At 44.8% G+C, this 139,507-nt stretch overlaps 5 protein-coding genes across 5 annotated transcripts in view; 2 read left to right on the top strand and 3 right to left on the bottom strand.

Moving 5' to 3' along the window:
- SLC22A17 (solute carrier family 22 member 17) overlaps positions 1-19,176 on the bottom strand; it is a 24,552-nt gene extending 5,376 nt beyond the window's left edge. The window contains 9 exon segments of the mRNA XM_087946248.1: positions 2,570-2,653; positions 2,656-2,792; positions 4,360-4,465; positions 4,997-5,130; positions 8,324-8,489; positions 13,409-13,563; positions 14,483-14,586; positions 16,947-17,294; positions 18,740-19,176. Of these exon segments, the coding sequence (XP_087802374.1) occupies positions 2,570-2,653; positions 2,656-2,792; positions 4,360-4,465; positions 4,997-5,130; positions 8,324-8,489; positions 13,409-13,563; positions 14,483-14,586; positions 16,947-17,285 (1,225 nt within the window). The 5' untranslated portion in view covers positions 17,286-17,294; positions 18,740-19,176.
- Positions 19,177-21,814: 2,638 nt separating this feature from the next.
- Positions 21,815-37,162, bottom strand: EFS (embryonal Fyn-associated substrate). Its single transcript, XM_026683070.2, is given in 8 exon segments — positions 21,815-22,648; positions 23,648-23,737; positions 26,055-26,172; positions 26,174-26,733; positions 30,021-30,119; positions 30,697-31,014; positions 34,242-35,727; positions 37,054-37,162. Coding segments are annotated over 7 exon segments (1,611 nt in total). The 5' UTR covers positions 34,254-35,727; positions 37,054-37,162; the 3' UTR covers positions 21,815-22,234.
- Positions 37,163-51,944: 14,782 nt separating this feature from the next.
- IL25 (interleukin 25) lies at positions 51,945-56,713 on the top strand. Its single transcript, XM_087947390.1, has 3 exons — positions 51,945-51,962; positions 54,741-54,964; positions 56,431-56,713. The coding sequence occupies exons 1-3, from the start codon at positions 51,945-51,947 to the stop codon at positions 56,711-56,713; spliced, it is 525 nt and encodes a 174-aa protein (XP_087803516.1).
- A 5,233-nt stretch (positions 56,714-61,946) lies between these two features.
- On the top strand, positions 61,947-68,469 carry CMTM5 (CKLF like MARVEL transmembrane domain containing 5). Its single transcript, XM_087945609.1, has 5 exons — positions 61,947-62,183; positions 65,285-65,437; positions 65,632-65,727; positions 66,893-66,971; positions 68,183-68,469. The coding sequence occupies exons 1-5, from the start codon at positions 62,085-62,087 to the stop codon at positions 68,197-68,199; spliced, it is 444 nt and encodes a 147-aa protein (XP_087801735.1). The 5' UTR covers positions 61,947-62,084; the 3' UTR covers positions 68,200-68,469.
- Positions 68,470-71,858: 3,389 nt separating this feature from the next.
- On the bottom strand, positions 71,859-138,942 carry LOC113422280 (myosin-6). The gene is made up of 41 exons (XM_087946368.1): positions 138,924-138,942; positions 137,238-137,288; positions 132,904-133,105; positions 130,249-130,392; positions 129,375-129,531; positions 128,090-128,117; positions 127,821-127,929; positions 126,044-126,136; positions 122,845-122,908; positions 120,241-120,339; positions 118,067-118,170; positions 117,814-117,952; positions 116,808-116,926; positions 111,206-111,355; positions 110,915-111,085; positions 108,318-108,627; positions 106,550-106,623; positions 104,669-104,756; positions 103,286-103,403; positions 100,674-100,797; positions 99,470-99,606; positions 97,774-97,900; positions 96,442-96,570; positions 95,343-95,585; positions 94,738-94,914; positions 93,406-93,551; positions 91,107-91,197; positions 88,617-89,006; positions 87,362-87,488; positions 86,594-86,712; positions 86,294-86,490; positions 83,939-84,122; positions 82,970-83,135; positions 82,692-82,816; positions 81,177-81,485; positions 80,877-81,080; positions 79,462-79,587; positions 78,810-79,085; positions 77,344-77,439; positions 73,306-73,440; positions 71,859-71,978 (listed from the first exon to the last, which is right to left on the bottom strand). Exons 3-41 carry the CDS (start codon positions 133,102-133,104, stop codon positions 71,958-71,960), a joined length of 5,817 nt encoding a protein of 1,938 aa, XP_087802494.1. The 5' UTR covers position 133,105; positions 137,238-137,288; positions 138,924-138,942; the 3' UTR covers positions 71,859-71,957.
- Positions 138,943-139,507: the final 565 nt, after the last annotated feature.

Below are 139,507 nucleotides of genomic sequence, written 5' to 3'. Positions count from 1 at the left end.
CTCTTCCTCTCCTCTCCTCTCCTCTCTACTCCTCTCTCCTCTCCTCTCTCTCTCCTCTCCTCTCTCCTCCTTTCTCTCTCCTCTCCTCTCCTCTCTCTCCTCTCCTCTCTCTCTCTCTCCTCTCCTCTCTCCTCCTCTCTCTCCTCTCTCCTCTCCTCTCCCTCTCTTCTCCTCTCTCTCTCCTCCTCTCCTCTCCTCCCTACTCTTCTCTCTCCACTCTTCTCCTCTCTCCTTTCCTCTCCTCTCCCTCTTCTCTCCTCTCCTCCTCCTCTTCCTCTCTTTCCTCTCCTCTCTCTCTCCTCTCCTCTCCTCTCTCCTCTCCACTCCTTTCCTCTCCTCTCCTCCCTCTCTCTCTCTCTCCTCTTCTCTCCTCTCCACTCTTCTCCTCTCTACTCCTTTCCTCTCCTCTCCTCTCTCTCCTCTCTTCCTCTCCTCTCTACTCCTTCTCCTCTCCCTCTCTCTCTCCTCTCTCTCCTCTCTCTCTCCTCTCTCTACTCCCTTTTCTCTCCTCTCTTCCTCTCTCCTCTCTACCTCTTCCTCTCCTCTCCTCTCCACTCTCCTCTCCACTCCTTTCCTCTTCTCCTCTCACTCTCCTCTCCTCTCCTCTCTTCTCCTCTCCTCTCTCTCCTCTCTCTTTCCTCTCCTCTCCCCTCCTCCTCTCTCCTCTCCACTCTTCTCCTCTCTCTCCCTTTCTTTCCTCTCCCTCTCCATCCTCCTCTCCCTCTTCCCTCCTCTCCTCTCCTCTCCTCCCTCTCCACTCTTCTCCTCTCTACTCCTTTCCTCTCCTCTCCCTCTCTCCTCTCTCTCTCCTCTCCCCTCTCCTCTCTCTCCTCTCTCTCCTCTCCACTCTTCTCCTCTCTCTCCTTTCCTCTCTCTCTCCTCTCCACTCTCCTCTCCTCTCTCCTCTCCTTCTCCTCTCCTCTCTTCTCCTCTCTCTCTCCTCCTCTCCTCTCCTCCTCTCTCTCCTCTCCTCTCTCTCTCCTCCTCCTCTCCTCCTCCTCCTCTCCTCTCTCTCCTCTCTCCTCCTTTCTCTCCTCCTCCTCTCCTCTCCCTCTCCTCTCCTCTCCTCTCTTCTCCTCTACTCTCTCCTCTCCTCTCTTCTCCTCTCTCTCCTCCCCTCTCTCTCTCTCTCTCCTCTCTCTCCTCTCCTCTTCTCTCCTCTCCTCTCCTCTCCTCTCCTCTCTTCTCCTCTCCTCTCCTCTCTCTCCTCTCCCTCTCCACTCTTCTCCTCTCTCTCTCCTCTCCTCTCTACTCCTCCTCTCCTCTCCTCTTCTCCTCTCTCTCCTCTCCCTCTCTCCTCTCTCTCTCCTCTCCTCTCCTCTCTCTCTCTCCTCCTCTCCTCCTCTCTCTCTCTCTCTCCTCTCCTCTCTTCTCTCTACTCTTCTCTCCTCTCCTCTCCTCTCTCTCCTCTCCTCTCCTCTCCCTCTCCCCTCTCCTCTCTTCTCCCCTCCTCTCCTCTCTTCTCCTCTCCTCTCTTCTCCTCTCTACTCCTTTCCTCTCCTCTCTCTCTCCCCTCTCTCTCCTCTCTCTCTCTCCTCTCTCTCTCTCCTCTCCTCTCTACTCCTCTCCCCTCTCCTCTCTCTCCTCTCTTCTCCTCTCTACTCTCCCTCTCCTCTCCCCTCCCTCTCTCTCCTCTCTTCTCTCCTCTCCTCTCTCTCCTCTCCTCTCCACTCTCCTCTCTACTCCTTTCCCTCCTCTCCTCTCCTCTCTCTCTCCTCTCCCTCTCCCTCTCTCTCCTTTCCTCTCCTCCTCTTCTCCTCTCCTCTCTTTCCTCTCTCCCTCCTCTCCTCTCCTCCTTCCTCTCCTCTCCTCTCTCCTCTCTCCCCTCCCTCTCCTCTCCTTTCTCTCCTCTCCCTCCTCTCTTCTCTCCTCTCCTCTCTCCTCTCTCTCTCTCTCTCTCCTCTCCCTCCTCTCTCTCTCCTCTCCTCTCCTCTCTCTCCTTTCCCTCTCCTCTCCCTCTTCTCTCTCCTCTCCCTCTTCTCCTCTCCTCTCTCTCTCCTCCTCTCCTCTCCCTCTCCTCTCCTCTCTCTCTCTCCTTCTCTCTCTCCTCTCTCTCTCTCTCTCTCTCTCTCCTTTCCTCTCCTCTCCTCTCCACTCTTCTCCTCTCTCTCCTTTCCTCTCCTCTCCTCTTCCTCCCTCTCTTCTCCTATCCTCTCCTCTCTTCCCTCTTCTCTCCTCCTTTCTCTCCTCTCCTCTTCTCTCCTCTCCCTCTCCTCTCCCTCTTCCCTCTCTCTCTCTCCTCTCCTTTCCTCTCCTCTCCTCTCTCCCTCTTCTCCTCTCTACTCCTCTCCTCTCCTCTCTCTCTCTCTCTCTCCTCCTCTCCCTCTCTCCTCTCCCTCTCCTCTCCTCTTCTCTCTCTCTCTCTCTCCTCTCCTTTCCTCTCCTCTCCCTCTCCACTCTTCTCCTCTCTAATCTACTCTCCGTCTCCCCTCCGCTCCCTCTCCTCTCCACTTTTCTCCTCTCTACTCCTTTCCTCTCCTCTCCTCTCCTCTCCCTCTTTACTCCACTCTAGCCGGAGGTCTTAGGCTGCAAAAAGATTTTCCTTGGAAGTCGAGCCTGGGGTTCTTACATTCTCCCAGCCCCAGCAGGATCAGAGAGGCGATGCCGGTCAGGGTGGTGGTGAGGAGCAAAATCCCACGACGTCCATACCGTGTACGGTGAGGCACAGAAAGAGGCACCCGAGACCGGCGCTGCCAGCCGACAACAGGAAAGGGAAGTAGAACTTGGCACGTGGGTCCTCCATGGACTCCCAGGCCTGCTGGTAACAGTGGCAGATTGCGTGGGCGATGAATCTGGAGGAGATTAAACTTGGTTTAAGCTTACGGGTTCAGGGTCTTGAAAGCACGAGAACAAACAAGGATACTCCAGACACAATATAGGATGGAAGGAAGAATCTCATCGACGTTAAAAAAGGACCATAAGAGGCAAATAAGAAAGTTAGTTTTGTCTAATGGTTAAGGCACCAGACTATGCCTTCATTCAGGGAGCTTTCGTCAGCCGATAGAAACGGCCTCGTGGAGAGGTACGTGCGTATGGGCCGCTCTAGGTGGGGGAGGAAATTAAGTCACCCCCAAAAAGACAGCCTAGCCGTTTTTTCGGGGGTCAAAAAAAAAAAAAAAAGGCCCGGCCTTATTTTGTGAGAAACACGGTAGTCCTGCCTTAGGCCTAAAAACTGATCGGGTGACTTTGAGCCAATCACCAGGAGGGGGGAGTTCTAGTCCTGCCTTACGCACGAAAGACAACTGGGTGACTTTGATGCAATCACCAGGAGGGGGGAGTTCTAGTTCCCATCTTGGGAATGAAAGCTGGCTGGGTGACGTCTCTCTCAGTCCAGCCCACATCACAGGGTTGTTGTTGTGGGGGAAAATAGGAGGAGGAAGGTATATTAGGTACGTCCCCAACCTTGAATTATTTGTAAAAAAAAAAAATTAAAGGCAGGATACAAATGAAACAAATAAATTTGAAAAAAGAGCTTGCTAAAAATTGGTGCTAGCACCTCACCTCCTTTACTAAGTTCTCCTTACTTTGATTTTCACTGAGTTTCCCCCTCCCCATTCTAAGACTTTATACACCTCCCAGCCGCCCGCAATCCCACTCCTCTATCAGGGTGGGATCCGACCGGTGTAACTATCGGTTTGGTGGTTATGTTGTCACGCGCGCATGTGCACGAAATGCAATTAATTAATTAAGTGTAATTGCACGCATGCAATTAACAAACTGCTAAGTTACACGGACAGCTGAGCAGCGCTGCACGCGGATATGCAGCATTTGAAAAAGCCTCTTTTTTCCTGCTTTTTCAACCACAGCCGTGCCGTGCAAAGCAGCTGAGGTTGAAAAAGCAGGAAATAAAGGACAGGTAAGAGCCCGGGCGGGCGGGTAGGCCCAACAGCAGCAAACACAGAACTGGTTCGGTGTCTGCTGCTCTTCAGAGCTACTGGTTCTATAGAGCAGGGTCCCCAACCGCCGGTCCGCGGACGGCACCGGGCCGCGGAACAAGCTTTACCGGGCCGCTGGTTGCTGGGCGCCGCCATCTTTTTGGTAAAAAAGCAATTTTTCGTCAAAAAGATGGTGGCGCCAGCGCTTGGTGAGCTTTTCGGGTAGAAAGCCATTTCTACCCGAAAGCTCACCAGAGCGCTAGGCCGCCATCTTTTGACGAAAATCACTTCCGTGACGTCACCGGAGTGATTTTTCGTCAAAAAGATGGCGGCGCCCAGCTGACGCTGAACCGGGCGAGCGCCCAGCTGACGCGGAACCGGGCCGCGGCGTCGAAAGGTTGGGAATCCCTGCTATAGAGAATCCTACCCTGCCCTCTATTCATGGACCTCCATAAGATCTAGTAACATACGAAGTTCAACTTACGTGGTAAAACCAAGGATCAGAATGTTTTTCCAGATGTTCCTGCAGGACAGGAGGCTGCGGAGTGAGATCTGGGCAGCTGCAGGCAGATGACAAGCGTTGTCCAGCTCTGCAGGGTTGGTGGGAGGGACCGGATCAGATTGTGGAGGAAGGAAGGAAGGAAGGGAGGGAGGGAGGAGGAAGGGAGGGAGGGAGGGAGGGAGGGAGGAGGGCAAAGAGTGGAGATGTTATCACACCATACTTGACACAACCTTGTGTCAGGATGCACAATGACAGAGAGGACCTATACAGCAGGGTTTCTCAATTTCAGCAGTTTAAAGATGTGTGGACTTCAATTCCCAGAATTCTCCAGCCAACTGGCTGGGGAATTCTGGGAGTTGAAGTCCACCCATCTTAAAAGGGGCCACAGCTGGAAAACACTGTCCTGAAGGCCCCAAAACCCGCTATGGGAATTCTGGGAGTTGAAGTCCACACGTCTTATCTTGACTCACAAACAAGCAATTACAAAGCGTTCCCTTATCCTGAGTGTGCTAAAAGGATCTCAGTTTAAAACTCAACACGCTGTGCTATGGTAATGCTGTACTGCCAAGTCAACCAACTGGAATGACAGGTTTTTTTGGGGGGAAGCTGCAATACTCACCATTCAGGGCCTCCCGGGCCTCGAGTTCTTGGGCGTTGCCATTTTGGCACAGGGCTAACAGGACATCCTTGGCCTGAGCTGTTCGACGGGTGGCCAAGAGCCAACGGGGAGATTCAGGGTACAACCCTGGGCAGCTAGGAAGAAATGGAAGGAGAATTTAAAAAAAGAGGAAAAATTAAAGAGAGGGGGAGGGAGGGAAGGAGGAAGGAAGGGAATTTTAAAAATAAAAAAAATTAAAGAGGGAGGGAGGAAAGGGGGAAAGAAGGAGAAAATTTAAAGAAGAAAAATAAGGAAGGGAGGGAGGAAGGAAGAAAGGAAGGAGAGAATTTTAAAAAGAAAAAAGTAAGGAGGGAGGGTGGAAAGGAGAAAAAGAAGGAAGGAAGGAGAGAATTTTAAAAAGAAAAAAGTAAGGAGGGGGGTGGAAAGGAGGAAAAGAAGGAAGGAGAGAATTTAAAAAAAAATTTAGGGAGGAAGGGAGAAAGGAAGAAAGAAAGGGAATTTTAAAAAGGAAATATTAAGTAGGGAGGGAGGAAGGAAGGAGAGAATTTAAAAAAGAAAAAATTAAAGAGGGAGGGAGGAGAGAATTTAAAAAAAGAAAAATTAGGGAGGGAGGAAGAAAGAAAAGGAGATAATTTTAAAAAGGAAATATTAAGAGAGGGAGGGAGGAGAGAATTTAAAAAAGAAAAATTAGGGAGGGAGGGGAGAGAGGAAGGAAGGAAGGAAGGAAGGAAGGAAGGAAGGAAGGAAGGAAGATTTTTCTAATTAATGTTTAATAAAAAGAAAAAGCCAAAATGGGAAGGAAACACATGTTCCAAACAAATAAATTCTGCCTGATCAAAGGGAGAAACAAGTCTCATCCAGCGAAGACAAACAAACAAGGATTAAGCCTGGCAGGGCAAGGGACTTCCTTGCCAAGATTTCAAGATTCCCTGGTTCTATAACAATAAACCAGCATTTCCTGACAGGACCTACTTGGAACGGCTGCAAAATTTCTCCCAAATTTCTCTTTTTAACGTGTGGCCTAAACGGGCCTTCCGATGAACGGCACAATCTTAGACAAACGGAAACACAAGGAATACAGCCTCACGCGCCTCGCTCGGCTCCCAGCAGCCCGTGGGAAGTCCTATTCAGACATTTCCATGGCAATTGCTGAATTTTGAAGACGTCCATTTGACTTCTCACTAAGCCAATTGTCCTCTGGAAGGGGGGCAGGAGGGCAGGAAGTAACCCGAGGTCTACGATTTATGCAGATTTATGTATGCATAATTTTGCCTTGCATTCCTTGAAATGCATAAATATCCCCTTGGTTTATAAGGCAGCATTCCTCTCAACCATGTGTCCTCGGACTTATGACCAGCGGTGGGATTTAACCGGTTCGCACCACTTCGGCCGAACCAGTTGTTAAATTGCTGGCTGGCCCTTCCCCTCCCCTCCCTTCCCCTTCCAGAAGTCCCCTCAACACCCCATTTTGGCTCCCAGGTAAGTGCGGGGAGGCCTACTAGGCCAAAACGGGGTGCGGGGTTTGTGCATGGTGCCCCTCCCCCCCGAGGCCCATTTTTGTGCCCAGGGGACTGCAGGAAGGCTCACTAGGCCTAAAACGGGCGTGGGGGGGCGCATCGCCCCCACCACGACCCATTTTTGCTCCCGGGAGTGCAGGCCGAGTGCTGCCTGTCACACTCCTGGCCACACCCCCACGGCCACGCCCACCCACCCACCCAGTCATTACGAGAGAACCGGTTGTTAAATTATTTGAATCCCATCACTGCTTATGATCACACTTAAGGCTCAAATCCGGATGTAAATCGCATGACCACAGAGATGCTGCAACAGGCATTCAGTGTGAAAAACGGTCATAAGTCACTTTTTTCAGTGCTGTCGTAACTTTGGATGGTCAGTAAGCGAACTGCTGTAATTCTCACCACTGAATTGCATCATGCTGGATTCCCGGTCTCTTTCTTTCTTTCTTTCTTTCTTTCTTTCTTTCTTTCTTTCTTTCTTTCTTTCTTTCTTTCTTTCTTTCTTTCTTTCTTTCTCTTTCTTTCTTTCTTTCTTTCATTCATACATACATACATACATACATATATATATATCTCACACACACATATAATTTATACATTTTTCTTTAACATACATAAGTGCTTAGTAAACAGTGTATTGTCTGGTTTAGTTTACTTATACATAATAATACTGAAATAATGTTAAGATTTTAATGATTATTAATGGTAGAACTGAACTGGAATGGAATGAGGGTTTATAATTACATATATTTACAATCTTTCTTTTTTTTAAAGAATATAGTGTGTATTATAAGAATGTGCCAAGCAGAATTCGATTGGAAGTTATGTATTATGTATTATATTGAAGGTCATAAACTTAAGGTATATATTGAAGTTTAAATAAGAGTTGAATGGATGTAATTAAAAGATATAAAGATGTCATACTCCAAATAGTAACTACAGGAGAAAATTTGTTTAATGAGAAAAGATAGTATGAAATTGAAACAGAACAGACAAAAGTATAAATATAATGATTTGAATTGAGATGAGATAATCAAAATAAAATTGAGAAAATTAAACGAGGGTCAAAACTATATAGAAAATGTAAAATAGTATAAGATATGGAATAGAGTACAAAAAAGAGCATGAAATTGAGTTTTGTGTCTATATAAAGAAGTTCAACCCGGGACCATGCTATTTTCAAAAAAGATGTTTTACTTGTATTTTGTGTGTGAAAACCCAAATAAAACTTTATTAAAAATAATAATAATACTGAAATAATATTAATTACTTATACATAGCAATAATCTTTCAACTTCTAATTTCTACCTCTATTATCTAACCATTAATAGAACAAATCCCATGTTGAAAGATATTCTGTATATTCTTTATCCTTTATCTTTAATGTTAACCTATCTATTTCTACGCAATCTAGTATTTTTAAAAATTATTTTTTAATCTGTAGGAGTTTTCTCATTGTTGAAGCATTTGTACAAATACAATTCTCGTTGCGGTCAAGAAACGTAGCATTAAATATACGTTCCCTTTGTCATATTTTTTCTGGCAATATACCTAATAAAAGTATTTGTGGCTTTAAATATATGTTGCTTTATCATTTTCTCTAACCATGTGTGTATTTTGTCCACTTTTTTTTTGTCTTTGGATTCCCAGCCTCTTGTAGGGAAGAGCATCAAGATGGTGTGATATTGACTTTACTTCTCACCCTTTCCTCTTTCCTGGGGCTCAGTGGCCATTTCTATTCTTTTAGTGGTTCTGGCATCCCTTCCTCAACCTTGTTTGACCCAGTTTGGAGAAAGGGAAGCCAACTTACCCATACAGCAGGCAAACCCCCATTCCGGCCGACATCACCCCTTGCAGAACCCGCCAACTGCCGCAGACCCACGCCAGACCCAGGAGGAGGAACCGTCCCCCCACCTGGATGAGGTCTCCTGCCATGGCTACCGGTAGCCGTTGCGAAGGACAACACAACTCCAAACCTAGGGAAGGACAGAAGGCAGGCAGGGCATTGTAACTTAAAGAGGCAGAATACAGGCACAAGTCCTCACCTTACGACCAGAATGGAGCACAAAATTTATATATATTTACATATATCACAACGTATGTGGGTGTGTACCTAAATTTGTATTTATTTATTTTGTCATGTTCACGTAATGTATATTGGAGGCAGTGATCCTCTGAGAGTTGCGTGCAATGAAATTTCATTTTAATGTATGCCAATTAGTGTACATTCAAAGTGGCAATAAAGTTGTTATTCTATTCTATTCCTGTTCCATTCTATTCCATATTCTATTCTATTTCCATATTCTATTTCTATATTCTATTCTATTATTTCTATACTATTATTTCTATATTCTATTCTATATATTATTCTATTCTATTTCTACATTTTATTCTATTTCTGCATTCTGTACTATTCTATTCTTCTTTTCGATTCTATTTCTCCTATTCTATATTCCATTCCATTCCAAATTTTCTTTTCTTTTCCATTCCATTCCACATTTTCTATTCTATTCTATTCTATTCTATTCTATTCTATTCTATTCTATTCCATATTTTCTATTCCATTCTATTCCATTCCATATTTTTTATTCCATTCCATTCCATTCCATTTCATTCCATATTTTCTATTCTATTCTATTCCATTCCATTCCATTCTATTCTATTCCATATTTTCTATTCCATTCTATTCTATTCCATTCCATATTATCTATTCCATTCTATTCTATTCCATTCCATTCCATATTTTCTATTCTATTCCATTCCATATTTTCTATTCTATTCCATTCCATTCCATATTTTCTATTCTATTCTATTCTATTCTATGCTATTCTATTCTATTCTGTTGCTAATTGGGAAATTTAAAAAGTCAGTTTTGCCTAATTTTACGCCTTTTCCTACCACATTTGTTAAGGGAATCACTGCAGTTCATAAATTAGTAACACAATTGTTAAGTGAATCTGTCTTCCCCATTAACTTTGCTTGTCAGGAGGTTGCAAAAGAGGATCATTTCACTCTGGGACAATTGCAACCGTCACAAAGGTGAGTTTGCCGTCAAGCCTCCAAATGTAAATCACATAACCATGGGGTGCTGCAACGGTCATCAGTGTGAAAAATGGTCCTAAGTCACTTTTTTCAGGACTGCTGTAACTTTGAACGGTCGCTAAATGGAATAGTCAAGGACTATTTCTAATCCAAATTATACCTGAAAGTTTAGAGCAGCATTCTCCAAAGTTGGCAATTTAAAGATGTCCCAGAATTCCCTGGGCATTTTCTACAAAAAAAAAAGTTATGAGCAATGGGCTCACTTAATTATAATGTTCAGTTAAGAATCATGATTTAATCAGGACTGATTAAATCTTATTAACAAATGGTTTTATTGGTGTTTATAGAAAACTGAGATAGTGAAAATGTGATGGAACACTGAGTGATATTTATAATATTAATTAACTAGCAGTGCTTCCCTACGAAACTATGTGGTTGGACTTAGTATTTGGGGAGGAAAATAAGGAGAAAAAAATTCTGCCTCTGCCTACCAGCATCCATCGGTATTCATCTGGCTAGCGTTCTGTCAGTGTGTGAGAGAGTTGAGGAAACTGAAGCAGTATTTGCTATGTGAGCAAGGAGACAGCAAGGAGCCTGGGCAGGGCTTAGCTCAACTGTTCTATACTAAAGCTGCTTGGTGCTGTGAAACTGAAACTGAAACTCCTCTCCTCTGCTTGTGTTTTGCATTTGGAAGATTTCTTTTCAGGTGGGGAGGGGGAGTAGAACTCCTTAGCATCAGAGCATGTTAATAATAATATAGGATAGACTCTAAATCAGGGGTGTCCAACCTTGGCAATTTTAAGACTTGTGGACTTCAACTCCAAGAGTTCCTCAGCCAGCTGGCTGAGGAACTCTGGGAATTGAAGTCCACAAATCTTAAAATTGCCAAGGTTGGACACCCCTACTCTAAATGCTCTGATGGTCATTTCAAAAAAGCTTTTCTTAGTGAGCCCCTAGAAACCAAGAGGAACATACGTGCTAAATGTCAAGTTTGTAGGCCTTACAGTTCTGGAGATTTGATGATGCCTGAGTAGTATTTTGCTTTTATGTATACATATACATTAGTGATTTAACAGGGGTTACTAAGTATATTGTATGAAGAAATGTTATGGATATTTACATATATTTTTGATGTGATGAAAAATCATAAAGAGAGAATAGTTTTGTTGAAAGATAATGAGATGAATATAGAAATACCCCGACAAAAGGGAAAAATAAAGAAATAAGTATTGGGAAAATAGTATAATATATATTAATACATAAAATAATATATTATAATTATAATGAGCATACCAAAATTAGAAATTGGAAGATAAAAAGCCCTGTATATGTAATTGTATTATCACTGTCAGCATTGTGTGAAAAATATATTAAAATATATTAACCCAATCATTACACTGTCCACAAAACATATTGGTTGTTAAAGGAAAACTACAAATAAAACATATACAATGATTCGCTTAACGAGCACTGCAAAAAAATGTCATAAAACCAAGTTGGTCATGTGATGACTCATTTAATGACTGATGTGACTTATGACCATACTTCTGGCCCCCATTATGGAAGGCTACCTATTTTTTTTTCTATTTTGTCCGTTATTCAATTTCAGTTATTTTAAAGGCAGGCTGCAGGACACCCAAGGCCATACATTATTATCCGTCCTAATGAAAAGGAACAAACATTAACCTAATTATGTAAATTATTAAGCAAACTGGGGAAAAACACACACACAGCCCTTGGGAAAATTAGCTTGAAGTTCAGGATGCAAATTTTAACAAAGGCAACAAACAGTTAAGTGCTTCCCCAAGCTTAAGAACAAGGGCAGGAGATGATGGGATTTATAATCCATGTCCGATGAAGCATTTCTCAAACCTCCCTGAATGTATGGCTTGTAAAACATCCGTGTTCCAAGCTTGGATTAATTTTGGAATTGCTCTGTTTTAAGATTGGACCTATGCCTGGTTCAAGATGGGACAGTGCTTATCCAGAATAAGAGTTGGAAGGGACTTTGGAGATCTTCTAGCCCAACCCCCTTGCTCAAGAAGACCCTGTATCACACTGGACAAATAGTTGACCAATCTATTCTACAGAACCTCCAGTGATGGAGCACCCACAACTTCTGGTGGCAAGGAGTTCCACTGGTGAATTGTCCTCACTGTTAGGAAGTTTCTCCTTGTGCTTGGGAACAAAATGTAGGTCACAACATACAGTTAGAAGATTGGAAGAAAATGTGGACCAAGAACTGCGAATTAACGTTATCAACAGCAAAGAGACTCTTATCTAGATCATTTATAGATGGCATTTGACACCGGCGAGATTGGCAGGATATATCTGAATATGAACCCACACTGCTGGAAATGTAAGCTAGTAGATGGAACATACTACCATATGTGGTGGCAATGCCCCAAAGTCAAAAGGTACTGGGAAAAAAATGAGGAGATGGATAAGTGAAATTACAGGGTACAATATTGAATTTAAGCCAGAAAACTTTTTACTGGGAATGATTAAAGGAACTTTGGAGAAATCTACCCAACACATCGTTCAACATGTAATAACAGCAGCAAGAATCACCTATGCCCAAAACTGGAAAGTAGATGATATACCTTCTGAAACTATGGTAATTAATAAAATACTTGACTGTGCCGAGATGGATAGGCTTACAAGAAAACTAAAAGGAAAAGAGGAGTCAGAGTTTTATGAAGCTTGGGAAATGTTATATATATGGTTAGAAAAAAGAAATAAGATTTGATATGAAATAGAATTGCAAATAAAATGTATTTTATTTTTAATATTGTAATGCTTGACACAGAACTGTTAAAATGTACATACACATGTATTTTGAAAATAAAATGATGATGATGATGAAGTTTCTCCTTAATTCCAGGTTGCTTCTCTCCTTGATTAGTTTCCATTCATTGCTTCTTGTCTTGACTTCAAGGATTTATGGAGAGTAGCTTGACTCCCTCTTCTTTGGGGCAGCCCCTCAAATACTAGAATACTGCTATCATGTCTTCCCTAGTCCTTCTTTTCACAAGATTTGACATACTAGATTTGTCATACTAGATTTGACAAAGATGATTAGGGGACTGGAGGCTATATAGAGAACAATTGCAGGAACTGGGTATGTCTAGTCTAATAAAAAGAAGGACTAGGGGAGACATGATAGCAGCGTCCCAGTATCTCAGGGGCTGCCCCAAAGAAGAGGGAGTTAAGCTATTCTCCAAAGCACCTGAAGGAAGGACAAGAAGCAAAGGGTGGAAACTAATCAAGGAGAGAAGCAACTTAAGAGAAATTTCCTGACAGTTAGAACAATCTATCAGTGGAACAACTTACCTCCAGAAGTTGTGGATGCTCCAACACTGGAAGGTTTTAAGAAGAGACTGGATAACCATTGGTCTGAAATGGTACAGGGTTTCCTGCCTGAGCAAGGGGTTGGACTAGAAGACCTCCAAGGTCCCTTCCAACTCTGTTATTCGGTTACCCAATTTAGATGTGTGTTTTTCACATGTTTTAGCTTCCAGCCCCTAATCATTTTTCTTGCTGTTTGCTGGAGATTTTTTAGAAGAGATTGGACAACCATTGCTCTGAAATGATATACGGTCTCTGGCTGGAGCAGGGGGCTAGACTAGAAGACCTTCAAGGTTCCTTCCAACTCTGTTATTCTTTTATATATGTATTCCTGTCCTAATTGCATTTTGTTCCTTCCCTCTTTGGCTGTTATTTTAAAACTCACTTTAAAAACAAAAATTCGTTTTGCTTTTTCTTGCCTAAATGTAGATCCTTAGTTTTTTCACCACCGAGTCTCATTTTGTTAGACAGCACCCACTTACAGCAGCTCCAACATGCTACTCACGAGTAATGTAGAGGGCAAGTTGCATGGCACCCAGCATCGTGCCCCACAGACACCGGCCCAGTATGAAGATGGAGGGAGAGGATGCGAAGGCTGCCAGGAGGCCTGCGGGGCAGCCGAGAGCCAAAGTGAGGAGGAAGGTACTCCGTCTCCCTACACTGCGGACAGCAACAGAAATTGAAAGATTACAGGGCAGTCCTTGACTTACGACCAAAATGCACTCACTCATTCTGTGATGACCCGGGGCGTGGCACAAAGGCAACACAGTCAAATAATCAGTAGGAGTCCCTTTATTAGCTTCAGCTTTGTCTCCAATGTCCAGGTTACCTTCTGGGCTTAAAAAAAACTCTTCCAGGAAGAGCCTTTGGTTGAATCAAGTCCAAAACATGGTCAACAAAAACTGTAACTATAAGTCCAATCAAGGCAAGATGGGGTAATTAGTCTGGCAGGTCAGGAGTAGTAATTCAACCCGGTTGGGAGGATGCCAGGAACACAGGTAACCAAAGTCAACACAAGATAAATTCATGTTTGTTCCCAGTAGACACTGCACTCAGCTTGTATCTCTTTTAAACTCTCATTCCCAGGTGTGGCTAATAAAGGGAATCAGGGCCCTTTCCTACCCTGTAAGCCACGCAACCCACGTTGCTCCCTTCTCCATTCCTCCCTGCGTGCCCTAGGATGAAGAGGGAGTGGGCCTGGGTCTTCCTCTGAACTCCGTCTCCCTTGTTCTACCTCTCCCCTGCTCTGCCCAGCCGGACTTGGCCTTTCCCCAATTTTCTCCATAGCCAATGGAGCCACACTCCCACTCCCTCTCAGCTGTCCGTCTTCTTCCTCGGATTCAGACTCCGACAGGGGCATGAGTCATTCATTCATTCATTCATTCATTCATTCATTATTCATTCATTCATTCAATCAATCAATCAATCAATCAATGGATGTATATGCCACGCATCTGGATGGGTCCCTAGATAGCTTGCAATCCATAAAAAAAATAACCAATAAAAAAACATGTAAACCATAAATAGCAACCCCATTTAGTTTAAAACTAAAAACTCCCGTCCGAACCTTCCCACTTACCTGTCCGCCAGGTGACCAAGGAAAACGGCCCCTGCAGCGAAGCCCAGGAGGAAACAGATCTGTTCCAGAGGGATCACCCAGCTGCCGGAATGATCCAGGGACCACTGTGGAGAAAAAAGGATAAGGAATTGTTTAATTTTATTTTTTTTAATTCCTTCATTCACGCCTGAGAAGGAATGAATGCGTAACTTAAATGTGATATTGGTACGAGTCTGATTGTATCTTTCCAGACTACTGCATCTTTGCAGTCCTTGGCTTACGACCTATTTGAAGTTACGACGGTGCTGGAAAAAACGACTTATGATTGGTCCTTGCGTTTCCAACCCCCGGCACTGCAGGTAGTCCTCGATTTACATCCACAATGTAGCCGAAAATTTCTATGGCTTGATGCTATCCCTCTGTTAATGCAGCCTAAGATTGCATTGGCTTTTTGGGCAGCTGGAGCACACGGCTGGCTCACATTCCTGGCTTAGCATTGAACTACCATAGTCCTCGGCTTACAACAGTCCATTTAGTGATGGTTCAAAGTCATAAAGGCACTGAAAAAGTGACTTTCAACCATTTTTCACACTTTCGGTCATCGTAGCAGCCCTTATGCTCCTGTGATTGCAACTGACTTATAGTTATAACGGTCAAGAGTGATTCTGTGACTTTCGGACGAGAAATGTCAAGGGGGAAAGGAGATTCACTCAACAACTGTAAGACTAACGTAACCACAGCAGCAATTCACTTAACAACGTGGTGAGAAAGGTTGTAAAACAGGGCAAAACTCACTCAGCCACTCAGCTTAGTAAATTTGGGGCTCCACTGTGGTCGTTTGTCGAGAAATATCCAAATTCACATTTATTCTCACACGTTTTATTTTCATCCTATCTTTCTTTTGCCATGTTTAGAAATCAAATTTCAGGTCTCTTGTTATACAAAACCGTCTGTAACTTGAGTCTATTCATTTTAAGTGGGTTTTTTTTTTTTTTAAGTTAGAAGCATGCAATAAAATTTCTCTTTCCGAAGATCAAAAATCTGATCTCATCGCTTCGCGATTGGCAAAAAGGGCTTTGTGGCCACGTCTTGAATAAAATCAAAGGAAAATCTCTTGCTGATCACATTTAGAAATTGCTGTCCCTTTTTCCTTTTCTTTGTAGAGAAAAATAATGACTGGAATTGTATTTGCACAAGATTGGAAAAATGAGGAAACGGTATATACAAGTAAAAATTGTTATTATTATCAATATTATGCATAGGTAAATTGACCCAGAAATTACACTGTTTATTAAGCACTGATGTAAAGAAAAATGTACAAATAAAACTTATAATGCAGTGGGAAAAACAATGACCCGTTTTCCCATTGTTAGGCCCAGAAGCAGCCTCAATGTGCAGTTTAAACCAAGGGTCTCCAATCTCGGCTACTTTAAGCCTGGAGGATTTCAACTCCCAGAATTCCCAGCCAGCAAAGCTGGCTGGGGAATTCTGGGAGTTGAAGTCCTCCAGGCTTAAAGTAGCCGAGATTGAGACCCTGGTTTAAACAACTTCACAAAGAATCCACAATCTGTGTTTTAACATATGTCCAGTTGCACAAATAACATTTTTAACATTCTCGAGGCAAATAACATTTTTAACATTCTTGTAGCATTTTCAACATTTTTTGTCTTTTGTTTTTCCTTGGTGGCCTCCAATCTCCATGACTTGGAGCCGCATAGAACACTTAAAGGGAAATAAATAGGTTACGAATCTTTTATTCGCTTTTATTAACGTATACTTAATAATTCCACATCAATTCCCAGTTCAACTTTATCATAAGGCGACATTAACAGACCTTTGCAAGCGTGAAAATACAGGTTAGTCCTCGGTTTACGACCACAATTCAGCTGGGGAAAAAAAATCTGTTGCTAAGCAAGACAGCTGCCAAGTGAGTTTTGTCCCATTTTGCCACCTTTCCTGCCACCGTTGTTAAGTGGATCACTGTAGCACTTAAAGATAGTTACATGGTTGCTAAGTGAATTTGGCTTCCCCCTTGACTTTCCTTGTCAAAAGGTCGCAAAAGGGGACATTGCAACCATCATAAATATGAGTCAGTTGCCCAGCGGCTCAATTTTGATCACGTGATCTTAGGAATGCTATGACAGTTGTAATTGTAAAAAACGCTCATAAATCCATTTTTTTTTCACCACTGTTGTAATTTCGGTTGTTAAAATGAACGGTTGTAAGTCCAGGACTATCTGTTTCACTCTCCCACCATTTATTTTACAGCCTGAAGGTTCTTCTTTCTCATCCTCCACCCATTGGGCAGCTGTGGGGTCTTTTGTATAAATCATTACAGTGAGGATATATCTGCTGAGTAAAACTCCACACTGGAGACCGGAAGGGCATCCGGCCAGTAAATACTCAGCTCCATTCAGTTGCCCGACTCCACCCACAAGGTCATTAAAAGATTATTACATCAGGAAAACGAAGTGGAGATACTTACCTCTGTCACTGGGTTGCTGGTGAGGATGGAGAGAACCCCAGTCTCCCCACTTTGACCGTGGGGGCCATGACAGCTGGCATTATCGGGCATCTTGGTGCTGTTGGGGTCCCCGCAGTGATGCAGAGGGGTGAGAGCAAAGAGGACATCTGAACCCAAGGCCAAACCCACGAGGACGCAGGGAAGACAGCTGAGCGCCAACAGAAGGCGCTGTCGACGTTGGCCCCAGGCCCCCAGGCGCCCTAGCAGCCATTCGAAGGAGGGAGGACCCACCTCCGAAGCTGAGATGGTAAAATCCCTTCGGGGACCACCCGGATCTGGGATCGGGGGGCTGGTGTCCATGGGAAGCCTCTGCAGAAGAGGGGAAAATGGAATGAATAAAGCAATAAGGAAGAAGTACAAAAGAGAAAACCGAGAGGGAAGAAAGAAATGAGTGTTTAAATGAGTTTTTTGAACCGTGGCCCCTTTAAGACAGGCAGACTTCAACTCCCAGGATTCCCCAGGGCTGGGGAATTCTGGGAGTTGAAGTCCACCTATCTTAAAGGGGCCAGCACTGCTTTAAATGAACGGCTGCATCTCTGAACAACCTTGCCTTGATTTTTGAACCCCAGCAATCTTCACAGATGATGTGATATAGCACTATGCCCAATACATGTAGTCCTCGACTTCCAACAGTTCATTTAATGACCATTCAAAGGCACGACAGCATTGAAAAAAGTGACTTCTGACTCATGACTATTGCAGCATCCCCATAGTCACATGATTTATGCTCGGATGCTTGACAAGTGGTTCATATTTGACGGTTGCAATATCTTCGGGATGGCGTGATCCCCATCGGACGAGCAAAATCAATGGGCGAGCCAGATTAATAACCGTGCCACTTAATAACTGTGTGACTCACTTAACAACTGTAGGATTCACTTAACAAATATGACAAGAAAAGTCGTAAAAAGGGGCAAAACTCACTTCACAGTCTCACTCAGCCACATAAATTTGGGGCTCCATTGGTCGTAAATTGAGGACTACCTGTACCAGGTAACAAGAAATTACTAACCCAGATTAAAATAAACCAAGAATCTTGGCATATGGGGAGAGAAAGCAGATTATGGGAGTCCAGACAAGTAGGTTGGCCTGCAATTCCCACAAGCAGCGGCATGGGGGCGCCATTTCCCTTGGGTCAAGGGGTCCCAACCCCACAGCTGTATGGCCAGATTCATGAGTGTCAAGAATTCAACAGGTCAGGCTGCTGACAACCATTTGGCCCCAAACCATTGCCCCTCCCTCAAATGGTAAACCACCCTAACACCCACACAATGCATTTGGAGGAAAGGTCCCGGGGCTGGCTGGGGATGCTAGGCCTTGTAATCCATCTGGGAATTCGGGTTGGGGATGCTAGGCATTGTAATCCTTCTGGGGGATGCATCTGGGCATGCTGGCTGGGGATGCTAGGCATTGTAATCCATCTGGGGGACGCCAGGCCTTGCATCTGGGGAATGCTGGCCCGGGATGCTACGCCTTGCAATCCATCCGGAAGCTGGCAAGGGAGGGCCCGGAGAGGAAGATGGGCTTTGTACTGGCCAGGCTGAGGAAGAAAGGATGGAGCAGGGGGAAAGAGACAAAGCAGCCAAGGAGGCAAGCCGGTGTCCAAAGGTGTTCACACGACCCCTTTCCCGGGCAGGCTCTGCATTTAAGGGGAGGGGGCAAAGGGGGCGCAAAGCAAAGGGGGGGAGCGGCGCAGGATGCAAGGAAAGGCCGGGGGGTCGCGTGTGGGGAGAAGCCAGACTGGGGATGCTCACCAAAGACCGGGAGGGCGCCCACCTACGGCTGCAAAACTCCCCGAAACCGGGCCGCCACCGCCCGGGAGGCTCAGGCCGAGGAAGCCGCCAATCCCCGCCCCAAAGCCGCCTCCTCCACCTCCACCCAGAGCAGCCGCCACCGCCCCCCGGCCCGACGCAGCGGCCTCCTCGGCTTCCTTTAGCCCCCTGGGATCTGCAACCTGGCGCCCGCTGCAATTCTCCAGCTCAATTCGGGCAGGGTTTTTATTTCGGATTTGGGGACGGGGCGTCGGCAGCAGCCCCTCCGGGCAAGGCTGGATGATAAGGCTGAGAAGGAGCCCCGGGCGGGCGCCCCGCGGGCGATCCTAAGCTTTTGCGCGGAGGAGAAGGGAAGCTTCTCGGATCGGGCGCAGGGGCTGGCGCTGCTGTCCGGGTCGCTCGTCGGAGGAGGCTTCCGCAATCATTTTTTGTGGGGGGAGAGGGGAAATTAAGGAGGCATGCCGGGAGATGTAGTTCAGGAGATCCGGCCAGCCGTCTCGTCCAATCGTAGCCGAAGGCGGAAATTTAAACCTCTTTTTTGGGCATGGATTTTTTCCCCGATTCGATTTTATCCATGGTGATTATTTATTTAGTTTGTCATGTCCGTGTAATGTGTATTATAAGGCGGCGACCCTTTGAGAGCTGGATGCCACAAAATGTCATTTTAATGTAGGCCCATCAGTGTACATTCAAAATGACAATAAAGTTACTATTCTATTCTTATTATATTACATCATATTTTTCTATTCTATATTCCACGGGTGGGATTCAAATTTTTTAACAATCGGTTCTGTGGGCGTGGCTTAGTTGATGGGCATGGCTTGGTGGTCATATTATTGGCTGGGTGTGGCCAACTCAACATCACTCACATCGAGGCAGGCATCTCCTCACCTGGCCTTTCAGACTGTGGGGATGCTGCAACAGTCCTAAGTGTGAAAAATAGTCATAAGTCACTTTTTTCAGTGCCATTGTAACTTTGAATGGTCACTCCACACAAGCAAAGTACCAGCAAAGGAGGGGGGAAAAAACTCCAGGGAAGTTCCAGAGACAGGAAGTCCAGTCCTGCCAAGAATGTAATAAGGGTTAACAGAGAGGCAGTTTCTGTAAGCAACACCAGAATGTTTCCTTCCTGCCTTCCTTACAGGATTAGGCCAGTAATTTCTTCTAACAACCGGTTCTCCGAACTGCTTAGAATGTTAACAACCGGTTCTAGTGAATAGGTGCGAACTGGTAGAATCCCACCCCTGCTATATTCTATTCGTACATCACATTATTCTATTCTATATTCTATTTTCTATTCTATTATTTCATCACATTATTGTATTCTACTCTATATTCTATTTACTATTCTATATTCTATTTTCTATTCTATTTTCTATTATTATATCACATTCTATTCTATTTTATATTCTATTATTACATCACATTATTGTATTCTATTTTCTATTCTATAATTCTATTTTCTGTTATTCTATCTTTCTTAACATTAAATCACATCACATTATTCTATTCTATTCACACATGACTGAGATGGGTTCATGACTTAAAATTCCCCTCGGGGTCTCTTTTAAAACTCTGGTCCTTTAAGAGGTGTGGACTCCAACTCCCAGAAGTCTTGCTAGCTGGGGAATTCTGGGAGTTAAAGTCCACCAATCTTAAAAGGGGCTGAGGTTTAGAAATGTCATGCTGGGGTCTCTACAAGCAGCGACCTCTCTATGCAATTGTTTTCATTGCCTGTAAAATCTGTTTAAAAAAAAGTCCTAATATAGTTAGTCCTTGAACTTATGGCCACCATTGAGCCTAAAATTTCTGTGGCTAAGCAGGAGAGTTGCTAAGTAAATTTTGCCCCTTTCTTGCCACCGTTTGTAATTGAATCATTGCAATTGTTAAGCTTGTAACAGTTAAGGGATTCCCCACTGGCTTTGCTTGTCAGAAGGTCACAAAAGGAGAATCACATGACCCCGGAGCACTGCTACCGTCATAAGTACATGCCAGTTGCCAAACATTCGAACTTTGATCATGTGATCAAGGGATGTTGCTACAGTTATAAGTGTGAAAAATATTGTCAAAAGTCATTTCCCCCCCCAACTTTGGATGTTCACTACATCTTCTTCTTTTAATGACCGTATAATCCCTTGCAGGGTGAAGTCTGTGCAAACTGAATGAAGCTGAGTGTTTACTGGCCGGATGCCCTTCCTATTGACAGTACAGAGTTTTATTCAGCAGATACATTCTCTTTGTGGCCAGAGAGAAATATCTGTCTACGTAGGATCAAACTCACAGCCTCCTGATTGTGAGGCAAGAGCTCTACCACTAGGCCACTGCACCACTCCTGAATGTTCACTGCATGAGGCTGTAAATCAAGGATTATCTCCCTTCCAATAATTGAAAATAATATTAAAGATCTCCCAAGAAGAATGTCAGAAGTGTGGATCAGACAGGTCGTTCTCGACTTACGACCACAATTGAGAGCAGAATTTCCGTTGCTAAGAAGGTTGGTTGTAAGTCGAGGACTACCAGTACAGTTGGATGAAGAAGGAACGTGTCAAAAATGTCAAAAAAAACACCAAACAGCCTTTTTTCCCATCTATTTTATTATCCTCAAACCTAGAGATTCTGAGAAATATTTTCTGAGGGGAAGGGGAAATACTTTGTCTCTGTCAAAATACTGATCTTTTGAAGGTGTTTCTGCTAATTCAGTCTTTTCAACCGTGGTTACTTTAAGAGGGGTGGACTTCAACTCCCAGAATTCCCCATGGCTGGCTAGGGAATTCTGGGAATTGAAGTCCATCCCCCTCTTAAAGTGACCACAGTCAGAAAAATACTGTTGTCATTGCTTCGTCAATTCAGTTAAAATAAACTTTCGTATTGTTTGTCCTTCCAATCCTTGACATACTATCTTTTATTGCAGCTAATCGAGGGATGGGGAGGGGGGAGGTGTCTGGCATTGAGACATCCTGTTTGGCAGCCATTTTCTTCTTCCTCGTTTCTTATTACGCCTCCAGAGTTTCGACCATCAGGAGCATCCAGAAAGCAGCGAGGGTTCCCTTTTCTTCCCCCCCCTCAACCCCCCCGCAAATCCATTCATCTCCGGGGATGATGGGGTTGCCCTTCCAGATTAAGAGCCCGTGCTGCTGAAACCCAGTTGCGGAGGAGGCCACGAGTTTGAGAGACGCCGTCGAGGGGCTCCAAAAACCAGGGACGTTCTTTGGCTAAGGAAAATGGGCAGGGTGTAAGGAAGGAGGCCAAGATCAGGTCCTTGAGATACAACAGGGTGCTTTTTTTTTTTTTTTTTTTTTGGCACATGCGTCGGCCGTGGTGGTGGATGAACGAGCTGGGCTGAAGCGGGAACATCGGTACCGATTCCACAACTGTCACTGGTCAGGATGGGCCCCGCCGGGCACCCTCCACAGAAAGAGAGACCTATCGTCCCATCGTCTACCATAAGGTGGAGTGGCAGCCACGCGGAGTCCCGGATCAAGAGGGTGCCAGGGTGCCCAGCAAGGTGGTGAAAGCCAGCGCTTGGCGGGACAACTCCGTCACGCAACCCTGCATCTCGCGAGCGGCAGGCAGTGACGGGTAGCTCAAAGCAGCGCTCTTGACCGAGAGGACTGCTTCCTTCAAGGCTTGGCACAGAGCCGTGCTGGCGGCCCCCACCCTCGCCCGCACAACCGCTGAAGATGCCAGGCGGGAGACGGTGTCACCCACGAACACTAGCTTGTGTGCCGTGACAATGACAAATTTGCCGTGTGGCACAAAGACGCGGGGCGGCTGGTGGGCCCCGGCACTGGCCAAGAGGACCTCGATGGCTGACAGGAGCGTGCGGTAGTGCGTCTGGCACTGCCCCATGTAGAACTGCAGCAGCTGCCTGTCCTCTGGGGATGGCGGCACCTGGCGAGGAGAGAAAAGGTGGTTAGGACATTTATGACCTTAGGAACTCCTTGCCACTGGAAATGGACATTTCCTGCCACACGCCACCCTCCAGAAGTGGAATTTTTCCCGGGGATCTAAAAGGGTTTAGCCAAAATATATTTCAACATCACGTGATCCACGGGGTGGGGTCAAAAAAGCCAAGATGACAGTCAATGACAGTGTGATCTGAGCTCGGTAGGTTTTTTAGACATCAAAAACAGAAGATCAATTTGGATGGCAGAGTTACTGTTGGTATTTTGACATATGATGACTGTATTTTATGATTATGATCATGGTTTATCACTTGTGCATAGGTACACTGAAAGCACCAAGCACTGAGATGCACCGGAGACAAATTCCTTGTGTGTCCAATCACACTTAGCCAATAAAGAATTCTATTCTGTTCTGTTCTATTTCTATTTTCTATTCAATTTGATTCCTCTATTCTATTCTATTCTATTCTATTCTATTCTATTCTATTCTATTCTATTCTATTCTATTCTATTCTATTCTATTCTAATTCCTTTCTGTTTTATTCTATTCCTTTCTGTTCTAGTTCTATTCCTATTTTCTATTCAATTTGATTCCTATTTTCTATTCTATTCTATTCATTTCTGTTCTATTTCTATTCTATTCCATTCCATTCCTTTCTGTTCTATTCTAAATTCTGTTTTGTTCCGTTCTATTCCACTTTTATTTTTTCCACCAACCCCCCCACCCCCACCCTTCTGTTTACACAATGTGTTGTGGTCAGATACACAATGATTCCAATCAGTGGGTTCAAATTCCACCTGGGGTGCATTTTAACAGGACTTCTGCAAGGGGTGGGCAGGAGCCAAAGGTCGGCTTCTGATTTTTGCAAACATGGCTTTCCACAAATGTCTCGGGCTCTGCTTTTTAAGTGCTGAGACCCTGAGGTCATAAATTTGGGTGGGACACAATGAGGGCAACAGGCTATAAAGTTAAAAGAAGAGATACCATATCTTCCGTTGGAGTTGCCTCCCCTGAGACCGAAAATGTGGGGCTGGCTTCGGGTGTGGTTGCTTTCTGCTGGATTTTATCAGCCCCCTGAAGAGAGGAGAGAAGAAGCAAAAGAAAGAAGGAAAGAAGGGACGGAGAGAAGGAAAGGAAAGGAAAGGAAAGGAAAGGAAGGGGAGGGAAGGGAAGGGAAGGAAAGGAAAGGAAAGGAAAGGAAGGGGAGGGGAGGGAAGGAAAGGAAAGGAAAGGAAAGGAAAAAGGAAAGGAAAGGAAAGGAAAAAGGAAAGGAAAAAGGAAAGGAAAAAGGAAAGGAAAGGAAAGGAAAGGAAAGGAAGGAGATGAACAGAAGATGGAGTAGAGAGGAGAAGAGAGGAGAAGCAAAGAAGGGTAACAGTGAGGAAGGGAGGGAGGGAAAGAAGGAAATTTAAAAATAAAGGGAAAAAAAGGAAAGGAAGATAGAAAAGGGAACGAAGGAAGGAAGGAGAAGAAAAAGGAATAGAGAGGGAATGGGAAGGAAGAAAATTTAAAAATAAAAGTGAGGAAAAGGAAAGGAAGATAGAAAAGAAGGAAGAAAGGAAGGAATTTTAAAAATAAAGGGGAAAAGAAAAGGAAGATAAAAAGGAAGGAAGGACGAAGGAAGAAGGTGAACAAAAGATGGAGTGAGGAGAAGCAAAGAAGGGTAACAGGAAGGAAGGGAGGGAGGGAAGGAAGGAAATTTAAAAATAAAGGGGAAGAAAAGGAAAGAAAATATGGAAGGAAGGAAGGAAGGAAGGAGAAGAAAAAGAATAGAGAGGGAGTGGGAAGGAAAGAAGAAAATTTAAAAATAAAAGTGAAAAGGAAAGGAAGATAGAAAAGAAGGAAGAAAGGAAATATAAAAATAAAGGGAAAAGAAAAGGAAGATAAAAAGGAAGGAAAGAAGGAAGGACAATAAGGAAGGAAAGTGGAATAAAGAAAAAAAGGAAGAGAAAAGACAAAAATAAAAGAAAGAACAACAAGAAGAGTGCATTTTATTTGCTGAGCCTTATTTAGGATAAAAGAGACAGAGAAAGCCAAATGCCAGAACACAATTAAGAAACTCTTTTGAAAAACGCAACCAACGAACAGCCCCGCTGCTCAAATCAGTAAATCCGATCGGCTCTTCAGCGATTTCCGTGGGACATGTCGCCAGCAGCTCTCTTCGTCCATTGCAACCCCCAAAACTCTGGTGTGTTTAGTTCAGCAAAATTGTGTGTGTACACAAGAGGACCGTTTCTATTGAGGATTTGAGATTTTGAAATTTGCCCCTCAGGCCATCATCAACTCCTCTGACCCTAATTTGAATGTTCGGTATGCAGTTCTTTCACCCGCCAAATATTTCGGCTAGCTAGAACAAGCAAAAACGGATCCTTTGTGTTTTAACACCAGCATTTTCATCATTTCTCTCTCCTGCCATAGAAGCGCATGCTGGACATTCAGAACATGCTGGATTTCACTTAAAAATGCAATATTTGAATAAAGACAAGAGAGGGCTCGGCGCAATACAGGCAGTCCTCGATTTACGACAACCGAGACAGTCGTTAAGTGAGTTTCACCTCCATTTCAATGACCTGTCTTGCCACAGTTGTTAAGTGAAACCGCTGCAGTGGTTAAGTTAATGACATGATTGTTAAGTGAATCTGGTTTGCTCATCAGATGGTCACAAAAGGGGGAATCACATGACCCCAGGGACATAAACCGTCATAAATATGAGTGAATTGCCAAGTGTCTGACTTTTGATCACGTGACCACGGGGATGCAGCAACAGTCATAAGAGTGAAAAACAGCCGTAAGTCACTTTTTTCAGTGCCGTTGTAGCTTCAAACGGTCACTAAATGAACTGTTGTAAGTCGAGGACTATCCATTGAGCGGTGCACACAATATGGGTAGCCCTTGACTTACAACAGTTCATTTAGTGACCGTTCGAAGTTACAACAGTACTGAAAAAAGTGACTTGTGACCGTTTTTCAAACTACGATCAGGTGATCACAATTCAGATGCTTGGCAACCGATTCATACTTACGACCGTTGCCGTGTCCTGGGTTCACGTAATCCCCTTCTGCAACCTTCTGACGAGCAAAATCAACGGGGAAGGCAGGCTCATTTAACAACCGTGTGACTAACTTACCCACCGCAATGATTCACTTAACAACTGTGGCAAGAAAGATGGTAAAATGGAGGCAAAATTCCAGTTGCTGACGGTTCGGAGCGATTCTAGCAAACCGGTAAGTTTGCTGCGTTTGGTCACGTGGTGACCTGCTTTAGGACCATAATTCCCAGTCTCGATGATGTCATAAGTCAAGGACTACCTGCAAAAGCATCATGGCCGTTAGATGACGTCCCAACGTCAAGAATAGGATAATGATCATCTTGGTGTTGTGGTCATCCTTACCTTCAGATGGACATAATCGTACTCATCGGCCAGACGGATCCCTTCGTATTCGTTGTGGACATCATCCCTGGCTTGGTCCAGTTGGTCCCCACCCCGAGACCCCAGCCGGGCGGAGGGGAGGCAGCGGGCGGTCCTGTATGCTGCCCTTCCGCACGATGTTGGGCGATGGGGGTGGTAGCTCACCCGAAAGCCGCTCCTCGCTGGGAAGAGCGGGCAGTGGACGGCGGGACAGACTCTCCGCGGATGGCAGCCGGGGACGAGTGGGGGGTCCCGGATCCCTTATGTTGAGTCCTTGGAGGGCTCCCTCCAGGGGCGGGGTGCTGGGCGTCAGCAAAGGAACGTCATAAATGGCCCCGTCTTCCTCTTCGTCTTCTTCGTCCTTTCCTCCAGCCCGGATGTCTTCTGGAGATTCGTACAAGTTAAGCAAGGCAGAAGCGCGTCGTAAATTGGACGGGATGGCATAGATCAGCGGCCCTTCGCAGTTTTCTTCCTCCTCCTCCTCTGCCTCCTCTTGCGCCAGGGCTTTCTTGAAGGCGAGCGGCACATCATAAGCCTCGTCTGCATTTGGAGGGGCACTGGGCTGGGGGGCTACCCGGGCGACTTTTTTGACCCGTGGGGCCGGCGAATCATACATGTCCAAAACCACATCGCGGAGCAAAGACGAGGGTACATCGTAAATCTATGAATGGAAAAAGAGGAAGAAGAAGAAGTTCCCAAATGAAAGCCTCTTTTTGGTCAAGCATCCAGCTAAGCCATAAACCAGTTTGGCTGCTTTGGGGCCCACATGTTGGGTGAATCCAGCTATGAACCATTGTTTACGGCTCAGTGCGTTTGAGCCACACAACCTGGCTAGATCAGGAGTGGAGAGCTCAGCATGGGTGATAAACATAGTCACTTTAATTATAAATTGCAGTTTATGGCTTAACCTAATGTTCTGCTATGATGGTTTAATCCATGTACCATAATTAAAATGAACCATGGCTTACATTATATGTCAAGGTAATGCTTCCCACCTGCCCAAACTTGGGCTCTTGAAGATGTATGGACTTCAATTCCCAAAATTCCCATGGCTGGGAAATTTGAGGCCTTTAAGGACAGTAATTTTCAGCCATGGCCATTTGAAGATGTGTGGACTTCAACTCCCAGAATTCCCATGTATGGCTTTGGGGCCTTTAAGACAGTGTTTTTCAATCTTGGCCCCTTGAAGCTGGGTGGACTTCAACTCCCAGAATTCCCATGGCTGGTTTTGGGGCCTTCAGGGACAGTGTTTTTCAATCTTGGCCACTTGATGGAATTCTGGGAATTGAAGTCCACCCATGTCAAGTAGTGAGGTTGAGAAACACTAAGAGGGAAAAAACCTTAATTGTTACATTCAACTAAATCACTTTCCTCTATTCTCATATTTTTAGTCAGCATTTCAATGAAAGATCTGCATATATTTTGATTTTCCTCCGTTCCATCTCTTTCCCCTGGAAAAATTAGAAATAAAGATTGGAGCCTCTTTTATTTAACCTTCATCCCACTAGATTTCTATCTATAAGACTTTTTAAAGACATTTTGAGCATCTCTCCTTGGCTTACGAGCACAATTGAGCCAACATTTCTGTGGTTGTTAAGCGAGTTTTGTCCCATTTTATGACCTTTCTTGCCACAGTTGTTAAGTGAATTACTGTTTAAGTCAGTCACACGGCTATTAAGAGAACCTGGCCTCCCCCATTGACTTCACTTTTCAGAAGGTTGCAACAGTGGATCACGTAACCCCGGGACGCTGCAACCGTCAGAAGTACATGCCAGTTTCCAAACATTCTAATTTTGTTCACGTGACCCGGGGAGGCTGCAACAGTTATAAGCCTGAAAAATGGTCACAAATCACTTTTTTCAGTGCTCGTTGCTGGATCTATTGCAGCCACTTGGACCAATGACCATCTTGGTTTACAGATTTAAGAAGAGTTGGAAGGGACCTTGTAGGTCATCTAGTCCAACCCCCCGCCCAAGCAGGAGACCTTACATCCTTCCAGACAGATACAGATTAACTGAGTTGGAAGGGACCTTGTAGGTCATCTAGTCCAACCCCCCGCCCAAGCAGGAGACCCTACACCCTTCCAGACAGATACAGATTAACTGAGTTGGAAGGGACCTTGTAGGTCATCTAGTCCAACCCCCCGCCCATGAAGGAGACCCTACACCATTTTTGACATAAGGCAGTCCAGTCTCTTCTTGAAAGCTTCCAGGGATGAAGCTCCAACAACTTCTGAAGGCAACTTCTATTCCATGGGTTAATGGTTCTCACTGTCCGAAAATTTCTCCTTATTTCCAGGTTGAATCTCTCCTTGTTCCTTGTCTGACCTTCAGGTGCTTTGGAAAATAGCTTGACCCCCTCCTCTCTGTGGCAGCCCCTCAAATATTAGAAGACTGCTATCTTGTCTCCCCTGGTCCTTCTCTTCACTAGACTAGCCAAGCCCAGTTCCTGCAACTGTTCATCATATGTTTTAGCCTCCGGTCCCCTCATCATCCTGGTTGCTCTTCTATGCACTTTTTCTAGAGTCTCAACATCTCTTTTTATAAGTGTGGTGACCAAAACTGGATGCAGTCCTCTAGGTGTGGTCTTACTAAGGCTTTACAGAGTGGCATTAGTACCTCGCTTGATCTGGATTGTATCCCTCTGTTAATGGATCCCTGTTTGACCAGACGTGGTTTCTCTCTAATTCTCTCTGGCATTGACCGATACCTCCAGCTTCAAAAGGCACTGGGGACGCTCCAAAAATTACAGTCTAGCCTTGCTTTTTAAACCTCCCCAGCTCCGCATTCTCCTCTGTCCTTCCCACCCAAATGTTTCTCCATCTAAGGCAAATGTTGGTTTGGCTAGGGAAGGGGGAAAAAGGGGGCCCCTTTGCAGGCAGCTGCCCCCTTTATAAAGGGCTCAGATACAATTACTCTCAGTGGCAGGACAGGCGTAAAATTTAATCCAACAGGCGCGGCCAGTTGTCCCGCTACCCCCTCCCGTTCCCCTGTCCTGGAGGCTTTGCCGGGCACACACCGGCTGATGGCAACTGGTGCAGAGATCAAATGTGCCCCCCAACCCAGCTGAGGTTTTGACGCCCAGATCAGATTTAGAATAGAAAGCAGTTGCCAGCTGTCAGGTGGCAATAACATAAATAATGTAATAAAAAAATAAAAAATAAAATAACAAAACAAGATGAATGAAAATAAAACAGTAAATAAAATAAAATAGATTTGGAATAATACAATACAAAATAGGTAAAATAAAGTAACAGCGTAGAATAATCAAACCAAATAACAGAATAATAAAATAAAATAAAAAATAAGATAAAATAGTGAGTGGAGTGTAGAACAATAAAATAAGAGAATAGAATAATAAAATAAATAAAATGAAATAGTAAAGTAAAATACAATAGGATAACAAAATAATAAAATAAATAAAACAAATTAGTAAAATAAAATAAAATAATGGAGTATAGAATAATAAAATAAAATAAGAGAATAGAATCATAAAATAAATAAATGAATGAAATAATAAAATGAAATAGTAAAGTAAAATAAAATAACCAAGTACAATAGCAAGCTAAAATAAAAAATCATAATAAACTAAAATAAAAACTGAAATAATAAAACAAAACAAATAAAATAATAATAAATAAAATAAAATATAAAATAAAATAATGACGATGCTGGCTGTGCCATCTGGGTTGGCAATACGGAATTCTTGACTTAAAACCAATCAAACTCTTGACAACTGACTCATACTTATGACAGTTGTAATGTCCCAGGGTCATGTGATTCCCCTTTAGTGACCTTCTGACGAGCAAAGTAAATGGAGGAGACAGACTCACTTAACAACCAGATTACTATCTTAACAACTGCAGTGATTCACTTAACAACTATAAATGAGACAGGGCCAAAACAGACCCATGGCCATCTTCCCCTTTGGCTTGTCCTCTCAAAGTACCTCCACAGAATCTTCTTCTCTTCTGGTCCCCCGGGGCACCCTGTAGATCCCTTCTGGGGGCAGCGGGCATGGCCTCGCGGGTGGGGGTATCTCATACACCTGAGGTAAAAGAAAAAGACAAGGAGAAGCCAGAAATCAGGGTTCTGAGAGAAGGAGCAGATTCCTGGAGCTTCAAACCACATCTCAGATAGGTTCGCCCAACACTGCTGGGATAAAACGGGATGGGGAATTCATGGTTTGGTGTGGTAGAGGAAACCAGCTTTCATCATGGTTGGTTGGGTGATCCACCCCATCCCATCCCATTGGACCTCAAAAGCAAGGAAGATTTGGGGTAAACGTCTTAGGGGGTTTAGAAGATCCAAGGGTTCCTTCTCAACGTCCCTTCAAGCAGGCATCCTTCTCCACCTTAGGACTTTGTAGATATGGTGGAGCACAATACTCATCATCCCCAACACAGCTAAAATGGTGGCGGGTGGGGGGAACCTCTCAATGCATCTGGACCTCGGCAGGATGTTAGACGCTGCTCTGGTGGAAGAGAAGATGTTGAAGGTTCTTGGTCTTGGGTAGAAGTTTGAGAAGATGGTAGACAAGTCCCTGGGGCTGTTTTATGTCCACTCTTAAAGGAGACACCATGGAGGGAAACAAGCAGGAGAAGACCTCCAGACCCCACTCTCACCTCCTGTTCTTCTTTCCTTTGATCTCTTCTTCTCCGTTCCTCCATGGATTCATCTGAGATCCTTCCCATCAGAAGAACTTCCTTCTTCGGGATCTGGTAGACCTCTGCTAGGGTGTGATTTGAGTGAGATACAGACTCAGGGAGGATCTTAACTCTGTTGGCGGGCACGATTCCTTGCTGGCCATACAAAGAACATAAATGCCAGCCCTCCAGGCCAGTCCCTTCTGGCTGGAGAAGGACCATGAGGTCCCCTTTGTGGAACGAGAGTTCGTCCGGACACTCGGCTGTGTTGTCGTACAGAGCGCGACACAACTGGGCCTGTGGATGAAAAACAAGGTAGATATTCAGGGTTCAAGTTACACTTTCCAAAGCTTGGCCTTAAGTCATGCTCTCCAGACTATGATACCCAGGATTCTTAAGACTACAACTCCCAGAATTCCAAGACTACAACTCCCAGAGTTTCCAGCTCACATGGCTGGTTATTTATCCACAACCACGATGTTTTTTTTGCAAAAAAAAAAATGGCTTTTTTGTTTTTGTAATACAAGTCGGGAGTTAATCTCCCCTTCTATAACAGGTAGTGCTTGCTTAGCGACTGCCTCACTTAGCGACTGTTTGCGGTCACAATGGTGATGAAAACGGAACTTCGCGACCAGTTCTTGCATTTACGACCCCTGCAGATCTGTAAAGCGAAGGAAAGCGGAACTGAGATTACCAGACCGTGTTTCACTTTGCGACCGACAACCAAGTTGCCCAATTATGGTCACTAAACAAGGACTGCCTCTGTATTAAAAACGCTCCAGGCTTCTGTGCTAGATCTCTACATAGGGGGTAACATTTAAAAACATATATGTATGAGAAAGATTATTATGCCACAGGACAAAGTTACAGAAATATTTCTTACAACTATAGCTCCCATCATGCCCAGCAATTTTTTTTTCTTTTTCCATTCCATCATCCTGTTCTGTAAGTAACCTAAAAGCTATTGGGTGAAACAACATTGTAAACATCTGGTTGGGAAAGCCTGAGGCCAAAGGACTGCAAATTTGCTAGAAAATTTGTAGAAAACTAGCGCCTCAGGAACAATGTTAGCTCTTCACTAGCAGGGAGTTTCGAACAGGTCTTAATTAATCCAGCCATTTTCCCTTCCGATATTCTGAATGGGCTCTACCCACTAGGGATGGGCCCTGGCCTTCTTTTAAGACTGCACTGATAAGCTGCCTTTTTAAATCCATGCTTGAATTCCTCCGAAAAATAGAGGCAAAAGACTTCTGGCTGGGAAATCTGCCCAAAAATTGGGAACAGGATGAACCAAGACAAGTTCCGACATTGTTCGGAGTCCCCTTTTATAAACAATCGCTGAGTTTTGCAACAAAAACTTGGGGATTTTTTTTTTACCAAAAACCAGTTGCTAAACATTTCCTGGACTAATCAGCAATACAGATAGTCCTCGACTTACATTTCGCTTAGTGACGGTTCGAAGTTACAACAGCACTAAAAAAAGTGACTTATGACTGTTTTTCATACTTACGACCATTGCAGCATCCCCACGGTCGTGTAATAAGCATTCAGACACTTGGGCAACTGACTCTTATTTACAACGGTTGAAGGGTCCCGGTGTCAGGTGATCCTTTTTTGCGGCCGTCTGACAAACAACGTCCATGGGGAAGCCGGATTCACTTAACAACCGTGTCACTTACTTAACAATGGCAGTGATTCATGTAACAACCGTGGCAAGAAAGGTTATAAACGGAAGCAAAGCTCACCTCACCAGCGTCTCACTTAGCAGCAGAAATTCTGAGCTCAATTGTGGTCATAAGTTGAGGACTAGCTGTAATTTCCTATTCTTTCCCCCCTGCTTCTGCTTAAGCCATCTCAGCGTCCTGCAAAGTCTACAATAATCAGGTTAAAATATAATATACATCTTGAGCAACAATAATTTTCTTGATAAGGTGATGGTGGATAAGCTGTTGACGGTAACTTGGCGGCAAGGAAAAAAAGGAAAATAAGCTATCTGGGTGTTAACAAATAACATTTAGCTAGAAATGATGTCATTTGGGGGAGTTTAAGACACAGCCCTTAAATCAGAAAGCAGAAGGTTGACAAATTTCAGCCAAAATTGTACATTATTTATGGGAAATATTTAATCATCCACAGAAAATCAAAGTGAGGCCTAACTTTGCGCCTCAAGAAAAGCTGCCATATTTTTCAGACTGGAGAGGGGAGCCCTCTGTAAGCGTGACAAAGGGATTCCTAAACCCATAAGCCACTCAATTTCCCTTTAGAGGCACGCCTCGTCTTACAACCACAATGAAGCCCACCATTTCTGTTGTTAAGCGAGATATTTGTGAAGTTTTACCTGTTTTACGACTTTCTTGCCACCGTTGTTAGGTGAATCACTGCCATTGATAAGTTCATCATCTGGTTGTTAAGCGAATCGGGCTTCCCCGTGGACTTCACTGGTCGCAAAAGCGAATTGCCTGACTCCCGGGACACTGCGACCGTCATAAATAATAATCAGTTGGAAAGCCTCTGAATGTTTGACCATGGGGATACCACAAGACTCGCAAGTGGGAAAAACGGACTTTTTTCAGTGCCGTTGTGACTTTGAACGGTCGCTAATCAAATTGTTGTAAGTCAAGGACTTATACAACACCCAGAAAGGGCTTTTCCAAGATACAGATTGAAAAAGCGAGCCTCAAAAATTTTCACCTGGAGTAAAAACCACTCAGGTAGAACAGGAGCTGCAAAGCAAGTGCTGATTTGGAGGGGAAATGAAAAGTATTTTGGTTTGCAAAAGTAATTCAGGAGAGCATCGAGTTCCCCTCTCTCTCCCACCCTACCCCACCGCCCCAATTCCTTTTTTGCACCCCTCTTTCTCAACCCAAGTCAACAATACATCAAAGCTTTCACCGCCACTTATCGGTTTTCCAGATAACAGGGAGGCCCAAATAACCTTGGAACACAAATCTTTTCACTAAGGTCAACATTGTTCTCAATCCTATTTTCTTACAAACTGTGGTCAGGGTAACCTTTTTCCTTCCTTCTTTCTTTTTCTTTCTTTCTCATTCTTTCTTTCCTTCCATCTTTCCTTCCTTTATCTTTCTTTCCTTTTTCTTTCTCATTCTTCCTTTCCCCCTCCCTCCTTTTCTCTTTCCTTTTTTCTTTCTTGTGCCTTTTTCCTTCCTTTCTTGACTCATTCATTCATTCCTCTTTTCTTTTTCGTCCTTTCTCCCTCTCCCTTCTGTCTCTTTCCTTTTTTTCTTTCTCTTACCTCTTTTTCTTTTTCTTGACTCATTCCTTCCTTCCTTTCCTTCCTTCCCTTCCTTCCTCTTTCTTTCATTTATTCATTCTTTTTCCCTTCCTTTCTTTATTCATTCTTCCTTTTTCTTTCCTTTTCCTTTTTGTCTTTTTCTTTCTCTCATTTTTCCCTTTCTTTTGCTTTCCTCTTCCCTTTCTCCCTCCCTCCCTCTCTCTTTCTTTTCTTTCACTTTTTTCTTTCTTTCTCTTTCTCCCCACCCTCCTTTTCTTTCTCTGCTACTTACACTTGCAGACATGTTGGGCCTCCAACCTCAAACAAAGGAACCAGAAAACCTGAACAGCCTCCGAGAACCAGAATGACACCTTAATATATTAAGACTCTTGAAAAAACAAAGCCAGTCTTTAGAAGCATTCTTCTCTTTTGCTTTGTACGTTGTGCCCGGAGGGAGAACAACAACAGAAAAAAGATTCCTGAGAAATTTAAAATTGATTTTTCCTCATCTTAAAACAAACCCCAAAAAACCACAAACATAGAAGCTATAACTTTCCAAAGAATTCTTGGCAAGATGGCTCCCGATGAATATTCCAATGCAAAATGGGGAATTATTTTTTGTTTCTTTAAATAAAAACAGGGGTTCCTATATATATTTTTTTGTGCAGTGAATGTGGTTCCTTAGAAGTTCGGCCAGCTGTGATTTGCAATTCCCTATGATTATTCCCCCAGTAGTTTTTCTGAGGTTTTCCAAATTTCTGGGTCAGCAAAATTAGGCCAGAAAAGCAATTTGAGCAACTCTGATTGCTTCCAGACCGAAAGGGTTGAGCAAAAGAAGACAAGAATGCAACAAGCTGGAACGCAGATCTGTGAGGAGAGCAGAAAGTGAAAAAGCAGCCCAGAGACATTTAAAGGGACTTCTTTCCAACATTTGTTTAAAAACTGGAATAAGGAGAACAGCCAGATTTTTGCAATGTCATGGAATCCAATGAAAGAAATCAAAAGTTTCCTTTTTGGCAATGAACAGGCCCAAATTGTCAACAGCTCATGGAATGAAACTTTTCCTCTTGAATCCAGATTAAAAAACAACAACAGCCAGTTCAGATGTTCCTTCAAAAACATTCAGTGAGCGAGTTTTATTGTTTTTCCTGAGAATAAGCAAGATCGATCAGCGTTATCTTTAATATTTTGCCATTTTTTTCTCCGCTTCTCTGCTTTGTTAAATATCGAGTCAAACTTTCACCCAATGCTGAAAAGGCCTGGCATCGATCCAGTCCCCCCAAAATTTCCAAATCTCCCACAGATCCGACACGTATCTCAAACGAGCATGGGCGAAAGTAACTCCAGGAATTTGGAGGCATTTCCAAATAAACGTAATCCTTCCAGAGAAGCCAGCTTCTTGCTCCCTTCAAGGCTTAAAAAGGGCGAGGTTTGGTTCAGATTAATTCTGATTTCAAGGGAGGTTTCCACCTCCTCGAATCTTCCCCCAAATCTTCAGCAAACTTCGAGGATGACCAGAAATAATCTTGTTTTCATTCTTCCAATTGAACCGCAGGTAGGCGGGAATGTCCAAGTCAGCAGGGAGACATTGCGAAAATGCAGATAGGCGTCTTTTGTTGGCCCAAATATTTATTTCAGAATGACAGGCAGAGGCAAGGGTTGAGGTTTCATACCAATTCCCCCCAATTTCTTAAAAGTTATTTCCCAGGCCAAAGGTGGCAGCATCCAATTCCATTCAAACCAGTTATGTCCCCTGCTGTGTCCCACTCGGTCACCTGCTGAGAACAAAATACAAAAAGTCATTGTAAGGAATTGATTCCATCTTTAATTTAAAGAAAGTGACTTTCCCAAAACCCCAGCAGGCTGCTCTCTTTCCTCCTTTAAGTCAAAACCTAAAGGGAGATTTCTTGCATTCTGGAGGAAGGTTAATAAAAAGTATTGGTTTTCCCCCTTCTTTTCCTTCCCTCCCCTCCATCATCCCTCCTCCCTTCCTCTTTTATCCTTCCTTCCCTGCTTCGTCTTTCCTTTCCTTTCCTTTTTCTTCCTTCCTTCCTCCACTTCTTTCCTCGTCCTTTCCTACCACCCTTTCTTCCTCTCTCTTTTCCTTCCTCCCTTCCTCTCATTCCCGTCTCCTTCCTTCTTTTCCCCCTCTTCCTTTTTCTTTCCTTTTCTTCTTTTGTTGTCCCTACTTCCTTCTTTCCTTCAGTTTTCCTTCCCTTATCTTTTCTTCATTCTTCACCTCATTCTTCCCTTTTTCTTCCTTCCTTCCTTCCTCTCATTCCCATCCCCTTCCTCCTTTATCCCTCCTTTCCTTTTTCTCCTTCCTTCTCTGGTTCTTTTGTCCTTCCTAATTCCTTCCTTCTCTCCTTCCTTATCTTTCCTTCATTCTTTCCTTCTTTTTCTCTCCTTCCTTCCTCTTGTCTATTTTCCTTCCTTCCTTCCTCGTTTATTTTGTTTCTTTCTTCTTTCTCTTCTTTCTTGCTCTCTTTCTCCCTCTTTACTTTCTTTTTTTAATCTCTTCTTTCTTTTCTCTCCCTTCCCTCCCTCCCTCGGATACTTTCAGAGCTGTTTCTCAAAGTTGTTATTTTCTCCCCCTCCTTCCCAGCAGAGAGGGGCCCCCTCCCCTTCTCGGAAGAGGGGACGCCCTTCCAAGCCAAGCAGCCCCGACCCCTCACCCCTATTCTTCCACCGCCACCCCCTACCATCCCACCTGCCTTTCTCCTCTCCCGGCCAGCCGCCCCAAGCCCAGCAGCCATCAAAGCCGCATCCCCGACTCAGCAATTTCCCCCAGCCGGGCTCCGACGCGTGGCTGGCTGGCTGGCCGGCTCCCAGGTGGGGGAAAGCGGGCGCGATCGCCGGGTGGGGTGCTGCCGGGCAGAAAAGGGGGAGCAGGCAGCCCACCCCCACAAATAAAACCGCGCTTAAAAGAGGGGGAACCCTCTCCCCAGCATCATCGAGAGATGCGGTCGGAGAAGAGAGATGCGCTCGGGGAGAAAGGTGAAAAAGTGGGGGGGATCGGGGCTGGGAGGGGACCCCCAAACCTCCCTGCTGCTCTTCCCTTCCCCTCCCCACAATCCAGGCGGGGGGGAGGAAGGGATGCTTACTTGGCTCGCCCTGCAGACGCGCCCCCCGCGCCCCCCGCCGGCGCCCTCCTCGCCTCCGCCCGGCTGCCAAGTCGGCAGCTCAGCCTCTTCTGCGCCGGCGCCTCCACTCCCTCCTCCTCCGAGGGGGCTTTGCCCCTTCGCGGTCTCCCCCTTCCCTCTTCTTCTCCCCACCCCACCCCCCGGATCTTGGTCCCACCCTCCTGCCCACCTTGGGGGTCCCCAAGCCAAGACCTTCCCCCTTTCTCTGCTTCTCCAAGAGAGCCCTCCGGCACTATAGCGCCCAGGGGTGAAAGGGGGCAGGCGGTGGGGCTGGCCGGCGCCCAAGCCCCCTCCGTCTCCCACAAGCTCGCCCCCGCCGCCTCTTCCCAGCCCCCGCCCCCGACACACGTCCCTGCTTGTCGCCTGCCTGTCTTCCAACTCCCGGGTCCTAAACAGCCTCTCTTGCCATCCAGGGTTTGGGGAAAGGGGTTGGGGAGAAAGGCCAAATGCCCCCTCCCCACCCGACGCCCGAAGCGGGCTAGCTAGACTGAGGGTCTTGAGGACTAGCGCCACGGGAAGCCCCAGGAGAAGCTTGCTCCAGCCGGCGGGAAGGCAGGGTTCCTCTCGCGTGGGCTATGATTCAAGAGGTCCGGGAGGGTCTTCTGGACAGGGGAATTCCTCCTCGGGGTCTCAAATGGCGGGCAGAGGGCATAAGGACAAGGGAGGGAGGGAGATTGGAATGAGGAGAAAGAAGGAAGGAAGTGGGAATGAGGAGAAGGAAGAAGGGAGATGGGAATGAGGAGAAGGAAGAAGGGAGATGGGAATGAGGAGAAGGAAAGAAGAAGGGAGATGGGAATGAGGAGAAGGAAGAAGGAGATGGGAATGAGGAGAAGGAAAGAAAGAAGGGAGATGGGAATGAGGAGAAGGAAGGAAGGAAAGAGGGAGGAGATGGAAATGAGAAGAAGGAAGGAAGTGGGAATGAGGAGAAGGAAGGAAGAAGATATGAGAATGAGAAGAAGGAAGGAAGGAAGTGGGAATGAGGAGAAGGGAGATGGGAATGAGGGGAAGGAAGTGGGAATGAGGAGAAGGAAGGAAGGGAGGAGGGAGGAGATGGAAATGAGAAGAAGGAAGGAAGGAAATGGGAATGAGAAGAAGGAAGTGGGAATGAGAAGTTAGGAAAGAGGGAGATGCAAATGAGAAGAAGGAAGGAAGTGGAAATGAGGAGAAGGGAGATGGGAATGAGGGGAAGGAAGTGGGAATGAGGAGAAGGAAGGAAGGAAAGAGGGAGGAGATGGAAATGAGAAGAAGGAAGGAAGTGGGAATGAGGAGAAGGAAGGAAGAAGATATGAGAATGAGAAGAAAGGAAGGAAGGAAGTGGGAATGAGGAGAAGGGAGATGGGAATGAGGAGAAGGAAGAAGGGAGATGGGAATGAGGGGAAGGAAGTGGGAATGAGACGAAGGAAGGAAGGAAAGAGGGAGGAGGTGGAAATGAGAAGAAGGAAGGAAGTGGGAATGAGGAGAAGGAAGGAAGAAGATATGGGAATGAGAAGAAGGGAAGGAAGGAAGTGGGAATGAGGAGATGGGAATGAGGAGAAGGAAAGAAGAAGGGAGATGGGAATGAGAAGAAGGAAGGAAGGAAATGGGAATGAGAAGAAGGAAGTGGGAATGAGAAGGAAGGAAAGAGGGAGATGCAAATGAGAAGAAGGAAGGAAGTGGGAATGAGGAGAAGGAAGGAAGGACCTGGGAATGAGGAGAAGGAAAGAAGAAGGGAGATGGGAATGAGAAGAAGGAAGGAAGGAAATGGGAATGAGAGGAAGGAAGTGGGAATCAGGAGAAGGAAGAAAGAAGAGATGGGAATGAGAAGAAGGAAGGAAGGAAGTGGGAATGAGGAGAAGGAAAGAAGAAGGGAGATGGGAATGAGAAGAAGGAAGGAACAAAGAAGATGGGAATGAGGAGAAGGAAGGAAGAAGGGAAATGGGAATGAGAAGGAAGGAAGGGAGATGGGAATGGGAAGAAGGAAGGAAAGAAGGAAGTGGGAATGAGAAGAAGGAAGGAAGGAGATGGGAATGAGGAGAAGGAAGGAAGGAGATGAGTATGCAAAGAAAGAAAGAAAGAAAGAAAGAAAGAAAGAAAGAAAGAAAGAAAGAAAGAAAGAAAGAAAGAAAGAATTCTTGAAGTCCACAGATCTTAAAGTGGCCAAGGTTGGACACCCTGTCCTGCAGATGCACGCAGTGGGGCCTTTTGGAATTGACCAATGAAAAACTTGCCAATGTCCAGATTTTCCTTTTGATAGGATACCCCATGTGCCAATAACCCCTGGAAACCCCGCCCCCAGCCAGGTTTACCTCAATCCTTCAATTTCAATTTTCAAATGTTGTCACTTCGTAATTTCTCCTAATTTTTGTCTTCTATTCTACCATCATCTGGTAGCGCCACACCAACGATCCACACTTCTCTTTTATTCAACCACGATTAAACCTGGATTGTTTGGGCCAAGAATATCCCACAGTATTTTTAACCTATCCATTTTCAATTATTTTTTCAACACTACGTTCCCACTTAATTTTTCATTACTGGCAGACAGTTATTTTTATAAGAAATCATTTTGGCGACTGTGTTGTGTAATTGTTTGTGTGATCTTCTGCATGACCTGAATCCAGATAGTCCTCAAATTACAAACGTTCGTTTAGTGACAAACAGCAATGAAAAAAGTGACTTATGACAGTTTCTCACACACACGTCGCAGCATCCCCATGGTTACATGATCAGAATTCAGATGCTTGGCAACTGACTCATACTTATGACAGTTGCGGTGTCCCAGGGTCATGTGATTCTCTTTGGCGACCTTCTGACAAGCAAAGTCAATGGGGAAGCCCAGATTCACTTAACAACCATGTTACTAACTTAACAAACACAATGATTCACTTAACTGTGGCAAGGAAAGTCGTAAAATGAAATAAAACTCAACTACCAAGTGCCTCACTTAGCAACAGAAATTTTGGGCTCAATTGTGGTTGTAAGTCGAGGACTATGTATAAAATCTACTGTTTCTTCTGCTTCTTTGCATAACTGCCTATGATTATGATTATATTATGATTATTATTATGTATTTAATTCATTAAACATGAAACTCAGTCAACTAAGTTGTCATTATTATTATCATTATTATCACAGTATTATTATCCCAGCCTGATCTATTCCCAATAAAACAACTGGATCACAGAAAGACAACTCTTAAATGAAAAGGATTGCAGTTACAAACTAAAGAACTATACCAGCTAACAATCCTGCTTGAACATGGGGTTGGACTAGAAGACCTCTAAGATGCCCTCCAATTCTGTTATTCTGTGTATTTAGACAAAGCAGCTTTGGTTCTTAAACCCCGCCGTTTATTTCATTTATTGCATTATCCAGTCTTTATTCAACTTTAGTCTTGATTTATTTATGCTGAACAGATTTTTTTTTTTGGAATCTCCAACATATAATCATTTTAAATTTAGCTCCTAACTTTAAATTAGTGAACCACAGTCTTAACAGAGAGAATTTAACGTGATGCTTACTGCGTTTTTATGGTTTGTGCAAATGTCATAGGAACAGAGGTGGTATTCAGCAGGTTCTGACCAGTTCTGGAGAACCATCTCTCACTGGCCCTGCTCCCATCTATTCTCTGCCTCTCGAGTCCCAGCTGACGGGCTGGGTCTTGTTGCCCTGCACAGGAGAATGGGGCTGGAAAGCAGGTTAGTGGGATGGGGAGAGAATGGAGATTTTACAGTATCCTTCTCCTGGCATGCCCACCAAGCCATGCCCGCAGAACCGGTAGTAACGTTTTTTGAATCCTACCACTGCATAGGAGCCTCTGATTTTAAAGGATAAAATTTTGAATATTTACATAATAGAATAGAATTTAGAACAGAACAGAACAGAACAGAAAGGAATGGAATGGAATGGAATGGCACGGCATGGCATGGAACAGAACAAAGTAAAAGAGTTGGAAGGGACCTTGGAGGTCTTCTAGTCCAACCCGCTGCTTAGACAGGAAACTACACCACTTCAGATAGTGGGTTATCCAATCTCTTCTTAAAAACTTCCAGTGATGGAGCATCCACAACTTCTGGAGGCAAGTTGTTCCACTGATTAATTGTTCTGTCTGGAAATTTCTTCTTAGTTCTAAATTCTAATTTTATTTATAATTTGTAAATTATTTTAAAGGGTCAGGTTTGTATTTATCTGCAGATCTGCATGGATTTAATTAACTATCAGTGAGATCCACTGAAGTAGACTGCCTCTCAATTACAACTAAATATACAAAGTCTTTAATTTTTCATTATTTCAGGACTTTTTCAGACACATTTTAAGACTAAAGGGAGGCACAGTTGTTACAGTCACACATACAAATATGGTTTAATTTTAAACTTGGTGTTTTGTTTTGTTTTTGAGATTTGGGGTGCTGGGCATAACCAGTCTGTTTGATTCACCGTTCCGTAAATCCAGAAAGCGAGTTAAGTTGGTAATTAAATTACTAAATTTAAAACTAAATTAAATCAATTGTATTGCATCTGTATTGCATCTCCTGAGACCACAAATAAATCAATTATAATTCAAAGTTAGTTCATCTACAAATAAATTTATTGGGGTCTGGATGCAACAGAAAAAATTGCTGGCAAAAATTTTGTTGTCTAAAGATTATCTGTTCTGATGATCTCATTTGTGTTATGACACCATTGATATTTTTACACATTACAACACTTCTGTGCACGTTATGCAGAAGATGCAAAAAGCACAAAAGATGTGAATTTAACGCTGAACAGAAACCAGAGGCACCTTGAACCTGTATTGAAATGTAAAACAAAAACAGTTAAATGGAATTCATTTTTAAACCAACAGGGTTTATAAATCTTTACAATTCTGTAAAGTTGGATTAGAATAACGTAATCACTTTGTTTTGGGACATAAAGTTGTCCTAAATTTTATAAAGCTGTCTCTTGTAGGGACATTTGAAAGATAAAACAGAAAAAAAAGAGCAAAGGGTTTTTAAATGTGGCCAATGGTGGGGAAAAGCTATAGGGGAAATATTTCAAAAATCCACATGTATCTAAAATCAGGAAGAGGAAAAAGGACAGTAAAAAAAAATCAGAATTATTAGAGATTGTGGCAGACCCCCCTATTAGAGGGATTATGTGGAAGGATGATTGTTTAAAACAAATCAAGGTTTAAAGCATGATGGAGTAAAAAACTTCAAGATGGTAGTTTCACACATCTGGCTGTAGCTGTCCTTTGTGATCTCCCTGCTGTTGTACCTGGGGGCAAGTAATGAGAGTCAGTCTCTGGATTCAGGCACCAAGGTAGAAACTAGGAGACGGTGGGTTCTAGTCCTGTCTGAGGCAGGGAAGCCTCTAGTCGTTCCTGAGACATGAAAGCCAGCTGGGTGACTTTGAAGCAATCACCAGGAGACAGGGAGTTCTAGTCCTGCCTTAGGCAGGAAAGCCAGCTGCGGGACTTTGGGCCCATCACCAAGAGATGGGGAGTTCTAGTCCTGTCTGAGGTAGGAAAGCCAGCTGGGTGACTTTGAAGCAATCACCAGGAGATGATGAGTTCTAGTCCTGCCTGAGGCAGGGAAGCTAGCTGCGGGACTTTGGGCCCATCACCAAGAGATGATGAGTTCTAGTCCTGTCTGAGGTAGGAAAGCCAGCTGGGTGACTTTGAAGCAATCACCAGGAGATGATGAGTTCTAGTCCTGCCTGAGGCAGGGAAGCCAGCTGGCTGACTTTGAGTCCATGCTTTGAAGCTGACGGTGTTATCTGCTAATCCTCATCAAACTGAAAGGGCACCACGTCGTAAACGGTGCTATGAAAAAACAAAGACTTTGCACTCTGTACATGGTCAAGGGATTCAGCGTAGGTTACTCCTAGATATCTTGGAGGTGCAGAATTCTGCCTTGGAAGCAGATTGTGAGGGAAGGTTTGTGGGAGGGCACAATTGATTGGGAAACAGCTCAGGCCAAGAAAAAAAGAAAATTAAGAAATAGAATAAGATAAAAATTAAATTAAATTTGACCATTGTTTTCTATTTCCTGATTTTCCTGCTGTCCGATTGCTCTATTTACTATATTTTGCTATGGTGACCCATTCTATTTGCAACTAACCACGCTGGCATTTTCCTTGATTCACACTTGGCTTTTTACCTGGCTACCGCCCGGAGAGATGCAAATATTTTACAATTCCCCCTAGAAAATCTCCTTTGCTTCTCTCCACAACACAACAAATGCAGCAGGACGTCGCTAACAGGTGTAATTCTGCGTACGTGCAGATCAGCGAAGGAAATTATCTTCATATCTGGGTCATTTGTGGGGGGAGAGGGGGGGGAACGGCCTAATTGCACAAATATTTCCTCCCTTGTCGTCACAACACTGAAGCTCCGAGATGCAGAAATGTTAAGAATAGGCAGAAATTGGAGCGTTAAAGCTTTTGGGGTGATTTATACTCTAATGCATGTTTCTTAACCAGGGCCACTTTAAGATGGGTGGATTCAATTCCCAGAATTCCCCAGCCAAACGGCCTAATTGTATAAATATTTCCTCCCTTGTCCTTTACAACACTGAAGCCCCGAGATGCAGAACTTTTAAAAATAGGCAAAAATTGGAGTTTTAAAGCTTTTGGGATGATTTATATAAGACACTCTAATGCAGTGTTTCTCAACCGGGGCCATTTGAAGATGGGGTGACTTCAACTCCCAGAATTCCCCAGTCAGCCATGCCAAACCAGCCTTCTGATTGTCCCAATCAATCCATCCATCCATCCATCCATTCATTCGTTCATTCGTTCTTTCATTCATTCATTCATTCATTCAGTTCAGCTATGGACATTTGGTTCCTCATTTAGTGACTGTTCGAAGTTCCAGTGGCCCTGAAACAAAGTGACTAACGACTGTACTGTCATGCCATCTCTATGATTACATGATAAACATTCAGACTTATGACTGCTCTTCACACTTGTGACCATTACAGCGTCCCTGTGGGCATGTGTTCAAAATTCAGATGCTCAGCAACTGACTCATTTTTATGACAGTTGCAGCGTCCCAGGGGTGTGTGTGTCCCATGATCCTCTTTTTGTGACCTTCTGACAAGCGGAGTCAAGCGGGGAGGCCGATTCACTTAACAACTGTGTTCTGAACAACTGCAGTGATTCACTTAACATCCACAGCAAGAAAGTTCATAAAATGGGGCAAAACCACTTAACAACTCTCCTGCTTACCAACTTAGGGATTCACTTAACAACTGTAGCTAAAAAGGGTGTAAAATGGGGCAAAACCCACTTAACAACTCTTCTGCTAGCTTAACAACTGCAGCGATTCACTTAACAGCCATGTTCCTAAATTAACAACAGCGGTGGTTTCCTTACCAACTGTGGCAAGAAAGGTGTCAAATGGGGCAAAAGCTCACTTAACAACCATCTCGCTTAGCCATGGAAATGTTGGGCTCCATTGTGGTCGTAAGTTGACGACTGCCTTTTCCCCCCTTCTTTTTCTTAGAGCATAGAGGTGATTTTTCTCTGCTGCTTAGAAAAACTCTTGAAACTTACTTTGGAAACGTGACTGTGCAAACCTTACATATTTTCCCGCTTGTGACGGAATAACAGAATTCAAGATGGCGGCAAAATGCTCTCAGATCCTATAACTTGGTTGCTTGTCTCTTTACATCAGAAGAGCATTTTGTTTGATTTAGTATCCTAGTATGATTTATGTTGACTGCTTATGTAATATTCCATGACTATCACTAAGTGTTGTATCTAATGTTTTATGTCCCAAAGGTGCTTTTTTCAAGAGGCAACTGAACTCTCTGTGTTTTTCTTTGAAGAGGTTTCCCTTCTCATCCAAGAAGCTTTTTCAGCTTCTTGGATGAGGAGCGAAACCTCTTCAAAAGAAAAAACGAGAAAGTCCAGTTGCCTCTTGAAAAAGCACCTTTGGGACAACCTTGACCTGGACGACTCGAGAATCTCTCATAGACATCCATCTTGAAAAGGAGACCACCCCTTCCCACAACTTCCGGTGGGCTTCTGGTGTTGGGTGCGGTTCTTACCCGACTATCCTTGTCTCCCTCAGGAAAGATTTCAGCGTCGGACGTTACCCACAGAACCTCTGGCAAGTGTCGTGTTCTTGAGATCATTGTCTGTCCTTCAAGTCTACCCTCCAACAGAACGGAAGGAGGACGGAAGGATTTATACTCTTTGCAGCCAGCTGGTCATTTGCATCCTTTTTAGAAAGTCATTGAGGCCACCTGGTCTTTGCAGTCCACTGTAGCGAGCCATGTGCAGATCTGGATATTGGGAAACAAAACAGCCACTTCCTAAACACATGGCACAACAAAGAAGAACCAACCCACCAGGACTAGATTCAGCAGTCCACCTGCATTTGAAGACAACAAAGTTCACATTTTTGGCAGAGAGGACCACTGGTTTGAGGAGCACAAGAGGCCATCTATGTCCAAATTGAATGGCCCTCTCTCCACGAGGGGCGGGGGGGGGGGAGGGAAATACGACCTGATTGTCTCCAATCTACAACACAGTCCTTTCAACAGCTCCAGGGAGGCTCCATACCCATTTGCACCACTCAGGTGACCCTGATGGCACAAATAAACCTCCAGGTGGCCTCAAAGGCTCTCTAAAAGATGCAAATGACCAGCTTCTGCAAGGAGTATAAATCCTTCCATTCCCCAGAGCTGAAGAAGCTTCTTGGATGAGAAGCGAAACCTCTTCAAAAGAAAAATCATTAAGTCCAGTTGCCTCTTGAAAAAAAAGCACCTTTGGGTACAACCATGACCTAGATGGCTGAGAATCTCCATAGAATAATGTTTTATGATGAATGTATTTTTGCAATGAATATGATCATGATCTATGACTACTGTTGTATGTACACTGAGAGCTTGGCCAATAAAGAATTCTAATTCCAATTCCAATTCTAATTCTAACCCAGTCGGATCATGGTCTGTGTGGTTCTGTCAAGGTCAGGCTGGAGCATCTGATAAACACAGTGGGGGAATGTTTGCTGACTCACCTGTACTTGTTCTCTGCTGCCTCTCAAAGGCACCTATTGTCCTCCAGGTGAGTCAGAGTTCAGGCAGTCCTGGTGGAGAAGGAACAAGGGGGAAGTCCTGGAAAAGATTATGAAATAATGAGGGGACTGGAGTTGTTTTGTTTTCCCAAAACCACAAGGAAATCCCTTTCTATGGGGCATTGCCAAGATTCTCCACTCTGCCTGTTGTCAGGTGTGAATGTTGTCGCTTGGATACCTGCAAATGGACCATAGGTTCCATTTTGTTCCCCCTAGCAACCCTGATGTGTTTGTGTTGGGTTTCCTGCCTGAGCAGGGGGTTGGATTAGAAGACCTCCAAGGTCCCGTTTGACTCTATTATTCTTTCACAGTAGTTGTCAGTCCTTTCTTTGTCTCCACAACTGGAGACTGCACCACGGAACTCACAGGGATCTAGAGTTACAGGGAGTCCTTGAGTTATGAACCATAACGGAGCCCCAAAGTTTCATCGTTCAGAGAGACAGTTTTGAAGGGAGGTGTTTTTTTTTTGTTTTTTTTTTTGCCCCATTGTATGAAATTTCTTGCCACCGTTCTTCCAAATTGCCACCGGTCAAGTTAATCTGCTATGTGCAACATTCAGGCAGTAGGCCTGAAGCCCGATGAAGTACTCGTACACTTGATAGCATGGCTGGGTCCACGGTCTGCAAAAGCAACGCAGGACCTTTATGGATCTCACTTAGATGATCCAGACGCTGCTCTTCAGTTGACGCCCTTTACCCTTCTCGAAGAATTCGTGGCCCACCAGGCAACATCCAGTGCAATGACCCCCAGACCCGCAGACTCAAAGCTGTTAGTCCTCCAACTGACAAAAGAACCAGCAACAACTCTATGCCGTCCAATTCTAATTCTAACCTGGTCAGATCATGGTCTGTGTGATTCTATCAAGGTCAGGCTGGAGCATCTGATAAGCACAGTGGGGGAATGTTTGCTGCCTCACCTGTACCTTGTTCTCAAAGGCACCCGTTGTCCTCCAGGTGAGTTAGGGTTCAGGTAGGCCTGGAAGGAGCAAGGGGGATTATGAAATAATGAGGGGACTGGAGTTTGTTTTGTTTTCCCAAAACCACAAGGAAATCCCTTTCTATGGGGCATTGCCAAGATTCTCCACTCTGCCTGTTGTCAGGTGTGAATGTTGTCGCTTGGATACCTGCAAATGAACCATAGGTTCCATTTTGTCCCTCCTAGCAACCCTGATGTGTTTGTGTTGGGTTTCCTGCCTGAGCAGCGGGTTGGACTAGAGGACCTCCAAGGTCCCATTTGACTCTATTATTCTTTCACAGTAGTTGTCGGTCCTTTCTTTGTCGCATTTTTATTCATAAAAACCACAACTGGAGACTCACAGGGATCTAGCGTTACAGAGAGTCCTTGAGTTATGAACCATAACAGAGCCCCAAAGTTTCATCGTTAAGTGCGACAGTTTTGAAGGGAGGTTTTTTTTTTGCCCCATTGTATGAAATTTCTTACCACAGTTCTTCAAAGTTGTCACTGGTCAAGTTTATCACCTGGTTGTTAAGTGAATCTTGGTTCCCTGTTGATTTCGCTCGTCAGAAGTTCGCAAAAAGGACGCTGCACCTGTCGTTACTGTGAGTCAGTTGGCAAGCTTCTGAATTTTGATCACATGACCGCAGGGAATGCTGCAACGGTCGTAAGTGTGACAAACAGACATAGGGGCACTTTTTTCCCCAGTGCTGTCATATCTTCGAATAGTCATTAAAGGAATTGTAATTTGAGGACTGTCTATATACTGTGAACGAGGCTTTAGAATAGTCTGAAACCATTTTTTTTTAGTGAAATAATAACCCGTTTGGAATCCAAAGTAATCCTCCATTTACAACCATCGATGGAATGACTTTAAAAAGCAATATACAACCGATCCTCGCACTTATGACCGTTTCAGCATGGCGTGATCAAAATTTGAGTCTTTGGCAGCTATTAGTGTCCGGGGTGTGTGTGTGTGTGTGTGTGTGTGTGTCATGTGATCAACTGGCCGGGCTTCCGGTAAGCAAAGTCACTGGGAGAATCTGGATTCAGTTAACGACTGCATGACACATTTAACGACTTGCAGTGATTCACTGAACAACCGTGGCAAAAAAAGAGTCATAAAATCAGACATGACCCGCCTTACTTAGCAACAGAAGTTGTGTTCCCAATTGTAGTGATAAGAGGAGGATTAACTGGATATATATTGGGATTCTTCCTGCAGTGCTAGAGAGTCAGCTGTCTGGGAAAGGCTGTCCAGAGGCATGTGCAGAGTTCGGAAAGGCAGAGGCTACGATGAGCAGAACCCTGCAAGGTAGGCCAGTCTGCCTGCTTTTTATGTTGCAGATACAGATAATCCACGACTTACAATTGTTCGTTTAGTGACCGAAGTGGATTATCTTGGATTATCTGACTCATATTTATGACAGTCTCTGTATCTCAGGGTCAGGTAATCCCCTTTTGCGACCTTCCGACGAGCGAAGTCAAAGGGGAAGCCAGATTCACTTAATAACAGTGTGACTCACTTAACAATGGCAGCAATTCCCTGAACAACCGCAGCAAGAAAGGTAGAAAAATGGGGTAAAACTCCCTTAATGACCGTCTCGGTTAGCAATAGAGGTTTTGGGCTCAATTGTGGTCATAAGTGGAGGACTCTGTTGTTTGTGCTGAGCCATGGAGGTTCAACTGGCAAGGAAGAGGATTGTGGTGGGATCTACCAATACAGGTAGTCCTCAACTTACAACAGTTCATTTAGTGACTGCTCAAAGTTACAACAGACCTGAAAAAAGTGACTTATGACCGTTTTTCACAGTTATGACCGTTCCAGCATCCCTGTGATCACGTGATCCAAATTCAGATGGTTCAGTTGCAGTGTCCCCGGGTCACCTGATCCGCTTTTATGACATTCTGACAAGCAAAGTCAATGGGGAAGCCAGATTCACTTAACAACCGGGTGACTAATGTGTCAATGGCAGCGATTCACTTAATGACTGAGGCAAGAAAGGTTGTAAAATGGGTCAACACTCACTTAACAACCGTATCACATAAATTTTGGGCACAATTGTGGGTCGTAAGTCGAGGATTTCCTATACCGGAAGCCTAAAAAGAAATGGAAATGAAATTTCTGATCAGATGAGGCATTTTCCAGGCCTTATCACCAACTTTTCATACAATTTGTCAGGAGAAATTCACATTTGAGCCCCAGATACAGGAAGTTCTCGACTTACGAACAGAATTGAGCCTAAAATGTTTGTTACTAAGTGAGACAGTTGTTAAACAGAGGACTATTCCTTTGCAACCACAATTGTCAGGGCCCCCATCGTTGCAATTGTAACTTTTCCCAAAAAATATTTCTATTTATGCAGGCTGGCAAATGTGCATGGAATGGCAAATGGGCAGAACATATACAGGTGAGTCCTTGACTTGCAACAGTTCGTTTTAGTGACCATTCGACGTTACAACATCCCTGAAAAAAGTGACTTGTGATCGTTTTTCACACTTATGACCGTTGTGGCATCCCATGGGATCAAAATGTGGACGCTTGGCAAGTGACTCATATTTATGATAGTTGCAGCATCCCCTGGGGTCACATGATCCCCTTTTGCGAACTTCATTCCATGGGGAAGCTGCTTAACAACCATGTGACTCAATTACTGCATTGATTCACTTAACAAGTGGTAAGAAATTGTCTCCAAATGGGGCAAAATTCACTTAATGACTATCTTGCTTGCTCTTTTTGGCAACTGACTCGGTTTATGACATATTTATGCAGTGTCATGTGATCCCCTTTTGTGGCCTTCTGACAAGCAAAGTCAATAGAGAAGGCAGATTCGCTTAACAACTGTGTGACTCACTTAATCCCTGCCGTTATTCACTTAACAACTGTGGTAAGCAATGTTGCAAAATGGGACAAAACTCACTTAATGTCTATCTTGCTTGCCCTTTTGCGACTTTCTGACCAATGGGGGAAGACAGATTCACTGAACAACCATGTGACTAACTTAACAACTGCAGGGATTCACTGAACAACGGTGGGAAGGTCGCAAAATGGGTCAAGACTCACTTAACGACTATCTTGTTTGCTCTTTTGCGACCTTCCGACGAGCAAACTCAATGGGGGGGAGCCAGATTCACCAAACAACCGTGCAAATAATTTAACAACGGCCGTGATTCACTTAACAGCGGTGGAAAGAAAGGTCGTAAAATGGGGTGGGGGAATCACTTAAGATGTGTCTCGCTTAGCAACGGAAACTTGGGGCTCCGTCGCAGTCGTAAGTCGAGGACTATAAAAAGGAAGTTTCTTGCTGCCAGGGGTTAATATGATGGGGGGAGACATGTGTGAAAAGCAGCAGAAAGACTCCTGAGGGAGGGAACGGCCATTTTGTGAGTGCGCCTCCCCACCCTCGCAATGGTAGCCACGCCCACCTACCTGGCGTATTTTGTGAATGGACAGATGGGGCAGCCCTTATGCAAATGAGCGGGCTCCACCCCCTCTTCAAAGGGAGGGTACACTTTGTGAATGGGCCAATGGCATATTTCCCCAGCCATCTTGGGAACGGAAAGAGCTTCCCATTAACCCCAAATGGTGGCTTATCCTTTCTGTAGCCTCCTCAACACTGTCTAAACAGTGAGCAACCCAAGATGACAGCTCCCAAGATTCTGCATAAAGAAAAGAGGCGCCATTTTGTTTCACATTTTGTAAGACCTCGCCTTATAGCCATTCATTTAATTAGTGACCGTTCGAAGTTACAATGGCACTGAAAAGAAAAAAAAACACTTATGACCAGCTTTTCATACTTATGACCGTTGCAGCAGCATCCCCGCGGTCACGTGATCAACATTCGGATACTTGGCGACTGACTCGTATTTACGACAGTTGCAGTGTCCCGGGTGGGGGTGGGGGTGGTCACATAAACCTCCTTTTGCAACCTTCTAACCAGCAAAGTCCACAGGGAAGCCGGATTCACTTAACGGCCGTGTTCCTAACTTAACCGCGGCAGCGATTCACTTAACCAGGGCAAGAAAGAAAGGTCGTAAAATGGAGCAAAAATGCCCTTAACAGCGGTCTCGCAGTCCACAGGTACGGTGGGCTCCACTGCAGTCGTACATCGAGGCCTCCCTGTTATTTTCTCTCACCCGGTGAGCTGAGATGTGCCAAAGAGCCTCCCCCGTCTAGTGGCAGTCTATCTGTAAAAAAGTCTAGCCACAGATTTACGGTCTTTTCCATCTAGCACCCGAGACTAGATCCCATGGAATGAATTGATCCCGACCTAGCGGATTCTCCAGGGATCCGAGTTCAAATGCTCCCATTATGCACCAAACCTGACGATCGCCCTCAGAAATTGGAATAACGTTACGCCCACAATAGTTGGGGAGGTGAAAAATGGGGCCTACAAATGTCATCTGCCGGGGGTCAGGAATTTGGGGTGCCCCCCCACCCCCGTGAATCTCTGGGAAGGTGAGGGTGGTCACCTGTACTGTTGGAAAGCAGCCAAGAAGTTCAAAGACTGGGCCGCCCTCAGATGGAGAAAAATCCCTCCATATTTTTTTTAAAAGCAAATTCTTTCATTTGCAAAACAAAATGTGGACAGGTAGATCTCCCCCCGCCCCAGGCCCACACACAAGGGGGACTCCCTTCCCACCCACCCATTTCAAATTCCGTCCAGGTTTGGATGGGGGAGAAAACCCCCTACCTTTTAATACGCTTTTACCCAGGAAGGGCTATCCCGCCTCATTTGCAAATCAGCTTACCACGAATGGAAAGTTGTTCTGACCATAAAATAAGGATTCCCAGCGCGGAGCTGAAAGGACTCACCTGACTGACCTGGGAGACACACAGGAGATTCCACACCATGGACAACCTGTGGATGGTAAGTCCCAGCTGAGGGGGCTGCTGGATGGGGCACCTGGTTGGGAGGGGCAGCAGAAGGGATGGCAGGATGGGCCTGGCAAAAGGTTTCAGCGGGCCCTGGTGGGTGGGAAATGGTCCTGGCTAGGACCAGGAAACCGAGCTTGCTTATGTCCTCTCTATCTTTTCCTCCCTCCCTCCCTCCATCCTTTCCTTCCTTCCTTCCTTCCTTCCTTCCTTCCTTCCTTCCTTCCTTCCTTCCTTCCTTCCTTCCTTCCATCCTTCCTTCCTTCCCCCATTGCTATCTCCTTTCTTCTTTCACTCCTTCCTTCTCCACATTCCCATCTCCTTCATTTATTTCCTTCCTTCCTTTCTTCCTTCCTTCCTTCCTTCCTCCCTTCCTTTCTTCCTTTTTCTTCTCATTTCCTTCCTTTTCCCTCCTTTCTTCTCCACATTCCCATCTCTTTCATTTCCTTCCTTCCTTCCATTTCCTTTCCTCTTTCCCCCCTTCCTTCTCCTCATTCACATCTCCTTCCTCCCTCCCTCTTTCCCTCTTTAATTTTTCTTTTTAAATTCCCCCTTCCTTCCTGCCTCCCTCCCTACTTACTTAATACTTCCTTTTTAAAAATCTCTCATTCCTTCCTTCCTTCCTTCCATCCATATCCTTTCTTCTTTCCCTCCTTCCTTTTCCTCCTTTCTGTCTCTTTCCTTCCTCCCTTCCTTCCCCCATTGCTATCTCCTTTCTCCTTTCGCTCCTTCCTTCTCCACATTCCCATTTCCTTCACTTCCTTCCTTCCATTTCCTTTCCTCTTTCCCTTATCCTCATTCCCATCTCCTTCCTTCCTCCCTCTCTCTCTCTTTAATTTTTCTTTTTAAATTCTCTCTTCCTTCTTTTCTTCCTGCCTCCCTCCCTATTTACTTAATATTTCCTTTTAAAATTCTCTCCTTCCTTCCTTCCTTCCTTCCTTCCTTCCTTCCTTCCTTCCTTCCTTCCTTCCTTCCTTCCTTTCTTCCTTCCTTCCTTCCTTCCATCCATCCATCCATTTCCTTTCTTCTGTCTCTCCTTCCTTCTCCTTTCCCATCTCCTTCCTTCCTGCCTATCTGCCTGCCTTCTTCTCATTCTCATCTCCCTCCCTCCCTTCCCCCATTTCTCCCTCTTTTCTTCTTTCCCTCCTTCTCTTTCTCCTTCTCCTTTCCATCGTCTTCCTTCCTTCTCCACATTCTCATCTCCTTCCCTCCCTCCCTCCCTTCCCATTCACATGTCTTTCCTTTCCTTTCACCTTCCTTTTCCTTCCTTTCCCAAGTCAGTTTTGATACCCAGCAACTCCCAGTTAATCCCAGCAGGTTTGGGAGGATGAATTTGTGATCCAACTAGCTGAAACCCACCCAGTTGGCTTTCTGACTCACAGAACTAGAACTCCCCTCCCCATTTTCCTTGCGTCTTAACCAGGGGTGGGATTCAAAAATTTTAACAACCGGTTCTGTGGGTGTGGCTTAGTTGGTGGGCGTGGCCAACGCAATATCACTCACATCAAGGCACGCATCTCCTGGCCTCTCGTGACTGTGGGGATGCTGCAACAGTCATAAGTGTGAAAAATGGTCATGAGTCACTTTTTTCAGTGCCATTGTAACTTTGAATGGTCACTCCACACAAGCAAAGTACCAGCAAAGAAGGGGAAAAAATCTCCAGAGAAGTCCCTGAGACAGGAAGTCCAGTCCTGCCAAGAATGTAATAAGGGTTAACAGAGAGGCAGTTTCTGTAAGCAACACCAGAATGTTTCCTTCCTGCCTCCCTTACAGGATTAGGCCAGTAATTTCTTCTAACAACCGGTTCTCCAAACTGCTTAGAATGTTAACAACCAGTTCTAGTGAATAGGTGCGAACTGGTAGAATCCCACCCCTGGTCTTAACCCCTAAATACAACTATCCCTTTCCTTTTTCCTGGTCAGACTTAACTTCCTGCTTAGGGTTTCCTGCCTAGGCAGGGGTTGGACTAGAAGACCTCCAAGGTCCCTTCCAACTCTGTTATTCTATTCTATTCCTCAGTTCAAAATCTCAGTGTGGGTGGTGTGTATTTGTGACAAACAGCCTATGTGCATTGTTACCAAGTCAGGTTTCGTGATTACTTTAGATTGGGGGTATCCAACCTTGGGCACTTTAACACCTGTGGATTTCAAGCGGTCAAGGTGGGACTGCTTTAGATTCACGGGGTCTCGATGTTTTCCAAAGCCTTGTGCCTTAAGTGTTCTGCAGAAACAGATCCAAGTGTGGCTGTTGACCAGGGTTGTGTGTCGGTGAGTGACTGCAAGCCAAACCTAACACAGTGAGGCAGTATCGTTTGTAAACTCCTGCCAAAATTTCATTCGGTAAAAGGGATGTTTAGCCACAATCTTCCTTACCTTAAGTTGTCCAACTTGGCCACTTTAAGACTTGTGGACTTCAACTCCCAGAATTCCCATAGCCAGCAAGATTTTACTGGAAATCAACATGGATGGGATAAGAAGAAACGTGGCTAGACTATTCTATTTTTTGATAGGGTAACTTTAATAATAGATAGTGGGAACACGGTCGATGTAATATATCTTGACTTCAGCAAAGCAAGGGGAAAAAAAAGAGCTGGCTGGGGAATTCTGGGAGTTGAAGTCCAGGAGTCTTAAAAGTGAGCAGCACCTTTGCATGGTTAGGGAAGGGTAGGAAGCCCTCAAACCTCTGGAAGATCCCGATTTACTCCCTGGGACCCCTGCCCCATTCCCAGATTCCCCTCCACCACCACCCCTTCAATCCTCTCTTCCTCTTCCAGGCCGTCATCAGTGTCCTGTTCTTAGCTTCCTTTCTACACCAAACCCACGGGTGCTTTTCAAAGAATGATTGCTGCACGGACAACAAGATCGACACTTTGGGAAAAGACCTCCAAGTGAGCGACCCAATCTTTACCTCGCCCTCTGCCCCGGTTTCAGCCACAGATTGCCAAGCATTGTCCAAAGGCACCGTGGCCCAACGATCCATCTCTCCTTGGAGTTACTGGTAAGAAAAACCATCGGCCAAATTGAGCCTCAAATTTTGTTAAGGTATTGAGTTTAAGAGTTGACCAGTTACTGTAAGGCTGATGTAATGATGAATCAGCATGGCATGGGTATTACCCTTTTAAGACTACGTATGGGTCCACAGAATACCCCTTTAAGAGGTATCTATATAAAGGTAGCCATTAGAGACGTGTTTTCTCTCCTTGTGTCCTGTCTTCATTGCAGAGTTCTCCATGTAGAGTTAAGAAGATGGATTGCTTGTCAGGTATTTGCCTACCCCGTATATGTCTTATAGATAAACCACTGTTAAATGTCTAAGCCTCTGTGTGCTGTTTTGCTCTTGGGTCGTCTCACAATAACAGTCACGCTGCAAACGCTCTGACAAACTTTGTCTTGCTAAGAAAGAAAGGTTGTTCAGTGAGTTTTGCCCTGTTTTATGACCTTTACTTGCTACCGTTGTTAAGCGAACTGCTGCAGTTATTAAGTGAGGAACACGGTTGTTAAGTGAATCTAGCTTCCCCGTTGACTGTGCTGGTCAGAAGTTTGCAAAAGAGCAAATCGTGTGACCCTGGGACACTGTCACCGTCACAAATACCAGTCAGTTGCCAAGCCTTTGAATTCTGATCACATGACCACCAGGAGGATGTTGTAATGGTTGTTAAGTGTGAAAAACGGTTGCAGGGGACTTTTTCCCAGTGCTGTTGTAACTTTGAACAATCACTAAACGGACGGTCGTAGGTCGAAGACTACCTGTAGAATGACAGTGGCAAAAGAAAGAAACGATTTTATTATGATTTTAAATTTTATTTAAAGTTATTTTAATTAAACCAAGATTTAAAAAGAAAAACAGGTAGAAGCTTTCAGGAATTGCAGATCACTTCTGTGGGACACATGGCACAATTAGACAGGTCCTCGCACTTACGACCATCCCAGCGTTCCCCACAGTCACGTGATCAAAATTTGGTCTCTCTCTTTTCACATAAATCCACTCATCTGTATCTATCTACTAATCATTTGTAGACAAAGTTCCCATGTTATAAAATATTCCAAATCTTTTTCTTTAATTTTTTCGAGTTAACCTATCTGTTTCTGCTCATTCCAGATTTTTTTTGATTATATTATCTTTTTGATATTATATTACGCTTTTTTTCAAGAGACAAAAGTTTCTGGTTTTTCTTTCGAAGATGTTTCGCTTCTCATCCAAGAAGCTTCTTCAGCTCTGAAGAAGGAGAACTGAAGAAGCTTCATAGAGAAGAAGCAAAACGTCTTCAAAGGAGGAAAAAAAAAACTAGAAAGTCCAGTTTTCTCTTGGGGAGAAAAAAAAAAGGCACCTTTGAGACAACGATGACCTGGATGACTTGTGAATTTCTACAGATCTTGAAAATGAGATCTTCCCCTTCCGCACAACCTTGGGTGGGCTTCTGGTGCCGGGTGCGATTCTTACCTGACTCTCCTTGTCTCCCCCAGGAAGGATTTCAACGCCACCCGTTACCCGCAGAACCTCTGGCAAGCGTCCTGCTCTTGCGACCATTGTCTGTCCTTCCGCTCGAGCCCTCGGCACGACGCGAGCACCTACAACAGCTTGGAAAAGAGGGGCAATTCGGTCACTGTGCGAAGCAGCATTCTGGTCTTCTATCGGAAAGAGTGTCCCGGCAGAGAAGGATTGTTTTATCTACAACCCCACAATTATGAGCTTAACGTGTCTTGCGCTTGCGTGGTTCCCAGGTACTCAAGCAAGGGCAGGAAATAGTTAAGATCTTTAAAAAAAAATATAGCACCCAGCGCCAGTGGTGGGATTCAAATAATTTAACAACCACTTCTCTGCCTAATGATTTTTTCCAACGACCAGTTCCACCAGTGGTGGGATTCAATTTTTTTTTGTGGGTGTGGTTTGGTGGGCATGGCAGGGGAAGGATACTGCAAAATCCCCATTCCCTCCCCACCCCACTAACCTGCTTTCCAGCTCCGTTCTCCTGGGCAGGGCAATCAAAGAAGACCCAGCCAATCAGCTGGGATTGGGGAGGCGGAGAATAGATGGGGGCGGGGCCAGTCAGAGGCGGGATTTGCCAGTTCTCCGAACTAGACAAAATTTTACGCTACCGGTTCTCGGGAACCGGTAAGAACCGGCTGAATATCACCTCTGCAGTTCATCAACAACCGGTTCTCCCGAACAAGTGCGAACTGGCTGAATCGCACCACCGCCTGGCGCTCATGACCAGATTGCTTAGCCTCCACCGTTAGCGACTCTTCAAATTAACAATGGCACCAGAGATTTACGTCCATGGCAGCATCCCCAACGCCATAGGTCGTCCTCAACGTACGACCACAATTGAGCCCAACCTTTAGGAGGCTGAGTGAGTTTTCGCCCTGTTTTTATGAACTTCCTTGCCCCCCGCGGTTCAGCGAATCACTGCAGTTTGTTAAGTGAGTAACCCGTTCATTAAGTGAATCTGGTTGGTTTTGCAAAAGGGGAATTCCGTGACTTCAGGACGGTCATAAGAGTGAGTCGGTTGCCCAGCATTTGAATTTCGATCGCAGGCCCATGGGGGGTGCGGTAACGATTATAAGTATGGAGGGGGAAAAAACCCAACTTTTTTTCAGGGCTGTTGCAACTTTAGCGGTCACTAAAATGAACTGTCGTAAGTTGAGGACTACTTGTATATGTATTGTATATTTACAATGGAGTCATGTGATTGCCGTTTGCAACCGTCCCAGCTGGTGAGTCCAATGGGGGAAAGCCAGATTCACTTAACAACCACATGATTCACTTAACGACTGTAAGGATTCACGTAACAATGGCAAAAAAGGGGGTCGGAAAATCAGGCCCATCTGACTCCTAAACCGTCTTGCTTAGAGACTAAAATTCTTGCCTCAATTCTGGTCATAAGTCAAGGACTACAGGCATGGCTAAATTTTAATTTTATATGTAGTAAAATACAGGACTCATACAGAATACAGTATGATCAGAAAGGCGATAGTGGTTTAAATGTATTAGAAACATCTGTGCATTTGAATAATATTTGTTCTAGATAACTTTAGTGTTATCATGATTTGTAATTGTTTTCTTTCAATTTATATGAAATGAATTTTTATGTTAATGAGATTTTACCCTTTGGGTAGTGAAATATTTGCAAGAAAATAAGCTCAGAGAGCAACAAGGATTCCTCCCTTTTAATATATTCCTCCCCCCCTTCTTCTCTTTGACAATGTATCTCCAATGTTATTCTCCTTGCATATTGCTCCTTCCCCCCACTTTTTGTTATGAATGAAAAGCAATAAAATATAATTAAATAAAATTTAAAAAGCAGCTGTTCCTTCTTTGGCAGCCTTCTTAGACAGACCAGATAGGAAACGAGACCAAATTAGCTAACTCTAAATGTATAGAATAGAATAGAATTCTTTATTGGCCAAGTGTGATTGGACACACAAGGAATTTATCTTGGTGCAAATACTCTCAGTGTGCATAAAAGAAAAGATACGTTCATCAAGAGTCAAGAATCATAAGGTACAATATTAATTGTACCTTGTTAATAATAGTCAAATCAAATCATACTAGGAAACAGTCAATATACATCGTAAGGATACAAGCGACAAAGTTACAGTCCTACAGTCACAAGTGGGAGGGGATGGGTGATAAGGAGTGATGAGAAGATTAATAGCAATAGTAGTGCAGACTTTGTAAATAGTTGGACAGTGTTGAGGGAATTATTTGTTTAGCAGAGCGATGGCGTTCAGGGAAAAACTGTCCTTGTGTCTAGTTGTTCCGGTGTGCAGTGCTCTATAGCATCGTTTTGAGGGGAGGAGTTGAAGCAGTTTATGTCCAGGATGTGAGGGGTCTATAAATATTTTCACAGCCCTCTTTTTGACTCATGCAGTATACAGGTCCTCCATGGAAGGCAAGTTGGTAGTAATTGTTTTTTTCTGCAGTCCTAATTAATCTCTGGAGTCTGTGTCTGTTGGGTTGCAGAATCTTATTATAAGGGTAAATTAACAGAATTATTTTTGCAAGTCTCGAAGTACAAATCTCCTTTTTTATGGCCTGAAAAGTACTTTCCGAACATGTTTATCCATCCATTAGGCAGTTCTGGGCTATGCTGACTCTTATCTTATTTGCAAAGAAAAGCAACTAAGAGGATTAAAGGCCTGGAGACTAAAACATACGAAGAACAATTGCAGGATTTGGGTTTGGCCAATCTTGCCTTCAGGTGCTTTGGAGAATAGATTGATCCCCTTGTTTTTTGTGGCAGACCCTCAAATATTGGAAGATTGCCAACATGTCACCTTGGTCCTTCTTTTCAATAGACTGGGTAGATCCAGTTCCTGCAATCATTCTTCGTATGTTTTAACTTCTAGGCCCTTAATCATTTTCTTATGACCATAATGGCGTTTACAACTTGACTTCTGCAGTTGTGGGTACTTCATCCCTGGAGGTTTTTAAGAACAGATTGGACAACCAATTTGTCTCTGGGATGATATAGGTTCTCCTGCTTGAGCAAGGGGCTGGACTAGAAGACCTCCAAGGTCCCTTCCAGTTCTATTCTGATTGTGTCACAGTTATAACTTAGGATGATACTACAAAAAATATGTTGAGATTTGGAAAAAATTCAAAGAAGAAGCAACTAAGATGATCAAAGGCCTGGAGACTAAAACATATGAAGAATGGTTGTAAGAATTGGGTTTGGCCAGTCTAGAGAAAATAAGGACTTAGGGGTCACATGATAGCAGCCTCCTAATATTTGGGGGGGCTGCCCCAAAGAAGAGGAGGGGGTCAACTTATTTTCCAAAGCACCTGAAGGCAGGACAAGACGCAATGGATGGAAACTAATCAAGGAGAGAAGCAACTTAGAACTAAGGATAATTTTCCTGACAGTTAGAACCATCAATCAGTGGAACAACTTGTCTCCAGAAATCGTGGGTGCTGCATCACTGGAGGTTGTTTAAGTAGAGATTGGACAACTATTTGTGTGAAATGGTCTAGAGTCTCCTGCCAAAGCAGGGAGCTGGACTAGAAGACCTCCAAGGTCCCTTTCAGCTCTATTCTGATTGTTTATTGATTATCTGACAGTTCCCCCGAGCAGCATTTCTTAACAAACGTGGGAAAAAAGATTGTAAAATTGGGCATGTCTCACTTAGCAACAGAAATTCTGGTCCCCATTGCTATCGTATTGTAAAAGATGTCTCTGATCAAGTGCAAAGTTTCCTCTCTCAGTCAATGATCACCTGTCTCCCCAAATCTAGTCTTCATACTTATGACCGGTTCTGAAGTTGCATGGCCATATTTTGGGAACTTGGCTATTGGTCTGCATTTATGGACGCTTGTGCAGGGGTGGGATTCTACCAGTTCGCACCTATTCGCTAGAACCGGTTGTTAACATTCTTAGCAGTTTGGAGAACCGGTTGTTAGAAGAAATTACTGGGCTAATCCTGTAAGGAAGGCGGGAAGGAAACATTCTGGTGTTGCTTACAGAAACTGCCTCTTCGTTAACCCTTATTACATTCTTGGCAGGACTAGATTTCCTGTCTCAGGAACCTCTCTGGAGTTTTTCCCCCTCCTTTGCTGGTACTTTGCTTGTGTGGAGTGACCATTCAAAGTTACAATGGCACTGAAAAAATTGACTTATGACCATTTTTCACACTTACGACTGTTGCAGCATGCCCACAGTCATGAGAGGCCAGGCAAGGAGATGCGTGCCTTGATGTGAGTGATATTGAGTTGGCCACACCCAGCCAATCACATGACCACCAAGCATGTCCACCCAGTCACATGACCACCAAGCCACGCCCACCACCTAAGCCACACCCACAGAACTGGTTGTTAAAATTTTTGAATCCCACCCCTGCGCTTGTGGTTTCCCACATTCATGTGTGACCGATTTATGACAGTTTCCCCCCAATGTTTATTTTCAGGTTTTGGGGAAAACACCCATAGGAAACATTGGGTGTGCTTAACAACCACTGCAAAAATGGTTCTGAAATCAGGTCTGGTCAGATGACTTGTTCTAACGATTATCGTTACTGAATGCACTTCCAAAATAGGCAGGCCTTGCATTTATGATATGCCATATGCTAGAGAGAGAGAGAGAGAGAGAGAGAGAGAGAGAGAATAAGATAGAATAACCGAATAACCAAGGATAATAGATGATAGATAGAGGATATAGATAGATAGATAATTGATAGATAGATAGATGATAGATAGATAGATAGATAGATAGATAGATAGATAGATAGATAGATAGATAGTCAGACAGACAGATAGAATAACCAAGTGATAAATGATAGATAGATAGGTGGATGATAAATAGATAGATAATTGATAGGTAGACAGATAGCTAGATGATGATATATAAATAGCTAGCTAGTTAGACAGACAGATGATAGATGATAGACATAGATACAGATAGATGATAGAGATATAGATTAAATAGATAGATTAAATATATATTGATAAGTAGATAGATAGCCAGATAGCTAGACACAGATGATAGATGATGATAGATAGATACAGATAGATGATAGACAAATAGACACACAGACAGATACAATAACCCAATACTCAAAGATGATAGATGATTGATAGATTGATGGATGATAAATACAAAGATGGAGATTGATGATAGATGACAGACAGACAGACGGATGATAGATAGATAGAGGTGGATAGGTGGATAGCTGGCTAGGTAAATGATAGATGATACAGATACATGATAGATATTAGACAGAGATAGAGAAATTAGATATAGATTAAATATAGATAGATAAAAATAACATTAAAAATAGCGGCACCCCCTATTGGAAGCGAGGGAAAGCGCAGGCGCTGCAGCTGGGTCCCCGTTGCCCCCGGGCGCCCCCTGCCGGCTGACGGCCGCCTCTCCGTCCCGCTCCTCGCGTCCTTTGGCCGTTCCTCGAGTAGCGGCGGGACAATCAGGCGCTTGTTCTCCGGCGCTGGTCGCCTCCTGGCCCGGCCGGACAATCCTTCTTTGTCCGTAGCCTCGGGATGCCAGGGCAGAAGGGCGTGGGGGGCGAGGCCGGCGGGGCTGCTTCGGGGGGCGGGCTGGAGTCGGAGGCTTCTCTCCTTCTCCTCCGAGGACCCCCGGCCAGCTCGAAGCCCCCGAGGCGGCAGGATGGGCGAGCAGGAGCCGGCGGGCGGCGAGGTCGGGGGCTTCGCTCTGGACAAGGAGTTCCTGCGGTCCCCCAAAGGGATAGTGATGGGGGCCGAGCTGGTAATCCCCGAAGAGACGCCCCCCAAACCTTCTCCTCCTCTTTCCCTAACTTTGCCTTCATCCCTCCGCTTATCAAGAGCATCCTTCCCTCCATCCTTCTCCTCCTTTGGATTGATCCTTTCTCCTTTCTTTCTCCTTTCTTCCTCCCCCCCTTCTCTCTTTTCTTTCTCTTTCTGATTGTTTATTTCGTTTTCCTTTGTTTTTCCTTTACTCCCCCCACACTTCTGGTCTCCCTGATGTCCTTTTGCTCCTTTTTCTTTGGTTTTCCTTTCTTCTTGTTGTTTTTCCTTCTTTGGTTTTTCCTTTCTTCCTTCTTCGCCTTTCCTTTTCCTTTCTTCCTTCTCCTTCCAATTTTCCTCCCTCCCTCCCTTTCCTCCCCTTCCTTGGCTTGTTTGTTTGTTTCTCCCTCCCTCTCCTCTTCCTCCTTCCTCCCTCCCTCCCTCTACTCCTTCCTTCCTTCGTCTCTCTCCTCCCCTTCCTTCCTCCTCCCTTCCACTCCTCTCCTCCTCTTCCTTCCTTCCTTCCTTCCTTCCTTCCTTCCTCTCTCTCCTCCCCTTTCTTCCTCCTCCCTCCCACTTCTCTCCCTCTTCCTTCCTTCCTTCCTTCCTTTCTCTCTTCCTCTTCCTTCCTCCTCCCTCCCACTCCTCTTCTCCTCTTCCTTCCTTCCTTCCTTCCTTCCTTCCTTCCTCTCTCTCCTCCCCTTCCTTCCTCCTCCCTCCCACTCCTCTCCTCCTCTTCCTTCCTTCCTTCCTCTCTCTCCTCCCCTTCCTTCCTCCTCCCTTCCACTCCTCTCCTCCTCTTCCTTCCTTCCTTCCTCTCTCTCCTCCCCTTCCTTCCTCCTCCCTCCCTCACCTCCCCTTCCTTCCTTCCTTTCTCTCCTCCCCTCCCTCCCTCCTGCCTCCCACTCCTCTCCTCTTCCTTCCTTCCTTCCTTCCTTCCTTCCTTCCTTCCTTCCTTCCTTCCTTCCTTCCTACCTCTCTCTCCTCCCCTTTCTTCCTCCTCCCTCCCACTCCCTCTCCCCTCTTCCTTCCTTCCTTCCTTTCTCTCTTCCTCTTCCTTCCTCCTCCCTCCCACTCCTCTCCTCCTCTTCCTTCCTTCCTTCCTTCCTTCCTTCCTCTCTCTCCTCCCCTTCCTTCCTCCTCCCTCCCACTCCTCTCCTCCTCTTCCTTCCTTCCTTCCTTCCTCTCTCTCTTCCCCTTCCTTCCTCCTCCCTCCCTCCTCTCCTCCTCTTCCTTCCTTCCTTCCTTCCTTCCTTCCTTCCTTCCTTCCTTCCTTCCTTCCTTCCTTCCTCTCTCTCCTCCCCTTTCTTCCTCCTCCCTCCCACTCCTCTCCCCTCTTCCTTCCTTCCTTCCTTTCTCTCTTCCTCTTCCTTCCTCCTCCCTTCCACTCCTCTCCACCTCTTCCTTCCTTCCTTCCTTCCTTCCTTCCTTCCTTCCTTCCTTCCTTCCTTCCTTCCTTCCTTCCTTCCTTCCTTCCTTCCTTCCTCTCTCTCCTCCCCTTCCTTCCTCCTCCCTCCCTCCTCTCCTCCTCTCCCTTCCTTCCTTCCTTCCTCTCTCTCCTCCCCTTCCTTCCTCCTCCCTCCCACTCCTCTCCTCCTCTTCCTTCCTTCCTTTCTCTCCTCCCCTTCCTTCCTCCTGCCTCCCTCATCTCCCCTTCCTTCCTTCCTCTCTCTCCTCCCCTTCCTTCTTTCCTCCTTCCTTCATCTACTCCCCTTCCTTCCTTCCTTCCTTCCTTCCTTCCTTCCTTCCTTCCTTCCTTCCTTCCTTCCTTCCTTCCTTCCTTCCTTCCTTCCTTCCTTCCTCTCCTTCCGTTTTTTTCATTTTGTCTTCAGTTTCTTCCTTTTCTCCTTTTTCCTCTTTTCTTTCCATTTGTTTTCTTTCTTCCTTTTCCTTTCTTTCATTTTCATTTCTTTCTTTTTCTTTCTTTCATTTTCCTTTCTGCCTTCTTTAGTTTTCCTTCCGGTTTTCCTTCCTCTCCACCATTTTCACCTCTCTGCATTGGCTGATTTTGTTTTTTTGGATTAATCCATTCTTATTGCCTTCCTCCCTCCCCCCGCCCCTTCGCACTTCCCCAATTTGGCGGTTTTCTAACTCCGCTTCCCATCGTTCCCTCCCATGAGGAGCTCGGCCCCAGATAGCTGGGGAGTGAGTAGATTTTTTCTTCCAAACCTGTAGCCCAAATTTGGGGTGGGGGTACAGAAAAAGATCTGTGTTGGGATTATTGGTGAAAAAAAACATCCAGAGATCAGTGAGTAGTTTTCCATAACGCCGTACTACAGTTCCCATCATGCAAAATATTGATATCCTGATGGGGCTGGGTGCAGTTTGCAGCAGAAAGCGTCATTTTTGGGGTTGGGGGGTGGGAGGGTGAGGTAGAAAAATCTCTTGATTCAGGTGAATATTTGCAAATTATCAACCAATATTTCTTAATGCTGGTTGCTTGAGAAGATGTCTGGACTTCAATTCCCAGAATTCCCCATCCAGAACAAAACCAGCTACGTTCAGCTGGAGAAAGCTGCTCCCGTTGAACATCTGCCTGTCCTGAAGCTCTAAAGCACGGGTGGGTGACCAATCTTGGCCACTTTAAAAATGCGTGGACTTCAACTCCCAGAATTCCTCAGCCAGCGCTATGATGCTTCCTCAGTCAGGCAGCTATGCTTCCTGGGGAATTCTGGGAGTTGAAGTCCACAAGTCTTAAATGATTATTTATGATTGTGGGGATGGGATAACGGTCGTAACTGTGAAAAACGGTCCTAAGTCATCTTTTTCCGTGCTGTTGTAATGCTTCATTAAATGAAAGATGGTAAATTACAGACAAATTCCAGGCTGGGGAATTCTGGGAGTTGAAGTCCTCATATCTTCAAGCATCCAAGGTTAATAAATACGGCTATAAGCTTTTTTTTAATGGTGAGTGCAATAGTGGGATCCTATCTTAGTCGCTACCAGTTCAGTGGGTGATCACAAGCACCCTCGGGATGTTTTTTACCGAACCGGTAGCATATCACCACTGGGTGGGTTCCCCCCATTGTATCAAAAATCTGCAAATCTAGACTTGGGGAAAAAAGTTGCACCATTCATACATGACGTTTTACCTTCTTTCAGGGTCTTTGTTTCCTGGTTTTCTTGCTGCTCACGGCTTCTGTTTCAGCCTACATGGGTGCCGCCTTGCTGGAGATATTGGTTACCCTGACTTTCCTGGGTTTGCGAGCCACGTACTACCATGAACGGCTGACCCGAGTCAACTGGCCCTGCCTGGTGGGTAAACCTTTGGGGTTAGGGTCAGCAAAGTCCCCCACTGTGGCCTCCTTCTTTAGCAAGTTGCATTGGAGTTAATTAAACAGTGCATTGAAGGACGTGATCCCTAATTTCCTGCCTTTTAGCATTTGAAGGGGTTTTAGGGTCTTGGGAATGACTTTTGCACTGATTCGGTGGCTTTTTTCCGCTTGCAGGATTTCCTTCGGTGCGTCAGTGCGGCCATCATCTTCATCGTGGTGGGCTTTGCTGTCATTGCCACCAACCACGAGGGATCGGCCGTGTCAGCCTTTGTGAGTGACCGCCGTTTCTCCCGATTGGCTCCTTGCATTGGGAGTCGGATTCCCAGAATTCCCCAGTCAGCCTCTGGGGAATTCTGGGAGATCGTATTCCGGATCTCAGATTGACCCAGAGGGAGGATGGAAAATTTACATTTGGGGGGCTGCTGCACTTGTTGAACCAAAGCTATTTACAACCAAACCCTTTTTACACAAGTCTTTTATTGTTTAATTTATTTATTTATTATTTTTATTATATTTTAGTTTAGTTTATTTGAGTTTATTTTATTTATGTTACGTTAGGTTTTTATTTTTTATGCATTTTTATTTTATTTTTTATTTTATTATAGTTTATTTCAGTTTATTTTATTTATGCTATATGAGGTTTTTATTTATTTTTATTTTATTTTTATTTTACTTTAATTCATTATTTTATTTTGTTTCAATTTATTTTGTTAGCTTATTTTATTTATGTTATGTTTTTATTAACTCAGTTTATTTTATTATTGTTTTTACTTTATTTTATATTTTATTAGTTTATTTTATTTTATTTATGTTATGTTTTTATTTTATTAGTTTATTTTATTAATGTTGTTTTTATTTTATTTATTATATTTTATTTCAATTTAGTTTAATATGTTGCTTTTATTTTATTTTATATTTGTTATTTTATATTTTATTATTTTATTTCATTTTAATTTCGTTTTATTTATTATTTTATTTTAATCTTCATTATTTTTACAAATAACTCAAGGTAACTCAATATTCAACACAATAACCTACTCTTATTTTTCCCACAACAATGCTGTGACGTTGGCTGGGCTGAGAGAGACGTTATTTATATGTTACCCAGTCCATTTTCAAGTGATTCTGGGCAGCGTATACATTTAATAAGTAAAGTTATGAATATTTATTTATTATATTTAATACATAAAAGAACAGAGCTTGGGTCAAAGGGCGGCCATCTTGATTTTTTAGCCCCTTCCATTCCAGGTTGCAAATTCCCCTGTAAAAAATTTTTTTTCAGAGATAAATCTAAGAAAATTCCATGCAATACAAGTTAAGCGCCCGTGAAATGCTAACTTTGGGCTTAACTCCGGGGGTTGGGGGGAAATGTGATTTTTTTCCAAATTGGAGAGCTCTTTAAACTCACAAGCTTTGCTTCTTTATTTCATGGCAGGTTTTCAGTCTTATTCTAATTGGAATTTTCTGCTTGGATGCCTACAAAACCTACCAAGCGGAGATGGGATCAGAAGAAGGTGAGCAGATCAAATGAATTTGTAGAATTTGTGCTCGTTTTTGCTGCGGCTGTGCTGAGCAAGTGGGACAGACCTGGCATGAAAAAAAAAGCCAAAACCAGATGGGAGACCACCAAGCTAGTGGTGCGTTTCAATTTTTTTTTACCACTGGTTCGGTGGGTGCGGCTTGGTAGGCGTGCTTTGCGCACACGCACACATTTTGCGTGCGTGTTAAATGACTCACCTCCTGCCATCCTGCATTCTCCCTGTGGCTTCAGCAGCTGACGTGCAGCAATATGTTGTGCCGCGCAAAGCAGCTGCGCTTTGGAAGCAGGGAATAAAAGTTATTATGGAAGGCCAGGAGGGCAGGTGGGCCCAACAGCAGAGCATCAGAGAGAACAGGTTCAGTCTGCGCTGCTCATTGGCGCTATCAGCTCGGCAGAACCAGGCCAAACCGGTAGAATACCACCACTGCACCAAGCGATGTCCGGAGTGAGGAAAGTAGTGAGGAAAGCCGCAAGAGACATCCTTGTAATCCCCAAATTTGGAATGAAATCTGATGACAGATTTTCCTGAAAGGTTGGAACAATGATTTAATCCTGGCTTCAAGCCGGGGAAAGAATGAGAGGGAAGTGTTTGGAGACTATGCAGATGTCTTGATTGATATTTAGTAGGTATAATTATAAATAAAAATGGATACTCTGTCATCTCCACCATCGTTACTCGATCTCTGCAACTTTTAAGATCTGTGGACTTCAACTCCCAGAATCCCCCAGCTGTGAATTCAACCAGCTGTGCTGGCTGGGGAATTCTGGGAGTTGATGTCCATCATCATCTTCTTTTAACAACACCATTATCCCTTGCGGGGTGGAGTTTGGGCAACTGAAAGAAGCTAGCTGAGTGTTTAATGGCCGGATGCCCTTCCTGTCACCAATGCGGAGTTTTGTTCAGCAGATATATTCTCATTGTGCCCAGAGGGAGAAATATCTGCCTCTATTTAGGATCGAACTCACAGTCTCCTGATTGTGAGGCAACAAACTATCGAATGACATATGTTAGAAAGGCGTATAAAATAATCAAAATGCTGGCCCTGCCCCTACACCGGAAGACACATCCCTTGTTCACCTGCCTAATTTGGATTTTGACTTTTTTTTGACACTCCTGTGGTTGTTCTGAGGTCAAAACCCACTGACCTCCTTTTCTACCAAATTGCTTTTCCTCTTCCCTTACAGACCCGGAGCGTCGGTGAATTTGCACGCTCACATGTCCAGTGGTGAAAATCCCACCTCAGGTCTCCAGCCTCTATATCGGCGTGTGCTCTCAGAGCTGAATCCATCTTTCCTGGAGAATCTGGATCTGTGATTTTAGATCATTTCTAGATTTAATTTACCGGAAAGACAAAATTAAAATGGTTTTGGATGCGATACAATAGGCTTCACATTTCCAGCGACCGAATATACATGCAGGAAAAAGTGAACACAGATGTCTTTTACTACTAAACATATCTATACTACTAAAATTCTTGTGTCTGTCAGTTTGTAACCTTCAATTGGGTGAAACAGTGCATTGTCAAGCAACAATTTTTGAATTCATGTATTTCAAAGGGGCTGATTTAAAGATTGTGTCCAAAATCTGGGACCCAGGACTTTTGTGGGGTTGAATTTTGGCAAAGCCGTGGCTATTTGCTGCATTCATGATTTCCAACAGGCCTCCCAGTTTCCCACAAAAACAGTCATTGGAGAAGCCTGAAGGAAAAATGAGTCGCTATTACTTCCAATTGTTTTTTGTTTTTTTTTGCTTGTTTCTCTGTTTAGGGAAGGAAATCTATCTGAAACAATGACTCCATCGGTCATGGGTTGTCTAGTAGAACCCTAGACTCCCTGAATCAGGAGGTTATCTTAGAGGTCATCCAATCCAACCCCTGCAAAGTAGGATGCTTGGGAACATTGTTAACAAGTCCTATCTAGATTCTGTTTGAAGAACTTCAGTGAAGGAAAACTCACCACTCTATGTGGCTACTTGTTCCTCTAGCTCAGGGGTCTCCAATTAAGACTTGTAGACTTCAACTCCCAGAATCCCCCAGCCAGCTATGTTGACTAAGGAATGCTGGGAGTCAAAGTTTACAAGTCTTAAAGGAGCCAAGGTTGGAGACTCTTGCCTTAGCTGATAGCTCACAACCTTAGGAAATTCCTCCTGATTTCTAGGGTCTACCTCAGTGTAGCGACTTTAAGCTTCAACTCCCAGAATTCCACCAATCAGCCAGAATTCTGGGAATTGAAGTCCACGCATCTTAAAGGAGCTAAGGTTGAAAAACTTTGTACCGTCTCCTCATGTACAGGAACTATGAGTATGCATCTTTCAAAACTGGGTGTGGAAGTATGCCCAAATTGAAGGTTCAAGGGACCCTCGTGCAAATCAGATAAACCAGAAGGGTTGAGCAAAATTCACCTCTGTGGTTATATAATATTTTGCATTAATATTAAGGAATTCCAAGAGCATGAGATAGTTTGAAGCTACAGTGGAGCATGGATGTAAATGTGTATATTATTCATATTGAAAGGCACGTGATATAGAGTGAATGGCCTCTGTGTGAAGCAGTGGGTGTGAGGCCTGGGCACAATGTGTGCGAATTGAGCATTTTTGTACACGCAAAAAAAACGGTTTTCAAACTTTGGCAAGCAGTGCAATCACTTAAAAACGAGCCCGCAGAAATTTCCCCTGATGAAGAGATGAAATTGGATGGGTTGGAGTGAACTTTTGAATTTCTCTTTCATTTCTCCAAGAAATCTCATCAAGAGTCCAATTCACACAATTACTAAGGTTGTGAAAAGCTGGTCTAGAGAGCTAGATTTGATGAGCTGCCCAGGGTGACGCCAGGCACAACACGTAGAGATAGTCCTTGACTTACAATCTCATTTAGTGACTGTTCGAAGTTACAACACCCAGTGAAAGAAGTGACTTATTTTTCACACTACATGTGCATGGTCGTTTAATGACCCTGTAATCCCTTGCGGGGTGGAGTCTGGGCAACTGAATGGATCTGAGTGTTTTAATGGCCGGATGCCCTTCCTGTCGCCAATGCAGAGTTTTGTTCAGCAGATATATTCTCATTGTGTGCCCAGAGAGAGAAATATCTGTCTCTACCTAGGATCGAACTCACAGCATCCTGATTGTGAGGCAAGAGCTCCACCTCTAGGCCACCACACCACTCACTACATGTGCATGGTCACATGTTCAAATTTCGGATGCTTGGCAACCAGCTTGTATTTATGTCGGTTGCAGTGTTCACTGAACAACCTTGCCCAGAAAGGTTGTAAAAGAAGACAAAACTCATGTAACCACTGTCTTTCTTAGCAACGGAAATCTTGGGCCCCATTGTGGTCGTTAAGTCGAGGACTAGATGTAAAAAGGGAAACTGTACAGCTAGTCGAGTTACGGCCCTAATTGAACCTGGCAATTATGGTCTCATAAATTGTGAAAGTTTTAAAATGGGTTACCATTGCTAAGTGAGTTCGCCCCATTTTACGGCTTTTCTTGCCAAGAATCACTGCAGTTGTTAAATGAATCACTGCAGTTGTTAAATAAATAACATGGTTGTTAACTGAGTCCGGTTTCCCCATAGACTTGGCTCGTGAGAAGATTGCAGAATAGGATCACATGACCTCTGGACACTGCAAATCGTCATAAATATGAGTCAGTTGCCGAGTGTTTGAATTTTGATCCCCTGACCAAGGGAATGCCACAACGGTCGTTAAGTGTGAAAAATGGCCATAAGTCACTTTTTTCAGGGCCATTGCAACTTTGAATGGTCACTAAATGAATTGCTGTAAGTCGAGGACTACCTGTAGTTTATTTATTTATTTAATATTTATTTTTCACATTTTTGAACCGCCCACCTGCCTCAGAAAATAACTTAGGCCACTGAATCCACTCTGAATTTCTCATCTAAATTAATAATATCACCAAATTAGATGTTAGTTTGTTTTTACTGTTGAATTATGTGTGTGTGTCCTGCTTGATTGGGAGGGAATAATTCAATTTTTGATGCTAAATTCATTCCAGTCCAATTCCTTCCTTCCCATTTATAAAAACTGACTATAATACTTAACATCGCCACCAGAGTGAGCCAACCCACAAGAAATAAGTCCTTGGTAGGGAATCTAATTTCGCCTGCAGATGCCAATTCTGAACACTAGGGGGCACCATTGATCCTTGCAATTTTAGAATTAAGAGCTAGAAACCCAATTTTTAATAAGATATTAGGAAAATAGTCCCCTCTATCACTAATATTGTACCCGGTTAACGTAACTCAAAGGCACGCTTGTTTACAAAAGCTGCAATACATGCATGATCTAAATACAAGTAGTCCTCAACTTATGACCACAATGGAGCCCAAAATTAATGTTGCTAAGTGAGAAATTGGTTAAGGGAGTTTTGTCCCATTTTCTTGCCACATTTGTTCAGTGAATCACTGCAGTTGTTAAATTAGTAACACGGTTGTTAAGTGTTGTTAACTGTTGCTGTTGTTTTTGCTTGTCAGACGGTTGTAAAATGGGGATCACGTGACCCTGGGACATTGCAATTGTCATAAATGTGAGTCAGCCATCAAGCATCCAAATGTAAATGTTGCAACAGTCATAAGAGTGAAAAATGGTCGTAAATCACTTTTTTCAATGCCGTTGTAACTTTGAACAGTCACTAAGCGAACCATCGTAAGTTGAGGACGACCCGTATGAGTCTTGGAAATTGTTTTTCCCGTGAACATGATTCTGACGTGATTTTATTTTAACGGGGTGGGAAAATTATTTGATGCCACTTGTTGGTTGGCTCTTAACATACATTTCAGGTTTGAGCAACAGAAATGTGTAGAAACGAGAGATTTTTTTTTTTGCTATTTGCTAGATTTATTTCACTGCTCTATATTCACATTAGGGCCTCTCGAGGCAAAGGGTTGTCATTAAATGGCTACTTTGGCTACTTTGGCATTAAATGGCTACTTTGGCATCCTCACTCTTCATCGAGAAGTTTCTGGAAGAGAGAAGCAGAAAGGAAAAGCGTGAAAAAAACAAACCAAGAAAGCAGAAATCAATCACAATTCTTTGTGACTATGAAATACGCATATATTTTTTTCTGTTGCAGGATCCCCTGGGAGTGGTGAAGGAGCTTTGTTATTAGGATTATTATTACTTTGTTGTTTTGCACGTAGACTAAGAGCTTCTGCACTGGAGACAAATTCCTTGTGTGTTTAATCACAATCATATTCTATTCCGTTCCTTATTCTTTTCTTTTTTATTATTCTATTTCTATTTCTATTCCTATTCCATATTTTCTATTCTATTCTATTCTATTCTATTCTATTCTATTCTATTCTATTCTATTCTATTCTATTCTATTCTATTCTATTCTATTCTATTCTATTCTGCTCTGCTCTGCTCTGTTCTACTCTATTCTATCCTCTTTTCTTCCCTTCTCTTCGATTCAGTTCCAGTACGTTAAAGAAAATTTAATTTTGGTGAGAGGGAAATATTAGTCAATATTGCCTTGGGTTGCTATCTGTCCCACATTGTGGACCAAACTAGGAAACTAATTTCACAAAAAAAGCTAAAAGCTCTATCTCTCTGTCTCCCATATCTCTCTATCTACCTATATCTTTATCTTTATCTATTTCTATCTTTCTATCTTTCTATATCTATCTATCTATCTATCTATCTATCTATCTATCTATCTATCTATCTATCTATCTATCTATCTATCTATCTATCCATCCATCCATCCATCTATTATCTATCTATCTATCTATCTATCTATCTATCTATCTATCTATCTATCTATCTATCTATCTATCCCTCCCCATCTCTCTGTCTCTGTTTCTTTCTCTATAAATATCTATATATATAATCTATCAAGCTATCATATATATTTTCTTTCTATATCTCTACTAATCATATCTCTTTCTATATCTATATCATATCTCTTTCTATATCCTATCTGTCTGTCTGTCTGTCTATCTATCTATCTATCTATCTATCTATCTATCTATCTATCTATCTATCTATCTATCTATCTATCTAATCTATCATCCCTCCCTGTCTCTCTGTTTCTGTCTTTCTCTATAAATATCTATTATCTGTATCTATCATCTATCTATCATCTCTTTCTGTCTGCCCTGTGCATCATCCATTTGTCCATTCCATCTCTCTCTTTCTTTATCTCTCCCCCCCTCCCCACATCTCTATCTACCTGATAGGAGAAGCAGTGGGTAGGTCAAAATCCAAATAAGGCCCAGAAAGAGCCTGTTTTCAAGCATTTGCCAGTTCTGTCTTTCCCCTTCTGAACTCCCAGAATAAGAACTCACCTTTCCTCCCACGTCACGACTTTTGGCCTTCAGCTTGTTGATTTGGGACTCTGCAATGTCCGCCCTCTCCTCGGCTTCGTCCAACTCATGCTGGACCTTCCGGAATTTGGCCAGGTTGGTGTTCGCCTGCTCCTCCTGGGAAGGGAGTAGAAAAGGAATTGAGGAACGCTTGTGGATTGCAAAACCCTCCCATCGTTGTTCTTGTGTTAATGCCACCCTCCATCTCTTCGTTTGGAATCCACTGTCCAGTTGTGGACACGACACTGCAGAAGGGACGGGAGAGAGAGATCAAGTTCTCGCCACGTGATGTGGAAACTGAAGTCCTGTGGAGGATCAGTTGAAGGATCTCGATATGATGAGAAGAGGCAGAAGAGCAGTTGTCAAATAATAGTAACAGAGTTGGAAGGCACCTCAGAGGTTAACTAGTCCAACCCCCTCCTCTCTATACACAGTTTCTGATAAATGATTGTCTAATCTCTTCCTAAAAACTTCCAGTGATGGAGCAGCCACAACTTCTGGAAGCAAGTTGCTCCACAGATTAATTGCTCTAACTTAGAACTTCTCCTTAGTTCTAAGTTGCTTCTCTTCTTGATTCATGTCCATCTTTTTTTCTTCTCGTCCTGCCTTCAGGTGCTTTGGAGAATAGGTGGACCCCCTTCTTCTTTGGGGCAGACCCTCAAATATTGGAAGACTGCCCTCAAGTCATCCCTGGTCCTTCTTTTCCTTAAATGAGACCTATCCAATTCCTGCAGCCGTTCTTCATATGTTTTAGCTTCTAGGCCCCCTCATCGTTTCTGTTATGACCATGATGGCGTTTACAGCTTGACTTCAGAAGTTGTGGGTACTTCATCCCTGGAGGTTTTTAAGACGAGATTGGACAACCAATTTGTCTCTGGGATGGTATAGGTTCTCCTGCTTGAGCAAGGGGCTGGACTAGAAGACCTCCAAGGTCCCTTCCAGTTCTATTCTATTCTATTCTATGCTATGCTATGCTATGCTATGCTATTCTAATTCTATTCTATTCTATTCTATTCTATTCTATTCTATTCTATTCTATTCTATTCTATTCTAATTCTATTCTATTCTATTCTATTCTATGCTATTCTATTCTATGCTATGCTATGCTATGCTATGCTATGCTATGCTATTCTAATTCTATTCTATTCTATTCTATTCTATTCTATTCTATTCTAATTCTATTCTATTCTATTCTATTCTATGCTCTTCTATTCTATGCTATGCTATGCTATTCTATGCTATGCTATTCTAATTCTATTCTATTCTATTCTATTCTAATTCTATTCTATTCTATTCTATTCTATTCTATTCTATTCTAATTCTATTCTATTCTATTCTATTCTATGCTATTCTGTTCTGTTCTGTTCTGTTCTGTTCTGTTCTGTTCTATTCTATTCTATTCTATTCTATTCTATTCTATTCTATTCTATTCTAATTCTATTCTATTCTATTCTAATTCTATTCTATTCTATTCTATTCTAATTCTATTCTATTCTAATTCTATTCTATTCTAATTCTAATTCTAATTCTATTCTATTCTATTCTATTCTATTCTATTCTATTCTATTCTAATTCTATTCTATTCTATTCTATTCTATTCTATTCTATTCTATTCTATTCTAATTCTATTCTATTCTATTCTATTCTATTCTATTCTATTCTATTCTAATTCTATTCTATTCTAATTCTATTCTATTCTAATTCTATTCTACTAATTCTACTAATTCTATTCTATTCTATTCTATTCTATTCTATTCTATTCTATTCTATTCTATTCTATTCTAATTCTATTCTAATTCTATTCTATTCTATTCTATTCTAATTCTATTCTATTCTATTCTATTCTATTCTATTCTAATTCTAATTCTATTCTATTCTATTCTATTCTATTCTATTCTATTCTATTCTATTCCAATTCTATTCTATTCTTATGCTATTCTATTCTATTCAATATCTCTTCTCTTCTCTTCTCTTCTCTTCTCTTCTCTTCTCTTCTCTTCTCTTCTCTTCTCTTCTCTTCTCTTCTCTACTCTTCCCTTCCCTTCCGTTATCCCACGGGTCCCCAAACTTGGCAACTTTAAGACTTGTGGACTTTAATTCCCAGAATTCCTCAGCAAGCTATGCTGGCTGGAGAGTTCTGAGAGTTGGTCCACAAGTCTTAAAGTTGCCAAGTTTGGAAACTTCTGCCTTATCCTATCCTATCCTATCCTATCCTATCCTATCCTATCCTGTCCTGTCCTGTCCTGTCCTGTCCTGTCCTGTCCCATCCTATCCTTGCAAATCAGGTTGGTTCCATCCCCAACCTGATTTGATGGCCTATCTTTAGTCGTTAAGATTAGGTATTTCTTAATGGTTCCCCACCATGATTTAAAAATAAAATTAGTTAGCCGGAAAAGATGCTATTCGACTCCTTTCCAGATATGAACACGGCTTTCTTCCAACTTCAAAGAATACCTCCCACAAATGAGATGGAACCATATAAATACAGATAATCCTCGAATTAGAACCACAACCGAGCCAGAAATGTCTACTGCTAAGCAGGGCAGTTGTTAAGTGAATTTCCCCCCATTTTACGACCTTTCTTGCCACCGTCATTAAGTGAATCTGGCTTCCCTGTTGACTTTGCTTGTCAGAAGATCGCAAAAGGGGAATCACGCAGCTCCGGGGATACTGCAACCGTCGTAAATACGAGTCAGTTGCCAAGCATCTGAATTTGGATCGTGGGACCGTGCATGGAGATAATGCAACGGTCATAAGCATGAAAAATGGACACAAGTCCCTTTTTTTTTTCAGGGCCGCTGCGTCTTCGAACGCTCACAGAGCGAACCGTCGTTAGTCGAGGACTGCCTGTTAAAAGGAACCATTCTTTTCTCGTTTACTTTGCCCAATCCTGCATGGTCTCAATCCAAGGTTAGGGCTTAAAGAGGGCTTAAAGAGATCATGCCAAGCCATTTAAAGTCTTGTAAAAGCTTTAAGATTGACAAAATCTCTCGGCTACCTGCTGACTTTGAAAATTGCCGGCTTGGCTGATCGGAAAAAATAATAATCAAAGCATCAGGTGAACTTAAGCTAAGCAGTTTTACTAAGTGGAGAAACTCTTTTGCAAATAGGAAAATCTATCACCTATCACCGCTGTCTGTCTGCCTGTCCTATCATCCATTTGTCCATTCCATCTCTCCCTATCTCTCTCCCTTTCTCTTTTTCTCTCTCCCTTTTTCTATATCTCTCCCTTTCTCTATATCTCTCTTTCTCAATCTCTTCCTTTCTCTATCTCTATCTCTCTCCCTTTCTCTATATTTCTTTCCCTTTCTCAGTATCTCTCTATCTTTCTCCCTCTTCCATTCTCTCTCTTTCTCAATCTCTTCATTTTTCTATCTCTCTCCCTTTCTCTATATCTCTCTCCCTTTCCCCCTCTCCCCTTTTCTTTATCTCTCTCTCCCTTTCTCTCTTTCCCCCTTTCTCTCTTTCTCTCCCTTTCTCTCTCTCTCCCCCATCATCCACCCCACCCGTCTCTATCTACCTGATAGGAATAAGTAGGGAGTAAGTCAAAAGATAAAATACATCCAGGAAAGAGGCCATTATCAACCATTTGCCAATTCTGCCTTTCCTCCTCTTAGCCTCGACTTACGACCACAAGGGAGCCCAAAATTTCTGTCGCTGTGCAAGACAGTTGCGAAATAAGCACTGTCCCATTTCACGATCTTTCTTGTCACCGTTGTTAAGTGAATCTCCGCCGTGGTTAAGTTAGCCACACGGTTGTTAAACAAATCGGGCCTCCCCGCTGATTTCGCTCATCAGTAGGTTGCAAAAGGATCACGTGACACCCCCCCAGGATATAAACTGTCATAAATACGAGTCAGTGGCCAAGAGTCTGAATTTTGATCCCACGGTTATGGGGTGGTGGTCGTAAGCATGAATAACGTCCCTAACGTCACACTTTCTCCAGTCCCGTTGTAACTTCGAACGGGTCACTAAACGAACTGCCGTAAGTCGAGGACTGGCTTTCGCTGGAAAACTCACCGCTTCTTCAGCTTGTCTCTTGTAAGCCTTCACCTTGGTCTGCAATTTGTCTACCAGGTCTTGAAGCCTCAGCAGATTTTTCTTGTCCTCTTCGGTCTACAGATGAAGGAAAAAAAGGAGAAGGGGTAGTCGGAGGTCTAGAGCCATAATTATCCACGCGCCTCTCGTTCTCTTTGAGAGAAAAGGTTTTGCTGGATGTCTGAATCCTATCACCCATGGGTGTAGTTTCAAAAGGCCATCAAAATGGTTTGCCAAAAAATAAAAATGAATTTGGGGGGGAGATGTTTCCTTGCAGGCATCTCATGAACCAGCTAGGTATCAGCATCAGTGTTAGAAGGGGTAGGTGTCAACTAAAAAAAAATACTTCTTTGGTTTTTGTAGTTGTCAGTCAAATGGGAGGGGGCAAAACAGTGCATTCCTTAAATGCTTCAGATAATTGCTCGGGCAATCGAAGCTTCTGGCATGCAAGATTATTACTGGAGAGCATTGATTGATGACTCTTGGCTATGGATGTGTCCCATTGGAGAATATACATCGGGGTGGGGGGCGGGAGAACAGGGTCAAGGGGGAAAGGAATGATGTGTCTCAGAGTCGGCTACATCCAGGTAATGCCAACATGTCAACTCCTAATAAATCAATCATTTTTAGGTGCGGCTAGAGACTTATGATTTGAATGTGGGGGTGCATGTCAGAGTCCTGACAGTAGGGTTTATGGAGAGGAAGGGGAGGAGAAGGAGGAGGAGGAAGAACGTGGGTTCCTTGATACTGTCTGAGCTGGGTGGTTTTCTTGCAGACGTTTCATGACCCAACTAGGTAATATCATCAGTGCTAGAAGGGAGTAGGGCTTGTGGAGCAGAGGAGAAGCGGGGAGGAGGAAGAGCAAAAGGTGATGGAGGAGGAGGAGGTGGGAAGGAGGAGGAGGAGGAGACAAGGGCGAGGAAGAGGAGGGGGAAGAAGAGGAAGTGGAGGACTTGGGATCCTTGGTGGTTTCTGAACTTGGTTGTTTTTTTGCAGATGTTTCATGACCCAACTAGGTAACAAGAGGTGGTATTCAGCAGGTTCTGACCAGTTCTGGAGAACCAGCAGTGGAAATTTTGAATAGTTTGGAGAACCAGCCAATACTGCCTCTGACTGGCCCCGCCCACATCTATTCTCCGCCTCCCAAGTCCCAGCTGATTGGCTGGGTCTTCTTTGGTTGCCCTGCACAGGAGAACGGAGCTGGAAAGCAGGTTAATGGGGTGGGGAGGGAATGGAGATTTTGCTGTATCCTTCCCCTGCCATGCCCACCAAGCCATCCCCATGGAATCAGTAGTAAATTTGTTTGAATCCCACCACTGTAGGTAACATCATCAGTGCTAGAAGGAAGTAGGGTTTGTGGAATTGAGGGGAAGGAGGAGGGGAGGAAGAAAGGAGGGGCAGGAAGTGGAAGAGACTATAGGTTCCTTGGTGCTTTCTGAGCTCCTCACCTGGTAGGTGAGCTCCTTGACGCGTCTCTCAAACTTGCGCATCCCTTTGATGTTCTCCGCGCTGCGTTTCTGCTCCCCTTCCAGCTCGTTCTCCAGCTCTCGCACTCGGGCCTCCAGTTTCTGAAGCTGCTTCTTGCCGCCCTTGAGGGCCAGCTGCTCCGCCTCGTCCAGACGCATCTGGAGGTCCTTGATGGTCTGCTCCATGTTCTTCTTCATCCTCTCCAGGTGGGCGCTGGTGTCCTGCTCCTTCTTCAGCTCCTCCGCCATCATGGCCGCCTGCCCCGTTCAAGAGGACGAGAGAAAAAAGATGTCCGCCAGGCTTCACTCTTTGCATTAATTGGGAAATCAGTCCTAAATACACATTCTAATTATTCATGTCAACATTACAGGTCCTCTTTTGATGCTCGTGGTGGACCAAAGCAAAGGACGACCTGGAGATGTGTCTCCTTTTAGATCAGGGGTCTCCAAAGTTTAAGACTTGTAGACTTCAACTCCCAGAATTCCCCAGCCAGGCATGGAAGTACCCAGAACTGAAGTCCATAAGTCCACAAGTTGTCAAGTTTGGAGACCCCCTGATTTAAGAAGAAAGAATCAAATGGTCATTATGGACCATTCGTGGTCAACCTCCGTCCATGATCTCACTCTCACGTACATCTGTGATAGCTTTCTTGGCCTTCTCCTCAGCGTTCCTGCACTCCTGCACAGCTTCTTCCACTTCTGATTGAAGCTGGGTCAGGTCAACCTCCATCTTCTTCTTTTGATTGATGAGGCTGGTGTTCTGGAGAAAAGGGGCAATCAAATTAGTGAGTCAAGCCACAATAGGAGAAATGAAAGACCAACTGACAGGTCTGAACGATTGGTGTCTTCATGTAGCATGGGACCTATGAAGGTCAAAGATGGCGTGAAACCATCCAGAGCCTACTTTATTCTCTCAATCTACATCCAGAACCTATTTTGTTCCCTCAGAATCTACATCCATAACTTATTTTATCTCCTCAGAACCTATATCCAGAACCTATTTTATTCCCTCAGAACATTCAGAAATTATTTTATTCCCTCAGAATTTACATCCAGAACCTACTTTATTCCCTCAACCTTCATCTAGAACCGATTTCATCTCCTCAGAACCTACATCCAGTACCTATTTTATTCCCTCAGAATTTACATCCAGAACCTACTTTATTCCCTCAACCTTCATCTAGAACCTATTTCATCTCCTCAGAACCTACATCCGGAACCTATTTTATTCCCTCAGAATTTACATCCAGAACCTACTTTATTCCCTCAACCTTCATCTAGAACCTATTTCATCTCCTCAGAACCTACATCCGGAACCTATTTTATTCCCTCAGAATTTACATCCAGAACCTAATTTATTCCCTCAACCTACATCCAGAACCTACTTTATCTCTTCAGAGCCTACACCCAGAACCTATTTTATTCCCTCAGAACTTACATCCAGAACCTACTTTATTCCCTCAACCTTCATCTAGAACCCATTTCATCTCTTCAGAACCTACATCCGGAACCTATTTTATTCCCTCAGAACTTACATCCAGAACCTACTTTATTCCCTCAACCTTCATCTAGAACCCATTTCATCTCTTCAGAACCTACACCCAGAACCTATTTTATTCCCTCAGAACTTACATCCAGAACTGTTTTATTCCCTCAGAACCTACATCCAGAACCTACTATATTCTTTCAACCTTCATCCAGAACATATTTTATTCCCTCAGAATCTACATCCGGAACCTATATTTTCCTCTCAGATCCTACGTCCAGAATCTATTTTATTCCCTTAGAACCTATGTCCAGAACCTACTTTATTCTCTTAATCTTCATCCAGAACCTATTTTTTGGAATTCTGGAAGTTGAAGTCCACTCATCTTAAAAGTTGCCACGGTTGAGGAACATAGCCAATGTGAGTCTTTTTCTAAAACTTCCAACCTTCAGCACCTATAGTTGTCTGAACAGGCTCTGGATAGCTTCTCCAAGCTTATCTCTGTGGTTCCACTGAACCAAATTCAAAGAAACATGGAGAAGGATCAGCTGGCTTCTCCTCACCTGCGAATGGAGGAGCTGGACTCTCTCACTGGCCTCCGTCAGTTCCTGTTCTGCCAGTTTCCGCCCACGTTCTGTCTGCTCCAATACACTGCGTAGCTCTTCCAGCTCAGCCTGCAGCAGTGTATTCCGCCGTTCCACGATGGCGATGTTCTCCTTCAGGTCCTCGTTGGCTCGAAGGGCATCATCCAGCTGAATCTGATTGTCCTGGATCACCAAAAAACACACAGCATGGAGCAAACCTATCGACCCCGAAAACCAGGGATGAGTGAGGAAGATCTGAAGGGTTCCATATCTCCTTACCTTGAGGTGGGCATGAGCGATCTTGAGGTGCTTCTGAACTTCAGCGGCCACCCGATTCGCTTGGCTGAGCTGGATCTCCATGTCGTTGAGGTCGCCCTCCATCTTCTTCTTGATCCTCAAGGCCTCATTGCGGCTGCGGGTCTCGGCATCCAGGGAAGCTTGGAGTGAATCCACCATCCTCAGGTGATTCCGCTTGGCCTGCTCCATCTCCTCGTCCTTCTCGGTCAACTTGCGTTCTATTTCGGCCTTGATCTGGTTGAACTCCAGCTGAGCTCGGAGGATCTTGCCTTCCTCGTGTTCCAGAGAGGCCTGAGGAATCAAGGAATTATGGGAATCAATCAATCAATCTTTATTATGCTCAACAGGCCAGCAAAGAATTATGGGTAAAATGGTGAAGGAAAAAGTAAAACAAAAAAAAGAATAGTATTGAGATCTGGAAGCCTTCTTAGTTCTAGATTACTTTTCAAGGAGACAACCAATCTAGAACTAAGGAGAAATTTCCTGACAGCTAGAACAATTAACTAGTGGAATGACTTGTTTCCAGAAGCTGTGGTGTTCCAAAATCCAAGGTTTTTGAAGGGATTGGACAACCATTTAGTATAGATTCTCCTGCTTGAGCAAGGGGTTGGACTAGAAGACCTCCAAGGCCCCTTCATAAAGCATTGGCCCATTAGAAAAAAAGTGACTCTAAAAATTACCTCAAATTAGAGTCGCTTTCTTTCTAATGGGCCAAGGCTTTATGAGTTAGCAGCTTCCTTCCTTGTCCTTTTTTTCTAAAATTCCACTTATTTTTTTTAATGGAATCTGGGCTGTGGAATCAATGTGATATCTGCAGGTTTGTTTTTTTTACACAATCTGGATTTGCAGTGTTGTTTTCTTTTAAAAGGCAGTAGAAACAGAAAATCTTATAGGGATAGCACTGTGAAAATACTTAGCTCTCCTGTGCCTTTTATTCCAGATTCTGCTGTTCTCTTTAGCTCTTTTGTGCTTTTAATTAAATGCTTCCTATTCCAGATTCTGTTTATCTCTCTTGTGCTTTTAATTAAATGCTTCCTATTCCAGATTCTGCTCTGTTTTCTTTAGCTATTTTGTGCCTTTAATTAAATGCTTCCTATCCCAGATTCTGTTTAGCTCTCTTGTGCTTTTAATTAAATGCTTCCTATTCCAGATTCTGCTCTGTTTTCTTTAGCTATTTTGTGCCTTTAATTAAATGCTTCCTATCCCAGATTCTGTTTAGCTCTCTTGTGCTTTTAATTAAATGCTTCCTATTCCAGATTCTGTCCTGTTCTCTCTAGCTCTTTTGTGCCTTTCATTAAATGCCTCCTGTTCCAGAATATTGCCTCTCTTTGAGAATAGGTGAAATCAGTGAGTAAAGCAGCTTGTCTCCCTTCCCACCTGGGAAGGGACTCTAACTACTGCTTCAGATGCTTTAAATTGCTTTTATAGTGAAATAGGAGAGACATAAGAGAGGGGGAAAATGTGATGTTTTAAGGGAAGGTAAGCAAGGAACCTCACCTCTGCCTCCTCCAGAGCGGCCTGTAAGTCCACTTTCTCAGACTCCAGCTGCTTCCTCACTTTTTCCAGCTCATGCATACTTTTGGCCCCTTGGCTCAGCTGTTCGGTGAGATCCGAAATCTCCTCTGTGGATAGAGAGGAAGGAAGAGATTTGGGCCACGCTCTGAGGAAGGGGAGGAGGAGAGGGAAGGGATATCGCTCAACATCTGGCACCACCAAGCAAGGAGGCTTTGAGGAGCCACTTCTGCCCCTCCTCCTGCCCACCCAGTTCAACCCACCTTGCAAGTTCTTGTTCTCTCTTCTTAAGGTCTCCAGGAGTTCCAGGGACTCCTCATAGGCGTTCTTTAGCTTGAAGAGCTCGGTGCTGAGGGAACGGGACTCTTTCTGGGACGCCTCTAGTTCTGCCTGAGATTCTTCGTTCTTCTGCTTCCATTCGGAGAGGATCTGAGGCGGAAGAGGAGGAGGGAGGCAAAAGAGTCGGGTTTCTTCTTTTTCTTTTATCCTATTTCCTTCTTCTCCTTCCCCTTCTCCTCCTCCTCCTTCTCCTTCATTTCTCCTTCCTCCTCTTTCTTATCCCCTTCCCCTTTCATCCTTCTCCTCCTCTCCCCTTTCTCTTTCCCCTTTTCTTTCCCTCCTCCCTCTCCCCTTCTCCTCCCCTCCCCTTCTTTTTCCTTTTTCTCCTTCTCCTTTTCCGCTCCTCCCCTTCTCCTTTCATCCTCCTCCTTCTCTCCCCTTTCTCTTTCCCCTTCTTTCCCTCCTCCCTTTTCTTTCCCTTCTCCTCTTCCACTTACCCTCATTTGTCCTCTTTTCCTCCTCCTCCTCCTTTCCTTCTTTCATCCTCTTTCACTTTTCCTTTCCCCTCCCCCTCCTCCCCTTCCACTTCCCCTCCTCTTTCTCCTCTTTTCCTTCTCCTCCATCCTCCTCCTCTTCCGTTTCCCTTTCCTTTCTTTTTCCTCTTCCCCCCTATACAGGCAGTCACGACAGCAATTTCTGTTGATAAACGATGTAGTCTGACATGTGACTGCATTGCTTAGCGACAGCAATCCCTGAAGTCCTGCTTGTCATTGTTAACTGAATCCCACAGTTATTAGGCAAGGCAATTTCCTGGTGGCTTCCCACAACCAAAGTCATTGGGGAAGCCAGAAGGAACTACCAAGTCCCAGACACGCAGGCAAGTGAATGCTTCCAACTGAACTGGAGCAGTGTCCTCTATGGGACCCGAGACGGATGGTCTCTGTGAACCTCACCTTATCGAAGTTCCTTTGCTTCTTGTCCAGGGCAGCTGCGGCCGCGTTCGAGCGCTCCACATCCACCATCAGATCTTCAATCTCGTTCTGCAGGCGGTGTTTGGTCTTCTCCAGCGACGAACACTTGGCGTTCACCGCCTCCACGGCTTCCTCCGCCTCCTGCAGCCTCTGGGCCAGCTTCTTCCTGGCACATGAGGACAACCAAGAGAAGGTTACCTGTGGAGGAGGACTTCTCCTTCCCACAGCTGATGGGGAAAGCAAGTCCCCCGTTCTTCTCTGGATGAAGAACACCACGAGTGGCCAGCCCAATCCAACTGATCATCTCATGCTCTGCGACAGATTTGTAAATAAGGTGGAAACCATAAATTTGGAGTCTGGAAGATATATAGTCCTCCCTTGCTCGTTTTGGCTCTGTAGGACAAAGATAAGTTTTTGGTCCTCAAAACCAGGACATCCCCCCCAGCAAAACCATCCCTACCCACCTACCTTGGTGTTTTTAAGTGGGGAAATCTCCTCCAACCAACAAGCTTTTTGCTCGTCTTATACACTGTCGAGGTCAAATATAACCCGAGCCAAAAGCTTCTTCATTAGAGGAAGCACCGGTGAAAAGAGATGCCCGGGGTCTTGAGGGCAGGTGTTCTGACCCAGCTCCCCAAACACGACAAACCCTCTGATGTGAATTTAAAAGATTCCTTTAATTAGGAGCGCTGGCAGCCCCGGTGAAAAGTTTCTCTCGCAGGCTAACAAGTCCGTCCGTCCGGAAGATGAATAGTTGTCTGTCACATCTATTCATCTCCGCCCCCTGCCTTTTACCCCCAGAGCTAGGGTGGGGTCTCACTAGTAGCGGTGGCTCTTCCTTCCCAAGGACCGGCCCATAGATTTCCACTGCTCTCCTCTCCTCTGCCTTCTGCTCATCCGTGCGTCAGGCACTGGACCCAGCTGTTCCTCCTCTTCCTCATTAGCCACTTCCAGACATGTTGACTCTCCATCTGAGGGTTGATGGATGGCCCAGGCTCCCCCTCTCCCTCCCTCCCCTCCTCCCCCCCCCTCTCTGCCAGCTCCATTCCCTCTTCCCCCTTGGAGCATCTCAGGTTGTCCTGATGCTAACCCTGACTCCCACACCTCCTCTTCCTCCCCCTCCTCTGATTCAGTTGTTGGAGGGGCCAGCAGCCAACAGGCCACAACAGGAGGGGTAGAGAAGACACGGGAAGGGAGGAAGGAGGACAAACGCATATATGGGGCACATGTTTATGAGGCACAAAAATATGGAGGCCAGAAGCTATGAACAGTTCCCAAACGAGGGTTTCGAGACTCCGATGTCCTTCCTCAATAGCTCAATCTCATCCTGGAGAGGTTGTCAAAACACACAGTAGTCCAGATAGAAAATATTGCCATCTATAAGCCCTTCCAAAATCAATTTTGGATACAGGTAGTCCTTGACTTACAACCCGTTCATTTAATGACCATTCGAAGTGATGACTTTGTTGGAAAAAAAAAAGACCGACAAACTCGTCTTCACACTTACAACTGTCAGAGTCCCTGAGGTCCCAGGATCAAATTTCGGATGCTTGGCGACTGGCATGTATATATGACAGTGGTACTGTCCCAACGTGTTCTGATCCAACCCTGTTACCAGCAAGAAAATCTCAAACAAACGCAGCAACTCAAACCTTCATAGCTTTAATCTACAAATAACTTCTTTGTAGATAAAAGATGGCTTGAAGCCAATTAGTCCAACCAAAAAAGCCTTGACAGAACTCTTCAGATAATCCAGAGTCTCTACACATAATGCTGAGTCCTCAGAACGTTTTTGCTTTCTGCAAAAGCAAAAACCTTTTGAAACCAGGCTTATATTCCCTGGAGGGAGGGGCCATTACGTTGCATCCTTACTCCCGAGTCGCCTGTGCTGCTCCAGTTGTTCTCTTCTACGAATCATCCTGCACTCACACACACTTGGCACAGGCTCCTCGGGAACCTCCTCATCACTGCTACCAGCTCCCACAATCCCTGAAGGCAGCAGTCCACTCCCTGATGGTCCCAGCCCCTCATCCGAGTCCTCACTCTCCTCCACCGTCCACACCTGCTGCCGGCTTACCACAACACGAGGTCACATGATCACCATTTGTAACTTTCCCAGCTGGCTTTGGACATAAGCAAAGTCAACAAGGGAAGCTGGATTCACTTAACGACATGACCAACCACCACAGCAAAAATGGTCATAGAATTGAGCACAACTCCCTTAAGCGGTGGTATCTCCAAGCATGAACACCATGTCGAAAGTCATGCTTGTTGGTGATCCAAGGTGGCCATCTACCTTGCCCATCCTGGCCTCTTGAATTCATCTCCCTCACTTACTTGGCGTCCTCCAGCTCCTCCGTTCTCTGGATGGCATCCGTTTCATACTTGGTTCTCCACTGGGCCACCTCCGAGTTGGCCTTGGAGAGGACACGCTGGAGCTCAGCTTTGGCCTCCATCTCTTCCTCATACTGTTCCCTCAGAAGGTCGCAGTCGTGGCGGGAGGACTGCAAAGCATGCGCTAGAGCGTTTTTGGCCTACGGCAGCGAGGAACATGTGTCAGTTTGGAGGATGCCCATCACACCTCCTACCTTCATCTCAAAAACCCAGACCCACATTTCCCAAGTGACGTTTCTTCACCTTGGTCTCCTCTTCCAGTTGTCTCTTGAGATCCTCCATCTGTTGTGTGTAGGATTGTTTCCCACGGGTCAGCTGGGAAACAAGGGCCTCTTTCTCTTCAAGCTGTCGGGCGAGTTCTCCTGAGGGCGGGAAAGGAGGAAAGGTGGGTGCCAGAAGCCACACGAGATAGAAGTTTCCTCTTGGGTGGACCTCATAAAGAGGTGTAGAAAAACAAGAGGGAGACACAAAGAGGCAACTGGATTGTCTTTATTTTTCCTTGAAGACCTTTTTCTTCTCATCCAAGAAGCTTCTTCAGTGCTGACTGAATGGTGGAGAACGGTAGGATTTATATTCCTTGCAGTCATCTGGTCGCTAGTACTTTCTCTGAAAGTTGTTGAGGCCACTTGGAGATTTATCGGTGCCCTCAGGATCTCTAGAGTAGTGCAAATGGATTTTAAATGTTTACAATACACTCTTTTCAGCAGTTCCAAGAAAGTTCCACACCCATTTGCACTATTCAGGAGGCCCTAAAGGCACAGATAAACCTCCAAGTGGCCTCAATGACTCTCAAAGGGAATACTAATGACCAGATGACTGCAAATGAATATAAATCCTTCCATCCTCCACCATTCAGTCAGAACTGAAGAAACTTCTTGGATGAGAAGTGAAAGATCTTCAAGGGGAAAAAAAGCCCAGTTGTCTTTTGGAGAACTACTTTTGGGACAACCATGACCTGGACGAAGGAGAACCAACATAGACAACAAGAGGGAGAAATATGGTAGCCAGTACCATTTTCAGTGAGCAGTTTCGCTCGCTGGGTGTTTGTGTCATTCAGGGTCCGTTGAGTCTCCTCCAACTTGGCGCGGTGATCTGTAGACTGGTCCTCGATGGTACGGCACATCTTCTCCAAATTTGCCTGCCAGGAAACAGAAGAATTAAACCCGAAGAAAGCCTGGCAGAAGCTAGAGCACGTTCTCCAACAAAGCCACATGGTGGTTAACTTCACTTGAAAGGACCTAGGCATGGAAGATGCCTTCAACCACTGGAACAAGATGGTTTTGGGGATCTCAGAGGTGAGTTGTAGAGTTTCCCTGTGCAGGATACCAAACCTATGGCTTGTGAGGTGGTCCTACGTGAGGGACATCTTACTAATCCTATATCAGTTGATGGTAGTAGCATCTATGACATTTAAGGTCCTGAAGCCAGTCCAGGAGAAGGTGCCCAGCTTGGCTTCTAGTACTTATTTTCCTTACTAATGGAAGAGAAGAGAATATTGGTAGCTCAGAGATCAACTGTGAGGTTCTTTGAGTTGTAGATGTTTCATGACTAAACTAGAGAACATAATCAGTGCTAGAAGGGGTTTGTGGAGAGGAGGAGGAGGAGGAGGAGGAGGAGGAGGAAAAGGACAACTGTGGGATCCTTGGTTGTTTTCTTGCCAATATTTCATAACCCATGTAGAGTGGTGTAGTGGCCTAGAGATTGAGCTCTTGCCTCATAATCAGGAGGCTGTGAGTTCAATCCTGGGTAGAGGCAGATATTTCTCTCTCTGGACGCAATGAGAATATATCTGCTGGAAAAAAAACCTCCGCATTGGTGACAGGGAAGGGCATCCGGCCTTAGCTCCATTCAGTGGCCCAGACTCCACCCCGCAAAGGATCATGGGGTCATTAAAAGAGGATGATGATAATATCATGACCCAACTAGGTAACATCATCAGTGCTAGAAAGGAGTGGGGTTTTGGGAGAGGAGGAAGGGAAGGACAACTGTTTTTGGGGCTCTCTGAGCTGGGTTGCTTGCTTGCCGACATTTCATAATACAACTAGGGAACATCATCAGTGCTATATTGATGACTGATGATGTTCCCTAGTTGGGTCATGAAACGTCTTCAAGAAAACAACCCAGCTCACAGAGCACCAGGGACCCCAGATTTTCCTCCCAGCGTCCACCTGTAGACCCTGTCACACCCATCTACCCAAGAATGAGTTTGTGTCATCCACAGCCCACTTGGCTGGTATTGGGACCCTCCCCTCTACTGACACAACACCTTGGCCTTCAGAATCTGCTCCATATTGGAGGCCACGTCGTCGAGTTCTAGCTTCAGCTCGCTCTTCTCCTTCTCCAGCTTCTGCTTCACCCGCTGCAGGTTGTCGATCTGCTCGCCCAGCTCCGCCACGGAATCCGCGTGCTTCTTGCGCAAGGTGGCCGCCGTGGCCTCGTGCTGCAGCGTGGCCTCTTCCAGGTCGCGTCGCATCTTCTGGAACTCGGCCTCCCGCTTCTTATTCAGCTCGATCTGCACCGAGTTGGCTCCTCCGGCCTCCTCCAGGCGCTCGCTGATCTCTTCCAGTTCTCGTGAAAGGTCCGAGCGCTGTTTCTCCACCTTGGCACGAGCCGCGCGTTCTGCCTCCATCTCCTCTTCCAGCTCCTCGATCCGTGCCTGAACAGTGGGAAAAAGACAAATCGCTAGATTCTTCAATCTTCTAGATCAGGGCTCCCCAACCCCCACCCACCCCCGAGCTGCAGACCAATACCGGTCCGTGGCCTGTTAGGAACCGGTAGACGCAGCTGAAGGTGAGTGCCAGGTGAGCAAGCGGAGCTAACAGCTTCATCTGTGCATGCACAGGGTCTAGTTTGCATGCAAAACCATCCACCACCCCAGTGGTGAGATTCAATTTTTTTTACTACTGGTTCTGAGGACGTGGTCAGGTGGGTGTGACCAGGTGGTCACGTGATTAGGTGGGTGTGGCTATGTGGTGGTTTTCCCCCCACATAGATTTCTTGCTTTCTAACTAATCTTTTTTTTTAAAATAAATTTTATTGATTTTACAATTAAAACAGACCAACAACACATACATAAATGTAAGAGAGAAAAAGAAAAGAAGAAAGGAAGAAGAAAATAGAAAGAAAAAGATAGAAAACAATCAAAAACATGTTCATCTTCAACAGTTTGTGAGACCTCCTTTTTATCCTTATTTTATGCCATATACATGCTTAATCCTTACATATATCCGTATATCACTACTACGGTTCTATCCTATCCTCTTTTGCCTTTTAGTGTGAAGTCTATCTTTGGTCTATCCATTTGTACCAGCAGTTCCAGCTGTTGTAGTATATTGAAGTGTCTTTATTTTTTAATGCCAAGGTTAATTTGTCCATTTCTGCACAACTTGAAATTTTTTGAATAATCATCTCCTCTGATGGAACATGAGGCTGTTTCCAACATTGTCCAAAAGCCAATCTAGCTGCTGTCAAAATATGTACTATTATATATTTCACTTTTTTTGGTATTTGTTTATCAAAGATCCCTAATAGAAAGGACTCTGGTTTGAATTCGATATGTTCTCTTGTCATTTCCTCCAGCCAATTTCTAATTTTCTGCCAATATTTTTGAGCTTCTGCACAGGACCACGCTTTCTAGCTAGTTACGCCCTTTCCTGGACCAGCAATCCCTACTCACGGTCACTCATGCCCTAGTCCAGGGGTGTCAAACTCACATCATCATCACATGACATATTGTGACTTTTTCCCCTTCGCTAAACCGGGGGTGAGTGTGGTCAATGCGTATAGCGCATCTGGCCCACGGGCCGCGAGTTTAACACCCCTGCCCTAGTCATTTCCTGCCTTGACTATTGCAACGTGCTCTACATGGGGCTGCTGCAGTTGGTGCAAAATGCAGCGGTCCGTGTGGTTTTGTGCAGATCTCGGTGTGTCCACAGGTATCACCTCTCCTGTGGGAGTTTCATTTATTGCCGATTTGCTTTAGGGTGCAATTCAAGGTGATGGTTGTCACCTTTAAAACCCTTCACGGTTTTGGACTAGGTTATCTGAAGGACCATCTCTTGCCGGTCATATCTACCCGACCCACCAAGGCAAGGAGGCAAGGAATGTTGTGGGTCCCATCCCTTAGCCTAGGCCAAGAGAGATATACCTGGTGGGACCCAGAAGAAGGACCTTGTCTGTGGTGGCTCCCTCTCTCTGGAACATCATTCCCCCGGAGATTAACCTGGCCCCTATTCTGACACTCTTCCGGAAAGCGCTGAAGACCTAGTTATGCCAGATGGCCTGGGAAACCTAAAGCGGGATGGAGCCCATTAAATGGCTCGTGTGATGTGGTGTCGCCAAGGTGGGGGGGGTTATTATATATGTTATTAATTCATTCTTTGACTATGCTCTTTTATTGGTTTTACTTTTTTTATATATGATGTTTTTATATTGAGATTATATTTGCTGGATATAACTCCGCGTTGGTGACAAGAAAAGCATCCGGCCAGTAATCGCTCAGCTCCATTCAGTCGCCCAAACTCTTCCCTGCAAGGGATTCTGGGGTCATTAAAAGATGATGATTATGGTGTTTTTTTATATTCCTGTAAGCTGCCTTGAGTCGCCATTGTGAATAGGCGGCAATATAATTTGTATAAATAAATAAATAAGCTTCACTTCCTGTGATTTAGGAAGGGGCAAAACAGAGGGATGGTGCAGAATTTGGGGGAATTTCTCCCTTTCCCTGACCGGAGCATCAAGCAAAATGTGTTTTTACCTGGAGCTCCTTGAGTTTCTTCTGCAGCTGTGAGGCCAGAGCTTGTTCGTCTTCAATCTTGCTGTTCTGCTGGTTGATATCAAACTCTTTCCTGCCAAAGAGAATTCTGGAAAGTAAAACCCTTCTCCATAAAGGGAGTCCTCATCTTATAACAAGCAGTTCATTTAGCGACCAGTACCACGGCACTGAAAAAAGTGACAATTTCTCAGACTTACAACCTTTGCAGCATCCCTGTTGTCTCACCCGTGATTGAAACTCAGTCGCTTGGCCACAGACTCATACTTACGATGGTTGTGGCGACCCAGGAGGTTAGCTGGACCCCTTTTTGTGACCAAGTCAATGGGGAAGCCAAATTCACGTAACAACCGGGTGATTCGTTTAACGGGGATTCGCTTAACTCATGTGGCAAGAAAGGTCATTAAAAGCTACAAATAATTCGCTTAAGAAATGTCCCGCGTAGCAAGAGACATTTTGAGCTCAATTGTGGTCGTATGTTGAGGACTGTCTCTATCCATCTGATCCAAGGGTGTGGTTCAACTGGTGTAACAACCGGTTCGGTGAGCGTGCGTTTGCACCAAACGTGCACTTCGCACATGCGCAGAAGGTTTGCTACTGGCCTGCTCCTGCAATCCTGCCCTCTCCCTCTGTGTTAAACAGCTGACGCACGGCAATTCACTGTGCTGCCCGAAACAGCTGAGCTTGAAAACCAGGAAATAAAGGTCAGAATAGAGGCAGGGCAGGTGGGCGGGCCCAGCAGCTGATCGTTGGAGCAAACCGGTTCGTTCATAGATGATCCTCGGAGCTACTGGTTCAACCGAACTGGGCCGAACCGGTAGAATACCACCCCTGATCTGCAACTTCTTCAACTCTGCTCTGTTGCCCAAGTGTCACAGAGTGTCCAGCTTCTCAACCCACCTGGCAGTCTCCACTATGCAAGTAATCCTTGACTTACGGCCATTAGTTTAGCAGGTGTTTCAAGTTACGACGGCACTGGAAAAAGTGACTTACAACAGGTCCTGGCTCATGATCATTACAATGTCCCCGAGTTCGCAATTAGCTGGCCTCCAGCAAGCAAAGTTAATGGGAAAAGCTGCATTCGCTTAACAACTGTGAGATTCCCTTCACAACGTGCCAGCAAAAAGGTACTATTCTCCACAGCATGGTTAAATGGACTCTTTTATCTAAAGAAGAGAATAAATTCCATTTTGTTTCTATTGAGAAATGCCTTCCTGATTTTGGGCATGAGATGGGGGGGAAAAAGAAAAAAAACTTTGATTTTGTTTTTGCTGTTTAGATAAGTTTGTTGCTATAGGAATGGCTAGTATATATACTGCTGTATAAAAGTAAAAAGTTGAAGTTGTGATGTTATCTTATACTGTGCTAAAGAGGGAAGTCGATGCCTTTTTCTTACCTCTTTACACCATATTTTCTCTTTCCTTCCTTCCTTCCTTCCTTCCTTCCTTCCTTCCTTCCTTCCTTCCTTCCTTCCTTCCTTCCTTCCTTCCTTCCTTCCTTCCCTACCTTCCTTTCTCTCTCTTTTCTTTCTTTCCTTATTTTCTTTTTTCTTTCTTTCTTTCTTTTGTTCTTTCTTTCTTTTGTTCTTTCTTTCTTTTGTTCTTTCTTTCTTTCTTTCTTTCTTTCTTTCTTTCTTTCTTTCTTTCTTTCTTTCTTTCTTTCTTTCTTTCTTTCTTTCTTTCTTTCTTCCTTTTCTTCCTTCCTTTCTCTCTTTCTTTCCTTCCTTCCTTTCTCTCTCTCTTTCCTTCCTTTCTCTCTCTTTCCTTCCTTCCTTCCTCCTCCCCCCAGTTTTCTGATTTTTTTTAAAATTTCTCTTTACATTTTATATTTTGATAAACTAATAAAAATGTATATTAAAAAACCAACCATAGCAAAAAGGTTGTAAAATCAGGCACAGTCATGGGATGCCTCACTTAATGACCACATTGCTTAACAACTGAACTTCCAAGCTCTATTGTGGTCGTAAGTCAAGGACTACCTAAACTTCTGGACTCTATCTGTATTTTTCCCACCCCATAAAACTGGGCTACAGAACTCTATAAACTGGGATTTCTGGATTCCAGGAACAATTAAGTCATTCTCCAGTTTGGAGAAGGAAGCTAATGCCTTCCCAACCAGTTAAGGATGACAGAAATTCTGGTGGAATGATGAGACCAGTTTCATTTTCGTCCTTATTTTGGAGAAAAATATGAAAGCTTTTGCGCTTGGCAATTTTTGTGGGCGGGGGGACCCCCTGAGACTCTTGACTGGAGAACCCAAAAGTACAGAGCTGGCTCTTCCTTACTTTTTAATTTTCTCTTCCAGCTGTTGTTTGTCGTTCTCCAAGTCCATGATGTTCTCTTGTGCCAACTTAAAGTCTCCTTCAAGTTTTCTTTTGGACCGTTCGAGATCCATCCGGATTTTCCTCTCCTGTTCCAGAGAACCTTCCAGCTGTTGAGGGGAAGAGAGAGAAGAGAGGAGAGGGAGAGAGAGGAGGGAAGGGAGGGAGGGAGGGAGGGAAGGAGGGGGAAAGGAGGGAAGGAAGAAAGGAAGAAGGAAGGAAGAAGGGAGGAAGGAAGGAAGGAAGGAAGGAAGGAAGGAAGGAAGGAAGGAAGGAAGGAAGGAAGGAAGGAAGAAAGAAAGAAAGAAAGAAAGAAAGAAAGAAAGAAAGAAAGAAAGAAAGAAAGAAAGAAAGAGGGAGGGAGGGGGAAAGGAGGGAAGGAAGAAAGGAAGAAGGAAGAAAGGAGGGAGGGAGGGAAGGAAGGAAGGGGAAGAATGGAAGGAAGGAAGGAAGAAAGGAAGGAAGAAAGGAAGAAAGAAAGAAAGAAAGAAAGAAAGAAAGAAAGAAAGAAAGAAAGAAAGAGGGAGGGGAAAGGAGGGAAGGAAGAAAGGAAAAAGGAAGAAAGGAGGGAGGGAGGGAAGGAATGAAGGGGAAGAAGGGGAAGGAAGAAGAAAGAAAGAAAGAAAGAGGGAGGGAGGGGAAAGGAGGGAAGGAAGAAGGGAAGGAAGGAAGAAACAAGAGAAGGAAGGAAGAAAGAAAAGAAGGAAAAAAGAGAGAGGAAGGAAGGAAAGGAAAGAAATAAAGAAGGGAAAGAGAAGAAGGAAGGAAGGAAAAGAAAGAGAAGGAAGGAAGAAAAGAAGTAGAGAAGGGAAAGAGAGGAAGGAAGGAAAAAAAGAAGAGAAAAGAAGAGAAGAGGTGAAAAGAAGAAGAAGATTTTGAATACAAAACTGAATGCCACCAAATTGCCCTTTAAGTATAATCATGGACGATGGGCCACGCCACAAACCATGCCACCTTCACCCTCTGACTATCTCTGGATACTCCAGATTTAATATCCCTAGCAATCCATCACCAACCAGCACGAGCCAATATCGAAACATCCCGTAGCTTTTACTTCCCTTCTCTAACTCACTGGCGCATAAAACGAAGAAGCCAGGCCTATCCCAAACCTCTAGAAGATGTTCTCTAGATGTTGCCGAGGGCAATTAAGGACGGATGGACATCCCACCCCAGCCAAGGATTGCAAGGGTCCTAATCTTCCCACAAAGCTGCCCCCGTTGGTTAGAAAACCTCCATCCAGGTGGACCAAGAACCCCCGGATGACTGGACAGACACCTCCTGCCTCCCTCCACTCACATCGTCCACTTGTTGTTCCAGCTTCATCTTGGCTTTGCTCAGGCTGTTGACCTTGTCTTCTTCAACCTGGAAGTCATCCAACGCTTGTTGGTGGGCCTCCTGGAGGGATTTCTTCTCCTTGGTCAGTTTGGCGATGATCTCATCCAGACCGGCCATTTCTTCGGTCAGGTTTTTCACCTGAAAAGAGAACCAGTCTGAAGGTACTGTACCGGAGGTGGTATATTCAGCAGGTTCTGACCGGTTCTGGAGAGCCGGTAGCGTAAAATTTTGAGATTGGAGAGCCAGCAAATCCCACCTCCGACTGACCCCGCCCCCATCTATTCTCCACCTCCCCAATCCCAGCTGGTTGGCTGGGTCTTCTTTGGTTGCCCTGCACAGGAGAACGGAACTGGAAAGCAGGTTAGTGGGGTGGAGAGAGAATGGGGATTTTGCAATAACCTTCCCTTGCCACGCCCACCAAGCCTTCCTCAGCCTCCAGGACTGGCCCAGGTTCTCCCCCCACCCACAACCTCCTCACTACTGTCTGGCTCTGCTGCCAGCTCCGCTAGCCACCGGCGGGCCACAACACAACTGTGGTAATAAGTCGAGGACTACTTTCAATGTACCTTGTTCTCCGTGGCATGCTTCTCCTTCTCCACCTTGGCCAAAGTCAACTCCAGGTCATCAATATCTTTCTTGAGTTCCGAACATTCATCTTCCAGCTTCCGCTTCTTGGCAGTCAGTTCGGCGTTCATCTCCTCTTCATCTTCTATCCTTTCGGTCATCTCTTTCACCTTGGCCTCCAGTTGGATCTTGTTCTTGATCAGCTGGTCGCAACGTTCCTCCGCGTCGTTCAGATTGTCTTGTTCCTGGGGAGGAGGGGGAGAAAGGAAGGAGAGAAGAAAAGAAGAGCCAATAGAAGAGAAGATTCGCAGCTCAAGGGTTGAACTGTGGTGCTCTCCGAGCTGGGTGATTTTCAAGCACAGGTTTCAAGACCCAACTAGGGTATATCATCAGTGCTCGAAGGAGGAGGAAGGAAGAAGGAGGAGGAGAAGGAAGAGGAGGAAGAGGAGGAGGAGGAAGGAGGAGGAGGAGAAGGAAGAAGAAGAGGAGGAGAAGGAAGAGGAAGAGGAGGAGAAGGAGAAGGAAGAGGAGGAAGAGGAGGAGGAGGAAGAAGGAGGAGGAGAAGGAAGAAGAGGAGGAGAAGGAAGAGGAAGAGGAGGAGAAGGAAGAGGAGGAAGAGGAAGGAAGAAGGAGGAGGAGGAAGGAAGGAGGAGGAAGGAAGGAGGAGGAGGAGAAGGAAGAAGAGGAGGAGAAGGAAGAGGAAGAGGAGGAGAAGGAAGAGGAGGAAGAGGAGGAGGAGGAAGGAAGGAGGAGGAGGAGAAGGAAGAAGAGGAGGAGAAGGAAGAGAAAGAGGAGGAGAAGGAAGAGGAGGAAGAGGAGGAGGAGGAGGAGGGCTGTGGAGTTCTTGCTGCTCTCTGAATTTGGTGGTTTCCTTGCAGACGTTTCATGGCCCAACTAGGGAACATTATCAGTGCTAGAAGTTTGCTCAAATCTCCCTCTCCCTTCTAGCACCGAATGATATAACCTCATTGGATCATGCGAGAAAGCAACCAACCTGAGAGATTTCCAAGTTTTCCATGTAAAGGAAGAACTCCAGAGCAAGGAGAAAAGATGTAAATCTCCGAGTTAAAAGGGAGAATAAAGTAGCCTAAATATACTCACAGCTTGGACTTGCAACTGGAGGTCGTTCTTCTCCTGGAGCAATGAAACCATTTTCTCCTCCAGCTCCTTTCTCCGGGTTTCTGACTTCTCCAGAGCTTCCTTCAACCTCCCGAATTCCTCTTTCATCGTCTGTGAAGAATGCAAGAATCACCAATCATCAATCAATCAATCAATCAATCAATCAAAATAGAGATGGAAAGGACATTGGAGGTCTTCTAGTCCAACCCCCTCCTCAAGCAGGAGCCTATATACCATTTCAGACAAATAGCTGTCCAGTCTCTTCTTAAAAACCTCCAGTGATGAAGCACCTACAACTTCTGGTGGCAAGCAGTTCCACTGGTTGATTTTCTCACTAACGGGAAATTTCTCCTTAGTTCCAGGTTGCTTCTCTCCTTGATTAGTTCCCACCCGTTGCTTCTTATCCTACCCACAGGTGCTTTGGAGAATAGCTTGACTCCCTCTTCTTTGTGGCAGCCCCTCAGATATTGGAAGACTGCTATCATGTCACCCCTAGCCTATCTTTTCATTAGACTAGACATATCCGGTTCCTGCAATCATTTTTATATGCAGGCCTTTAATGATCTTACAGGTAATCCTTGACTTACAATAGTTCATTTAATGACTGCAAAGTTACAATGGCACTGAAAAATGTGGCTTATGATCATTTTTCAAAGTTAAAAGAGCTTTGCAGCATTCACACCATCAAAATTTAGATGCTTGGTAACTGTTTCTTATTTATGACGGTTCAGTGTCCCGGGGTCATGGGATTCCCCTTTTGCGACCTGCAACCACTGCAAACAAGGTCATAAAAAGGGTCCCACGGTCCCCCACTTAATAACTAGCATGAGTTACAACCGTATTTCCTGTTAGAAATCCTGTTTATATATAGCACTACAGAGCAAACAAGGAGCACAATCACCATGTGCTTTGCTGCTCAATTGTTTTGAACTGAAACAGGAAACTCTATTTAGAACAAAAGAGCAGAGAGTATATATATCATAGATCCAAACTTGTAAACTACTGTAGTTTTGAACTGAAACAGGAAACTCTACTTAGAACAAAAGAGCAGAGAGTATATATCATAGGTCCAAACCTGTAAACTACTGTAGTTGTTGCATGGAAATATATTCCAACAATGAATTCCAACATTCCCGGATTCAATTACAGCTGTAAGTGGAGGATGGCCTGTGTAAATGTACATATAAATGTAACTCTTTTGTATTTTTAAGGTTTTAATTATGGGGACATTGTTTGCTGCCCAGAGTCAATTCTACTGAGACGGAAAGCTATTAAAAAGAATGAATGAATGAATGAATGAATGAAAGCAGTCACCTGCATTTCTTTCTCAGTTTCCGCGCTCTTCAGCAGAGGTTTGATCTTGAAGAACAGCTTCATCCAAGGCCAGTTTTTTACCCCCATAAAAGCTCGGATGTTGTACTGGATAATGAGCAAAGCGTCCCTGGTGGAAGGGACCAAGGAGAACCACACCATAACTTTTCAGAAAACCCCTTTCTCCCTCCGTCCCGCAGAATTCACGCCTCAAAAACCCTCGGAATTTCAAAGCATTCGACTATTGTTGCAATTCAAAGCAGAATGTGAAAAAAAAGCCCCCCCTTTTTTTCCAGCAGTGGACTCATTTAGGGACCATTCGTGATTACAACGGTGACGAAAAAATAATTTCCTGCCCAACCCTTACATTTACGCCTTTCACAGATCTGTAAAGCAAATGAAAGCTGGAGAAAGGTCCTAAAGATAATTGTCATTTCACTCCATAGCTGCTTCGCTTAACGACCAAATTGCTGGTCCTTGTTGCTAAATGAGGACTACCCAAATTGTTCCTTTATATTTTATAGGTTATAAGCTACTCAAAGTGGTGGGAAGTTGGGCAGCCTCTAAAACTGAATCAGCCCAAGAAATAAATCGATCAAGGAACATTCCGGAAGGTAAACCTCTAAACGCAACAAGAAATTGGTTGTGATAATAACACACTTTGCATTTCGACTATGCCTTATAAACCGTCAAGGGTGGAGTCACACAGGTGAAGCTTAAAGCCACACCGAAGTGGACTCTTGACATAGGCGAGACTGAAACAGGTGGTCCTTGACTTATAACCATTCATTTAGTGACCATTTGAAGTTACAACAGCGACTTACAACCAGTCCTTACACTTACAACCAATTTGTGTGAGCGGTGGGCTGGCACGTACGTGTATGCGTACACAGCTCAACCAGTGGAGCTATGCAGCATGTGCGTGCCGCCTGCACCGCCGCTCCTGTGAGTCAGTTTCAGAGGTGGGTATTCAGCAGGTTCTGACCAGTTCTGGAGAACCGGTAGCGGAAATTTTGAATAGTTCGGAGAACCGGCAAACACCGCCTCTGACTGGAGATTTTGCAGTATCCTTCCCCTGCCACGCCCACCAAGCTACACCCACAGAACTGGTAGTAAAAACATTTAAATCCCATCACTGGATGCAGCCAATTTCTTCCGCAACCCAGTTTTGAAAAGGCTGCGGCCCAGTAGTGGGCCCCGGCCCTGGAGATTGGGAACCTTTGCTATAGACCAGGGGTGTCAAACTGGATTTTTTCGATGTCCAGTTCAGCATTGTAGTTGTCCTCTGAGGGCCCGCTGGTGGGGGGGGGAGCAGGGAAGGGGGGGGGGGGGGATAGTACGGACGCCTCCCGCAACACCCTGCTGGCTGAAATTGGGCCACAGGTGGGCCGCACGAGAGCCTCCACGTGGCCCGTTTTTGGCCTCCACAGCCTCCTGCAGCACCGCTGGCCAAAAAGAGTCCGAGGCTCCCCCGCGGCCCATTTCCGGCTTCAACAGCCTCCCGTAGCACTCCGCTGGCCGAAAACGGGCCACGGAGGAGCCTCCCCCTGTGCCCCATTTGGGCCAGCAGAGACACTGCAGGCTGGTCCTTTGATATTCCGACAGCATTTAAGAAGAGGGTCTTCCTCATCTGTTGACCCTTGTCCTTCTCCAGTCGAGGTCACCCTCCATAACCTCGGGCTTCTTCTCGCGGGCTCACCTCCGCTCCATGATCTTCCGGAACTCAATGCGCATGAGTTGGCCCCTCGCCCGGGCTTGGATGCGGGTGATAATCCTGGACAGCCGTTCATCACGCAGCTCCTCCAGTTGACCCAGGAGCCCTGCCTTGAAAAACACCTGCGGGATGGGAAGAGAGGGCTTTGGGTTTTGTTCGATTCGCAAAATTTAGAACAAAAAAATAAAATAAATAAGCAACGTAAAAGGAAAACGTGGTTGTAAGATCCACTTGTCCAACAGATTTCTGTTTTGGTGGTCGCTTATGCCGACGGTGACTTTGAAACAGGTTTTTTCCTCCAGCTTGGCCATTTGAAGAGGTGGTGGACTTCAACTCCCAGGATTCTCATGCAGGCTGGAGAATTCTGGGAGTCGAAGTCCACAGAGCTTCAAGTTGCCAAGGTTGAGTAACCCTACTTTAAACTAAAAACAAAATGTTTTAGCTTAAAGTCCAAAAAAAGGTAAGTCTCCTTTAAAGTCACTTGCAGATTCCCTTCCTTCCTTCCCTCCTTCCCTCTCTCTCTTCTTCATACCATTCTCCCTTCCTTCTCCTCCCTCTCCTTCCTCCCTTCCTTTTCTTCCTCTTTCTTCATTCCATCTCCCTCCCTCTTCCTCTCTCCTTCTCCTCCTTCCCTCTCTCTCCTTCTTTCCCTCCCTCCCTCCCTCCCTCCCTCCCATTCTCTTCCCCCTCCCTCCCTCCTCCTTTCTTCCCTCCCTTTCTTCATCCCATTCTCCTCCCTCCCTCCCTCCCTTCTTCCTTCCTTCCTCCCTCCCCATTTTCCCTCCTTCTCCTCCTTCCCACCCACCCTCGCTCCCCCTTTCTTCCCTCTCTTTCCTTCTTTCCCTCCCTCTCTCTTTTCTTCCTTCATCCCATTCTCTCCCCTCCTCTTCCCTCCCTCCCTTCTCCTTTCTTCCTTCCCTTTCTTCATCCCATTCTCCTCCCTCTCCCTCCTTCCTCCCTTCCTCTCTCCCTCCCCATTCTCCCTCCATCTCCTCCCCCTTCCTCCCTCTCTTTTCCTTCCTTCCTTCCTTCCTTCCTTCCTTCCTTCCTTCCTTCCTTCCTTCCTTCCTTCCTTCCTTCCTTCCTTCCTTCCTTCCTTTCTTCCTTCATCCTTTCTCCCCCCTTCTTCTCATCCCTCCTTTCCTGTTGTAAGTTGAGGACTATGGGAAAAGGGATTTGCTCGCCTCACCTTGGTGTGTCCAAATTTGTACTGGTTGTGGTCGATGTCCAGCGAGCTTAGAAGTTTCTCAGCCCCCTTCCGGCTGTCGATGAACTGACCCTCCGGAATGGCCGCTGGGTTTAGGATCCGGTACCTGGCAAGAAAGGAAAAATTAGGCTGTATTCTTTTGCTAAAGGTTAACTGAGATTTCACCAGAAAGAGAAGTAGCCAAATGCTTGTGGGGTTCTCGCCCCAAAACCTACTGCTTAACCATTTCAGCATCCGGTGGAGCGTACAGTTGCTCCTCGACTTACAACCAACGCTAAACAAGGCACTTGTTAATAGCCATCATAACAGCAATAGCAATAGATTTTAGGCTCCTATATCAACCTTCTTTCCAGATCTCTCCGAGTGGTTTACAGATTCAGCATCTTGGCCTCCCATCAGTCTGGGTCCTCGTTTTACCAACCTCGGAAGGACGGAAAGCCGAGTTGACTTTAAGCTGGTCAGGATCGAACTGCTGGCAGTGGGCAGAGTCAGCCTGCAATATGGCATTCTGACCACTCTGCCACTACGGCATCTTAAGCGAGGTGAACCTGATTTCATGACGCCTATTTATGCTTGACAGTTATTAAGCGAATCATGGGGTTGTTAAGCAAATCATGGGGTTGTTAAGTGAATCATGGGGTTGTTAAGTGAATCAAACTCCCCCCGCCCCGACTTTGCTTGTTGCAAAGGTTGCAGATGGCAATGGCATTTTTCTGGGACATTGTAAACATGTATCAATTGCCAAGCCCTGAATACTGTTTGTGTGCCCGTGGGGATGCTGACACAGTCGTAAGTGCGAGGACTGGTTGTAAGTCCCTTCCCCCCCCAGTCCCATTGTAACTTCAGACAGTCAAGAAAGGAACGGTTGTAAGTTGAGGACCACCGATATAGGAATAGATTGCCGCTGACCTCTGGGAGGGTTTGTCAACTCTGTAGTCTATAAAGTTTTCATCTCCTGGTGGTCTCCCATCCAAGCCTGGCCCTGCTTGCTTTCTAAGGACAGAGGGGCTGCTGCCATTTGTGGCTACCATTAAAGTAAGAGACAGAATAACAGAGTTGTAACAGAGTCTAGCCCCCTCAGGCAGGAAACCCTCATACCATTTCAGACAAATGGCTGTCCAATCTCTTCTTAAAACCTTCCAGTGTTGGAGCATTTTGCAATTTTCTGTTGGCAAATCATCCCACTGATTAATTGTTCTAACTGTCAGGAAATTTCTCCTTTGTTCTAAGTTGCTTCTCTCCTTGTTTAGTTTCCCTCCAATCGCTTCTTTGGGGGCAAGCCCTTAGATATTGGAAGACTGCTACCCCGTCTCCCCTGGTCCTTCTTTTCATTAAACTAGACATACCCAATTCCTGCAACTGTTCTCCGTATGTTTTAGCCTTCAGTCCTGTAATTATATTATCCAGTTTTGGTCACCATGCTATAAAAAAGAGGTTGAGACTCTAGAAAGAGGGCAGAGAAGAGCAACCAGGATGATGAGGGGACTGGAGGCTAAAACATACGATGAATGGTTGCAGGAACTGGGCTTGGCTAGTCTAGTGAAGAGAAGGACCAGGGGAGACAGGATAGCAGTCTTCCAATATTTGAGGGGCTGCCACAGGGAGGAAGGAGGGGGTCAGGGGTGGGATTCAAATTTTTTAACAACTGGTTCTGTGGTCATGGCTTAGGTGGTGGGCATAGCTTGGTAGTCATGTGACTGGATGGGTGTCGCCAACTCAACATCACTCACATCGAGGCACGCATCTCCTCGCCTGGCCTCTCATGACTGTGGGGATGCTGCAACAGTCGTAAGTATGAAAAATGGCGATAAGTCACTTTTTTCAGTGCCATTGTAACTTTGAATGGTGATTCCACACATCAAAGTACCAGCAAAGGAGGGGAAAAAATCTCCAGAGAAGTTCCTGAGACAGGAAGTCCAGTCCTGCCAAGAATGTAATAAGGGTTAACAGAGAGGCAGTTTCTGTAAGCAACACCAGAATGTTTCCTTCCTGCCTCCCTTACAGGATTAGGCCAGTAATTTCTTCTAACATCCAGTTCTCCGAACTGCTTAGAATGTTAACAACCGGTTCTAGCGAATAGGTGCGAACTGGTAGAATCCCACCCCTGGAGGGGGTCAAACTATTTTCCAAGGCACTGAAGGCCAGATAAGGAGCAATGGATGGAAACTGAACATGGAGAGATTCAGCCTGGAAATAAGGAGAAATTCTTGATAGTGAGGACAATTAACCAATGGAACAGAAGTTGCCTTCGGAAACTGTGGGCGCTTCATCCTCTTTCAAGAAGAGACTGGACTGCCATCTGTCGGAAACGGTGTAGCGTCTCCTGCTTGGGCGGCGGGTTGGACTAGATGACCTACAAGGTCCCTTCTGACTCTGTTGACCTGTTATTAGTATTTTCTGTATCTCTGAACTCTTTCCAGAGTCTCAACATCTTTTTTTCACACCGTGGCGACCAAAACCAGATGCCGTATTCCAAGTGCGGCCTGACCAAGGTCTTATAAAGCGGCATTATTAACGCTTCACGCAATCTTGATTCTCTACCTCTGTTTGGCAGTTTGAACTGACCCTCCCAACGCTCGAGGAGTGGGATTCACCTTTGCCTGAAATCCCCGTAGAGGATCCGGTTGGGGAATCCTTTCCGGCAGATCCGTATTCCCTCCAGAACGCCGTTGCAACGTAACTGGTGCATGACCAAGGGGTTGTCCATCACACCTGAGGAAGAAAACGAGAGGCAGAGAGTAAATGAAAAGTAAGAATACTACCCTCCCCTCAGAAAGATGCGTCCTAGGCCCACGGTCTGGATTCACACAACCGCACTAAACCTACAGGGCATAAACACACACACACGCACACACAAATGTTGGGTTTGTGTATCAGAAAATGGATTTACGCTCAAGAAATGAAAGAATATGGATTATGCAACCTGTTGTAACGGAAAGGTAGCCCTCCTACTTACCACCACAACCGAGCCCAAGATTTCCGTTGCTAAAGCGAGGCATTGTTAACTGAGTTTCGGCCCATTTTAGGACCTTTCTTGCCATGGTTGTTAAGTGAATCACTGCCATTCTTAAGTTAGGGATATGGTCATTAAGTGAATCTGGCTCCCCTCCCCATTGAGGTTGCTGGTCAGAATGTCGCAAAAGGGGATCACACGACCCCGTTACAAATATGAGTCAGTTGCCAAGTGGCTGAATTGTGAGATGCTGCCATGGCCATAAGTGTGAAGAACGGTCGTAAGTCCATGGCGCCATCCTTCTGGTCAAGTTATCCGAGTTCATGCACTTGGCAACTGACTCGTAGTTATGACGGTCGCACTGCCCCGGGGATCAGGGAATTCCCCCTTTGCGACCTTCTGACGAGCAAAAGTCAACGGGGAATCCAGATTCACTTAACGACCCTGTGACTCGCTTAACATCTGCAGCGATTCACTTCATCACAGCGGCAAGAAAGGTCGCAAAACGAGGCACCTGAACAGATGCCTGACTTAGGAACATAAGTTGTGGGTTCAGTTGGGGTTGTAAGTTGAGGACTGGCTGTGATTTCCCTGCTGGATGTCGCCTTTCCCCCTTGCCGTAAAACGCATCTGATACGTGCATTTTTCCCGCCTTGAATTTTGCAGAAGGATTGGCTGCTTCCTAAGGCTGAGAAAAGCGACGGCATCAGCTTGTCTGCAAAGGAGTTGCTATCTCTTGCAGCAAGGTCGATGCCGTGTGTGTGTGTGTGTGTGTGTGTGTGTGTGTGTGTGTGTGTGTGTGCAATTTGGGTCCATGCCCTGACCCTTGACCCCTTAACTTCCGGGAAGAAGAGGAGGAAGCGCTTCCTTTTTTCCGTTTCCTTCCTGGAAGAGGAGAAGCAGCTTCATTCCCAGCGGATTCCAGCAAGCTGGCTGAAGGAATCTTGCGTGCGAGAGCTTCCCGGGCTGAACGCCTGGCTGCCCCCCCCCCAGCGGATCCCTTTGGTTCCCCCACTGGGATTACCGGGGGCCTTTCGCTCGTTGGGGATGAGGCACCGCACGAAATGAGGGTGGGTGGTCTTGAGGTTGGCCATCAACTTGTTGAGGTTCTCCTGCCAGAAGAAAAGATAGAAGGAACAGATCAGGCGGAGAGAGGAGGAGAGGAGAGATAGAGGGAGGGAGGGAGGAGGGAAGGAGAAAGGAAAAGAGGAGAGAGAGAAGGAACAGAGGGAGGGAGAAGAGAGGGAGGAAGGAAAGAAGGAAGGAAGGAAGGAAGGAAGGAAGGAAGGAAGGAAGGAAGGAAGGAAGGAAGGAAGGAAGGAAGGAAGGAGAGAGAGAGAGAGAGAAGGAAGGAAGGAGAAAGGAGGAGAGAGAGAAGGAACAGAGGGAGGGAGAAGAGAGGAAGGAAGGATGGAAGGAGAAAGGAGGAGAGAGAACAGGAACAAAGGGAGAAGAGAGGAAGGAAGGAAGGAAGGAAGGAAGGAAGGAAGGAAGGAGAGAGAGAGAGAAGGAAGGAAGGAGAAAGGAGGAGAGAGAGAAAGGAACAGAGGGAGGGAGAAGAGAGGAAGGAAGGATGGAAGGAGAAAGGAGGAGAGAGAACAGGAACAAAGGGAGAAGAGAGGAAGGAAGGAAGGAAGGAAGGAAGGAAGGAAGGAAGGAAGAAAGGAAGGAAGGAAGGAGGAGAGAGAGAAGGAAGGAAGGAGAAAGGAGGAGAGAGAGGAGGAACAGAGGGAGGGAGAAGAGAGGAAGGAAGGATGGAAGGAGAAAGGAGGAGAGAGAACAGGAACAAAGGGAGAAGAGAGGAAGGAAGGAAGGAAGGAGGAGAGAGAAAAGGAAGGAAGGAGAAAGGAGGAGAGAGAGAAGGAACAGAGGGAGGGGGAAGAGAAGAAGGAAGGAAGGAAGGAAGGAAGGAAGGAAGGAAGGAAGGAAGGAAGGAAGGAAGGAAGGAAGGAAGGAAGGAAGAGAGAGAGAAGGAAGGAAGGAGAAAGGAGGAGAGAGAGAAGGAACAGAGGGAGGGAGAAGAGAGGAAGGAAGGATGGAAGGAGAAAGGAGGAGAGAGAACAGGAACAAAGGGAGAAGAGAGGAAGGAAGGAAGGAAGGAAGGAGGAGAGAGAAAAGGAAGGAAGGAGAAAGGAGGAGAGAGAGAAGGAACAGAGGGAGGGAGAAGAGAGGAAGGAAGGAAGGAAGGAAGGAAGGAAGGAAGGAAGGAGAGAGAGAAGGAAGGAAGGAGAAAGGAGGAGAGAGAGAAGGAACAGAGGGAGGGAGAAGAGAGGAAGGAAGGATGGAAGGAGAAAGGAGGAGAGAGAACAGGAACAAAGGGAGAAGAGAGGAAGGAAGGAAGGAAGGAGGAGAGAGAAAAGGAAGGAAGGAGAAAGGAGGAGAGAGAGAAGGAACAGAGGGAGGGAGAAGAGAGGAAGGAAGGAAGGAAGGAAGGAAGGAAGGAAGGAAGGAGGAGAGAGAGAAGGAAGGAAGGAGAAAGGAGGAGAGAGAGGGAGGAACAGAGGGAGGGAGAAGAGAGGAAGGAAGGAGAAAGGAGGAGAGAGAGAACGAACAGAGGGAGGGAGAGGAGAGGGAAGGAAGATAGAGGAGAAATGGAAGGAGGGAGAGAGGAAGGAAGGAGAGAGGAGAGATGAAGGGAGGGAAGGAAAGTGGGAGGAAGGAAGGAAGGAGAGAGGAGGAGGAGGACAGGGACAGGGAGAGAGAAATGTTCATTGTGTTTCTCCTCGCAAACTCCAATAAACCAATATTTGGCATTCACTTGTATGGCCTTCAACTCCAAAAATTCCCCAGCCAGCTGAATTCTGGGAGTTGAAGTCCGCCCAGGCTTAAAGTTGCCAAGGGTGGAGACCGTGCCATAGGCGACCCAGAACCCCCTTTTCTCAGCGCCGAGGTTCCCATCTCATACCCGGTGAAGTGCTGAGACGGTCTGGAAGGAGGAGCCTTTCTTCTTGGATCCTTTGCCCTTCCCGCCGTCTCCGCCTGGGGGAAGAAGAGAAGGCTGACGGAGGGAGGCCGGTGCAGGACTCTCTCTCATCTGCACAAGCACAGGGAGTCCTCGACTTACAACAATTTGTTTAGCAACCAAAGTTAGGGCGGCCCTGAAAAAAGTGATTTATAGCTAGTCCTCGCCCTTATGATCTTTCCTCTTCTTTCCTTTCCTTTTTTTGGGTTCCTTTCCTTTCCTTTTTTCTCTCTTCCTTTCCTTTTTCTATCTTTCTTTTCCTTTTTCTATCTTCCTTTCCTTTCCTTTTTTCTCTCTTCCTTTCTTTTTCCTTTTTCTATCTTTCTTTTCCTTTTTCTACCTTTCCTTTTATTCCTTTCCTTTTCCTTTCCTTTTCTTTTCCTTTCCTTTTTCTGTCTTTCTTTTTCTATCTTCCTTTTTCTTTCCTTTTTCCTTTCCTTTACCTTTTTCTACCTTTCCTTTTATTCCTTTCCTTTTCCTTTCCTTTTCTTTTCCTTTCCTTTTTCTGTCTTTCTTTTTCTATCTTCCTTTTTCTTTCCTTTTTCTTTCTTTCCTTTTTCCTTTCCTTTTCCTTTTTCTTTCTTAACTTTTTCTATCTCTTTCCGTACCTTTTTTCTTTTCCTTTCCTTTCCTTTCCTGTCCTTTCCCTTCCCTTCGCTTCCCTTCCCTCCTTTCCTTTCCTTCCCTCCTTCCCTTCGCTTCCCTTCCCTTCCCTCCTTTCCTTCCCTTCCCTTCCCTCCTTCCCTTCCCTTCCCTTCCCTTCCCTCCTTTCCTTTCCTTTCCTTTCCTTTCCTTTCCTTTCCTTTCCTCTCCACTCCTCTCCTTTCGTCTCCTCTCCTATTTTTCTTCCTTTCCTTTCCTTTCCTTTCCTTTCCTTTCCTTTGCTATTTTTCTTCCTTTCCTTTCCTTTCCTTTCCTTTCCCTTCCCTTCCCTTCCCTTCCCTCCCTTTCCTTTCCTTTCCCTTCCCTCCTTTCCTTCCCTTCCCTTCCCTCCCCTTCCCTCCTTTCCTTTCCTTTCCTTTCCTCTCCTTTGCTATTTTTCTTCCTTTCCTTTCCTTTCCTTTCCTTTCCTTTCCTTTCCTCTCCTTTGCTATTTTTCTTCCTTTCCTTTCCTTTCCTTTCCTTTCCTTTCCTTTCCTTTCCTTTCCTTTCCTTTCCTTTCCTTTCCCTTCCCTCCTTCCCTTCCCTTCCCTTCCCTTCCCTCCCCTACCCTCCCCTTCCCTTCCCTTCCCTTCCCTTCCCTCCTTTCCTTTCCTTTCCTTTCCTTTCGGTTCCTTTCCTTTCCTTTCCTTTCCTTTCCTTTCCTTTCCACTCCTCTCCTCTCCTCTCCTCTCCCTCTCCTCCTCCCTCCCTTTCTCATCCCTGATTTATAGCTTTCTAAACTAGACCCCACCACTTTCTGGTTTGTGTCTCTTCCAATCATCCCCTTTGCCTTCTCCAGGACATTCCCAAGCTGTTGAGGGCCCTCAACAGCAGAAGATAAGGCCCACTGGACCTCAGCACCGGAAGCTGATGAGCAAAGAGCCACCTTCATTAACCCTGAATGCCGGTCACTCAATAATTCCCGAGAGGCCTTCATATCGACTCTCCAAGAGGTCCTCAGTTGGCGTTTTCCGCAGCATCTCCAGGTCAAGACCCAGCCTGGAGACGCAGAAGGTTTCAAGCCAGCCACGACATCATTCTCTCTTTCCGCTTCCCTTCCCAATCTCACCCGCCTCACTGCCAGCGTAGCTGGAGAACAGCGTGGCCAGGAGCTTCAAGGCCGACTTCTGGAAGAGGGTCACCACTGTTTCGTTGAGAGGGTCCTTATTCTTCTCCAACCACCCGTTGATGTTGTAGTCCACGGTGCCAGCGTAGTGGTTCAGGGCAAAGTGGGCCTCGGGTTTGCCCTTGGTGTTGCGGGCTTTTCCGAAGTTGGCCGATTTGCCCAGGTGGTTGTCGTAGAGCTTGGCCTTGAAGGTCATGTCGGTGGCCTTGGGGAACATGCATTCTTCTTCCAGGATGGACATGATGCCCAGAGGCTGACCCCGAAAGATGGAGAGGAAAGGGACAACAATGAGGACAGAAAGAATGGGGGGAAAAAATTAACCTTCCCGGAAGTCTAAGCAGCCTTTCTACAGGATATATATCCCAAAGGTGCTTTTTTTTTTTCTAAGAGGCAACTGGACTTTCTGAGTTTTATTTTTCTTTGAAGACATTTCACTCCTCATCCAAGAAGCTTCTTCGGCTCTATCAACCTTGGATGAGAAGGGAAGTGTCTTCAATGAAAAAAATCCAGAAGGTCCAGTTGCCTCTTGAAAAAAAAAAAAACCACCTTTGGGATAACCATGACCTGGATCAGGGATCACCAATCTTTTGGACCTCAGGGACCACAAAATTCATGATTTTAAATCCCGCGGACCACTAACACGATCTGCCTGATGGCCAGCTGTGTGGGCGTGGTTAGGTAGTCATGTGACTGGAGGGGTGTGTGTGTGTGTGGCCAATTCGATGTCACTCATGTTGAGGGACACCTTGCCGGCCTTTACTCGCCCCTCCCCTCCCAGCCCCTCCCCGCCTGCCTGCCCAGACCCCCAACAGGAAGCAGTGGTTGGAGCTAAACAGGCCCCAGGAGAAAGAGTTGGCAAAACAGCTGGCTCAGTTCCAATTGGATCTGGCCGGGAAGAAGGCTCGGCAGAAGCACCTCACTGAGGACTAGGAGCATAGGCTTTCCAAGCAGAGGGAAGGCCTGCGGGAGTGCAAGGCCAGGTACCGGCACCTGGAGGCTCAGCGGGCTGAGATAGTCCACCCACTGGAACGAGGCCCTCCGGATCTTCGGCACCAGTGGCGCTTCCTCCAGCCTTCGACCAAAGCCCTGTGCCAGGAGGATGAAGCAGAACCCAAGCCGAAATTTCTGACCCACATAAAAAGACCCCGAAGGGGGAGACTCTCTGCAATATGAATGTCCATTGCACTTATCTGGCCCTGATTTAGTACAATTATGCAAATAATTTTTCTGTGGACCACCAAAATTTTCTCACAGGCCACCCGTTGGTGACCGCTGACCCAGATGACTGAGAATCTCCGTAGACATCTGTCTACAGCAAGGGTCTTCAAACTTGGCTAACTTTTAAGACTTGTGGACTTCAACTCCCAGAATTCCTGAGCTAACGTGACCGGAGGGGGAATTCTGGGAGTTGGAAGTCCACAAGTCTTAAAAGTTAGCCGAACTTTAAGACTTGTGGACTTTAACTGGAGATCCTTGATCAAGATGCAAGTATTCCTTGAATGACCATTCTTTGTTTAGTGATGGTTCAACGTTACAACAGCACCGAAGAAAGTGACTTATAACCGTTTTTCACACTTACGACCAGGGGTGGGCTTCAAAAATTTTAGCAATTGGTTCTCTGCCTGGTTGCTGGGTGGGCGTGGCCCAGTCAGCCTCCTGCACCATGGCGGAGGGGATGTTTTTGCCTTTCCCGGGCTCCGGACGTTTTTATCGCGCCTCCGGGAGGGCAAAAATGGCCTCCCCAAAGGCTCTCAGGAGGCCGGAAACCTGGTGGCTCTGGGAGGCCCATTTTCTGCCCTTATCTCCAATCCAAAACGGGCCACATGGAGACTCCTGGGAGGGAAGGGGTGGGCGGGTCCAGCTAGGGGTGGGATTTGCTGGTTCGCCAAACTGGCCATAAAATTAGCTACCAATTAGCTAAGGGTTTGCCCGAACTGGGGCGAACTGGTAGCAGCCCGCCCCTGCTTATGACTGTTGCAGCATCCCCACCGTCATGTGATCAAACTTAGATGCTTGCAGACTTAATGGCTAGCATGACATGACCGTAAGTCATAAGTCATGGTAAGCATTGAGCTGATAATACAGGAATGCCGTATTATCGTCCAATTCTGATATTCCCAGACTAGCCAGAAGTTGCTGTCAGTGTTCCGACGATTGCCCTAATTAAATCATGAGCCCCTCCTTCTTATGGCAACTCGGAAACAGGCACAGGAATGATTTACGAGTTGACAGTTGTGAGTTCTCCAACACTGGAGGTTTTTTAAAGAAGAAATTAGACAGCCATTTGTCTGAAATAAATATAGGTATGGTGTCTCCTATTTCAGAAGGGGGTTGGACTATAAGACCTCCAAAATCCCTTCCAACTCTATTATTCCGGTTAAACCAGGACAATCACCAGATCTTCCTAGAATCTTTTGCTCTCAAGTTATCGAGGGGTTGTTATCCCGCTCCAAATAACCCAACTGTTGTTCAGAGGAGCTCATCTGAGATACGTTTTGGAGAACCAACGGTAGAAGGTTCGCCCAATTCCCCCCGCTTACCTTCTCAATGAGGTCAATGCAGGCCTGGAGGTCCATGCCGAAGTCAATGAAGACCCACTCGATGCCCTCCTTCTTGTACTCCTCTTGTTCCAGCACAAACATGTGATGGTTGAAGAACTGCTGCAGCTTCTCGTTGGTGAAGTTGATGCAGAGCTGCTCGAAGCTGTTGAACTGGGAGGGGGAGGGAGGGAGGGGGGAAAACAAAATTATGGACCACCCAAAGTCAACCCATCAATGTGGGTCACGCAGGTCCCACCCTGCTCCCTGTAGATCTCGTGGTGACGGGCTTACGTCAAAAATCTCAAATCCGGCAATGTCCAGCACACCGATGAAATACTGCCGAGGTTGCTTGGTCTCCAAAGAGTTGTTGATTCTGACGACCATCCAGCTGAACATTTTCTCATATACGGACTTGGCCAGGGCCCCGATGGAATAATACACCTGGGTGGAATGGAGAGGCCAGGGATTTGCATAGTGAAACGTTAGAATAATAGACTTGGAAAGGAACCTTGGAGGTCTTCTAGTCCAACTCCCTGCTCGACCAGGAGACCCTATTGTCAGGGTTCCGGCGATCGCCCTCATTAAATCATGAGCCTCCAGCCAAGCGTCAAAAGAATCCAAAAGATTTATTAGGAGCAACATGCCAGCATTAACCTAAATGAAACCAACCCTGGCATACGTAATTCACAGTCACCTGTGACCCTGTTTCCCCCCCCACCCCCGTGTCATAAATCAGATTCTCCAATGAAGCATGTTCACGGGCCGGGTGTCATCAATCACATTCTCCAATTAAGGATTTTCAATGCCAGAAGACCCAGTTGCCTGGTTAAAATCTTTTAAGATACGGGTGGAATGTACTTCTGGTTTACTGCTGTACTGTTCCTTCAGATTCCCCACCCCCTTGTTTATGGCAACTTGAAAACAGGCACAGGAATGTTTTATGAGTTGACACCTATATCCTTTCAGATAAATAGTTTTTATTTTATTTTATTTTATTTATTTATTTATTTGATTTGTCAATTGTTTACAAGATAATAAGTATAAGTGTATACATAGTTATGAATACATGAAATGGGTACATATAAGAAAAATAAAAAGAAACAATAGGACAGGGACGGTAGGCACGTTGGTGCGCTTATGCACGCCCCCTAGAGACCTCTTAGGAAAGGGGTGACATGGTCAATAGTAGACAGTCTAAGGTTAAAGTTTTGGGGGTTTGGGGAAGAAACTACAGAGTCAGGTAGAGTATTCCAGACATTGACCACTTGGTTGCTGAAGTCGTATTTCCTGCAATCAAGTTTGGTGGGGTTAACCTTGAGTTGGTATCTATTGTGTGCTATTGTGTTGAAGCTGAAGTATTCATTGACAGTTAAGTCATTGCAATGTATGATTTTATATACCATACTTAGATCGGACCGAAGGCAGCGTAATTCAAGGTTTTCTAGTTCTAGAATTTCAAGTCTGGTGGCATAAGGTATTCTACAACGAGTAGAGGAGTGGAGAACTCTTCTTGTGAAATATTTCTGGGCTTTCTCAACTGTGCTAATATCAGATACGTAATGTGGGTTCGAGACTGATGAGCTGTATTCGAGTATTGGTCTAGGAAATGTTTTGTATGCTCTAGTTAATAGTGTAATATTACCAGAGAAAAAGCTACGTAGGATTAGGTTAACAACTCTTAATGCCTTTTTGGCTATGTAGTTACAGTTAGTTGTCCAGTCTCTTTTTGAAAGCCTCCAGTGATGGCATCCACAACTTCTGGAGACCACCTATTACAGGGGTGTCAAACTCAAGTGATTGGATCCAGTCCATGGGGCCACCCTAGAAAATGTAAGGGGGCGGCCCATGTCACTACCCAATGCAAAGAGGAAAGATCAGGCCAGTGTAGCTTTGGCCGGGTCTATCCAACACAAACAGGAAACAGAACATGCCAGCAGTTTGGGGAGTGGTGTCAAGCTGGCCATGCCCACCCAGTTAGCCACACCCACCCAGTTGGCCACACCCACCCAGTTGGCCACACTCACCCAGTCACACCCACCCAGGAGGGGGAGGAAGATTGTGGGGACCTTGGTGCTATCTCTGAGCTTGGTTGTTTTCTTGCAGACGTTTCATCACCCAACTAGGGAACATCATCAGTGCTAATTAGGTTTCAATGGGTAATGAAACATCTGCAGATAACAGCCAAGTTCAAGAGAGCACCAAGGACCACTCCCAAATTCTAACTTCTCACAATGCCACAGGATTCTCCTCTACCAGGAGCATTGTGGGACATAAAAATGGCTACCTCCATCTATGTTAAGAGCCCTTTCCAGTCCTTAAATGGCCCCATTTAGAAATCCCTCCCTTTGGCATTTTGATCCTGTCTTTATCTTCTGAAAGAAACACGAGAGCCAGATGGGCTCAAACCAATGTTGGTTTTGCTCCACCCCAGTCAGACAGTCGCCTCCCTAAAGCCAATAATCAGGGTTTAAGAACAGCAAACTTCCCCTAATCCTGCGAGCATCCCTCAATTGATCGATAAGTCGATCTAAACCCCCGGAGTGCAAATCACAATCTATCAGGATTTTAAGAGGGGATATAAATAGATAAAAAAAAGAATAAATCTCATCTGGGATCACCTGCAATCAAAGGGTTCATGAAACTAAGGCTAACTTTTTTTTTACACTGGTAATTTTACACAATTGGAGAATGATTAACAATACAGGTAGTCCCCAACTTTACGACCACAATTGACCCCAAAATTTCCGTGGCTAAGCGAGACAGCTGTTAAGTTGCCCCGTCTTAGGAGTTGTTAAATGAATGGCTTCCGTTTTTTAAGTTAGTCACACGGTCGTTAAATGAATTTGGCTTCCCTACTGACTTTGCTTGTCAGAAGGTCGCAAAAGGGGATCACGCGACACCCACCCCGCCCCGTTACTGCGACTGTCATAAATACGAGTCAGTGGCCAGGTGTCTGAATTTTGATTGTGTGGGGAAGCTGGGACGGTCGTAACTGTGAAAAACGGTTATAACTCACTTTGTTTTAGTGATGTTATAACTTTGGTCATTAAAATGATGGTTTGCTAGTTGAGAACTACTTATAATAGCCCAGGTATCATTTATAGCCATTTCTCTGCCCTCAATTTCCAGTGTTTGAAAGAAGAAATATCTGAGTAAAATGCCTGTTTTTCAGCTTCTGAACAATGCTGACCCATGCTATTAGAAGGAGACAAAGCTATCAGCCAGAATTTGGAAGCTGTTGTGTACTTGTGGGTTGCTTTGGGTTTTGGGTTCCAGCTGTCACGGACATAGCTGAACGCTGTTGGTGGGACAGGTGTTTGCTGAGCCTGGCTCCCTGGGAATCCGCAACCTCAAAATCTGCAGATTCCAAAGCGAAAGGGAAAATGATAAGGCCTTGGCAAGACTGCTCTTGGCATTTGCATCCAGTTTGGGTCACCATGATATAAAAAAGACTCTGGAAAGAGTGCAAAGAAGAGCAACCAAGATGATGAGGGGGCTGGAGGCTAAAACGTACAAAGAACGGTTGCAGGAACTCGGGATGACTAGTCTAATGAAAAGAAGGACTAGGGGTGACTAGAGTAGAATAGAAATAGGAACATAATAGAATAACAGAGTTGGAAGGGACCCTGGAGGTCTTCTAGTCCAACCCCCTGCTTAGACAGGAAACCCCTACAGCACTTCAGACAAATGGTTATCTAATTTATTCTTAAAACCTTCCAGTGCTGAAGTATTCACAACTTCTTGAGGCAAGTTGTTCCACTGATTAGTTGTTCTAACACTCAGGAAATTTCTCCTTAGTTCTAAGTCGCTTCTCTCCCTGATTAGTTTCTAACCATTGTTTCTTGTCCTGCCCTCAGGTGCTTTGGAGAATAGCTTGACTCTCTCTTCTTTATGGCAAGAGAAGAGAAGAGAAGAGAAGAGAAGAGTCTTACACTTAGGCACGAAAAACCAAAAGTACACATGGACTGGGGTGAAACCAGGCTCAACAGCAGTAGCTGTGAGAGGGATCTTGGAGTCTTAGTGGACAACTAGTTAAATATGAGCCAGCAGTATGCAGCGGCAGCCAAACAAGCCAATGCAATCCTAAATTGTATTAATGGAGGGATACAATCCAGATCAAGGGAGGTACTAATACCAATCTATAAAGTCTTAGGTAAGGCCACACCTAGAGTACTGCAGCCAGTTTTGGTCACCACACTATAAAAAAGATGTTGAAACTCTAGAAAGAGTGCAGAGAAGAAGAGCAACCAGGATGATACGGGGACTTGAGGCTAAAACATATGATGAATGGTTGCAGGAACCGGGCCTGGCTAGTCTAGGGAAGAGAAGGACCAGGGGAGACAGGATAGCCGTCTTCCAATATTTGAGGGGCTGCCACAGAGAGGAGGGAGGGGGTCAGGCTATTTTCCAAAAGTCCAGACAAGGAATAATGGATGGAAATTGATCAAGGAGAGAAATAAGGAGAAATTTTCTGACAGGGAGAACAATCAACCCACGGAACAGAAATTGCCTTCGGAAGTTGTGGGAGCTTCATCACTTTCAAGAAGAAACTGGACTGCCATTTGTCACAAATGGTCTAGGGTCTCCTGCTTGGGCAGGGGGTTGGACTAGATGACCTACAAGGTCCCTTCCAACTGTTAATCTGTAGGAGAAGAGAAGAATGAAAGATAGGATTGGACAGGACAGGATAGGATAGAACAGGTTACAGAATAAAATAGATTACAGGAATGGAATGGAATAGAATAGAATAAAATAATAAAATAAAATAAAATAAAATAAAATAAAATAAAATAAAATAAAATAAAATAATAAAATAAAATAAAATAAAATAAAATAAAATAAAATAAAATAAAATAAAATAAAATAAAATAAAATAAAATAAAATAAAATAATAAAATAAAATAAAATAAAATAAAATAAAATAAAATAATAATAAAATAAAATAAAATAAAATAAAATAAAATAAAATAAAATATAAAATAAAATAAAATAAAACAAATAGAATAGAATAGAATAGAATAAAACAAATAGAATAGAATAAAATAAATAGAATAGGAAGTTGGAGGGACCTTGGAGGTCTTCTAGTCCAACCCCCTACTTAGCCAGGAAACCCTACACCACTTCAGACAAATGGTTATCCACTCTTCTTTAAACTCTTCTTTAAGTTGTACAACTGCTTAATTGTTCTGACTGCCGGGAAATTCCTCCTTAGTTCTAGGTTGCTTCTCTCCTTGACTGGTGTCCACCCGTTGCTTCTTGTCCTGCCTTCAGGTGCTTTGATAGCATCTTCCAATAAAAGTAGTCCTCAACTTACAGCAGTTTGTATAGTGACCATTCAAAGCTGCAAGAGCACTGAAAAATTGATCTTACGACCGTTTTTTCATAGGGACGACCTTTGCAGCGGCTCCCCATGCTCATGTGATTAAACATCAGGTGCTTGGCAACCGGTTCACCTTTATGACGGTTGCAGTGTCTCGGAGGGGGGAGGCATCACATGATTCCCCTTTCACAACTTTCTAAAGAGCAAAGTCAAAGGGGAATGACTAGATTCGCTGAACAACCAAGTTACTCACTTACCAACTGCAGGGAATTGACCTAACGACCGTGGCAAGAAAAGTCGTAAAATGGGGTGAAACTCACTTAACACATGTCTCACTTAACAATGGAAAATTTGGGCTCTGTTGTGGTCATAAGTCAAGGACTGCCTGCACTGAATTCTCCCCAGGGCCCTCTTTTGTACTGAGGAAATGCGCCCCTTTTAAGGATTGCAAGGTCGAAGTTCAACAGATGCTGTTTTCCCAATATGTGCAGTTCTGGGACAAGCTTGGCCAAGTCCAAAGACCTTCCCTGTTGACCATCTCCGACTGAGTCTAGCAGTAGGAAGCATCCTTACCTGTTGGACATTTTGCCCTTTGGTGACGTATTCGTTGCCGACCTTCACTCGGGGGTGACACAGCCCCTTGACTAAGTCGGCCGAGTTGAGACCCATCAAATAAGCAGATTTATCAGCATCTGGAGAGTAAAAGAAACGCAGGGGTGGGATTCGGCCGGTTCCGACCGGTTTGGCCATATCCCTAGCTCCGAGGATCAGCGGGGAGAGGATCGGTTTGCTCCAACAATCATGGGCCCGCCCGCCTGCTCGTGCGCTGTACTGATGTTTATCGTCCCAGCTGATCAGCATGGAAGAGCAGAATTGCCGCTCCTCAGCTGTGTTACTCCCGCAAAGTAACATAGCAGGTAAGGATTTTTGCATCGGTGTTCATGTGCATGCAGCACACGTCAGGCGTGCATGTGTGTGAAGTGTGCGTGAGCACACAAAGCACATGATCCCCGAAACGGTTGTTATACTGGCAGCATCCCACCCCTGAAGAAACGGTTCTGGCAAATTTCACGCGAACGTAAACAAGAAAGATTTCCAGCCTTGTGAGATATTCCTATTCTGATTTTCTCTTCCTTCCATAGAAGCCTTCTTCTTCCACGACACTCAGTGGAGACCTTCTCTATCAGTCTTCTTCCCCAAATGTTTCCCTCTACCCCTGAAATTCCCAACCACCAATAGAATTCTGCAACCAGTAGAGCAACACAATTGGAGAATAAGGTTGAGAAAGACCCTATCATTCCATCTACAACTTCTCCAGCCCTTTTTCCTTTATCCTAAGATATATTGTTTTCCCACTGTTAGACATGCTGTTTATATATAGCACCATAGAGCAAACAAAGAGAACAGTCATCATGTGCTTTACTGCTGAACTGTAACTGTAATAGGAAACAGGAAACTCTACTTAGAACAAAAGAGCATGTACCACAGATCCAAACTTGTAAACACTGCCATCTACTGGTTGAATATTACTGCAGTTGTTGCCTAGAAATATATTCCAACAATGAATTCCAACACTCACCTTCAGTCCCATCAGGCTCAGCCTGTTCTTCTCGCTGCTTCTGCTTGAACTTCATGTTCCCGTAGTGCATGATGGCCCCCGTCAGCTTGTAGACACCCACTTTTTCCTCGGGGGTGAAGCCCAGGACGTCAAAGGCACTCTGAGAGGAAAAGAGATAGGTGAGTAGAAAGACACAAGGTCCATGAAACGTGAAGAGAACATATGTTGAACAGTTTGCTCCCTATTCCTGTAAGGTTGGTGAACCTCAACTTACATCGGTAGCCATTAGCTCTTCAGAGTCATCAATGGAGGCCACTGTTACTTCTCCTTGGGAGACATAGTGGTAGTCGTAAGGGTTGTTGGTGACCAACAGGAGATCTGTTAGGTAAGAACGGAGTAAAAGCAAAGTTATGAGATGAGCTTATTTATAACACAGGCAGTCCTCGACTTTCGACCACAACACGTCCCAAAAATCTAGGTTGTTAAACGAGACATTCGTTAAGTGAATTTTACAACCTTTCTTACAGCAGTTGTTAAGTGAATCACTGTGTCAACTCCTAAAGCATTCCTGGCCTGTTCTCAAGTTGCCATAGGCAGGAGGGGGAGGAACTGATGGAGCAACCTAGCAGCCACAACCAGAAGCACATTCCACACATATCTTCTTCAAGGCTGTATCTCAGGCTACCGGGACTAACCAGAGAGGAGTCATGATTTCTATAGCCCACGAAAGTGCTCCATTGGAGAATGTGATTTATGACACACCTTGGGAGGAGGGGGGAAACAGGGTCATAGATGGGCCATAAATTACATCAGGCAGAGCTGACTTCATTTGCATATGTGCAGACATGTTGCTCCTAATAAATAACTGGATTTCTTTTGAAACTTGGCTCGAGGCTCATGGTTTAATTAGGACATCCATCAGAATCTTGACACATTACTGTTGTTAAATTACTCACACCGTTGTTAGGTAAATCTGGTTTCCCCATTGACTTTGCTCATCAAAAGGTCCACAAAAGGAGACCCCATGACCCCTGGGACATTCTGATCGTCATAACTCTGAGTCAGTTACCAAGTGCCCAAATTTTTTTTAATATATATTTTTTATTGTTTACAACTGCAGGTGTACAACTACAGTGCAGCCATTTTGGCGTTACATTTGCCATACATGCAAAGATATTGCTAAACCATTAACATTCATATTATTGATACAGTATTTGCTTTTTGGTTCTATTCATCCTGGCTATTTTTGTTCCGACCTTCCTTTCTTTTTTGTAACCCACTGATAAAGCTTATTGTAAGCTTTATAATAATAATCTGATTTCCCCCTTATTTTTCAAGTCTAAGGTTAGCTTGTCCAATCCTGAACAAGCCATTATTTTCCTTATTCTCTTACTGGTGGTATGATTTCATTCTTCCAATATTGGGCGTATATCATTCTCGCCGCTGTCAAAACATGTATAATTATATATGCTACACCTTTCCTATAACCTTCTGTCATTATCCCCAAGAGAAATAATTCCGGTTTAAACCAGGGGTGGGATTCTACCAGTTCGCATCTATTCTCTAGAACTGGTTGTTAACATTCTAAGCAGTTCAGAGAACTGGTTGTTACAAGAAATTACTGGCCTAATCCTGTAAGGAAGGCAGGAAGGAAACATTCTGGTGTTGCTTACAGAAACTGCCTCTCCGTTAACCATTATTACATTCTTGGCAGGACTAGACTTCCTCTCTCTGGAACTTCTCTGGAGTTTTTTTCCCTCCTTTGCTGGTGTGGAGTGACCATTCAAAGTTACAATGGCACTGAAAAAAGTGACTTATGACCATTTTTCCCACTTACGACTATTGCAGCATCCCCACAGTCATGAGAGGCCAGGCGAGGAGATGCATGCCTCGATGTGAGTGATATTGAGTTGGCGACACCCAGCCAATAACATGACCACCAAGCCATGTCCACCCAGTCACATGACCACTAAGCCACACCCATTACCTAAGCCACACCCACAGAACCGGTTGTTGAAAAATTTGAATCCCACTCCTGGTTTAAACGGAATGTGCTATCCCACCATTTGCCCCACCCATGTCTGTATCAATTTCCAGTATTTTCTTGCATAGTTACACCGCATGTGGCAGAACACACCTGGTAAGTCCTTGCACTTCCAACATTTTGGGGATAAATTTTTGTACATTTTGGCAAGCCTTGCTGTGGGGAGGTGCCACCTGTAAAACATCTTGTATAGGTTTTCCTTATTTCCTTTCCTATTTCCTTTCCAAGTGCCCAAATTTTGATCAAGTGACCATGGGAACGCTGCAACGGTCATAAGTGTGGAAAAATGGTATTTTGAGCCCCTTTTTTCAGTGCCATTGTAATGGTCACTAAACAGATGTTTGTAAATCTGTATACGCCCTGTTTCTATTCCCCCACCCCCCAAAAGAACTATATAAACTTGCCCAGAAGTTCCGGCTTCTTGTTGGACAAAATCTGATAGAAGATGTGGTAATTCCTCTCAGATTTCAGCTGAAAAATCACCCGAGACTTCTCTAAGAGATCTAAAAAAAGAGAGAGAGAGACAGAAAAGAGAAATATAACAGAGGTTGTGTAAACATGAGAAGAAGAAGGAAAAAACCCAAAAGACGAACAAGATTGGAATCAGATACAAAGAAATGGTTCATTATAAAGAAGAAAAAAAAGCATCTGTCAACAGAAGCCCTCAAGCAATGGATGAAAAATTTGGAAAGGGAAGTTAAAGATTGGATGGAAAGACAGACAGATGAGCAATTAATTAGGGTTTATTGAGTACAAGGGGATTCCTGCTAGCAGGTGCTCCTCATCTTTATTGTCTCTGGGAATCATTTATAGCCCTTCCTTGTTGACCTCATCCATCTTCTATTCTGTCTTTCTTCTTCTTCTGAGTCTCCATTTTCTAGTATATAAGTCAATTTTGCTCAGCTAGATTGGGTTTGTCAAACCCAAACCATATCAGATAAGTGACTGTCTAGACTCTTCTTAAAAACCTCCAGTGTTGGAGTATTCACAACTTCTGGTGGCAAGCTGTTCCACTGGTTAATTGTCCTCATTGTTAGGAAGTTTCTCCTTAATTCCAGGTTGCTAGTCTCTTATTAAGTTTCCAACCATGATTGCTTGTCCTGCCCTCTGGTGCTTTGCAGAATAATTTGACCCCCTCTTCTTTGGGGACAGCCTCTCAAATACTGGAATACTGCTAATCATGTCGCCCCTAATTTGTCTTTAATTTCTCTAGACTAGCCAAACCCAAATCCTGCAGCTATTCTTCGTGGTTTTTTTTGTCTCCAGGCCTTTAATTCTGTTAGTTGCTCTTCTCTGAACTTTTTGAAAAAGTCTCAACATCCTTTTTGTAGTATGGTGGCCAAAATTAGTTGCAGACAGCATTCCAGATATTGTCTTATGATGATTTTATAAAGTAGCACTAATACTTCACACGATCTTGATTCTATGCCCCTGTTTATGCAACCCAGGATTGTATTAGCGTTTTTGGCTGCTGCTCTTGTTTAAATAATCATCCACTTAGGACTCCAAGGTCCCTCTCATAGTTACTACATTTGAGCCAGGTCTTGGCTAATCTATACTTATACCTTTGATTTTTCCTGCCCAAATATAAAATTTTTATTTTTCTCCTCATTGAAATTCATTTGGTTGAATAGGGCTCATTGTTCAAGTTTGTCCGGATCTTTTTGGATCCTGAGTTTGTCTTCTGGGGTGTTTTGTTCTTCCTACCTAGTATGGTGACCAAAATTGGTCGCAGTGTTCCAGCTGTGGTCTTACTAGTGTTGGAAGAAATATCCATCTGGTTGGTTTCCAAGTGGGGAGAAAGACACAGGAAATGTGGAGGCTGATTGGAAAGATGGTTTATTGGTGAACAGGACCACAGAGGGGTTTGAGATCCTGGGCAGCTGACCACATGGACTGGAGAGTGAATGTTGTTTATACCCTCTCTTGGGCCTTGCCCTTGAGCTTCCTGTTCCTGTGGCAAGGACGTGTATTCTATTGGTTGCTGCCAGACAACCATGGGGCTATGCAGAGGTCATAGCTAAATTTGTAGGTTTTCTGAGTCAAGCTTGATTGAAACTTGAGCTGATGCAGTAATGGGATCCTACTGGTTCAGCCTGGTTCAAACGAACCAGTAATAAAAAAAATGCTACTGTTCGGCCAAACAGGTATTTCTTTCTTTCTTTTTCCTCCCGACAATCAGCTGTCCCGATGATCAGGATCCCCCTTGTTGTCTTAGTGCTTCGCCTAGGAGGCTTCCCTGAGGCTCAGGAGGCAAAAAGGTGTGTGTGTGTGTGTGTGTGTGTGTGTGTGTGTGTGTGTGCTGTGCGCCCCCTCAGCAAAAATGGCCTCCCAGGTGGCTTCCCTGAGGCCCAGGAGGTAAACAAAAAACGGAGCAAGTGAGGTGCTGCACACACACACACAAAAAATCCACGCCCACACAGTCACATGGCCACGCCCACCTAGACACTCCAACCTAGCCATGCCCACAGAACCGGTAGTAAAATTACTTGCTGGGATGATGCAATGAAGTTCCTATTGCGGCTGAATGGCTTTGCCCTGAAGGATCATCCAATTATCCTGGAGTTGAAGGGCTTTTGTCTTGTAGATAGCTGGCCCAGTCCTGCTGGGGCTATTGAGAAAGGTGGCTTTCCAAGAGCATGTTTCTCCTTTAGGGAAATATAATATTCTGCCTTTTATAATCTTTCCCAAAGAATTTCATTCTTCTAGGAGAGGGGTGGGTGCTCAGTTTCTACACTAGGGATTTATAAAGCAGTGCTAATACTTCACGTGATCTTGATTCTCGGATGAGAAGCGAAAAGTCTTCAAAGAAAGTCCAGTTGTCTCTCGGAAGGAGGAAAAAAAAAAGCACTTTTGGGACAAGGTGACTTGGATGATGGAGAATTTCCATAGATATCTAAACCACGTTTGCAACTGCTAAAATTAGGAGCCCATTTGGCTGGACATGGGCCTGGGAAAGAAGACGGACAGACGGACAAATGCAAGTTTTATTAACCAGGGTGACTTACACGTCTCGATATCAGCGGATGCCAACTTGCCTGTCGCCCCAAAATGAATTCGGATGAATTTACCCTAGGTAGAAATACGAGTGTAAATAGGTAAAAAAAAAGATCTAACAGATGAACAGAGAGGGAAGGGACCTTGTAGATCATCTAGTCCAGTGGTCCGCAAGAAAATTTTGGTGGTCCGTAGAGAAATATCTCCCCCAAAGCAACCTTCCCCAAGCAATTAATCCAAGCTGTGTGGGAACACAAGGCGGTGCCTCCCACATGGCCTCCTGGGCCCCGGCCTTCAGCCAAGCGCAAACCTTACCTTGAGTAGAGCCACACAAGCTGGAACTGGAAGGTAAGACCAATTTCGCGGGAGGGAAATCCGCCACGGGGTGGCTTGCTGATGTTGGTAGGAAAGTCGGTCCCATATTCCAGAGCTGCAGTAGTCACAAGGCTGGCCCTTTGGTCATCTCACAGCAGCTCCTCCAGTCCATGGCAGGTCGGTGCCCCGGGTGGAGGAGCAGCTGCTCCAGGATGACCAAAGGGCCAGTCCTGTGACTAATGCAGCTCTGGAATATGGGACCGACTTTCCCACCAACGTCAGCAAGCCACCGTCAGTCAAAATTCATATTAGTGGTCCGAGGGATTTAAAATTGTGAGTTTGGTGGTCCCTGACGTCCAAGGTTGGTGACCCCTGATCTAGTCCAGGGGTCTCCAACCTTTGGACCTCAGGGACCACCAACCTCATAATTTTAATTCCCGTGGACTACTAATATGAATTTTGACTGACTGTGGCTTGCTGATGTTTTCCCAGGGTCTCTGCAGAAAGCAGCAGAGGCCCTGGGAAAATCCCCCAAAAAGTCTGCAGAAAAATTCCCCATCCCGTTTTCCTACTGTTCAATCATTCTTTATTTGGGATCACAGGATACCGTCTCCAGCTCCGTTCTTAGGGGGAGAGAGAAAGAGAGACTTTTGGCTTCATGCAAGGAAAGCAGCAGGAGCAGCAGAAGTCTTTCTCTCTCTCCCCCAAATGAGATAAATGAGTCTTTGCCGGCACAACCTCTTGGAGCAGGAGGCCTTGCAGGGTCCCAAAGACTCGTTTCTGGCAGAGTTTGGGGGAGAGAAAGAAAGACTTTTGCTGCTTTCCTTGCGTGCAGCCAGAAGCAGAAGAAGAAAGAAGTGGAAAGAAGCAGCCCGGTGGCCAGGTGAGGGGTGAGAGGCGAGTAGGGCGAGTTCCCCCTCTCCGCCCTTTCCCCCCTCCCCTCACTACCTCGTGTTGTTTGCAATGCAAGAGACGCAAGGCTTGTGTTCCCACGCAGCCTGGATTAATTGCTTTGGGGGTGACATTTCTCTGCAGACACCAAAATTTTCTCGCGGACCACTAGTGGTCCCCGTCCCAGTGGTTGGCGATCAACCCCCTGCCCAAGCAGGAGACCTTACATCATTTCTGACAGATGTCAATCCAATCTCTTCTTGAAAGCCTCCAGTGATGAAGTTCTCACAACTTCTGAAAGCAACTTCTGTTCCATCGGTTGATGGTTCTCACTGTCAGAAAATTCCTCCTGATTTCCAGGTTGAATCTCTCCTGGTTCAGTTTCCATCCATTATTCCTTGTCTGGCCTTTGGGGGCTTTGGAAAATAGATTGACCCCTTCCTTCTCTCTGTGGCAGCCCCTCAAATATTGGAAGACAGCTATCCTGTCTCCCCTGGTCCTTCTCTTCCCTAGACTAGCCAGGCCCGGTTCCTGTAATTGTTCTTCATATGTTTTAGCATCCAGTCCCCTCATCATCCTGGTTGCTCTGGACTTTTTCTAGAGTCTCAACATCTTTTTTATAGTGTGGTGACCAAAACTGGATGCAGAACTCTAGGTGTGGCCTTACTAAGGCTTTACAGAGTGGTATTACTACCTCCCTTGATCTTGATTGTATCCTTCTGTTAATGCAACTTAGGATTGTGTTGGCTTTTTTGGTCGTTAAGTGACTCACACAATCATTAAGCGAATCCGGCTTCTCCCATGGACTTCGCTCATCGCTCAGACTCCCCCTTAAAGTTATTACTACATATTAAGCCTGGTTTCACCCAGTCTGTATGTGTGGGTTTTTCTTGCCTAAGTGTAGGACTTGACTTTTCCCTACGCTGAATTTGATTTTGTTAGAGAAGGCCCAGGGTTCAAGTCTGTCGAGATCCATCTGCATCTTGAGCCTATCTTCTTAGGGGTTGGCTATTCCTGCCAGCTTAGTATCTAGATTTGAATCAAATCAAATCTTTTACTTGGCCAGTGGACCTCAATCTTCAAGCATTTGTTGAGCAACCGTTCAAAGTTACAACACTGAAAAAAGTGACTTACGACCAGTCCTTGTACTTACGACCATTGCAGCATTTCCCCTTTCCCCCAGTCCCATGATCAAAATTTGGATGCTTGCAGCTGGGTCATATTTACGACTGTCATATGATCACCATTCACGACCTTCCGATGAGCGAAGTCCATGGGAGAAGCCGGATTCGCTTAATGATTGGGTGATTCACTTAACGACCACAGTGGTTTTGCTTAACAATGGCAAAAAGGTCATAAAATCGGGCGGGACTCGCTTAACAATTGCCTCCTGAGCGATGGGAATCGTGGTGTAAATTGAGGTTGTAAGTCGAGGATTACTTGAGCACTATTGAGCCCAATATTTCTGTCACTAAGCGAGACAGCTGTTAAGTGAGTTTTGCCCATTTCACAGCCTTTCTCCCCGCAGTTGGTAAGTGAATCGCTGCCATTGTTAAGTTAGGAACACCGTTGTTAAATGAATCTGGCTTCTCCATTGACTTTGTTTATGAGAAGGTCGCAAAAGGGGATCACGTGACCCCCCCCAAGGCACTCTGAGACCGTCATAAATGTGAGTCAGTTTGTCAAGCTTCTGAAGTTGGATCACGTGACCATGGGGAAACTGCAGCTGTTGTAAGTATGAAAAATGGTCGTAAGTCACTTTTTTCAGTGCCAGTGTAACTTTGAATGGTCACCAAATGAACTGTTGTAAGTTGAGGACGTCCTGTATTACGGAATTGGCTGATGGCCTCTGTAAGATGGCAGCTCTTTCAAGGTCGACCTAACTTTGTAGTAGAGCAGGAAGACAAGTGAGACATCTCCCTTCTTATCGCCCTCCACCGTGATTCTAGATGAACGTCGGAGATCTTTCTTACTCAAACCTAACTTTAGATTTGGAGCACTCACAAAACGAGAAGAATTGTCGTTCCTCAAAGTTTTGGCGTTGCCGAAGGCTTCTAAGGCAGGGTTGGCCTGGATAATTTGATCTTCCAACGTCCCCTAAGCAGAAACCAAACAGACAAAAGAAGGGGGAAAAATCCAGATGAGAAGAAAGGTCATGTTGTTTTTTCATCCCATCTCCATAGAAACGGCTCCTAAACCCATCATCATGAATGAGACCGTAGAACAGTGTTCCTCAATCTTGACAATTTTAAGCCTGGTGGACTTCAACTCCCAGAATTCCCCCTGCTGGCTGAGGAATTCTGGGTGTTGATGTCCACCCAGCTTAAAGTTGCCAAGGTTGAGACCCACTGAAGTAGAAGACACAAGAGACACAAGGAGTATCACCGGAATATTGAAATAGTCAACCTAGTTTTCCACGAACAAGTTGATGGAAACTTGCTATCACACTATGCTTAGGAAGATGGGCCTGTCATCAAATATTTCTAGAAATTTGGAGAAGGCTGGTGGCACGGAGAAGGAGATGTATGGGGAATGGGTGCTCAGTCCTGCCAGGATGTCAATACCCAGCTAAGACAAATCTGTTAGAAATTCTGTTTATATCTAGCACCACAAACCAAACCAAAGAGTACAGTCACCATGTGCTTTACTGGTCAACTGCTTTTTTTAACTGTAACAGGAAATTCTACTTAGAACAAAAGAGCATAAAGTATGTACCATAGATTCAAACTTGTAAACACTGCCATCTCCTGGCTGAATACTACTGTAGTTGTTGGATAAAAATACGTTCCAACAATGAATTCCAACAAAATCCCATTGTCGTGTCATTTGCTTGATAACAACCTGAAACATGGACCATTATTCTGGATTCCCATGTGTGAACAAGAGGATCAAGGGTGAACACAAGAGGCTGCCAGAATGACCACACACAGAGGAAATCATTTGGGCTGATATCTGAAGGAGCTTTGGAAGTTCTCATGCTTCTGAATCCCATTTGTCCTTTCCAGATAGAAAAGGTAGTGACTCTACAGGCAAGTCCATGAGTCAGAGGTAGCTTGGCTAAACAAATCTTTGGCTAAAGAAATCTCAACCTGAAGGCATGCATATGGGTTCCTTCAAGAGTTCACTGAGTTTTCCAGAACTATACCACGCTGCCTTTTTCCAACCCTGACAAATGGTAGAGCTTAGATCTTATTCTTTGAGAGGTTCTGGTTAACGTGGTGAGGTTTTCGATCGTGCCAGCCCAGAATGTACACCCAGGAGTAATTTCCATGCTAGTGACTCATCCCATCTACTCACATCTATCCCTGTTGTTTATGTAAAGCTTGTTCTCTGTGTTATTTCAATAGGGCCATAGTTGACTGATTCTAGAAGATGCCATAATCTATCAGAGGAGATCTGAATTTAGTTTTGGTTCTACCTTCCATTGCAGAAGACCATGGCTTGCTTTTCATCTAAGGGAGCAGAAGAAAAGGAGCATATGGACCTTCTCAAAATGGTATCAGCTAAATCCAAAACCCAAGGGAAGAAAACACTAGGAGCATCTTCTCAAGAGCATGCTATAAAATAAGCTTTCCAGGTTGATGTTCTCCAGCTTCCCCAAGTTGATGTTCTCCAAAAAAACGTCAGGAACATCTCCTCAGGAGCAGGCTATAAGAGAAGCTCCCCCAAATTGATGTTCTCCAGATGTTAGATTACTAGTCCCATAACCCATAGTTAAACATATCTGGAGGAAACCAGATTGGAGAAGACTATTGAACCCCAAAACCAGAATAAGAACTACCTTGGGGGAGTTGGCGGCTTCTTTTTTGCGGTCCCCAATGGCAGCGATGCTGGCGAAGTATTGGATGACTCGTTTAGTGTTGACCGTTTTCCCTGCACCAGATTCTCCACTGAAAAGGAGACAGAATAAAGTGGGGGAAGGGATGTGTGTGGGAAAAGTGAGTAGCTTTCATCTATGACTTCTAAGCCATCCCAGTTTTGTTTTGTTTTTAAAAAAGGCCCTCCTACCAACTTTTAAAACGTTCATGAGAAGATGCATTTGATACTCACGTGATGAGGATAGATTGGTTTTCTCGATCTGAAAGAAAATAGCAAATATCAAGATGGGGTCAAAGTGGAGCCGAATTTAACCCATTCATTCGTCTTTGCAACGAATGCCTAGCTGACACCTTCCAGAGGTAGACTTCGACTTACGACCACAACTGGGATGAGAATTTCTGTGGCTAACAAGGGGGTTGTTAAGTGAGCCATGCTTGATTTTAGGGCCATTTTAGTGACAGTTGCTAGATTAGGCTGTTGTTTATTCTTAGCTTGTTTGCCTGCATTGGTAGTTCCTTGATTGGGGTGTTGTTTACTTCTTGATTGTTGATCTTGGTGTTAGTCTCTGCTCATCCGGGTGTCAATTGATGGTGAGGTCTTTTTGATTCTCGCTTTTGAATGGTATGTAGTTGTTGTTTATCTCGGTGTGCCTGTTGATGGCTGATTTGCCTGAGTGCAAGGCTTCAGGGAATTCTCTGGCATTTTTGGACTTGGCTTAGTCTAGGAGGCTCACCCTTACCCTGTTGAAACTATGATTAAGTCCATCCATGTGTTGAGAAATTATTAACAGCGTAATCAAGGAACCACCAAGACCACTCCCAACGACACTGACAGGCCAAGAGACTAATGTATAAAAAGAGAGTAAACCCCACTTTCTTCTAGTACTGATGATATTCCCTGGTTGGGTCATGAAATGTCTGCAAGAAAACAACTAGGCTCATAGGACACCACAGACCTCCTCCTCCTCCTTCTCCTCTTCCTCTCTGAAAACCCCTCTCCCTTCTACCATTGATGATGTTCCCTAGTTGAGTCATGAAACGTCTGCAAGAAAACAACCAAGCTCAGAAAACACCAAGAATGCCACAGTTCCCCTCTTCCTTTTCCTCCGCTCTACAAACCTCACTCCCTTCTAACACTGATGATGTTAGCTAGTTTGGTAGTGAGACGTCTGCAAGCTCAGAGAGCATCAAGGACCCCACAATCCTCCTCCTCCTCATCTCTGCAAACATCTCTCCCTTCTAGCACTGATGATGTTCCCTAGTTTGATAATGAGATGTCTGCAAGAAAACAACCACGCTCAGAGCACCAAGGACCCCACAGTCCTCCTCCTCCACTCCACTCCACAAACCTCACTTCCTTCTAGCCCTGATGATGTTCCCCAGTTTGGTAATGAAACGTCTGCAAGAAAACAACCAAACTCAGAGAGCACCAAGGACCCCTCATTTCAACCTTGAGTTACAACTCTTCTACAGGTGCTTAAAAACAACCTGACAACCTCGGCTTGAAGGCTTCCTACCTGTCAACATGTATTGATACGCGTTGTCGGAGATTGAGAAAATATGGGGAGGGGCTTCGCTCCTTTTTTTCCCCCTGTAGGCAGCCACCACTTCAGCGTTGTAGACGGGGAGCCATTTGTATGGGTTGACCGTCACGCAAAAGAGGCCGGAATACGTCTGGGAAGGGAAAAAGAACAAAAAGAGAGAGAAAAACCACACAAAAAGGTCACCCCAAATTGCATAAATCTGGAGCCTCTTCTTCAAGAAGCCATTGCTTAGTTTCCTCCAAACCTGATATCCCCCAAATGGGGCAAACTTCATCACCCAGAATTCTCAGCCATGGCCCCGCCCACTGAGGAATCCTGGGAGTTGAAGTCCCAACCTCTGGAGAAGTTTGGTACAGCTAATTTGATGCAGGAAACTGTAAGAGCCCTTGAGTTAACACTACAATCGAGGCCAACTTTTCTGTCGTTCAGTGAGACATTTGTTAAGCAATGGCTGTGGAACCTTCCCAGAACCGTGTTGTAAACATTTACAACCTATTTGCACTATTCAGGGGACCCTGAGGGCACAGATAAATCTCCAAGCAACCTCAACAGCTCTCAGAGAGAGTACAAACGATCAGAGGACTGCAAAGGAATATAAATCCTTCCGTCCTCTGCCATTCAGTCAGAACTAAAGAAAGCTTCTTGGATGAAGGGTGAAACCTCTTCAAGTCCAGCTGCCTTTTGAAAAAGCACCTTTAGGACAACCATGGCCTGGATGATGGAGAATCTCCATAGATCCCATAAGACAACATCAACAGAGATACTTGGTTGTGGGAGGAGTGCTTTGGGGAGAAAATAAACCCTTATTCCCAGTGTGGCCCATGAGGTCAGACATGCCTTTACTCACATAGATCATCCAGGAGGCGTAGCGCTCCTTCAGGTTGAAGAGCACAGCTGGTTCGTGCAGAAAAGTCAGCATGGCCATGTCCTCGATCTTGTCGAATTTGGGCGGGTTCTGCTGGTGGAAGTCGGCCTCCCTCACTGTCAGGGTCTGAAAAGGGTCAGGAAGAAAGAACAGGGGTTGGCTGGATGTAATTGGACTATGAGAATGACCTTGGCAGACAGGAGGAAGAGCTGCAGATGAGGCAGTGATCAGATAAGAGACACCTCAGCCCACGGAAGGAAAAGGGGTGTGGGAAGCATCCCTAGTTTTCTGCAAAGTCACACAAATAACAGAGTTGGAAGGGACCTTAAAGCTCTTGTAGTCCAAACCCCTGCTCATGCAGGAGACCCTATGTCATTTCAGACAAATGCTTGTCTAATCTCGTCTACAAAACCTCCAGTGATGGAGCACCCACAACTTCTAGAGGCAAGTTGTTCCGCTGATTAATTCTTCTCACTGTCAGGAAATTTCTCTTTAGTTCTAAGTTACTTCTTTTGTTGTGGCCTGTCGGCCACCGTCCCCTCCAGCGGCTGAATCAGAGGAGGAAGAGGAGGCGTGGGAATTAGGGTCAGCATCAGGGCAACCTGGGAGCTCCGAGGGGGAAGAGGGAATGGAGCTGGCAGAGAGAGAGAGAGGGGCAGAGCCTGGGCCATCCGTCAGCCCTCAGGTGGAGAGTCAACAGCCCCCAGGTCTGGAGGTAGCTGATGAGAAAGAGGAGGAATAGCCGGTTCCAGTGCCTGACGTACGGATGTGCAAAAGGCAGAGGAGAGGAGAGCAGTGGAAATCTATAGGCCGGTCCTTAGAATGGAACAGCTATCACTGCTGCTAGTGAGGCCCCACTCTGCCTTTTATCCACTCTGGGGATAAAAGGCAGAGAGTGGAGACAAATAGATGTGGCAGACAACTGTTAATCTCCTGGCCGGCTGGACTTGTTAGCCTGCAGTGTGAGAAAAACTTTTTGCCGGTGCTCCTAATAAAGGAATATTTGAGTTAATTTCAGTGGGTTTGTGGTGTTTGGAGAGATGGGTCAGAACATCTCTCTCTGACATCCATTCCATCTTCTTGTCCTGCTTTGGTGGAGACTAGGTTGACCTCCCCTTCTTTGTGGCGGCCCCTCAAATACTGGAATATCGCTATTATGTCACCCCAAGTCCTTGGATACAAGAACAGGAGGAAAGAGGTGCTTTCAGACTTGAAAAGATACCAGGTAAAAGTATCATTAGTAGCACTTAGACTTATATACCACTGCACAATGCTTTACAGCCCTCTCCAAGCAGTTTACAAGCCAGCATACGGCCCCCAACAATCTGGGTTCTCGTTTTACCGACCTCCAGAAGGATGGAAATCTGAGTCAATCTTGAGCTAGTGAGAATCGAACTGCTGGCTGTCGGCAGAGTTAGCCTGCAATACTGCATTCTAACCACTGTGCCACCACAGTACTCATAGTTTGTGCTTCTTAGATAGACTACCTTGAAGGGTTGACCCCTAACCTCTTCTCAAGACTCTGGAAGGAAATTTTGGAGAGTGGGACTGTCTATCTGGCAATTCCTGGATTGGTACTTCAGCTCCTCTCAATTTTTTCGAAGACTTTGATGCCTTGATATTTGTCCTTCGCTCTTGGTCAAGATTTCACCATAGGATCTCCTTCCCTGCTCTTGACTCCGCAACTTTTCAAATATTTTGACTCACAATTCTCTACAGCCCATCTTGGACAATCACAACAACGCAGCTCCCCTTCGTTGCCACCTTCCTTCTGGAACCCACCTTCTCCACAGATTCTCACCTGTCCATGATGGACACTACCTCAACCATCTCCCTTGTGTTGCCATCTTCCTTCTGGACCCCACCTTCCCCACAAATTCTCGCCAACCCACCTTGGACACCTCCTCATATAGATTTCCTTCTTTGCCACCTTCCGTTTGGAACTCACCTGTTTCACAATTTCTCACCAGCCCTCCTTGGACACCATCTCAACCAGGTTTCCTACATTCCCACCTTCCTCCTGGAACCCACCTTCCACACAAATTCTCACCCAGTCCACTTTGGAGACCATCTCAACCATCTCTCCTCCATTGCCACCTTCCTTCTGGAACCCACATCCCCATAAATTGTCACTGATCCACCTTGGACACCACCTCAACCATCTCCCTTCTGTGGCCATCTTCCTTCTGGATCTGGAACCCATCTTTTCTACAAATGCTTACCTGCCTACTTTGGACACCATGTCAACCAGGTCTCCTTGGCTGCCACCTTCCTTCTAGAACCCACCTTCCCCACAAATTCTCAGTGGTCCACCTTGGAGGACATCTCAACCAGGTTTCCTCCATTGCCACCTTCCTCCTGGAACCCACCTTCCCCACAGAATCTCACCGGTCCACCTTGGAGGACATCTCAACCAGGTTTCCTCCATTGCCACCTTCCTTCTAGAACCCACCTTCCCCACAAATTCTCAGTGGTCCACCTTGGAGGACATCTCAACCAGGTTTCCTCCATTGCCACCTTCCTCCTGGAACCCACCTTCCCTACAAAATCTCACCGGTCCACCTTGTAGACCTTTCCAACCATCTCTCCTGCGTGGCCACCTTCCTTCTGGAACCCAGATTTTCCACGTCCACCCACCTTGCCATTCTCCGTCTGCACGGTGACCATGGCTCCTTCCCGGCTTATCACTTTGGCCTTGACAAATTCCTCTTTCTCGTCGGGCACGAAACACTCGTTCCGGCTGTCGAAGGGCCGAGTCTGGGCTTCGAGACGTTCCTTGTCCGACTTGCGGAGGTAAGGAGCCGCGGCCCCGAATTCGGCCATGAGTGTGTCACCCATTCTGCGCCGCCGGCGGGAAGGAAGAAGAAAAGGAGGCAAGAAAAAGAGATTTAAAGCGAGGGGACGCACAAACACACAACCTGGAGTGAGTGTTGGAGAGTGGCACATGCACCTTAGGGGTGCTAAACTTCGACCTAGGCTGAGATTTTTAAAAAGTTATTCTACAGGTAGTCTTCGACTTACAACAGTTCATTTAGTGACGATTGGAAGGTACAAGACCCTGAAAAAGTGACTAATGACTGTTTTTCACACTTACGACTGTTGCAGTATTCCCCAGGGACATGTGATCAAAATTCAGACACTTGGCCACTGACTCCTATTTATGACGGTTGCAGGATCCTGGGGTTACGTGATCCCTTTTTGCGACCTTCTGACAAGCAATGGGGGAAAATGGGCCTTCTGGAAGTCCGGAAACAGGCCAGTTTCTAGCTTTCGGAAGGCCTCCATAGCCTGGGGGAAGCTGTTTTCGCTCTCCCAGAGGCCCAAGGGAAGCCTCTGGACCCTTGGGAAGGCGAAAAACGGCCCTCCCAGACGTTCCGGTAGGCCACGCCTACCGTGGCCACGCCCACCCAGAAACCGGGCAGCAAACCAGTTGCTGGGTTTTTTTTAATCCCACCTCTGCACACATGCAAACACAAACATACACACTCCTTGCTACCTGTGCATTTGCTTATACAGGTAGTCCTCGACTTATGACCATAATCCATCCCCAACTTCCATTGCTGAGCAAGAGAGTTGTTAAGTGAGCTTTGACTCCTTTTACGACCTCACTTGCCACAGCTGTTAAGTGAATTACTGAGGTCATTAAATGAGTAACACAGTTGTTAAGTGAATCTGTTTCCCCCACACACACACACGTTGAATTTGCTGGTCAGAAGGTCTCAAAAAGGGGATAGCAAGACCCTGGGAATGCTGCAACCGTCATAAATACGAGTCAGTTGCCAAGCGTCCGAATTTTGCTCATGTGACCCTGGGGATGTTGCAACGGTCGTAAGTGTGAAAAACAATCGTATGTTTATGACTTTTTTTTCCAGTGCTGTTGTAACTTGGAACAGGCACTAAATGAATGGTTGTAAGTCAAGGACTTCCTATATATATTTCTCAAACTTGGCGACTTTAAGACGGGTGGACTCCAACTCCCAGAATTCCCCAGCCAAAGCAAATTCCATGAGGCAAAAAAATAGAAGTGTTTCTCAAAGTTGGGTACTTTAAGATGGTGGACTTCAACTCCCAGAATTCCCCAGCCAGCTTTGCTGCCTGGGGAATTCTGGGAGTTGAAGTCCACACTCATCTTAAAGTGGTAAAGCTTGAAAAATACAGATTTTTTTTTACATTTCTATCACGGTGTAATCCAATCAGTCAATCAAATCTTTATTAAAATCATAGACTTTTCCTCAAATGTGATCTCCATTTAGCTCTTCATGACCATGCATAGAATGGGGGGAGGGGATATCAGAATTTTTTCCATGAAGTGTTGCTAAAAATTACACTTAGGGAAACTACATTCTTATTTTTGCTATATTTTTTCTGAGAATAAATCACGGAATTTCTCTAAAATCAATGCTTCAATCATCCTGATTATTATAATCTCTCCTGGAAATCTGAGATTGAGTGTCTCTATTATCTTTTCCAGCTTAATAAAAATGCAATTTATCCCTCAGTGAATGTAATGTTTGAATTTTATCAATACGTTTTTTAAGGAGAGCAATTGACTGCCTGTTCTGCTTTCTCAAAGGGTAAATTGTATAAAAATCTCCACTGTTCAAGCCATTATTAATTTAGCTGCCAATGATAAAAACAAAATAAGTTCCTTGTGAGGTAATTTGACATTAATCACCTCAAAAATATAAAATCATGCCAATTTCAGAGCCCAATTTAGATCTAAGCCTCGCTTCTTTGAAGATTTTCTCCCAGAAATGTATCGCTTTTTCATTTTACCTATCGTTTCTGGGGGGAAAAAAATTCCATTCTCTTGACGCCCCTCCAACATTTTAAAAAATAATTGTGAGGTGTTTGCGCTCTCTTATTAGAGGGAAATGCCAACATCGCCACCAAAATGCTTGCACAAAAGCTGATAAAATGCCCCCAGATTTTCAAATGTTTGCCTTTCATGCCTTTCATTTCTCCACGTTTGAAAGGAATGAGCTCTCCGCACATCCCTGAGCTGGCAGATCATTAGAAAACACAGAATAACAAGATACAGAAGGACCTTGGAGGTCATTTAGTCCAACCCCCTCTGCTCAAGCAGGAGACCATTACACAGGTATATAATAGAATATATATAATAGAATATATATAATAGAATATATATAATAGAATATACATACATACATACATACATACATACATACATACATACATACATACATACATATATATATATATATATATATATATATATATATATATTCATAAGTTTTGCGGTACTTACATGTATGTTATTCAGCTTTGTTCGGTATTTTCCCATGTCATTATAGTTGTGCTTTTAAAGTTGTAGCGTTTGGCAGAATCTCATCTGCCATCATCAGGCTTCTGTATTGTGTTTGTATTGTGAATACAGAAGCCTGATGATGACAGATGAGATTCTGCCAAACGTTGCTACAACTTTAAAAGCACAACTATAATGACATGGGAAAATACCCGAACAAAGCTGAGTACCATACATGTAAGTACCCGCGAAAACTTAAGAAAACACACACACACACACACACACACACTTGCTGTTTCTTCTCCCCATCACACAGGGTATTTGTCCCATGGTTAAGTTTGGGGGAGGGACTAGAAATTGTTAGATTTATATCCCATCTGTATAAACAACTCAAGATAGAGAACTTACCTAATACGTCTTCTTACTCCTCTTTAACCCAAAATAGCAACAACCCTGTGAGGCAGGCAGGGACATGAGAGAGAGGGATTGGCCAAAAGCTCACCCAGCCGTCATTCATGACTAAAATGGGACTAGAACTCACAGTCACCTGGTGGTTGGCCCAATGTCACCCAGCTGCCATTCATGCCTAAGGCAAGACTAGAACCCACCATCATCTCCTGGTGATTCGTTCAAAGTCACCCAGCCATCATTCATGCCTGACAGAACTAGAACTCACAGTCTCCTGGTGATTGGCTCCAAATAATTGGTCGGCTGGGTGACTTTGGGCCAGTCCTTCTCTCCCTCAGCCCAACCCACCTCACAAGGTTGTTGTTGTGGGGAAAATAAGAGGTGTGTTGAATATGTTCGCTGCCTTGAGTTATTTGTAAAAATAATGAAGGCAGGATAAAAATCAATTAAACAAAATAAACGAATATTACTAATATTACAACTATTACTATTTCAAGCAAAGCGTTCTGGTTAAGCCACCAGCACAGATGAAATTCATATATGAGAATTTTAGCTGCGCTGGTGGCTTAACCAGAACACATTGCTGAAAAAACACAGCCAACTACATCTTTTGCATCACTTCCTAGAAACCTGCTCAGATGCACCAGGTATCAAAACTTCAATCAGAATAGAGCTGGAAGGGCCCCTGGAGGTGTTCTAGTCCAACCCCTGCTGAAGCAGGAGACCCTATACCATTTCTGGCAAGTGACAGTCCGGTCTCTTCTTAAAAACCTCTAGTGATGAAGGTCCAGTGGCAAGCTGTTCCACTGGTTAATTGTCCTCCCTGTTAGGGAGTTTCTCCTTAATTCCAGGTTGCTTCTCTTGATTAATTTCCACCCCTTGTTTCTTGTCCTGCCCTCTGGTGCTTAGGATAATAATTTGACCCCCTCCTCTTCGTGGCAGCCCCCCAAAGGCTGGAATGCTGCTATCATACTGTAGATCCTTCTTTTTTGTAGACAAGCCAAACCCAAATCCTGCAACTGTTGTTCATATGTTTTAGTCTCCAGGCCTTTGATCATCTTAGTTGTTCTTCTCTGCACTCTTCCCTCAAAATCTCAACAATTGTTTTGTAATGTGGTGACCAAAACTGGATGCGGTATTCCAGGTGTTTATAAGGTCTTTATTAAAGTGGTACTAATACTGTGGTTTGAGGGCCTCCTTCAACCACATCTGTGGTGTCTCCCCTTCAAAAGAAAGGGAGATCCTAAGGGGGTGGCCAAGATTTATTTATTTACTTTTTAAAAGAAGACAAACTTACCTTTAAGAAGCTTGCAGGGGGGAGAACGACGGAACAAAAGAGAAATCGAGGCTGGGAAAAGAATGAGAGAAAAAGTGAAGGCCTCGAAGAGGGTCAGGCTCGAAGCATGGAGGGTGGGGAGTCTGAGGTTGACATTTCGCGGTGCAGTTGGACAAAGCAGCTGGACTTGGATGTCAGAGGGGGCGGACAGCTGCCCTCGGAAAGCTGTAATATGGGGTGGAAGAAGGGGGTGGCAGATTGCAAACCTTGGATAGATAGTTTATGGGGGGCGGGTGGACCCAGCCAGTGGAGAAGAAATTACAGAGAAAAATTATATCCTTATTTTTATTACATTTTTTTTAATGGAAGAACAGAAGAACAGAATTGGAAGGGGCCTTGGAGGCTATCTAGTCCACCACCACTCCCGCTGAAATGGGAGACCTTATCCCATTTCAGACAAATGGTGGTCCAATCTCCTCTTCAAAACATCCAGTGTTGGGAGCATCCACAACTAATCTGGAGGCAAATCGTTCCACTGATTAATTCTTCTCCCTGTTAGGAAATTTCGCCTTATTTCTGGGTTGCTTCTCTCCTTGATGAGTTTCCATCCATTGTTTCTTTTCCTGCTTGCATCTCGGTAGCTAATATTTCTTCTTCAAATCTCTCTCTCTCTCTCTCTCTCTCTCTCTCTCTCTCTCTCTCTCTCTCTCTCTCCAGCTCCTGCTCAGCCACCTATCTATGAATTTTTGTTACCTCAGCATCTTCAACTGGTTGATATGGTTTCCAGGTTTCCTTCCCTTCTTCTCCTGCTCGCTTACAGTTAATCTTTATTTAATCGTCTCTGCTTTTTTCTTAACTTCCTGGCCATTGCTCCCACTCAGCCTAAAATTTTCTGCTAAATTTTATTTCTCTTCTGCAAACCTTTTTGATTCAGTGCAAACCTCCAGAGCTGAATCCGTGGATTCAGAAGAACAAGGTTGAAAGGGACCTCGGAGGTCTTCTAGTCCAGCCCTCTGCTCAAGCAGGAAATCCTATACCATTTCGGACAAATGGTTGTCCAATCTCTTCTTAATTACAGCAAGATTTCTTGTGGTAGCACCTGCTGCAGATTGTCCTGCCCTCTCTGGTTTCCTTTCACCACCAGTATTTCTCAAGCTTTCCCGGTTTAAGATGTCTGGACTTCAACTCCGAGAATTCCCCAGCCAGCTGCACTGGAAGTTGAAGTCTAGACATCTTAAACTGGGAAAGCTTGAGAAACGTTGCATAGCCATCTAGATCTTTAATCCATGCTCTTCTTGTTTGTGATAACCCTACATTGGACGAAAAGCTCAGTAGATGCTGCCCATCTATGGTCAACTCAGTTCTTCTAACTATGCTGTGCCCCATCCTCATAATTCATGTGTCCTTCCCTCTCTCCCAACTCCTCCATCCATGCACATCTCCTAATATATCCCCCAGAAGACTTTCCACACTGCTTTCCTCCTTCCACTAAGATGTCCATCACGCAATGGTCGGCTTCCATCAAGTCCTCTGATGAAGGCATGGAATAAAAACCTACCACCTCTAGCTTTGTTCCAGCCCAACGTGGTAGGGTTGTATGAAAATAACTCCAGGGTGGAACACAGGTTCAAGTTTCTGGATCTGCTGTTCCTTTCCAGATCTTCCTGGGAAAACTCAGCCATCCAATCGAAAGAATTTCATACTTACGCTCTGGAGGAGGTATCTCACTCTGGTGTGTCCCAGTAAGATCTGTGGCTTTGATGGTGGCCCCTTTCTTTATATCCTTCCTTCCAAAATAGCATCAGCTGCTCCCCACCCTCTACAGCCTCCCCCTTCTCTGCAGGCCGTTTCAGCTGTGAGTGACATGTTGACAAGGAAGCAGCGAGAATGGTCCCACACAGAAGGCCATCTCTGACCATGAATGGTGCTGCTCTTCAGCACTTCATCGTCTGCCTTTCTCCTCCGCCTTCCTGCATCCTTTGATGCTCAGAAGAGAAATACATTCCAGAGGATGGGGTGATGGACGGGGACACACACACAAACACACACACAAACACACACACACAACTTGGAGGGCGCCGGTGGTGGAGGTGGCAGCTGATAAGGGAGTAGAAGATTCTGTTGGAGAGTCTGCACAGATGGCAAACTGGAAGGGAGATTGCAAGGAGGATAATGATAAAATTACTGAAATTTCACTTCCCCTGTACGTTCTCAGATGGATGCTGGTGTATTAAAGAGTCTTGGGCGCAAATCAAGGTGGGTGAAAGGACTTTGGGACCAAAAAAATAATA

The sequence above is a fragment of the Notechis scutatus genome, chromosome Z (genome assembly GCF_049901735.1).
Source record: "Notechis scutatus isolate UNSWTSFEM ecotype Mainland chromosome Z, rNotScu1.2, whole genome shotgun sequence".
Taxonomy (NCBI): domain Eukaryota; kingdom Metazoa; phylum Chordata; class Lepidosauria; order Squamata; family Elapidae; genus Notechis; species Notechis scutatus.
The sequence above is the reverse complement of the archived record's forward strand: the minus strand, read 5'-3'. Positions and strand labels throughout refer to the sequence as shown.

What these genes read in the sequence shown, in the direction of transcription:
- IL25 (XM_087947390.1), top strand. An exon ending in ATCTCTCCTTGGAGTTACTG is followed by an intron (nt 54,965 to 56,430) that starts GTAAGAAAAACC and finishes TGTCTCCCCCAG; the next exon opens with GAAGGATTTCAACGCCACCC.
- CMTM5 (XM_087945609.1), top strand. Translation starts at nt 62,085, where the DNA reads ATGGGCGAGCAGGAGCCGGCGGGCGGCGAGGTCGGGGGCTTCGCTCTG. An exon ending in TAGTGATGGGGGCCGAGCTG is followed by an intron (nt 62,184 to 65,284) that starts GTAATCCCCGAA and finishes ACCTTCTTTCAG; the next exon opens with GGTCTTTGTTTCCTGGTTTT. An exon ending in GATCGGCCGTGTCAGCCTTT is followed by an intron (nt 65,728 to 66,892) that starts GTGAGTGACCGC and finishes ATTTCATGGCAG; the next exon opens with GTTTTCAGTCTTATTCTAAT.
- LOC113422280 (XM_087946368.1), bottom strand. Translation starts at nt 133,104, where the DNA reads ATGGGTGACACACTCATGGCCGAATTCGGGGCCGCGGCTCCTTACCTC. An exon ending in AAACTGAGAAAGAAATGCAG is followed by an intron (nt 96,571 to 97,773) that starts GTGACTGCTTTC and finishes CATTCTTCACAG; the next exon opens with ACGATGAAAGAGGAATTCGG. An exon ending in CCAAGAAAGCTATCACAGAT is followed by an intron (nt 79,086 to 79,461) that starts GTACGTGAGAGT and finishes TGAACGGGGCAG; the next exon opens with GCGGCCATGATGGCGGAGGA.